This window comes from Trachypithecus francoisi, unplaced genomic scaffold (genome assembly GCF_009764315.1).
Source record: "Trachypithecus francoisi isolate TF-2019V2 unplaced genomic scaffold, Tfra_2.0 Lachesis_group2, whole genome shotgun sequence".
NCBI classification, from domain to species: Eukaryota; Metazoa; Chordata; class Mammalia; order Primates; family Cercopithecidae; genus Trachypithecus; species Trachypithecus francoisi.
Window position 1 is genome coordinate 131,254,498 of NW_022681465.1, and position 129,048 is coordinate 131,383,545.

The following is a 129,048-nucleotide window of genomic DNA, read 5'->3' on the forward strand; positions in this document are numbered from 1 at the left end:
CATGCATACAGATCAACACAGAATGAGCCACTGCACAGTCATACACACAATTAAACATGCACCCCACATACAGATGTCTAGCCACTATCGTGTACATCCAGCCGCTGATGTGCACTCAGTTGTACACCAAGCTGCCATCTTGGACATGTGCATGCATGTGTGCATACACCGAACAGCCCTGATGAAAAATGTGGATAAACGCACTTATGCACACACACAACTAAACACATCCATATGATTTATCATCACACTCAAGTCCATCCACACCTTTGCAAACGCGTGGGAAACAATCACTCTGATCACTCCGGTGCACAAAACCTCCAAATACACTAACAAGCTCTACCCACGCAGAGATGCATCGACACACCCGAATTGTCATCAGCACTGCAAGTTTTTTCCAAACAGCTGCTAAAAAGAGAATGCTGCGCTGCGGGCCAGCCCACGTGACCGGGAGGAAGGCTCTCCCGCCCATGACGGGATGGGAAAACTATGCCTGGGGCCGGCGCTCGGCCCGGCTGCTGCCGCCGACGAAGCCGGGACGCGGAGCCCCGCCGAGAGCTTCTTTGCTCCGGACGCCCCTGGACGTGGCGGGCAGCCGCGAGGGTGAGTGGCCCGCACCGCGGTCGGGCGGGGGCGGCAAGTGCGCGCGGGGAGGAGGAGGACTCGCACTGCTGCGGGCGGGGCAGGATGCGGAAGGCGGGAGAGCTGCCAGCGCGCCTTTATTGCGGGTTGGGCAGCTCCCGCATTCCTGCCTCTCGACTTCTGTCTTCTGTATTATAACACAAATTAACATATTTTGAGTCCTTACTGTGTGCCAGGCTCTGTGCGCAGTGGTTTACCCGTTACAATAGTAATACCCGTAGCTCTGCCATTTATTGAGCGCCTACTTTGTGCCAAGTCCTGCCGGCACTTTACTTGTGCTCTTTCATTTTCATGACAACAGATTATCCCCGTCTACAAAAGAGGAACTGGGCTCAGAGACATTAATGATTTGGACAGGGTTGCACAGCTAGTAACTGATGAAAAAGGGACTTGAAGTCTGGTAAATCTGAGTCCAATACCCGAGCTAACAATCACAGTTAACATTTACTGAATGCATTATTTCATTTAATTTTCACATTTATTTAAATATATGATACAGACTGGCAAACTGAGCTCAAAAGGTATTGAACGGCAGGCAGAGATTTGTACCCAATGCTTCTTGACTCTCTTCACTCTCCTTCCCTGCCTAAACTACTTGTCTTAATATGCTTTGTCCTTACTTCTCCATCCCCACTGCTGCTGCCGCATTCTGGGACCTCGCTTTTCAGCTAATACTCTCCCAGCCCAGGTCTCTCCTCTGACACCATGAGTCCCTTGCACTACCTCATTGTGATCCTCCTCTGCTCCTTGACCACAAAACTGCCCTGCTTGGAAGCCTGCAGCGGTCCCTTCCTTCGACTGGCCTTTTCTCAGAGACCCTGTGTTTCCACCATGCTGAAGTAGCAGTAATAGAAAGACAATGTCCTACATAAGGCAACCCAAGGCTGGTGCTCAGTTAGCATTGTTAAAAATCTGTCCTCCATCCCAGCACTTTGGGAGGCCGAGGCGGGCGGATCACGAGGTCAGGAGATCGAGACCATCCTGGCTAACACTGTGAAACCCCGTCTCTACTAAAAAATACAAAAACCTAGCCGGGCGAGGTGGCGGGCGCCTGTAGTCCCAGCTACTCGGGAGGCTGAGGCAGGAGAATGGCGTGAACCCGGGAGGCGGAGCTTGCAGTGAGCTGAGATCCGGCCACTGCGCTCCAGCCTGGGCGACAGAGCGAGACTCCGTCTCAAAAAAAAAAAAAAAAAAAAATCTGTCCTCTTTGGGAGGCCGAGACGGGCGGATCACGAGGTCAGGAGATCGAGACCATCCTGGCTAACACGGTGAAACCCCGTCTCTAAAAATACAAAAAAACTAGCCGGGCGAGGTGGCGGGCGCCTGTAGTCCCAGCTACTCAGGAGGCTGAGGCAGGAGAATGGCGTAAACCTGGGAGACGGAGCTTGCAGTGAGCTGAGATCCGGCCACTGCACTCCAGTCCGGGCGACAGAGCGAGACTCCGCCTCAAAAAAAAAAAAAAAAAAAAAAAAATCTGTCCTCTCACATCCTTATTTTTGCCTTCCCTCTGCACCATTCTCTAATTTATTCTGTCATCTGGAGTAATTATATCAATTACTCCTGCTTTCAACTGCCCGATCCTCAGACTTTCCACACATTTCCAAGCATCACTACAGCCCTTCATTGTAACACATCAGATTCACTGCAGAATTTGTTTCCTCCCAAATGTCTGACTTCTCCCCGTCTCCTAGCAGGGATACCACACTTACCTGTCTTCCAATCCTTAAACCTTAGAGTTACCTTTTGTTTTAAATGTTATAAAAGTAACAATGCTCATCACAGGAAATTCGAACAGTTCAAAAGTTAGAAAGAGAAAAGTAAAAGCCTACACACTCCCTCCCAATTCTGAAAGGTAACCCCTTTAACAAGATTTCGTATCTTTTCAGAAAGTATTTCCCCAACCCTTCTGTACATATATATACTCTATATTTGTGCTGGTTCTTTTTTTTTTTAAACTCAAAGAGAAGCATACTTTACATTCCATGGTACAACTTGCTTTTTTCACTTAACAGTGTGTCTTCGCCATGTTTACATATCTACATATACAGGCCTACTTTGTTCTTCTAATGGTGTCATAGTGTGTCATTGTATGGATGAACTGAGATTATTTTTCACAAGGCTGGAGTCATCTTTGAAGCCACTCTGTCTCCATCGAATATTCAGCAAGTTCTCCAAGATGTCACTTTTTTCTCCGCAAATCTCCCTATTCTTCTCCCCTGTCTCTCTATTCCTTCTCTTATCCTGACCCTACTGATCTCTTGCTGTCTCAATCACTGATGCGTCCTACTCCTGAATGTTCACTGTGGGGTAACAGAGTCCCTCTCCACACCCACAGCTTCACCCACTCCTTCTTCCAGGTCAAAGACCTGCCAACCTTAATTTGCCTCTATGAAATGAACTCTTGAGTAAATCAAACTTCTATTAGTTACATTCTATTTTAGCTTTTCTTTTTTTTTTTTTTTTTTTTTGAGATGGAGTCTTGCTCTGTCGCCCAGGCTGGAGTGCAGTGGCACGATCTCGGCTCACTGCCATCTCCGCCTCCTGGGTTCAAGCAATTCTTCTGCCTCAGCCTCCTGAGTAGCTGGGACTACAGGTGCACGCCACCACAACCAGCTAATTTTTGTATTTTTAGTAGAGACGGGGTTTCACCATATTGGCCAGACTGGTCTCGAACTCCTGACCTCGTGATCCGCCCACCTCGGCCTCCCAAAAAGCTGGGATTACAGGCATGAGCCACCGCGCCCGGCCCATTCTAGCTTTTCTTTTGAAAGGAATTCTGTGCCAAATATTTATTCAAGCAAATAACCTTCCCGTGGATTTGTTCACTTCTATTAAGTGGCTTACTCCTGTAACACACATACACATGTGCATACACATCACTGCCCTGTTAGTAACTCCCCTGTTAGCTGAGGGGCCATGGTAGAGGATCTTGAGCTCTGGGCCCCTAGCCAGCAGGACTGAGTTCCACCCAAACTTTGACCTAGGAAAAGTAATTTTTCCCTTTTCTGAGCTCTGTTTTCTCTTCTGCCAAGTGGAGATGACAGTATCAGCCTCTTAGAAGTGTGGGGAGAATTAAGGGAGATATGAACATCAAAACTTTGAAATAAGAACACACAACATACATGGAGAATCATTACTCTTTTCCTCTAGGTTAGGGGTTGCAAACCCAGATACTGACAGGAGCTGTGCGCAATGTGTATGGGAATGGGATGCATGATATTTGGGAGTGGTGAGGACTGTGAACACTCTAGAACACAGGCTGTCTGTCCTAGTCAGCGTGGGGCACCATGACAATACCACAGTCTGGGGACATGCAACAATAGACATTTATTTCTCACGATCCCTAGAGGCTGGAAGCCGGTCATCAAGGTGTCTGAGTGTTGGTTTCTTCTGAGTCCTCTCTCTGTGGCTTGCAGGTGGCCATGATCTGCTGTGTCTTCACATGGTTGTCACTCTGTGTATGTCTGTGTCCTGATCTCCTCTTCATATAACAACACCACTCATACTGGATTAGGGCCTACCCATATGACTCATTTTACCTTGGTTACCATTTTTAAGGTTCTATCTCTAAATGCAGTCCCATCCTGAGAATCTGAGAGTTAGGACTTCAGGGTGCGAATTCTTGGGAGACACAAGTCAGCCTGTAATACCTTGTCTCAAGGGGCAGCTACCTGGTGACCTGCGTAAATGCAGGCTCAGTGCTGCCCAGATCCTTCTGCTGCTCAAGAAAAGCTGCAAACGTCGATATTAATATAAAACCTCCCAAGTTTTACATTGGCAACAATTTCCAATTAAAAACCCAAAACAAAAAGTACAGAGTAGTCTGTGATCCACGTGAGGACACTGATAACGCCAATTGATCCCTGTTTGTCTAGGCTCTAATTTCCTCAGTGGCAGGGGCATGTTCCATAGCTTTTTAATTCTTCTCAGCCAGTCTGCACGTTGTTTATTCTCTCTTTTTTTTTTTTTTTTTTTTTGACAATGTCTTGCTCTGTTGCCCAGGTTGAAGTGCAGTGGCACTATCTCTGCTCACTGCAGCCTCTGCCTCCTGGGCTCAAGCGATTTTCCCCCCTTAGCCTCCCAAGTCACTGGGACTACAGGCAGGCACCACAATGCCCAGCTAATTTTCGTAGATTTTGTAGAGACGAGGTTTTGCCATGTTGTCCAGGCTGGTCTCGAACTCCTGGGCTCAGGCAATTCACCTGCTTTGGCCTCCAAAAGTGCTGGGATTACAGGCATGAGCCGCTGCACTCAGCCTACACATTGTAATATTAACAAAAAGTTAAAAGCTAATCATTGAATGACTAAATTTGAATTTTACAATCTTGTTTAAAGTAGGGCATACCTGTAGAAATCCTGTACCTCTTTGCTTTCATGCCAAGCTATAAAATCACATCAGCCATTATAACTGCCTTCATCGCCATTGATGCCAAAGTTTGCAAATGTTCAGCTCCTCACAGGGTCACTATTACAGCCACTTTACGGATGGGGAAACAGCAGACCCAGGTCTACCCAGGTCTGCTTGTTTATTCTCATGAGTGTGACAACCTTCTCCCATGACATCGTCTCTCTCTTTGTTCTCAGGAATGATTATTGTATCAAAAATCACGACTGTTACTGAGTGCTTACTGTGGGCTTGTTGCTGCATTATCTCATTCAATATTCACAATTACTCTATAAGGGAGGTGTGAGCAGTCAAATCACTTGAGGGAGGCATTCCTAAAGACCGCAAATAATTCAAAACTGGTGTCATTAAAAGCTCACCTGCTGAATGGAAAACCAAACATCATATGTTCTCACTCATAAGTGGGAGCTAAGCTATGAGGATGCAAAGACATAAGAATGACACAGTGGACTTTGGGGACTTCAGGGGAAAGGGTGAAAGGGGGGTGAGGGATGAAAGACTACAAATAGGATACAGTGTATACTGCTCGGGTGATGGGTGCACCAAAATCTCACAAATCACCACTAAAGAACTTACTCATGTAACCAAACACCACCTGTTCCCCAATAAACTGTGGAAATTTTTAAAAAGTTAAAAAAAAATAGCTCACCTGCTGAAGAATGGTAGGTATTTCTGATTACCTGTTAGGACAGTGCTATTATGTGGCTATAGCATAAACACAGTTTACAATTTACAATTCACACTGCCTTACAAGATTCTTGACAACTTTTCACTTGGGAAAATTGGGGTTATTTCAGATTTCACACATAAAGTGAAACAATAAATATTCAAATTCAAATAAGACCATACATTATTATTTTTCTCATTTTACAGACAAAGAAACTGAGACCTAGAGAGATTAAATAACTTGCCCAAGGTCAAACAGCTGGAAAATGACTTAACCACCAGACCAGCTCATGCTTCTCCAAGGGTAGACCTGTATCTGATTTTTTTTTCTTTGTAGAGCTGGTGGGGTGAGGGGAGAGGGGGTCTCACTTTGTTGCCCAGACGGTCTCACTTTTTGGCCAGACTGGTCTCGAACTCCTGTCTTCAAGTGATCCCCCACCTCAGCCTCCCAAAATACCAGTATTCTGGATGTGAGCCATTGTGCCCGGCCCTGTATCAGAACTTTAGGGTTACTCTGAACGCCCATCAAGGCCTGACCAGAAATGACTCCATGAAAGTTCTTGGGCCCACCCAGAAAAGTCAAGGAAAACTTAGCCTTTTCTCCCTGACATCTTCAAAGTTCAGAATTTGTTTCTCTCCCTCAGTTCTTAGATCTTGTAGTCCCTTTTATATCATTCCCAGGGATTATTGTCTAACCCCAAAATTTCCTTCCCCTGCTGCCTGCCTGGTCTTGGATGCTGTTATATCTAGATGCCATTGGGCGCCTATTACAAAGGAAAAGGAGAGTGAGGCTCTTTTTTCCTGGTCACACAGGTATGCCAGCTGGATGCTCAGGTAAGCAGATCGTTATAACCTGCCCAGGAAGTTCTAGGGATCAGAGTGGGCCCTACAGGAGCAGCAACTACATCTTTTCACCTCCAAATCCCCAGTGTCTGGCCTCAAAGGCAATAATAATAAACCATACTATTTATTGGTTATCCATGTGCCAGGCCACAGTATCATGCACACATGCACACCTGATATCCCATTTGACCCTGTCACTTGATGAGGTAAGCACCATCCCGCTTCTTCCCTGGTCTCTGTATTATGGAGCACGGACACGCCAGGTGGCTCAAAGTTGTGAAGCCAAGGCAACACCCCATCCTTCCCTCAGAGCAGAAACAGCAGGGCAGGAACAAAGTCTCAGCCTCCCTAGGACTTTTTTTTTGGTGGCACCTGACAGAGCCATAACTCAAACTAACTCAAGTGAAAATGGGAGTTTATAAGAAGCTACCAGAGTCTCTACCTGAAATGCATGCAGGACTCAGGGAGGGTGGCAGATCAGGACTGGTTTTTGTTAGTTCAACTGCAGTTAGCGGCAATTACAATTTTAAACAAGGTCTTAAAATTTGTATCATCACATTCAACATCCATTACCTTGTTTGATTTTTGGAAGGGTAAGAAATAATAAAATAATAGAAGCTAATGCTTTTATACCTCTTGCCATATGCCAGGTCTTATTCTAGAAACATTAAATTCTCATAACAACTGTCTAAGGTAGGTTCTATTATAATCGTGTTCATGTTGGAGAGGAGGAGACTGAAGGGGAGAGATTAAATAACGTGTGAAGGTACTACAGCTAGTTCATGGCATCTGAACCCACACAGCTATGCTGGAGCTGTTGTAGAAGCCAGCATGCGGCTATTGAAGACTTGAAATGCTCCAGTCTGATTTGAGATCCGCTGCAAGTATGAAATACATCACTAGGCTTCAAAGACTTAGTACTAAGAATGTACAATGTCTCATTAATAATTTTATGGTGATTACATGTTGAAATGATGATATTTGGGAAATAATGGGCTAAATAGCATTGAAATCAATTTCACCTGCTTCTTTTTTACTTTTTTAATGTGACTACAAGACTCCTTCACTCATTTCTCACACAAACTGACACGTGTGACTTGCATCATTTTCCTATTGGGCCAAGCTGCTCACACCTACTCCCCCACTGCTGTGGTCAGGCACGTGGAGACGGGCCCTGGGGATGCGATACGGGGATGTGAACACCCTCAGCCGCCTTCTCTCCCCCTCACATCTCTCACAGCTGCTGCATTCTTCTCTCCCACGGCAGTCCTTGGTCTCCATGCGGCAGAAAACAGCTGTAGACAATGCCAAAGCTTGATGGCTTTGTCTTCGGCCACTCCAGAGCCTGACTCTTGCCCTCATTGTGCAGAGGAGGCAGCTGAGGCTCAGAGGTGCAGCAGGCCAGGGCCCCGGGGGTGGGCTCCACTGCCCACCACGTTATGCACCACATTTGTCGTTTTGTAAAGGCTGGGAGTGTATATATTAGAAGGTATAAGTATTCAGCTTTAACACATGAGCTGATTTCCTGTGTGCTTTCAAGAATTCTTGCTGAGACAAACCCCTGGCTTCCAAGGCCTTGTTAGATCATGATGTGTCCTTGGATCTCATTTTCTTGGCTGAGCCAGAAATGAGGAGAGAGAAAGAGAGAAAATAGCAGATGAAATATTTTCTGAGGCATCCTGGCAAGTGGGCCCCACAACTTTGAAGCCTCTGTATTTAGACTCTGGATTCTGGACAGTTTCCAAATGGACACTGATCCTGAGATCTGGAGAGAGGGGACATTTCGTGAGCACTGTGTGAGGAGCAGCAGCCAGCCGCTTTTTCCCTCCAAAGATCTCTTTAGCTTTTCAGAGAAGCTGGAGAGGACTGTTTCCAATTTACTTCCTGGAATTCGGGGAGGGCGTGGAATGTTTTTTATTATAATATTCTATTCTCCCATCAAAGCGGATTTTCAGCAAGCTTCATCTGCAAGCAAGCCTTGTCCCTTTTAACACCAAACACAGGGAGAATTGCCCTGCTGGGCGAGATTTGGGTGTCCTCTTCCACCCAGGATGAGGTCTCCCCTGAAACACTCCAGGGGCTCCCAGTGGGAGTTCAGGACTATGATCCCTTAGTTCAGTTGCAACTAGTGACAATTACAGTTTTAAATACGGCTCTAACTTTTGTATCATGTTTTGTTTTCAAATCCACTATCTTTTTTGATTCTCTGAATAACCCTGTAAGGCAGACTGGGCAAATGTTAATATGTCCATTTTACAGGTAAGGAAATGAAGGCCCAGATAAGATGAAATGACTTTTTCACAGTCACATGATTAGTAAGTTACAAAACTAGGACTGGGACCCCGGTCTTCAGAATCCAAGCCCAGTCATTGCACTGAGTTTTCCTCAGTGGCCAAGTGAGGCTTTGTCATCCACACTTTTATTGAGACCCTTGTGATCCCCTTGCTTTATAAATTGTAATAATACTGGTGGGCTGGGGAGGTCCTCAAATGCCAGTGGGACCTCAACCCCAGCCAGTGTCCAGGCTCTTGACACCATCTCAAGAAGGAATTCAAGGATGAGTTAGAAAATTGTGAAATTATGGTGACTTATTGCAAGGGGAAAAAGTACACACTCAGGAAAGGGGGCTGTGGGCATTCTCAAGAGGGAGTTGGGCAGAGGGGTTTGGGGTTTCTATCTTTACGGGTTTCTTTAACCAACAGGTGGAATATTCATGAAAATTCCTGGAAAAAGGTGGAGATTTCCCGGAACTGTGGTGCCACCCATTTCTACACCAAATATGAGTGTTCTCGGAGCTGTCGTGGCACTGGTGGATGTGTGATTGAGTACATGAACAAGCGTATAAAGAGGTCCTGGGTGAAATCTCGATCAAATCCATCACTACGTTGGGTCCAGTGGGTCTTAGCCAGCTTGGTCCACACCCTGTTTTTCAGGGTCTTATCGGCCTATATAGCCTCTAGTCATGTCAAACTGCTGCCTGGAATTTTCCTCCTGTGACCACCCTGGATCATTCCTGTCTCTGTAAGAGTGGCCAGTTCATTCAAGGTTGTTCAACAGCTGTGTGTTGAGTATTTACTCTATGCAGGTGCTGCGCTAGGCTCCGGCAGCCCAACTGAGAGCAACACGCAGGGCCCATGCTTTCCTGGACCTTCCATTCCAGGGAAAGAGCCAGACAGTTAACAAGTCAAGAAACAAACAAATGCATAATCACAAATTGGGCCAGATGCCTTGAAAGAACAGGATGGAATAAGAGCATATGCAGGGTGGGTGGAATGCTTTGGATCACATGATCAGGGCAGGCCCCTCTGAGGAGATGACAGGAGACCTGAGACTTGAAGGATGAGACTGGCAGCTACCTGAGGGCTTCCCAGAGGAGGTGAAGGATTGGGGGCATTTTAGGCACAGTTTTTTCCAATCATGGAACTTTTACAGTGTCAAACACTGGACTAGATAGAATCTTTGAACGCGTTCCTTCACTCATTTCTCACACAAACTCCCTGAGGTAGGTATACTATCATTTTCATTGCATAGTTGAGGGAACCAAGTGCTGGGTGTTCCGTGGCTCTTAACCATGGAGTTAAATGCCACTCCTACCTGTCAGTGTGTCAAAACCTGATCACCAACAGGTCAGATTTATTTGAGCGTAATTTACATCTTCCAATCTGCAAGGGGAGATTGTTCAGTACCCAGGCCTAGCGGGCTTGCTCAAGACAAGTATTCCTGGAACTTCTACTGGCAGACATTCAGGAAGGATCAGTGAGAGGCCCACAGCCCCACTTCTGGCCCTTCTCACATCACAGTCTGGTCAGAGGGTCCTTGGGAATAAACCAGGGGGCCATGTCCTGTGGGCCAGGAGGAAGACTTCCCTGACAGTAGACTCAGGCTGTGGCACTTTAGCTCCTAGTGCTTTTCTAGAACATGTGTATTGGTGAATCATTAGCTACTTAACAGAGAGATGAGAAGCCAGATTTAAGAACTCATCCATGTTCGGCCAGGGTCGGTGGCTCACGCCTGTAATCCTAATACTTTGAGGTGAGGCAGGCAGATCACGAGGTCAGGAGTTCGAGACCAGCCTGGCCAGCATAGTGAAACCCAGTCTCTACTAAAAATACGAAAAATTAGCCGGGCATGGTGGCATGTGCCTGTAGTCCCAGCTACTTGGGAGGCTGGGGCAGAAGAATTGCTTGAACCCAGCAGGCGGAGGTTGCAGTGAGCCGAAATTGTGCCACTGCACTCCAGCCTGGCAACAGAGCGAGACTCCATCTCAAAAAATAAAAAATAAAAATAAAAATAAAAAGAACTCGTCCGAGTTTAGCAACCCATGATTCTATTTCTGGGGTTTAACCAACTAATATTTTTTATCCCTTTAGCAGGAAGGCTCTAATGAAGGCGTCCATATTCAACTAACACCTTCCCACCCCCAGAAAGGACAATTTAGGAATTGAGATTGTTTTTTAAAGGTGAGAAAGGACTAATACTTACCTCTCTTCTGGTTAATTGGACAGCTCTCTATGGAGCGCCTGCTGTATGTAAGGCATTCTGCAAGGCTAGCCCCACCCTACAGGCCAGAGAGGGCAAGACCTAGCCCCTGTACTGTAAGGGGTCAAAAGCAAGGAGGGATTTGATCTGATTTGGGTTAGAAAAAGCAGAGGAAAAAAGAACTGATTTGTATCAACAGGTGTCAGTGCTCTCTTTTCTGGATTTCAGCCACTGCCTGGTTTTCTCTTCGCTGTGGATTTTCTTGAGGGCAGAGTCCATGTCTCCAACACTTACTAATTAAGCAAATATTTCTTGAACATCCACTGTGTGTGAGGAAGTTTGAGGCCAGGGGGCCAGCTGGGGTCCCTGTACTCATGGAGCTTATATTTTAGTGGAGACACCTGGGGGAGGCAACCAAGTAAAGTGAATATGGGTGAGTGGAAAGAGCTGGGTAAAGGGAGCTTGCAGAAAGGGGGCGCTGGCTGAGAGGGCACGTCAGGGAATGCCTGGAGGAAGTGACATTTAAACTGAAATACAGCAGATAAAGAGCCAGCAAAGCAAGAGGGTGGAGCCGTGAGGTTACTGGCGGAGTGGCTGGCGCCTTGGGGCTGAATGGAGCTTGGCCTGGAAAAGGTAGTGGGGGTGGGAGGGGGGTGCTGGGCCAGAGGAGCTGAGGGAGCCAGGGAGGAGCTGAAGTTGGGGCGGAGGCTGGAACCAGCTCAATTGAGGCCTCTTAAGCCGTGGCTGGGGTTCTGATGTTTGCTGTTTAAGCCAGCACCTACTGGAGGGTCTTGGGGAGTGACACCCTGATCTTTTGGCTCAGGCCTTGGAAACACCCCCCATTAACAAACCAAAGGGGCTTATAGTGGGGACCCAGGGTCCAGGAGGCTGTCCCCTCCATGCTTCTCATCACTTTGTCTAATCCAAGTGTGGGCCTCTCAAAGGACAGGAGGTCTTGCTCAAACATTGATTTACTCCAGCACCCCGAGAGAGAAAAAAAGCATCACTTGTACATTTTCAAAGTCATGTAGTGTGTGTATAAAAATTGTAAAATAAAATACAGGGCATCAGAGAGATTTCTCTGTGGCTGTGTGTGGTTTTGGTATATGCTTCAAGGCCTTTTCTGTAATGTGGGATATTTAGGAGGAAAAATATAAGAAATGCTGACATAATGGAAAGCATTTGGGTACTAGGGTCAGCCAAACCCAAGTTCAGATATAACTTCTGCCACTAACTAGTTGTGTAAACATAAGTAAATTAGCCTCTCTGAGTTTCAGTGTCTTCTATAAAATGGGGGGAAAATAGCAGGGGCAGGAAGCAAGGGGCATGGATTAAGCACAGTCTTCAGAGGCATACAGACATGGGTTTGAACGCCATCTCCATTAATCCCTGATTGTGTGACTTTTAGTAGATAACTTCACTTCTTGGAGCATCTGTTTTTTCCTCTGAAAAAAAAAAAATGGGACAATAAGGGCTCAAGTAAGCTTCATAGGACTTAGGTAAGCTTCATATAAAACAATGCAGCAGGCTGGATGCGGTGACTCATGCCTGTAATCTCAGCACTTTCGGAGGCTGAGATGGGTGGATCGCTGGAGTCCAGGAGTTCAAGACCAGCAGGTGACATGGCAAGACCCCATTTCTACAAAAAATACAAAAATTAGCTGGGCATGGTGGCATGCTCCTATAGTCCCAGCTACTCGGGAGGCTGAGGCGGAAGGAACACTTGAGCCTGAGAGGTGGAGGTTGCAGTGAGCTGAGATCATGCCACTGCACTCCAGCCTGGGTGACAAAGTGAGAAAAAAAAAATGTAGATACAGAGCTTCACACAGTGCCTGGAACACTATAGGTGTGTAATAAGGTGGGTTTGCTTCTGCCTTGGTTTCCCCATCTGTAACTGAAGAGGTTGGATTAGATGGTTCCCTGAGGCCCTCCCCAAGTTCATGATTCTAAATGTATTTAAAAGGTGCAAGCTGACAGTGGTGGCACACTCCTGTAGGTCCAACTACTTGGGACAGAAGGCTGAGGCAGGAGGATCACTTGAGCCCAGGAGTTCAAGGCTGCAGTAAGCTCTTGCACCATGCACTCCAGCCTGGGCAACAGAGCAAGACCCCCATCCCTAAAAAGAAAAGAAAAATAAAGAAAGGCCCTGGAAGAGTTAATCTGCCTGGATTCCTCCGGGCCTTAGTGCCCCTCTAAGCACCCTGCCCCAGGCTTTCTCCACACCATTGTGTAGAGAATGGGGTGAGGATGGGGCAGGGCACAAGCTGGGAGCAGGGCTATTTGGAGCCTTGTTTTTCTTGGAGGTGCTGTGGAGGCAAGGAGACTCTCCTCTCCCTCCCTTCCTCTAGGTTTGGAACTAGAATCTAGTCTCCCCGCCTTTATTTCCAAAACATTTCCTGGCTGTAGCTCCCAGCACTCCTCTGGGACTCCAGGAGCCTTCAGGCTCCAGCTCAGAAAACCCTTCCTCCCTGTGTGTCTCAGACACACACCCCTCCACCCAGGCACTGGGGCCTGCTCTGAACCACCTTTTGCAGAGAGGCATTCCCTCTTTGTCCAGAGAAGCTGGTGCAAGGCCATTGTGGGCAAGAAAGCAAATCCACCTTCCCCTTGTGGAGCCTGTGTGGCTGGGCATGGAGGTCAGAAGAGAGAGGGGAGTTGTCAACTGTGACAGATGGTTCCCTTTCTCTCCCTCTCTCTCGTCCGGCTGGCTCTCTTTTCTGCCTGTCTTCGGCTAGCTGTTTGCAGGATTCTCATCTGCCTTGAAGACTTGCTTCCACTTCCTCCCTCTCTCCCTACTGCAAAATGTTTGTAGACTGCAACTTTCCAAATCATTTCGAACCTGCTTTAAAAATTCAGTTGCGCGGTGGCTCAAGCCTGTAATCCCAGCACTTTGGGAGGCCGAGACGGGTGGATCACGAGGTCAGGAGATCGAGACCATCCTGGCAAACACGGTGAAACCCCGTCTCTACTAAAAAAATACAAAAAATTAGCCGGGCGAGGTGGCGGGCGCCTGTAGTCCCAGCTACTCGGGAGGCTGAGGCGAGAGAATGGCATAAACCTGGGAGGCGGAGCTTGCAGTGAGCTGAGATCCGGCCACTGCACTCCAGCCTGGGCGACAGAGCGAGACTCCGTCTCAAAAAAAAAAAAAAAAATTCAGTTGCTATTCTGGGGGTCCCAGTTGTGCTGCAGCTCACAAATAAGGCTAACCAGTTTTCCAAGACCCTCATCATGTAGACAAGGGAAAGAAATGGTGATTCACAGGACCTGGGGAGTGTCTAGGCCATGGTTTTCCAAAAGCACCTGTCATTTATGTAATGTTTCCACGATGTTTGCCGTATCTGCCTACCACCTCTACTATTATTTATGTAACCTAGGTTGAGCAAGTGTGACATCAGAAATACAGTCAAACTGCATCTTTATTTTTTCCTACCCCTCCCTACTTATAATTTAGTCAGTGAGGGGAGCTCCTCCTCCCCCTGGTTGAAGTCTCCACTCCCTGGCAACCCTTCCATTCGAAGGTGAGATTTCTTCCTGCTCCCCCAGCGAAGGTGTGAAACGGGCAAGGCCATCTGCTCCCCTTGTCAGCTCATCTCTTTCCAAGTTGAAGGGAGGGGAGGTACAAGGACAGGAGGAGGATTTCTAGATGTTTCATGACTGGGGCGGGCCTAGACTACTCTGCATCTCTGTGCCTGGCAGACATTTAAAGCTATCTTTTCCATGAGGGCCTTTTGCAGGCTCTTTGGGAGTGACCATTTTGGGCCCTGTGATTGTCACACTGCTGGGATGTGGGCAATGAACATTTTCCTTTCTCTGCAAGCCCAGGCCTTCCCCTCAGCATCTGTTTCCAGGGTTAAAGATCCTGGAGGGGGCAGGAGGAGAAGTATGGTCAGCCTGTTTTTGAGAGGAACAGCCAGAGGCAGCCAAAAAATCCTGGACAGGCTCTCCAAGAGCCAGCGGCCAAGCAGAGTCTGAAGGGAAAGGAGATTGAAGGCCCGGAAGGAAAAATGAGTTCCAAAGGTCAATGCCTGAGCAATGCCCCTGCCGTGCAACCAAGACCACAGCTGCCGAGGATCCCCCTAATACTCAAACGCTCTGATTGGATAGCCACAGGCTGAGTGAGGACTATGAAGCCCACAATGCTTTGTATCTGGAAAGAAAACAGATTAAAGTCTGAAAGGCTCAGCATTGCAGCTAGAAGGAACCCTAGAGACCATCTACCCTAGTGGTTCCCAAAACAAGGTCTCTGAACCTCCATCAACAGCAACGCTTGGAAACTTATTAGAAATGCAAATGATCCAGCTTCACCCCAGAACTAATGAATGAGAAACTTTGGGGATAAGGCCCAACAACCTGTGTGTTAACAAACCCTTGAGGTGAGTGTGATGCGCACTGAAGTTTAGGAACCACTGCTCTAGTCCAGCCCCTGTTGTTCAGGTGAGGAAACTGAGGCCCAGAGAGGGAAAAGGGTTTGCCTAAGGTCACAGAGCAAGTTACCATTTCATAGTTTATCTCCATGGCAGGAAGCCATGCCTGGGATGTTCCCCCTCCTGGTTTCATTCCTGAGAGAGAGGCTGTTAATTGCAAAGCAACGGAACTGATTTGTTGAGAGATCTTGGGCAAGTTGCTTATTTCTGCTCTGGGTCTCAGTTTCTACGTATGCATAGTGAGGGCAGGGAGTAGCTACCTCTGGGTGTATAGCACACTGGTCTCCGGTGGGATCGTGCTATTGCTGCCATCAGCCTTAAGGACATGGTCTAGCCTGGGACAGGAGGGCACAGGCTCTGGATCTGGATGGCCTGATTCAAACCTTAGCCCTGCCATCTACTCATCGCGTGATGTAGACCAGGAGCGTCCAGTCTTTTGGCTTCCCTGTGCCACATCGGAAGAAGAATTGTCTTTGGCCACACATAAAATACACTAACATTAACAATAGGTGATGAACTTAAAAAAAAATTGCAAAAAATATCTCATGATGTTTTAAGAAAGTTTACAAAACTTGTGTTGGGCTGCATTCAAAGCCATCCTGGGGTGCATGCGGCCCACAGGCCCCGGGTTGGAAAAGTGTGATGTAGACACATTGCTCAACTTCTCTGAGCCTCCGCTTCCTCTCCTGTATCTATTCTCTAAGGGTATTGTGAAGATCAAGTAATGAATGGAAAGCTCTTAGCACATGCCTGGCACTCAGGAAGCACCTGGGGGAGGAGCTGCTACTGGCCTGCCAAGGTCGCTCAGGTGATGGTTGACCTCCACTCAGTAACTGAATCCTCAGCCCTCCTCATGCGCAACCCTGAGTCTCCCGTGAGAAGCAGACTACTTGCAAAGTCACCTACAATTCAAACATTTCTACCCTTGTAGAACTGTAACTTTCTATTCATGCCATAGATTTGGATGAAACCATGGATCATTTCTCTCCATTCACAGCTTCTCCCAGTCACCAGTCTCTGGGTCATAAGGTCTGCATCCATTTCAGCCACTCTGGGGGATGATGGTCTGATCATGAGTGCCTCACCCCCGAGACCCCTTCAAAGTGTATTCTGGGTAATGACTCCACTCACCCAAATACTTCCTCAAGCTATGACGACTCTGTCCACATCACATCTACTTGTATGTGATGCAGGAAAGAGCAAGAGACAGAAATCCAGTTGAGTGTATCCCAGCTGCCTCCTCCTGTGCATCCCCTCTGACCAGACCCAGGCCAGCTTGGTGGCCACACTCACCTGTCACAGCTCTCTTGCCTCCCACAGGTGACCACCATGATCCCCTGGGTGCTCTTGGCCTGTGCCCTCCCCTGCGCTGCTGACCCACTGCTTGGCGCCTTTGCTCGCAGGGACTTCCGGAAAGGCTCCCCTCAACTAGTCTGCAGCCTGCCTGGCCCCCAGGGCCCACCCGGCCCCCCAGGAGCCCCAGGGCCCTCAGGAATGATGGGACGAATGGGCTTTCCTGGCAAAGATGGCCAAGATGGACAGGACGGCGACAGGGGGGACAGCGGAGAAGAAGGTAAGAGGCCTACACCTGCCCCTCTCGTTCCCACCTGGCTGACAGCATCCGGCATGCGAGGGACGTCGTGAAGTTGATAAAACTAGTATTAATCCTCTTCATTATAAATCAGATTACTGTTTACTTATAAACAGAGCAATATATATATATATTCCCCCCCCCAACCCCCACCTTGAGACAGAGGCTTGCTCTGTTGCCCAGGCTGGAGTGCAGTGGTGTGATCTCAGCTCTCTGCAACCACTGCCTCCTGGGATCAAGCAATTCTCCTGCCTCAGCCTCCTGAGTAGCTGGGGCTACAGACGCCACCATACCTGGCTAATTTTTGAGTTTCTTTTAGTAGAGATAGGGTTTCACCATGTTGGCCAGGCTGGTCTCAAACTCCTGATCTCAAGTGATCCATCTACCTTGCCCTTCCAAAGTGCTGAGATTACAGGCATGGGCCACTGTGCCCAGCCTCAGAGCAGTTTATTCTGAAAGGAACATGGGTATTGAATTTTGTGTTCCTGCCCCTGGTGCACCTTTGGGTTGCTAAGTGACTTTGGAAAAATCTCCCAAAATATTACTCAGAACTCTTGACGATTGCAAGTGACAGAAACCCAATTTATAGTCCCAAATGGAATGTATTAGCTCATAAAACTGAGATATCAGGCCAGGCACGGTGGCTCACACCTGTAATCTCAGCACTTTGGGAGGCTGAGGTGGGCGGATCACTTGAGGCCAGGAGTTCAAGACCAGCCTGGCCAACATGGCAAAACCCCATCTCTACTAAAAATACAAAAAATTAGCCAGGCCTGGTGGCGCATGCCTGTAATCCCAGCTACTCTGGAGGCTGAGGTAGGAGAATTGCTTGAACCCGGGAGGCCGAGGTTAGAGTGAGTTGAGATTGCGCCACTGCACTTCAGCCTGGGCAACAGAGCGGGATCCTGTCTCCAAAAACACAAAAACAAAAACAAAAAAAACAAAACACAAAACAAAAAAAAAAAAACAAAACTGAGACATCCAAGAGCCGAGCTCCAGGAGTAGCTGAGTCCAGGAGCTCAAATATCATTGTCAGGGCTCTGCTTCTCTCTGTGTTTGTTGCATCCTCACAAAGGCTGGAAGTTCTGAAATAGCAACTGCTGGGCTCAGGCCCACATCTTCCTGGCTTCGTCCACAGAGCAAATCTCAGAACAGCCAATTCTCCTTGGCCACATGTGTATCCTGGACCAATACCCTTGACCAAGGAGGTGAGGTGCCGCCGTTTGCAGGGCAGGCTCATGGGGCCACCCCTGCGTGCATGTGTGTGTGTGTATGTGTGTGTGTGTGTGTGTGTGAGTCATTGTGACTGACAGCCCTGCTAGGACCATATGAAATGAAATGGTGAACGGCAGCTCCCCAAAGGAAGGGATGCCAGGCAGACGGCAAGCAGAATGGATATACTCTACAGACCTTTCCGTTGTGACATTCCTTATATCTCCAAACTTTCACCCCAGCAAGCACTTTTCAGTGTCAGCAGCATCCCTAAGCCTACATTTTAAGCAGTAGAGAAATATAATAATTTGTATTTGTATGGCATTTTCATATTGACAAAGCACTTTTGAGCATGTTGCCCATCTGACCACCCATATCCTGTGCCGGAGGGATTCTTATTTTCGCCATGTTGCAGATGAGGATACTGAGAGTCAGAGTGATTCAGTTGAGAGCAAAATATCATCCCTGCAAGAACATGAACTTTGGAAACAAACCTGGACACTGATTTTGGCAAACTATTTAACCTGTCTCCAAACCATGGTTTCCTCATCTCTAAAATATGGATAATAATAGCACCTGTCTCACAGGATTGTGGTAAAGATGAAATAAATCAGTGTATGAAGCACCTGTCTCAGCGTAGACATACAATAAATGTTAGGCACCCTGTAATTGACTTATTGAGCTCACATAACACACAGACAGTTGACTGCAAATCCAGATCTTTTCCTACCACACCAAACTAATTCCTTCAAAAGTACCTCCTCCCCAGGAGATTAGTATAAAAGTGACCATCATAGCTTTGACTGGCGGTGTGTGTGGGGGGCAGTCTTCCAGCGTGCTGGGCACTGGTGTCATGATATCCAATTTCCTGACCACAACGGCAGACTCAGGTCTGGACATGTGCTCCAAGCAGGCCAGCTAGTGTTTTCCCTGAGATTTGCCTATGGATCCTGAGAGACAGAGTCTCTGCTGTTGACTTTTTCCCCAAATAGATAAAGCTTACCAGGAAGTTCTACCATGTACTGGGGCTGCCTTTGGCCATCTCTTCTGCTATGTGTTGAGTCTCTGCAGAGAAGGAAGCCACCACACCAAGGAAGGTGGTGTTGGGAACCCAGCACACATAACCCAGACAAAGCTTGTCACCCTGGGGCCAATTCAGGATAACATCCAACCGCCCCCCATCACCACACACACAAATTCACCTCCAGAAAAGTCTTTCAAGAGTAAAGTCAGCTTTTCCTGAAGTCTCTCATAAAAGGTAATGAAGAGGAAAGCACATTATATAGTTCATGGCAGGACTTCCCGGTAAGCTTTCTTACCTATTTGTCTCCCGCCAAAAACCCCAAGTCAAAATGATTTGGGGGCTGCATGGTGGCTCATGCCTGTAATTTCAGCACTTTGGGAGGCCGAGGAAGGAGTACTGGGAGGCCAGGAGTTTGAGACCAGCCTGAGCAACATAGGGAGACACCATCTCTACAAAAAATTTTAAAATTAACCAAGCGTGGTGGTGTGTGCCTGAAATCCCAGCTACTCAGGAGGCTGAGGCAGGAGGATTACTCGAGCCCAAGAGTTTGAGGTTACAGTGAGCTATGATTGCACCACTGCACTCCAGCCTGGGTAACAATGTGACACTCTATCTCTAAAAAAAAAAAAAAAAAGATTCTGTCTCTACTCCTCTTCTCTTGGCCCCTTTTCCCACCTTTTGTTTATTTTCATTTTTTCAAGAGTTTTGTGACTTTTCTTAGTTTTATTTTTTCCCATTCTTTTTGTTTATTTTTAATTATATGAGTAATATACAAATACAGTCTCACTGTAATATATTCAAACAATACACATAAAGCAAAAGTCCTCCTTACTTACTACCCCTTCTCATCCTCCCCTCACCCTCCAGAGGTAACCACTATTAATTGGTTAGGTGTGTATGTTTCCTGGCCTTTTTCTGTGTATTTGCATATGTGTTTAATAATACTGGGCATTGTCAGGCATTTAACATAAGCACTCTGTTGCTGAAAATCAAGTGTTCAGTAACAAAATGCTATTTGGAAACCTATTTCCGAATTACGTAAAATAGGAAAAATTCAGATGCATTACAGATTAACTCAGAACTCTAAAACACCGTGAAATGCCTACATACATACGTATAAGAAACAAAGCAACTTGTTAGGATGGAAAATGCCTGAAACATTACTTCCTTGACCACCCAGTTCATATGGGTGACATAACCTTGTGTCAGTGAACTCAAGTCATTATCTACATAGGTTTTGTTTAAAATGTTGAGTTGAAGGGACATAAACTAAACTGATTTTATACAATCAATAGCCAAAAATGTTGTATTGAGAGAAATGTGCATTTTATGAAATGTGAGTATGAAACATCAAAAAGCGTTCTAAAGGATAACACAATTGGGGGAATTGTTCTGCAGGGAATGCCAGCTCGTATTTAGGAAATGTTTGCTATAGGCCAGGCACTCTTCTATGCGTTTAAATGGGTGTAGAAATATTTAGCATTGTGGATTCCTTTTGTTTTCCTAATTTTTATTTTTTAGAGACAAGGTCTCACTCTGTTGCCCAGGCTGGAATGCAGTGACACAATCAGAGCTCACTGTAACCTGGAACTCGTGGGCTCAAGGGATCCTCTCACCTCAGCCTCCCAGGTACATAGGGCTACAGGTGCACGCCACCATGCCTGACTAATTTTTATATTTTTTGTAGAGATAGTGTCTGGCTACATTGCCCAGGCTGGTCTCAAACTCCTGGCCTTAAGCGATCCTCCAGTCCCAGCTTCCCAAAGTGCTGGGATTACAGACATGAGCCACCATGCCCAGCCTGGCTTCCTTTTAACATAAAAGGTCTGGCCACCTGCTCTTTCCTCTTAGTATATGTTAGAGAAGGTTTCATAGAGTACACGTAACTCTACTTTTCTTTTTTTTTTTTAACTCCTGCATAGAAATCCACAGTATGAGTGGACCATAATTTTTTTTATCATTTTCCTTTGGATGGGCATTTAGTTGTTCCTATTTTTTGCTATTGTAAGCAATGCCACAATAAAATCCTTGTACACATGGGCAGGGCTTGTATGCACTAGGCAGGGATTTTACTAAGATCAATGTGTTGAAATCCAGAGGCTTTTTCTAGTTCTCTTCTCAACCCATTACCAGCACAGCCCGTGGAAGGATTGATCTGGCAGACAGACCAGACCCTTCCTTAGAAGGCAGGAAAAGGAAAAGGTGTGAACTTTTTGCCCTGATCCGCAGTGATTTTTGAAGGTAAGTATCATCATTTCCATTTTCCAGATAGCTAGCATGAGGATTTACGCCCACTTCTATGTGTCTCCAAAGCCTTCTTGTTCTTTCCATTACCCAAGCACTCCTTCTCCAAGGTTGGAACACCAAGGAGCACCCCTCTGCCTAGGTCTGTGAGGACCCTCCATAACATCAGCTGCTCTGTCTTCCAGGTCCACCCGGCCGGACAGGTAACCGGGGAAAACCAGGACCAAAGGGCAAAGCCGGGGCCATTGGGCGGGCTGGCCCCCGTGGCCCCAAGGGGGTCAACGGCACCCCCGGGAAGCATGGCACGCCAGGCAAGAAGGGGCCTAAGGGCAAGAAGGGGGAGCCGGGCCTCCCAGGCCCCTGCAGCTGCGGCAGTGGCCATACCAAGTCAGCTTTCTCGGTGGCAGTGACCAAGAGCTACCCACGGGAGCGGCTGCCCATCAAGTTTGACAAGATTCTGATGAACGAGGGTGGTCACTACAATGCTTCCAGCGGCAAGTTCGTCTGCGGCGTGCCTGGGATCTACTACTTCACCTATGACATCACGCTGGCCAACAAGCACCTGGCCATCGGCCTGGTGCACAACGGCCAGTACCGCATCCGGACCTTTGATGCCAACACCGGCAACCATGACGTGGCCTCGGGCTCCACCATCCTGGCTCTCAAGCAGGGTGACGAAGTCTGGCTGCAGATCTTCTACTCAGAGCAGAATGGGCTCTTCTACGACCCTTACTGGACAGACAGCCTCTTTACGGGCTTCCTAATCTATGCCGACCAGGATGACCCCAACGAGGTATAGACATGCCAGTGTGGTCCTCCAGGCAGGGAGCAAGCTTCTGGACTTGGGCTTACAGAGCAAGACCCCTCAACTGTAGGCTGGGGGTGGGGGGTCCAGTGAGCAGTTCTAGCCTCAGGCTGACCTCCTCTGCCTCTTTTTTTCCCCATCATTAAATCCAAACCTTTTTATTCATCCAACCATCTATTTATTCACTTCTTTTTAAAGTATCTACTATGTAACAGGCACTATGCTATTCTCTGAAAGGCGCAGCAGTGGACAAGGCAGAGCATCTGTCCTCATACGGCTTACATTCTAGCAGGAGATACAATTTACAAATAACCAAGCAAATAATGTAATATTATGCCAGGATAGAAATGAACATGCCATGGTTGACAGTAATAGGAATAACAGGAGACAGGGAAGAGGTGGAAATTTGTTTCTGTTTGTTTGTTTGTTTTGCCTTTTTAGGTTTACTTACATACAGTGACTCTCCAAATTTTAAGTTGACAGCTCAGTGAATAATTTTTACTTATGTGCATACCCTGAAACCTCCATGTAGATCGAAGAACAAGCTATTTCCAGCCTCTCACCTCCCTTCCCCAAAGGCTCTCTTAAGACCCCTCTAAGTCAGTACCTGGAAAAGTTCCATTTTTGAGCTGAATTCCAAAGAAGGAAATAAAGCAATGCAAAGGCCTCGGAAAAGAGGTCTCCCAGCAAAAGACTCTGCAAGTGCAAAGACTTTGACAGAAAAGAGGGAGGGGCCAACGTCAGAACTGAGAAGCAAGGCATGAGGCGTGAGGCTGGAAGATAATACAGAACCTCCCAGGCCATGGCAGAGCTCGTTCCACTCACAAAGGCTTATCAGAATGCAAAGTGAGCATGACACTGATAAGCGGATCATCTTGAATCTGCTCGATGCATGAGTCAAGTCGGCCACAGACTTGAGCACTTTATTATTAGTTAATCTTTTGCAGGTCCGCTTCTCAATGAATGAGATACACCAGGATATGCACGTACGCCTGAGAACCGCTGCTCTAAGATGGCAGGAATGGATCCCACGCAAATGAATCTCACCCCAAGCCCAGGTGTTTCCAGTATGCAGGGATCTGAGGGCTTAAGAAGCCGCAGTAAAAGTGCCAGGTGCTGGCCGGATGTGGTGGCTCACGCCTGTAATCCCAGGACTTTGGGAGGCTGAGGCAGATGGATCACTTGAGGTCAAGAGTTCAAGACCAGCTTGGCCAACATGGCGAAATGTTATCCCAAAAAATACAAAAATTAGACAGGTGTGGTGGTAGGCACCTGTAATCCCAGATACTGGGGAGGCTGAGGTGGAAGAATTGCTTGAACCTTGGAGGTGGAAGTTGCAGTTAGCTGAGATCATGCCACTGCACTGCAGCCTGGGCAACAGAATAAGACTGTCTCAAAAAAAAGGCAGGTACTGAGAGCCCCGTGAAACAATTTGCTGGAGAGAATTTTCAGTTGAAGCCACAGCTCCCTAGCAGCTTTCTCTGGCTGCCCGCCTAGAGAGATACTCAAGGACAGCGATAGCTGCATGGGATGGTTCTGGAAGGAGTGGCCATCTCCATAAGTAAAATGGGGTTTATTTAAAATAACTCCATTTTCTCTGGGCCATAAATGGTTTGGGATTGGGGTGGGTCTGAAAAATTCAGGAAAGGCTTTCTGACCCAATCAGATTGACGTGTGGGTTGGGGTCCCCTGCAGCACCCCTGTGGGAAGGGGTCAGCTTTGGCCAGTGAACAGTTCTTTTTTCCTTTTCTTTTTCTTACAAATACAACTTTTAGGAGAGCCTTTTGCTTCTTCCTCTTCCTTCCCCCAGGGATATAGGCATTTGAAGGCATTTGACTTAACCCTTTGTAGCCCAGGTAATAAATCCAAACTCAGCAAGATGGGCTGGACCCCAGAGCTCTGTGGTTGCCACTTTTTGGCCCATATTGAACCGATGTCCCCTTGGCATCTGCCAGGGACTCCTCAGGGAGAGTGTGGGAATGATGGGGGAAGACTCGGCACTCTTTTGTAGAGGGTGGGGCAGATGATAGCAGAGACCTTCCAGGGCCCAGGGCTGGGGTCTTGTCTTCCTTGGATGTGGTCTAGGGTTGCTGCAGATGGTGGGTTTGTGGCAGGGGGGCAGAAGCAGATGATGCAGTTGAGGCAGGTCTCTGGTAGCTACTGATGTCAAGGATGAGCTCTCCTTTATCCCCTGACTCTTCTGAGAATGGCTGCCTCCTTGGTGAGCCACTTGGAGGTCTCAGGCTGATGATGCGGGATGGTGGCCCAGATGAGGAAGGGGCTCCAAGGCGGTGGCCTTCCCAGATGCACTGGGCCCCAGCCCTTCTTCCTAGCTATGGCTGATTGCCACGGGCTTCAGCAACCAAGGCCTACCTGTAGGTCTCCACGTATGTAAGCACCACAGAACCCAGTGTATCTTTGTGCTCTCAAATCGCCCTTGATCCAGAGGTATTTTCTCATTTAGAACACAGTTTGAAAGGCAGCCATTCCCCTTCTGGAGAAAGCCTGGAGAATCTGCAGCTCCCATGATTACAGTGCAAAGAGCACTAGACTCACAAGGCCCTCACAGGCCAGCCCCACCCTGGGTGGAGCCTCAGGGCTCACCTGGCAAATGATGGGGGTTGCACTCTGTGTATCTAGACGGGGATTCGTGGGCTGACTTCTGCATCAGAACTATGATGAGGGTGGGGGAGGGCAATTGAGGCACTCACCTCATGCACAAAATGTAAGAGAGTGACAAAAACCTCAGTAATCAATAGAAATATATGTATATATATTTTTGACACAGGGTCTTGTTCTGTCCAAGGCTGGAGTGCAGTGGCATGATCACAGCTCACTGCAGCCTCAACCTCCTGGGCTCAATTGATCCTCCCACCTCAGCCTTCTGAGAAGCTGGAACTACAGGCCTGTGCCACCATACACAGCTAATTTTTAAATTATTTGTAGAGATGGGGGCCTCGCTATGTTGCCCAGGCTAGTCTCAAACTCCTAGCCTCAAGCGATCCTCCCGCCTCAGCCTCCCAAAGTGCTGGGATTACAGGTATGAGCTAGCACACCTGGCAGAAATAATTTTTTTTTTTTTCAAGATGGAATCTTGCTCTGTCACTCAGGCTGGAGTGCAATGGTGCAATCTCAATTCACTGCAACCTCCGCCTCCCTGGTTCAAATGATTCTTGTGCCTCAGCCTCCCAAGTAGGTGGGATTACAGGCGCCCACCACCATGGCTGGTTGATTCTTTTTTTTTTTTTTTAGTAGACACGGGGTTTCACCATGTTGGCCAGGCTGGTCTCGAACTCCGGACCTCAAAAGATCCACCCGTCTCAGCCTCCCAAAGTTTTGGGATTATAAGCGTGAGCCACCACCCCCAGCCAGAAATAATATTTTAATACAATATTTTAATAAATCAAAATTAACCAAAAACTCTATGATAAAATATCGAAATGTTAAGTAAAGATGAGATCTGACAAGGCCGGGATCAGGGCGAGGTAGGGGAGGGCGAGTCATGCAAGAGCAGCTGGAGCCTGGTGTCCATCCGCATCTCTGGAGCCGTTGGCAGCCAGGCCTCGCAGATGGAAAGGCTTTTTTTCCCTCCTGCCTGTCATCTTCAGTCGTGCCACTAGGGGGAGAACGTCGACTACACAAACCTCCAGGCCTGCGGCATGGAGGCTGGGAGATCCACCCTCGTCTCAAGCTGTTTTCTAGATTCCCTGTCACAAAGCAGGTTGTTGTTCAGTCCGTTGAAGATCTATTTCAATTCAGCAGACGTGTCCTGAGCACTCACTGAGGCACGGCTGGAGAATGCACCCGGGGTCCCCAAACCAGGTGGGGAGTCAGATCTATCTGGCACCACAACCTCATTCAGCAGCAGAACCTCCTGCGGGGACAGCTGCCATGCGCTTTCATAAAAACTCCTCAGCCGATTCTAACCCATAGCCAGCTTTGCCAAGCCCTGGCCCGGGCTGAGGGGAAAACTAACACAGGAAAGACTCCAGTTCTGCCCTTCAAGGGAGGACATTGTGTGTGCCTGCCTTGTCCTGGTGTGGCTTCCACAGCTGACCTCAGGCCGGGGTGGCGTGGAGAATGGAGCAGAGTGTGGGTTTGAAGGTCACCTTGCAGGCCCAGCTCCTCAACCACAGCATCTGAGGGTGCTTCCAACGAACTCTGTGGCTCCCCAACAGTCTTCTCTCCCTGCTCCAGAGACAGAGACCCAAAAAGAATTTCTCAGAAGGAGGCCGGGCGCGGTGATTCACGCCTGTAATCCCAGCACTTTGGGAGGTCGAGGCGGGTGGATCACTTGAGGTCAGGAGTTCGAGACCAGCCTGGCCAACATGGTGGAAACCCCGTCTCTACTAAAAATACGAAAAAAAAAAAAAAATTAGCCGGGCATGGTGACAACTGCCTGTAATCTCAGCTCCTCGGGAGGCTAAGGCACGAGAATTGTTTGAACCCGGGAGGCAGAGGTTATGGTGAACCGAGATTGTGCCACTGAACTCCAGCCTAGGCAACAGAGTGAGACTCCGTTTCAAATAAAAAAAGAATTTCTCAGAAAGAGCCCAAAGATGGCTCTGGAAAATGGTGGAGTTTGTTTTTTTTGTTTTTTATTTTTTAAACATTCTCCATCTACTTTATACTTTTGCCTCAGATTGGCCCTGATTTAAAAACAAGTTCAACTTCATCACAGGTGTTTATTTTTGCTGACGCCCTTGCAAGCTTCCACCACTCATTTATCCCCTCCCCAAGTGGTTTTCAAGCTGATCCTGACAGCGATCTGAAATGGCTTCCTCGTGTGAAATGTCCATATTCTGTTTGGGGCTCTCTTATCCCATAAAACACACTTAATGTGTGAGCTTCAAGACATGGAGATTAAGGGCCTCAGGGTGACAGGCTAACGGGGTATTAATCCTCAACCTCATCACAGTTTCCTGTCATTTGGCAGAACTGTATGGGCAAATCACTTTTGAAAAGCTCCTCATTCCCTGGTGTTGAGTCTGGTTCTAGGTATCCTACAACCTGAACCAGAGGAGGGTGTAGAGGGTCTAGAAGTGCCACCTGTTATAGGAGTGTTGGCTGTTCAGCCTTGAGGAGAGAAGACTGGGGGTCCTGAAGGCACCCGCCCACCCCTGCAAGGTAGTCTCAGGGTAGAAGGCACTGACTGCTTTGAAGAGCTGCAGACGGCAGAACTGAAACAACCGGTGGACTTTATCAAGAGGCCAAATGGGGCCAGTTTGTTTATGCACCACATATTTATTGAACTTCAGCTATGTGCCAAGCAGTGACTTAGGCACAGAGGAATCACGGGACCAGCAAAACAGATATGGTTTCTGTTCTCCTGGAGCTTAGAGTCTAACACAGGTGACAGACTTTGCAAAAATGACCACACCAATAAATGTAAGATGCCAGCTGTGGCATGATGCCATGAGAATGGCAAGGTGAGGATTTGTCCTGGTGAGACTGTCAGGGAGTAGCACTGGTGGAGTAACAGCAGAGCTGAAGGGCAAGTGGGAGTTGGCAAGGCAGGCTGGGTGGAGAAGGCTTTCCAGGGAGGGGCATGGCAAGCAAAGGCCCCGTGGTGGGGCAAAGCATGGCAGAGGGGAAGAATCAAAGAAGCCCCTCCCCAGATCATGGGGGCAAAGTGTGCAAGGGGAGAAGATGAGGGGGCAGAGCCCAGACCTTGAAGACTGATAGGTCAAACTAAAGACGTCTGTCTTGACCATGAGAATAACAGGAAACCACAGAATGATTTTAAGTGGGCAAGTGACATAAGCAGACTTGGGTTTTGAGAAGACCACTCTTGCAGCTAAAGGAGAAATATTTCAACTTACCCTATAGAAGAGCTTTCATTTTGTTTGTTTGTTTGTTTGTTTGTTTGTTTTGAGATAGAGTCTTGTTCTTTCGCCCAGGCTGGAATACAGTGGTGCCATCTGGGCTCACTGCAACTTCTGCGTCCCGGGTTCAAGCGATTCTCCTGCGTTAGCCTCCCAAGTAGCTGGAATTACAGGCACCTGCCACCACACCCAGCGAATTTTTGTATTTTTAGTAGAGATGAGGTTTCACCGTGTTGGCCAGGCTGGTCTCGAACTCCTGACCTCAGGTAATCCACCCACCTGGGCCTCCCACAGTGCTGGGATTACAGGCATGAGCCACATCGCTTGGCTCAGAAGAGCTTTCTGATAGAATGCTAGACCTTGGGAAAGTAGTAACAATAAAAGCTAACATTTACTGAGTTCTTACTAGGAATGAAACACTGTGTGCTTTTCATGGATTAATACATTTGGCCTTGAGAACAACATGTAAGGTAGGTGTATTATGATGATCCACTTTTCACAGATGAAGAAATAGAGGCTAGAAGAGGTTCAGAAAGTTGACTGAGATTACCCAGTTGGAGAAGCTGCAGAGCAGGAGCTCAAATCCAAGTCCTTCAGACCTCAGAGGTCATGGTCATAATGACTGTAGTCCCCTGACAGCCAGGCTGCAAGGGACCACAGCTCTGGTTGGAGTGGAGTGTTAAAACTTCTAATCCTGTCTCCCACCCGCTAAGTGACTCGAATGCGATTAGTCTGGAGTGCAGCCTGGACATTGGGAATTTTTGGAAACTCCCCAGCTGAGTCTATAGTGCAGCCAGGTTGAGACCCATGGGCATATAGCTCGTAAAACACTTGAGAAAGCTGTTGCAGGAAGAGCCATCTCTCTGGCTGGACTCAGTGATCTCTGAGTTCGCTTCTAGCTTGGATAGTTTTTTTGATTTTATGATTCACCAATTCTGCTGCCAGAAGCCTTTCTCCAAGGTGGCTGAATTTCTGGAACTGACAGATGGAGGCTGAAGGATCTTGGTAATACTGTGTCAGCTCCAATGACCGGTCAGGGAGAGCAGAGTCTTCAAGGGCACATCTCCACAGCCTGCCCACCATCTTCCCTCTGACCCAGACGAAGCCTGCAGACCAGTGAGAGGAGAAGAAGAAATGAAGTCAGCTGACCCATAGTTGACACTGCCAGGACTGAATGCTACTGACTGTTGGCCAGGATCTGATCCACTCCTTTAAGAGTGTCAGGAGCTGTGGAAGGTGTTGGGGGGCAGAATTCGTCCCAAGGCCAAGTTCCCGTAGAGGTCAGATGAGACTGAACTTGAGAGTTGAGTTATGAAAAAAACCTCAGGGAACATCCTTCACCTGCCCTCTATGGCTCCTTAGCTGCTTGAGGTTCTACTGCTCAGAGCCTAAAGTGATAAATAACCTCTTTCTCTTTAGCCACCTAGTCTCCTGTCACTTGAAGGGGTGACAAGTTCATTCCCCACTCCAAGCCTTTGCACTTGCTGGTTGAACAAACTGTGATGCATCCATACCGTGAAATACTACTCAGCAATAAAAAGGAACAAACTATTGATACACTGAAACAACCTAGATGAAAAACTATAAAAAGTAGTCATCCCTTTTGGCCCCGAATCCCAACTTGAAGAAGGGAAATGCTAAATACATAAAAGACTGGTTCTTGAAATCAATGCTGTCAAAAGACAAAATTTTGACAAATTTAAAGATCTTAATTGGCTTTTATTTGCAATTCTAGAATCAGGCAATACCTCATATTCCGTAAAACAGAATGAGTGTTCCTATCATCGGAGCAGAGAAGGTTGGTTTTACAGACCGAAAAGGGCTGAGGAAAGCAGAAACAGAAAGCAAAACACGAATGGGCTGCTTCTAAGTTACTTTCCTTGTGAAGGTTAAAGAAGAGGGGACTTCCTTATCATACCAGCTAAAACTAGCTTGTTTAGAAATTTGGCTATTGTCTCTCCTGATTTCTGGGAAGGTCAGATAAACAACTTAGTTTTGGCTGGGTGACATGGAACTTCAGCATGATTGATCCCATTTCGGTTTATTCAGTTGGGCCTAACGCAGGAGCTCAGTCTAAACCAATGGCCTCCTACACATTTTATTTCACAGAACTTACTGAGGACCTTTATATGCCAGGCTCTGTTCCGGACACTGGGGATAAAGCAGTGAAGAAGACAGAGAAAGATTCCTGCCTTCGTGGAACTTGCATTCGAATACAGAGACTGGCAATAAACCAAGTAAACATAAAATAAAATGGGGTTAGATGGTCCAAGTGCTACAGAGAGAAAATAAAGTAGGGAAGAAAATGGGGGTGCTGGTTAAGGGTGGATTACAGCTTTATGGGGGTGGTCAGGGAAGTCGTTACTGCAAAGGCGACATTTGAGTACAGACTTTTTAGAAAGTGAGATGACGATATCTGAGGGTAGGAGTGGAGGGTAGCAGGGAGCATTTCAGACAGTGGAAATATCAAATGCAAGAACCTGAAACAAGAGTAAGTCTGGCGGGTTGAAGGAATAGCCAAGAGACCACCATGGCTAGAGTCCTTAGTCAGAGAGATCATGGATGGCATCTATGGACCATTGACCTGACAGTGGCCCCTGGAGTTTTGTTGTTGTCTTTTTATTTTATTTTATTTTTTATTTTAAATGGAGTCTTGTTCTGTCACCCAGGCTAGAGTGCAGTGATCTTGGCTCACTGCGACCTCTGCCTCCCGGGTTCAAGCAATTCTCCTGCCTCAGCCTCCTGAGTAGCTGGGATTACAGGCACCCGCCACCATGCCCAGATAATTTTTGTCCTTTTTGTAGAGAAGTGGTTTTGCCATGTTGCCCAGGCGGGTCTCGAACTCCAGACCTCAAGTGATCCACCCGCCTCAGCCTCCCAAAGTGCTGGGATTACAGGGCATGAGCCACTTCACCCAACCCCCTGGAGTGTTTTGAACAGTAAAAGACTCACATGTAAACAGGAAATAAATGTGAACTCAGGATCCCCCTGTAGAGATGCTGATTGTGTGGGTCAGAATCTGACATTGTCCTGAAGTAGGTTTCATAGTGAGTAACAAGAAAAGGCGGGCAGGGTAGGAAACAGCCCAAGAGAAGTACATATCCCTGAACAAATTATAAATGAGAAATAATCCCCCAGAGTAGGATGGGGATGCTTTTCCTGGCCTTTTTCTGCTGAGATTCAGTGAGGTGATGATGGAGATCTTATCAACACACAGGACTGGGAACTCGGACATCCTCACTCAGGCTGCAGCCCTCACCTTCCCTCATCAGCCCTGGGGTCCAAATGCTCCTAAATGCTTTACAAACACCACCACACTTTAAGGAATTTAATCCTCACAGCAACCTCATGAGCCAGGTCCTGTCTTCTTTGTTACATTTTAAATCAACACCATGTAAAATAAACGCTCTCAATTTTAAAATTTATCTGTTAAAAGACAAGCACTACCCCTTCACATGGATTAATTTATTAATTAAGACATGTTCTCAATAGCAGAAATGCCAAAAAATCACTAATAGGATTGAGGAAATTTGGAATGGACATCCATTTCACAGATAATGAAATTGAGGCTCCTGCAGTTGGAATTAAACCATCAGGGGCTTGAACCTGAAACTGTGCGTTCCAGCCCCAACTCCCTCATTTTAATAACTGGCAACTCCATCCACCCAGGTGCTCGGCTCAAAAATGTAGACATAATTCCCTCCACCACACTGTTGTCACAGAGGGTTTGTCTTCGTCCTAAATTAGCGGGACTTTGAATTGGCAGATGGCGCCTCCTACTATGACTCCCATCTGTTGATTTCTTGATCCATGGCCCAGCTCGTGAACGTAAATTTTGCTGATGTGTTTTCATCTTTCGAATATATGTGATTTTGACATTCTCCTTATTAACATCTCTATTTGTATGAACATAAAAATAAAATGTTTTTCTCAGCCAAATCTTTGAATAATATTGAAGCTTGAGGGAAATAGGCCATGGCCTTGAGTACCTGGAACACGCTGATAAAGTAGATCCATTTGGTTGTATGTTTCCAATTAGTCAACCACAGCTTGCAACTTGGCAGATATGAGTAACAGATGAAAAAACACTTTCTGTGTCAGCACTAATGGATAACTGAAAGCAAGTCGACGAAGATTTGTAAAAGAAAACCACAATATTATCAGGCTGAAATAATACTGAAATATTACAAACACTTGGAGGAGTAAGTAAATCTTAATGTATTTAAATTGAAGAACATGTTTGGATGTGTTTTGGGGTTTGGGGGATTTTTTTGGGTTTGTTTTTTTGTTTTGCGTGTTGCTCATTGTATAGAGTTACAAAGCGATAATCACTTTCACTCTGGCAATTATACCTTTGATTTATTTATACCATATATACATATATATATATATGCACATTTCTTAAGTATTATCCATGTCTTGGATTGTATTGCTCTATCTTCAAAGCCATCTCTTGTTTATAGAGATTGAGGTTTAATTGCAAGTGCTAGGCTAGAGTATGGCACTGTGGTTAATTTTGCCAGGTCTTTTTTAGGTTTAAGAGTAGTTTTAGGCCTGGTACGGTGGATCATGCCTGGAATCCCAACACTTTGGGAGGCCGAGGTGGGTGGATCACCTGAGGTCAGGAGTTTGAGACCGGCCTGGCCAACAGGGTGAAACCCCATCTCTACTAAAAATACAAAAATTCACCAGGCATGGTGGCAGGTGTCTGTAATCCCAGCTACTTAGGAGGCTGAGGCATGAGAATCGCTTGGACCCGGAGGTGGAAGTGGCAATGAGCTGAGATTGCGCCACTGCACTCCAGCCTGGGTGACAGAGCCAGATATCGTCTCAAAAAAAAAAAAAAAAAAGAAGAAGAAGAGTAGTTGTAGTATACATAGGATGAATGCAGTTAGTGAGCTTTTACAATGTGCCAGGCCCTATGGTAAGTGCTTTATATGCATTACCTAACTTCAGTCCTTCTTACCCATCTGAGATTTCATGGGGCCAAGATTATAATCATTCCCTTATACAAATAGCCCTTACATCCTTGCCCTTTTTTTCTCATCATTCTTTCCTAGCAAAACCTTAATCCAGCCAAACCCAATCCTTCTCTTTCTTCATTCTATGAATAAAAGTTCTCTAAAAAGGAATTTGGAGGAAAGAGGCTTTATTTCAGTGAACAGTTTACAAACCAAGGGGACCCAGACTTTAGGGTAGAATGAAGATGTGTTCCAAAGACAAAGAGAAGGTTTGGCTTTTTTGGGGGGGTGAGGGGGTTGGGGGAACAGGATCTCACTCTGTCACCCAGGTTGGAGTGCAGTGGTGCGATCTCAGCTCACTGCAACCTTCTCTGGGCTCAGGATTTTCCCACCTCAGCCTCCCAAATAGCTGAGACTACAGCCCATGCCAGCACACTCGCTGGTTTTTTGTTTTTTTTTTTTTTTTTGTATTTTTTTGTGGAGATGGGGTTTCACCATGTTACCCAGGGTGGCCTCCAACATCTGGGCTCAAGTGACCCGCCCACCTTGGCCTCCCAAAGTGCTGGGACTACAGGAGTGAGCCGGGTTTAGCTTTTATAGAAAAACTTTCTACGTAGGTTTCCAATTAAATCTGTTTATGCAAGTGAAGGATTCAAACTTGCTTAGTTCTGAATTGTTGATGTAGCTAAGTTCTGCTTGGTTGATACAGCTGAGCCCTGATTGGCTGAGGTAGGTGAGCTCTGGTTGGTTGAGGTGAGCCCTGAAAGTCCCAAAATTAAACAGAGGTGAGGGGCATTTGGGGAACTCAGAGTATGTGTGTGACCTGTAGTCAGCAAATGGCCATTTGGCTCTATTTTAAATTTAGGCCCAGTTAGCCACTCAGGATCTGTCTTGAAGGATTGGTTCTTTCAGGTTCATGTTTGTTCACAATTCACTCATTTCCAGCTGTGCTGATTGGTCTCACTTCCAATTCATGCCTACAAATCTCCAATGGCACAAAATGTAGCCTAGCAACTCTACCAGCTCCTTGCCAACCCCCAACATTCTCAATGAAACATCCCTGAGGTGGGAGTTAACATGGTTGGCTCAAGGAGCAGAGTAACAGAGGAAGAGAGTGGCAGGTGATGACCTCAGAAAGGTTACAAGCACCCAGATCATGTAGCAGCCTGCAGAATATAGTAACTTGGCTTTTATGCTGAGTGAGATGTGAAATAATGAGGGCTTTGAGCAGATGCGTGATGAAGTCTGATTTCAATTATAACAGCATTACTCCAGCTACTATTTGAGAATAGACTGTGAGGGGCAAGGACAAAGGAGAGAGATAGGAGATTAGTTTAATAATCCCAGCAGCCGGGTGTGGTGGCTCACACCTGTAATCCCAGCTTTGGGAGGGGCTTTGGGAGGTGAGGCGAGACCAAAGGATCTTTTCAGCCCAGGAGTTCGACAGCAGCCTGGGCAACATGGTGAAAACTTGTCTCTACCACCCCCCCGCCAACCCCCGCAAAAAAACAAAATAAAAAATTAGCCAGGCATGGTGGTACATGCCTGTAGTCCCAGCTACTCAGAAGGCTGAGGTGGGAGGATCTCTTGAGCCCAGGAGGCAGAGGCTGCAGTAATCCATGATTGTGCCGCTGCTGTCCAAGCTAGGCAACAGAGCTAGACCCTGTCAAAAAAAAAGAAATGGAGAAAGAAAGAGAGAGAGAGAAGGAAGGAAGGAAGGAAGGAAGGAAGGAAGGAAGGAAGGAAGGAAGGAAGGAAGGAAGGAGAGAGAGAAAGAAAGAATCCCAGCAAGGGATGATGGGAGCTTGGCCCCAAGTGGTTGCAGGAAAGAGGTAAGAAATGATATAATTTTGGTCATCTTTGGAGACAGAACCACCAGGTTTCACTGAGGATTTGCATGTGGGCTGTGATAGAAAGTGAAGGGTCAACACTGACATAAAGGTTTTGGCCTGAGCAACTTTCAGGCTGGAATTGCCTTCACCAGGATGGGAAACACTGCTCCTGGGAGGAGTGGGAGGAGCAGGCTCTGTGGATGGGAGCAGGAGGTGAGTAAACAGAGTTTGTTTTGAGAAATGTTGTGTCAGAGATGTCTATAAAACATCTGTGTAAGTTTCCTAGAGCTGCCATAACAGATTACCACAAACTGTGGCTTAAAACAACAGAAATGGATCCTTGCACAGTTCTGGAAACCAGAGTCTGACATCTACATGTCAGCAGCAGGGCCGTGCTTACTCTCAAGGGTCTTGGATGGACTCTGTTCCTTGCCTCTTCCAGCTTTTGGTGACCATCAGGGTTCCTTGACTTGTGGCTGCATTGCTGCAATCTCTGCCTCCTTGGTCACACAGCCTTCTCCTCTTCTGAGTGGTTCTCCTCCCTGTGTGTCTTATAAGAACACTTCTATTTGATTTAGGGACCCCCCTTAGAGATCTTCTCATCTCAAGATCCTTAATTACATCTGCAAAGACCCTTTTTCCAAATAAGGCCACATTCACAGGTTCCAGATATTTGATGTGGACATATTCTTTTGAGGACCGTCATCAACATCTAAGTTGAGATGGCAAATGGGTAGTTGAATGTGTGAGTCTGGAGTTCAGAGAAGAGGTCTGGACTGACAATATAAATTTAGAAGTCCTCAGTCTATAGATGGCTTTTAAGCCATGGTTCTAGAGAGACCACAAGGGGAAAGAATGCAGATAAAGAAGGGGAGAGTCTGAAGACTGAGCCCTGGGACACTCTGGTATTTGGAGTGTGGACAATGAAGAGGATCAAGCAAGGGAGACTGAAAAATAAGTGGTTGCTACAGAGCTAGAAGAGAATCAAGAGACTGTGATGCTGGAAACCAAAGATACTATTAAAAAGAGCAAGGTGCTGGGTGTAGTGGCTCATGCCTGTAATTCTAGCACTTTGGGAAGCTGAAGTGGGAGAATCACTTGCAGCCTGGAATTTGAGACTGGCTTGGACAACAAAGCAAAACCTCGTTCTAAAAAAAAAAAAAAAAAAAAAAAATTCAAAAAAATAATTAGACATGATGGTATTTGCCTATAGTCCAAGCTATCCAAGAGGCTGAGGCAGGAGGATCCCTTGAGCCCAGGGATTCAAAGGCTGCAGTGAGCTATGATCACGCCACTGCACTCCAGCTTGGGCAACAGAGACCCCCATCTCAAAAAAAAAAGAGAAAGGCCGGGCGCGGTGGCTCAAGCCTGTAATCCCAGCACTTTGGGAGGCCGAGACGGGCGGATCACGAGGTCAGGAGATCGAGACCATCCTGGCTAACCCGGTGAAACCCCGTCTCTACTAAAAAATACAAAAAACTAGCCGGGCAAGGTGGCGGGCGCCTGTAGTCCCAGCTACTCGGGAGGCTGAGGCAGGAGAATGGCGTAAACACGGGAGGCGGAGCTTGCAGTGAGCTGAGATCTGGCCACTGCACTCCAGCCTGAGAGAGCGAGACTCCGTCTCAAAAAAAAAAAAAAAGAGAAAGAAAGGAAGAGGAAGTAATGATCAACCATATCAGATGATGCAGACTAAGTGTTGGCCATTGACTTTAGCAAGATGGAGATCAGAGGAGACTTTGAAAGAGCATTTTGGGTGGAGGAATGGAGGTAAAACATGCCCAGAGAAGGGTCAAGAGACAATATGAGGCTGTACTCTAGCAACTTTCTTGTGGATTCTTTGGGATTTTCTGTATATAAAAATATATAAGTTCTATATATCTAGGTATATAAAAATATAGATTTATAGGCCAGGCGCGGTGCCTCAAGCCTGTAACCCCAGCACTTTGGGAGGATCATGAGGTCAGGAGATCGAGACCATCCTGGCTAACACAGTGAAACCCCGTCTCTACTAAAAAATACAAACAACTAGCCAGGCGAGGTGGCAGGCGCCTGTAGTCCCAGCTACTCGGGAGGCTGAGGCAGGAAAATGGCATAAACCCGGGAGGTGGAGCTTGCAGTGAGCTGAGATCTGGCCACTGCACTCTAGCCTGGGTGACAGAGCGAGACTCTATCTCAAAAAAATAGATAGATAGATAGATAGATAGATAGATAGATAGATAGATATAAAAACTATATTGTCTATATTATACATAAACAGATATATTAAAATGTAATTTTTCTATTAGATTGAGTCTCTCTCTGTTGCCCAGGCTGGAGTGCAGTGGCATGATCTCAGCTCACTACAACCTCTGCCTGCCAGGTTCAAGTGATTCTCCTGCCTCAGCCTCCCCAGTAGCTGAGATTATAGACGCATGCCACCACACCTAATTGTCGTATTTTTAGTAGAAACGGGGTTTCATCATGTTGGCCAGGCTGGTCTCGAACTTCTGACCTCAAGTGATCCACCCACCTCAGCCTCCCAAAGTGCTGAGATTAGAGGCGTGAGCCACTGTGCCCAGCTAACATGTATATTCTAGATATAAAATATTAGGACGCAGTGGTGATGGTTGCACAACAGTGTGGATGTAATTGATGTCACTGAACTGTACAGCAGCATCGCCTGGGCAGTGATTGGAAAGGCTGATCATTAGCCCACACTTTCTTGTCATGGATTCAGAAGCCCAGGGAATGAGGTCCAGCCACCTGTTCTTAACAAACCCTCCAGGTGGTTCTGATGCCGGGTCTCATGTGAGAAGGCTGGCCAAAGGAATTGTGGGAGAAATGCTCGACAACAGCAGTGTGTGAAGTTCATGGATCCCGAGAGGCCAGTGTAGTGGTCCTGAGTATCAATTCTGGGGCTGAATTGCTGGTTCTAATTCCTCCACCCAGCTGTGTGATCTTGAGCAAGTCTCTTAACCTTTCTGTGCTTCAGTTTTCTCATCTTGAAATGAGGATGATAATAGTAGTATCTCATAAGGTTGTTGTGAGGATTAAGTGACTTACTACATGTCAAGCACCTATAATGGTACCTTGCCCATGGAAAGCACTATGAGAATAGCTATTGTGATTGATTTAAAGTGAGGCCATAAGCATGGATTTGATCATTTTATTGTGCCCTCTGGTTGTGCAGGTGCTGAGTAGGTGGAATGTTGCCTTTGATAAGGGCTGGGTTTTTGCGAGGTAAAAATTATGAATCGAGAGTAGGCAGCCTAGTGGAGCATGTGTACAACCAAAGGATTTAATGGTGAGCCATGGAATCTGCACTGTGTATAGCATAGGCATGACAGCGGTGGGCGAGGCAGTGAAAAGGTGGAAGGATCAATGGCTGGAGGACCCAATGGAGTAGGGTGGTTGCTGAAGTCGGAGTGCCTGAGGGGTGAGCTGGCAAGACAGGCTTGTTGGTCACAGCATGCGATTCCTGAAATGGACGGTTTGCAATTATTAGTAACAACAGAGTCTGGGTTTTGGCCACAGAGCAAGTGGCTGAGTCAGGGTGGAGAATAAGATTGTTGGAGAGGACTTCTAGGAACTGAAAAACCTGGGTCTTGGATGAATCATCTACCAAGATAGCAAAATCACCAAGAATTCTCATGAGGCAGTGTTGGAATTGCAACAGCAAGGCACCAACTCAGCTCTTCCAGGAGTGAGGGGAAAACCCTGGGGGTCCACAGGAGACAGGGGCAAGATGGACTGGTCTGATGATATGAATTTCTAAGCTAGGGGGTATAGAGAAGGGAAGGACAGTGGCTTGGGTGTGGTGATGGGGAGCAGGGGTCACCATCTTCCGCTCAGGCTGCTTGATACAAGGGGAGAGGGACAGAAAACAGCTCCACCTAAGGGGGTTACAGTGGAGGCTTGTTCTCAGAAGAGAGCCAAGTTTTAGCTAGAGGGAATATAGAAAGGGATTTTTTTTTTTTTTTTTTTGGACAGGGTCTCACTCTGTTACCCAGGCTGGAGTGCAGTGGCATGATCATGGGTGACTTGCAGCCTTGACCTCCTTGGCTCAAACCATCCTCCTACCTCAGCCTTCTGAGTAGCTTGGACTACAGGTGCACACTGCCATGCCTGGCTACTTTTTTTAAAAAAATGTGGGGCCGGGCGCAGTGGCTCACGCCTATAATCCCAGCACTTTGGGAGGCCAAGGTGGGTGGATCACAAGGTCAGGAGATCAAAACCATCCTGGCTATCCCAGTGAAACGCCGTCTCTACTAAAAAATACAAAAAAAATTAGCCGAGCGTGGTGGCAGGCACCTGTAGTCCCAGCTACTCGGGAGGCTGAGGCAGGAGAATGGCATGAACCTGGGAGGTGGAGCTTGCAGTGAGCTGAGATCGTGGCACTGCACTCCAGCCTGGGCGATAGAGCGAAACTCTGTCTAAAAATAAAATAAAATAAAAATAAAAAAATTTTATAGAGACTGGGTAGTCATATGTTGGCCCAGCCAATCTCAAACTCCTGAGCTCAAGCAATCCTGCTGCTTTAGCCTTCCAAAGTGCTGGGATTACAGGTGTGAGCCACCATGCCCAGTGGAGGAAGAGAATCATTGATGAGGTTGACGGTCTTAATTCACTGATCCACTTCTATGCCTGGCACTCAGCTGGGCACTGCAATGGAGAAGAAAAAAGTAAGATGTTTCTTCCATCATGGACTTAATGCTCCATGCAGGAGACAGAGAGTAAACAATATTTTAAAAGCCAAATATGTAGTCTATTAGATAGTGTTAAGGACTAGGAGAAAAAAAGAAAGTAGAGAAGGCAGATAGGAGGATCAGTAGCTGAAACTATAATAGGTGGCTGGGAAAAGCCCCCCTGATAAGATGACATGGAGTAAAAACTTGAAGGATATTGGAGGGCTGGCTGTACAGATATGTGGGGCTGGGAAGAACAGCAAGTGTGGAGACCCTGAGGTGGGAGCGTGCCCAGAATGTCTGAGGACAAGCAAGAGGCCAGTGTGGTGGGAGTAGGTGGACAGGGCGGGGAGTGTGGGAAAAGATGAGATCAGACAGGGGAGCAAAGATGTAGGCAGATCACATAGGGCCCTGTAGGTATAGGCCTTTACTCTGAGTGAGATGAAGAATCATTGAGGGGTTTCGGGCAAAGGAAGGATGTGGAGTCATTCTGGTTGGGCAAAGTCAGGGGCAAAGGCAGATATAAGGAGACTGGTTAGGGAGCTTTTGCCATTATCCAGTGGAAAGTTGGTGGCAGATTGGACCAGGGAAGTCATGGGGCCTGGTTTTAAGACCGGATGGTCAGCGTGTCCTCAATAAAAGACAGCAGGCGCATGTATGGGCACAGGTGCAGTAAGAGGAGGCAGAGATGTGGTGTGGGAACTTGTGGAAGTTCCTCTGATTTTTCCTATTTTCTTAGTGTATAAGGAAGCTAGCTGAATGTGAGGAGGGGTGGGAAAGTATTAGATGTGAGCAGAGAGAAGAGATGGCATGAAATATTCATCTTGGAGAGAGGGAGGGGAAACAGACTCTAGCAATGGTATGTACTGGGGTCCATGCATCAGACTCACCTAGAGCCTTGGTTAAAGTACAGTGCTGGGCCCACCCCCAGAGTATTTGATTGAGTAGGTCTGACATGGAGTCTGAGAATTTGCATTTCTAACAAGTTCTCAGATGATGCTGATGCTGCTGGTTCAGGGACCATCCTCGAGACCCACAAGACAAGAGAAATACAGAAGGCTTGCTCGGCCAAATAGAAAACCCATTTGTGCTTAATGATGGTGAATTCACTGGAAGGCCATCAGCGTGGCTGTGTTTCTGTCCCATCACGGTCAGTGCACAGGATCTGGTGCAGAACAGGCAGCTGGATTGAACCTGGGTTGAAGGTTGGCCAAGTGGATGCTGCAAGTTATGAGAAAGTCAAGAGGGTTAAGGATATATGCAAAGGATTGATTCCACTGATTGACTTTGGAATGGAATCTGGACAAGGCGAGAAGGGAGGAGGTGAGAGGAGGTGACATAACAGACAGGAGATAAGATTCAGGGCTTCAAGGATAACTGGGGTCTGGGTCCTAGTGAAGGTGAGCTGGAAAGATGGCAAGTGATAAGTGGTGAGTGGTCAAGGAGTTATTGGAGACTGAGACCATGGATGGTGCGAGACCATCACAAGGAACGGCTGAGGTGAGGTGAAAGATGGGGATTAGAGGACAGATCAGAGTCTCAGAAGGTCCATCTATCTGTGTGGATATTGGAAACACTGAGAATTAAGACAGGAGCAGTGGGCCGGGCACAGTGGCTCACGCCTGTAATCACAGCACTTTGGGAGGCTAAGGCAGGCAGATTACTTGAGGTCAGGAGTTCGAGACTAGCCTGGCCAACATGGTGAAACAGCACCTCTACTAAAAATCCAAAAATTAGCCAGGCATGGTAGCACATGCCTGTAATCTCAGCTACTACTTGGGAGGCTGAGGCGGGAGAACTGCTTGAACCCAGGAGGTGGAGGTTGCAGTGAACTGAGACCGTAACACTGCACTCCAGCCTGGGTGACAGAGGGAGACTCTGTCTAAAAAAACAAAAAACAAAAAGCAGGAGCAGTGTTAGAGAGAGTGACAGTGAGCCAGGAGGTAAAATCCTCAAGCAATGAGGGGTGACCTGGTGGCCAGAAGGTGCACTTTGAAGACATGAGGTTCAAAGCCTGAAGGTTTTACAGAAACAGTGATGGAGAAGAGAGTGGCAGTGACAAGGGGGAGCAGAGAGGAGAGAGAAGCCCACAGCACCTTCAGGCCCATGGTTCGGAGGCAACAGGAAGTGAACACAGCCACCACTTAAGGCAGCTGAGCTCTCAAGAAGAGCCAGGGTCTGTTCCATCTGTGGTTCCTGACCCAGCCACAAATTAGAAACACCCAGGAAATTTTGAGAACATGCCAATACCTGGATGCCACAATCTGAAATTTTATTTAATTGGTCTGGTGAGGAGCATGGGCTTCAGGATGTTTTTAAGTCCTTGAAGTGATATGAATGTGCAGCCCGGGAATGAGAGTAAGAAGATCAAGAGGACCCGGTGAGATCTGGACCAGGGTCCAGAACAGAGTGGCAGGTTTCAGGAGACAAGGTCAGAACTGGGGACAATGGCCAGGCGGGGCATGAGGGTTCAAGTCTGGAGGAGCAAGGGGAGACCTGAGCTTCTATGGTAACGGGATATGAAGAAGGCTCAGGTGCCTCACTGTGGTCTTAAGGCAGATCATAGTGATGAGGCTGTGTTGGAAAGAGGCAGGGGTGGGGGTCTTGGCAGGAGCACAGAGAGGGTGGTTGTCTCTCTCCATAACCACAGTGGTGTTGTGGAGGGCAGCGGAGGGGTGTCCTAACAATACCTGTCTCAAAGAACGAAATGTCAACAAACTGAGTTTCAAAGATTTAATTGGCTTTTATTAGCAATTCATGAATTGGGCAGATCCTATCTGCAAAATAGAAAGGTGTTCCAATGAGCTGAGCAGAGGTGGTGGGCTTTATAGGCAGAAAAAGGCTGAAGAAAGCAGAAACAAGGATCGAAAAGCAGATGGGTCATTTCCATGTTACTTTCCTTAGAGGGTTAAAGCAGAGAAGACCTCCTTATCATACTGGCTCAGGTTGATGAGCCCCTCTGGGTTGGTTGCTGTGAATCTCTTGTTTTTCAAGAAACTCTCCTGTTTCTAAGTTTAATTTGACTACGTGGCACCTAGCATGAGGGAATCCATTCGGTTTGATCTGGACTAGTATAGGGGCTCAGTCCAAAACAATGGTTTTTTGTCTCATAAATTGTTTTTAACACCTGGACTTCCGGGGCTGTGGCTTGATTCCTAACTTCCTCTTCCCTTTACCTCCATGTCGGATTCTTCAGCCGGGGGTAGATTCTAGTGAGGCAGGGGAGCCTAGTGGAAGAGTACAGACTGTGGAATCAGATGATCTTGGTTCAAATTTCTGCCCTGGGCAACCTTGGATAAGTTACTCAATATTTCTGTGCATATAGTAGGGCCTAATGTGTTGCCATTATTCATTTTTTCTTTTCTTTTTTTTTCTTTTTTTTTTTTTTAAGACAGTCTTGCTCTGTGACCCAGGCTGGAGTGCAGTGGCACGCTCTCAGCTCACTGCAACCTCTGCCTCCTGGATTCAAGCAATTCTTCTCCCTCAGCCTCCCGAATAGTTGGGACTACAGGCACACACCACCACGACTGGCTTTTTTTTTTTTTTTTTTTTGTATTTTTAGTAGAGACAGGGTTTCACCATATTGGCCAGGCTGGTCTTGAACTCCTGAGCTCAAACGATCTTACTGCCTTGACCTCCCAAAGTGCTGGGATTACAGGCTTGAGCCACCATGCCCAGCCCACCATTATTATTTACAAAACATATCCCAAATCATCTATTTCTCTTCATCCACATTATTCCAACACCAGTCCAAGCCACCGGCATCACTTGCCTGGAGTCGTGCAGTAGCTTCCTGAACGGGTGTCCTGTTTCTACTCCCTGTCTACTCTAACTCACTCTCACGCTGCAGCCAGGGTGATATTTTGAAACTGAAGATTAATCCCTGTTCCTCCTATGTTTAAAATCTTCCCATGACTTCTCATCCATGGCATTTAGAATAAAGTCCCAAATCAATATAGGGTTGATTGGGGTTACAGCAAAGTCCCTCACAATCTGGCCTTCCTCTTCACCTCATTTCCTCAGCCACTAAATTCCAGGTTTGCTGCCCTTTCTCTCATTTAACATGCCATGCACACTCCTGCTGTGAGCCTCTACACCAGCTGTTCCCTCTGCGGAGTATTCATCCTCCACCCGGGGCATGGCTGGACACTTACTACTCTTTTGTATTTTCTTGTTTTTGTTTGTTTACGATTTGTTCTACTTTGGATTTCCTCGGAAGCAGAGACTGAAACAAAGGTTTGGATGCAGATAGTTTATTTGGATAATGTTGCCAGAAAGCAGGGAAGGTGAGATAGCAAAAGTGCAAAGTCAATGTGAGGGTGTTACTAGCCTCTCTCCTTACTCTGGAGCTTTATCACGCCAGGACCTCTGACGAGGGTCATACAGAATGCCTTCCAGAGTTGTTCTTCTGAAGAACAGGGGCCATATCCTCTATCGCCGACTCCCGGCCCACCTTGTTGGGGGTTGCCTCTGGGCATTAATTCCTCCCTTCTAGGTTGTGCTTGCCTGACAGCCAAACTGGTTCCAGCTACGTTGCTGCACTGGAGAAGGCTTTGGCAGCCAGAGAAGAGTCGGAACTTTCACCCCCTGCTGTGGCTGAACTCAGTGGTGGCCCAAGTGGCTGAACAACAGGCACCAGTGGTGTCTGCTGCCTGCTCCACTTCCCCCAACCTCTTCCTAAGTTAAGCTCTTCCTAAGTGGAAATGTGGCCATTTCTGCTCACGGTTGTATCCCAAGAGCCTAGCATAGTGCCTGACACAAAGTAGCTATCACTAAATATGAGTTGAATGGACTCCTTTCATCAATCCAAGGGTAGGCACTGCTGTTATCCTCATTTTCAGATGAGGAAACAAAGACTCACCCGGTCTTTGGCACAGCTGGAATATGAGTCTAGGCAATCTGACTTTAGACTTCGAGCTTTTTTTTGTTTGTTAAAATACAAACAATCCCATAGCATGTATTGCCATCTTGTAATAACATAGGAGTAATCAAAACAATACGAATAAATGTTCATATTGGACAAAGGACATCTAAAAGCAAACTGTATCCATTTCAACAATTTCTCACTTCATTGACCATTTCTAGTTGGAGAAACTTTGTAGCAGAGTAATATTATGTCCTTTTAGCATGATCCCACCCAGTTGTAGTCTTGACTTTGTTTTAGAATAGATCTCTTCTGCATCATCTAATACAAGTTTCATATACTCATCAAAACTAATGATACAGCCTTCTATCCGCGTATTCACTTGCTTATAGAGCCACACCTGGATCCGCGATCTGTTTTGTAAGTATCTGAAGATGAGATTGACGGCTACACCATAGCCTTCTGCACTTTCTGGCCCTGGCCGCGGTATGCCATGGTGGAATTCCACAAAGAGCACACCTACACACTGATTTCAAGCTTTTAACTCTAAGAACCTACTTTATCAGTAGCTGTAGTTACTGAAGACTGTTATTAGAGTTGATCATTTAATTTATATTGGCAGTGTAATGGTTTTGAATATTTATTTTAGAGATTGCCTTGCCTAGATGACATAACGGCTTTTTAAATTTTTTTTTTCTTTTTCTTTTTGGTGACAGAGTCTAGCTCTGTCACCCAGGCTAGAATGCAGGGGTGCAATCTCGGCTCACTGAAACCTTCACCTCCTGGATTCAAGTGATTCTTCTGCCTCAGCCACCCAAGTAGCTAGAGTTACAGACGTGCGTCACCATGCCTGGCTAATTTTTGTATTTTCAGTAGAGACAGGGTTTCACCATGTTGGCCAGGCTAATCTCAAACTCCTGACCTCAGATGATCCACCGGCCTCAGCCTTCTAAAGTGTTTGGATTGCAGGCATGGGCCCCCACACCACACCCGGCATAATGGCTTTCATATTGTGTTAGGATATGATCAAGAGGATTAAGAAGAATGAAAAACTAATGTTTTAAAGGCCTTAGAAGACAGGATAAATACTCGCAACTGGCCAGGTCTGATAGAGAGTAGGAAGAGGTCCTGGGGCACGTGCATGCTCCGCAGTTGGTGCCTTGTAGCAGGAGTTGGCAAACTTTTTTGTAAAGGGCTGGATAGTAAATAGGCTTTCTAGGCCATAGAGTCTCTGTCTCAACTACTCACCCCTGCCACAGTAAAAGGAAAGCATCCACTGTGAATATACAAATAAATGGGTGGGGCTGTGTTCCAATCAAACTTTATTTCTAAAAACAGAGGCCAGGTCAGATTTGGCCCACAGGCTCTGGCTTGCTGACCTGTCTTTGAGGATGTAAGCTAGATCTTCTGACCTTTCAAGAGAAGATGAAAATCAGGATTTTTATGTAAAAAAAATTTCCCAATTCTGAAAATACAGTATGGCTGCCAGTTTGCTTGCTTATATTGCCTGAAATATGTGTATGCTTTTGTTCAGTAAATAGGACATAAATGTCAACAACCATAATACCCATGGCATGTGGAAAATACTGTAGTTCAAAAGAGTAACAAATTCCCCTGGAACAGGCAATAATCACTAATGGCTTAATGGAGGAGATGGTGCTTAGCTGGGATTTAAAAGTTAGGTAAAGTTTTTCCATACAAAATTTACCATGTGGTAACATTCCCAGCAAAAGCAATAATATGAGCAAAAATATCTGAGGAACCACAAATACTCATTTTGACAGGGAGCAGCAGGCAGTAAGACTGGGCAAGCAGGAAGGGAGACCAATGACTGCTGAGGGGGCTGGAGTCTGGTTTATGGACTGCTCAAAACTGCACTGTAGGGAAGCTGGCGTTAGCAATGCCCATTAACAACTGGGCATAGAGCAATCAAAAATGGGGAGACTAGTTAACAGACTGTTGTACTAGGCAGTAACTATTTCTTGAAATGAGCTCTTAACTCAGAGCCAACATGCCCACTAGCTCAAAAACGAAAATCATAGGATGCCAGAGCTAGCAGGAAGCTCAGAGGTCTGACCACCTCTGCCCCCATTGACAGATGGGGAGGCTGTGACCTGGGAGATGTCACTTGCCCAAGGCCACAGAGCAAGCTAGGGCAGAGGCAGGCCTGGAACCCGGTAACCATGAGCACACACACCAAGTGCCTTGGAAGCATATGCTCTTGCAAAGGGAGAAAAGGTCTGGCTGCATGTATTCTATAGTGTAGGTCATAAAAGCCCAACACAAAATGTAAAGACAGAAGGAAAAACATGTGTAACAAATTCAACAGATCAAGGATCGTTAGTTTTAATGCATAACTAATTCTTCCTTTAGCAAAACTCTAAAACACCAACAGAAAGATTGGTAAAGGACAGTTTGTAGAAGAAGAAATACATATGACAGATATTCACATTCAGAAAACACCAGTCTTGCTGGAGAGCAAATAAATGTGAACTACAATGATATATTCAATTTCATAATCAATTTGAGGAAGCACTGATTCTAAATATGTATTTATTATAGATAGATAGATAGATAGATAGATAGATAGATAGATAGATAGATAGACAGACAGTTTTTGGCGTGTTTTCTTGTTTTTGTTTTTGTTTTCTGGAGACCGAGTTTTGCTCTCGTTGCCCAGGTTGGAGTTCAATGGCACAATTTCAGCTCACTGCAACTTTCGCCTCCTGGGTTCAAGCAATTCTCCTGCTTCAGCCTCGTTAGCAGCAGGAATTATAGGCGCCTGCCACCACGCCTGGCTCATTTTTGTATTTTTAATAGAGACAGGGTTTCACCATGTTGGCCAGGCTAGTCTAGAACTCCTGACCACAGGTGATCCGCCTGCCTCGACCTCCCAAAGTGCTGGGATTACAGGCGTGAGCCACCGCACCCAGCCAGATAGATAGATTTAACAATGACTTAGTCTTGGTGAGAGTCCACTTTTTAGCATTATTGATGGGGATGTGTTTTGGTATAGCCTTCTGGAGGTCAATTCATAATTTATTTCAGAAATCTTAAAACTATTCCTATACTTTGTATAAGTCAAGCTTTTCTAGAGAACCAGAACCAATAGAAGACAAATGGATTAATTGATTATAAGGAATTGATTAATATGTTCATGCAGGCTGACAAGTCGCAAGATCTGTAGTTGGCAAGCTGGAGACCCATGAGGTCTGAGGGTGTAGCTCCAGCCCAAGCCCACAGGCCTGAGTACCAGAAGAGTCTTGGGGATAGTTACCGTCGGAATGCTGGTGAGCTTGAAACCCAGGGACAGCCAATGTTTCAATCTGAGTCCTAAGGTGGGAAAAATCAATGTCCCAACTCAAAGACAGGCAGAAAAAGAAATTCTGTTTTATTCAGCCTTTTTATTTTATTCAGGTCTTCAACTGACTGGGTGAGGTCCACCACACTGGGGAGGGCAGTCAGCCTCCCTCAGTCCACTAATTCAAATATACTCTAGAAACCCTCACAGACATACCCAGATCAGTGTTTAACTAAATATGTGGGCACCCCCTGGCCCAGTCAAGTGGAGGCACAAAATTAACTGTCACAGCCTTCGTCACAACAATTTCACTTCTAGGAGTGTATCCTTAGATATGGGAGAAGCATAAAGAAAGGATGTTATTAGGATTTTCATCTCAGTGTTGTTTACAATGCACAGAGAAAAGCCAGAAACAGCATGAGTTGCCAATAAGCTCTTAGTCATATTTAAAATACCTAAAATTAAAGACTGGTTAAATAAATGAATTGCCTATATGATGGAATATTATGTAGCTAGTAAAAATATTTTTTGAGCCTGCCATGGTGGCTCACACCCATAATTCCAGCTAGTTGAGAGGCTGAAGTAGGAGGTTTGCTAGAGGCCAGGAGTTCAAGACCAGCCTGGGCAACATAGTGAGACCCTGCTTCTAAACAAACAAACAAACTTTTGAGGGACATTTTTTTTTTTTTTTTTGAGATAGAGTCTCGCTCTGTCGCCTAGGCTGGAGTGCAGCGTCACGATCTCAGCTCACTGTAATCTCCGCCTCCCGGGTTCAAGCAATTCTCCTGCCTTAGCCTCCCGAGTAGCTGGGACTACAGGCACCTGCCACCACACCCAGCTAATTTTTGTATGTTTTTAGTAAAGACGGGGTTTCACCATATTGCCCAGGCTGGTCTCAAGCTCCTGACCTTGTGATCCACTTGCCTCAGCCTCCCAAAGTGCTGGGATTGCAGGCGTGAGCCACCGCAACCAGCCTTGAGGGATGTTTTATTTTATTTTATTTTATTATTTTATTTTATTTTATTTTATTTTATTTTATTTGAGACGGAGTGTCGTTCTGTCTCCCAGGTTGGAGTGCAGTAGCGCAATCTCGGCTCACCGCAACCTCCCTCTGCCTGCCTGTTTCAAGCGAGTCCTCTGCCTCAGCCTCCCAAGTAGGTGGGACTACAGGCAAGCTGCGCAACCACGCCTGGCTAATTTTTGTAGTTTTAGTAGAGATGGGGTTTCACCATATTGGCCAGGCTGGTCTCAAGCTCCTGACCTTGTGATCCACCTGCCTCAGCCTCCCAAAGTGCTGGGATTACAGGCGTGAGCCACCGCGCCCAGCCAAGGGACATTTTTAAAGGTATCTCATGAAAAATGCTCATGAGATCATTTTGGGCTTAGAAATAGCAGGCTAGGAAACTATGTATACATACAATAACAACTTAATGATTACACAGTAATTTTGGCTCACACTTATTCAACACCCTTTATATACCAGGCATCATATCATTTGACCTTCATATAACTCTATAAAGGCAGCACTATTATTATCCCCATTTTGGAAAGAAAGAATCTGGGGTTAACTAACTTGCTTGAGATCATAAACTAGAAAAAAATCAAAGCCAACATTGAAGTCTGGGGCAGTCTTAGAGCCTTGGCTGTAACTACTCAGCTGGTGGAAGCAGGCTGGGTTGGGAAAAGAGGGAAGAGGGCAATATATCAACAATGTCCTGGGAGACGTGATTAAGTTCCACATCTCAGTAAATGGGAACTTCACCCTTTAGGTGCTCAGAGCTAAAACCTGGAGTCATCTGATTTCTTTCTCTTACACCACAAATCTAGTCCATCAGCAGATCCTATAGGCTCCTATTTCTAACTATGCTCAGGATCTGGCCCCTCCTCACTCCCTTCACCTCTTCCCCCTCCCCAAGCCAACCCCATCTCTCAGCCGGATTATTACAGTAGGCTGTGACCTGGTCTGCCTTCCCTCACCCCTACTGCCTATGTGCCTGGCCAAAGACCATTCCATCGATATCACAGTGGTTAACCTGCTGGTAGGGGCCGGGGTGGGGGAAGGTGTTGTTCAGAATCTTAATAATATACATATTTTTCGAGATGGAGTCTCACTCTGTCGCCCAGGCTGGAGTGTAGTAGCACCATCTCGGGTCCATGCCCGACTAATTTTTTTGTTGTATTTTTTTAGTGGAGACAGGGTTTCACCATGTAGGCAAGGCTGGTCTCGAACTCCTGATCTACCCACCTCAGCCTCCCAAAGTGCTGGGATTACAGGCCTGAGCCACTCCGCCCGGCCAGGATCTTAATAATATTTTAATTATGCTTTAATAGTGGTACAAGGAGAATGATACTTGTGTAACCAATACATTTTTTCATAGATTTCCCAACCCTTCTCCACCCGCAGCCTGAGTCCCCTCAGCTGAGCGGCTGCTACCATAATCCTTGGCTCTTGGACTTTGTGTCTTTGCAGCCCTGGAAGTTATGAAAGCACCTCATAGAAGGTAGCTTTGTGGCATCCAGGTGGCCCCAGGAAAGCAGCGCCCTGCTGTTGGCAGTGAGGAACTTCTAGGCGCGAAGTTCCCCCAGCAGGCTTGTCTGGTCACCTTTCACTGTACAGTCTCAGTCTCCTTCCTGTTTATTGTCTGTTGGAGGAGCTGGCTGTCAGGCTCAGGAGCTTTGAAGTTAATGGTGCCTTTTATTTCCTCCTCCTGGAGTCTGGAAAGCTCTTATCCTGTTGTTCCCTGCAGAATCCCTGCCAGGCTGGAGGGCTCCTATAATGCACCTACGCCAGGGTTCCCAAGCTAGGGCTGATGTGGTGTGTCGCCCACATTGGGAAAAAAAGAAAGAAAGAAAGAAGGAAGGAAGGAAGGAAGGAAGGAAGGAAGGAAGGAGGGAGGGAGGGAGGGAGGGAAGGGAGAAAGAAGAAAGAAGAGAAAGAAAGAAAAAGAAAGAAGGAAGGAAGGAAGGAAGGAAGGAAGGAAGGAAGGAAGGAGGGAGGGAGGGAGGAAGGAAGGAAGGAAGAAGGAAGGAAGGAAGAAGGAAGGAAGGAAGAAGGAAGGAAGGAAGGAGGGAGGGAGGGAGGGAGGAAGGAAGGAAGGAAGGAAGGAAGGAAGGAAGGAAGGAAGGAAAAGCAAGGCAAGGCAAAGTCAAGCCAGTATTTTTAAAATCAGGAGATATCTCCATTTCCTCTGTCTTTTTTTCGTTTGTTTGTTTTTTGAGACGGAGTCTTGCTCTGTCTCCCAGGCTTGAGTGCAGTAGTGCAATCTCAGCTCACCGCAAGCTCCACCTCCCGGGTTCACGCCATTCTCCTGCCTCAGCCTCCCGAGTAGCTGGGACTACAGGTGCCCGCCACCATGCCCAGCTAATTTCTTTTTGTATTTTTAGTAGAGATGGGGCTTCACTGTGTTAGCCAGGATGGTCTCCATCTCCTAATCTCATGATCCGTCCGTCTCGGCCTCCCAAAGTGCTGGGATTACAGGCTTGAGCCACCGTGCCCAGCCTCAATTTCCTCTTTCTTTTAAAGTCAAACAATCTGCCAGTAGTGGGCACCAATTCCCAAGCTATAACAATCTGAGGGGATGCAGAAGGTGCTCCCACCCTGGATGCAGCACGTGCCCACTGGTCGACCACAGTCCTCATCGCTCCACAGGGCTTCCTGGCACTGTGGCTGGTATGGACACTGACTGTCAAACTCAGGCTTTTTTGTTTCCTCACAAAGAGGAATACTTCTCTCCCTCCAAGTTTCTTCCAAAGGTTGGGGAGTGGGGGAAGTTAGACCAGGAGGGCTGTAAGTCATCTTCTTGTTTATGTTGTCTTCCTGACCCTCTTATTCCCCTGGGTTTGTGTCCTCTGGGATCAAATCCCAGCCCCTCCTTTCACAGAAGGAGAAACTGAGGCCCACGGAAGGAAGGCCACTCACTCAAGCCTCAGCGTGGGTTCACAGAGCTTGCTTCAGGCTCCAAAGAGCAATGTCATCAGAAGATCTGGCCTGCTCTGTTATTATTATGGATGACAAAATATTAGAGAGCAATTTATACTTCATGATTCTTCACGTCATACAACAGTCCTTTAAGGAAAGAGTAGTTTTCTCATTTTACGAATATGGACAAGGAGATCCAAAGAGCATAAGTGGCCCATAGAGGGTCACACACTTTCCAGATCTCATTTGAAAAGTGAGGACAGTAACTCCTGACCAGTCTGAAGTCTAGGCCAGGTGATCTCATAGGCCCCCATTAGCTCCACTATCCATGAGTCCATCGTTTATTTCTTTATTTATTTATTGAGACAGGGTCTTGCTCTGTTGCTCAGGCTGGACTGCAGTGGCAAGATCAGGGCTTACTGCAGCCACCATCTCTCTACCTCAACCTCCCAAGTAGCTGGTACTAACAGACTCGCACACCACCACACCTGGCTAAATCAAAAACAACAACAAAAAAAAATGGTAGAAACAGGGTCTCACTATGTTTCCTGGGCTCATCTTAAGCTACTGGACTCAGGTGATCCTCCCACCTCAACCTCCCAATGTACTGGGATTCCAGACTTGAGTCACTGTGCCTGACCCATTGTTTATTATTTTGGTAAACCTATATTGACCACGTCCTTTACTGCAGGCACTGGGCTAGATGTTGGGGATACAAATACGGAAAAGATACAAGTCTTGTCTTCAAGGAACCTGAAGTGTGTGGGGTAAATAGATGGAGGTGTGGGAGAACAGGAAGAAAGGCAGTGGACAATTATTTGGGAAGTAGGGAAGCCTGCTCTCAGTGATTGCTTGGACATGTATCACAGTGCCTGGCATATGCTAAGCATGCCACAAATGATAAATTTTCTCATATTTATCAACAAAAATACATTACTAGCAAGGGGGAAAGCTTTGCCACAAGGATTACTCACAAAAGGGGATAGGTGACTTCAGGTTAAAAACAGCATGGGCTGGGCGAGGTGACCCTTGCTTGTAGTCCCAGCTACCCAGGAGGCTGAGGCAGGAGGATCCCTTGTTGAGCCCAAGAGTTCCAGGCTACAGTGAGCTATGATCATAACACTGCACTCCAGCCTGGATGACAGAGCAAAACTCCATCTCTTAAAACAAAAGAGAAAGAGAGAATATCTTTGGTAGGAAACATAAATCAATTTCTTCTGGGATGGCAGTCAGGTGGGACAGGTTGGGAGCAGTGTGAGATAGTCTGTGGACAGTTTATAGAGCTCTTTCTCAACTTGTTGTGAGTTCTTTTTAAAAATTTTTTATTGAGATATTTTTAAAATATGCTATTTAATGTCATTTTCAGTAAGGAAAAATTCAAAACTTAAAGTATTAGCATGAATTTTTATCATTTATCTTTATATTATGCAATGCCAGTTTTAAATGCAAAAATAAGAACACAGCTCACATGCAAAATCACTGAAATTACACAATTTGTATTTTGTAGCTTGAACATGCATATATATTTCATTCTTTCCTTAACGGTGAAAACACTGCACAAAATTAAGTTAACTATTTTTATTTCACTCTTGATACGTGCACAGCCAATCAATACTCTCTACCTCAGGCATAACACCAATGAGTAAGGAAGAGCTGAAGGAAGAGGAACTATGGGTTGCCCCATTTTTCCCTTCTATCTATGTCGTAATACATGGTTGCCTAACACAGGAAAGTAACACCCCTAAGAAAGCATATGATAGGGTTCCCTGGTAATTCATGTTTCCTAGAATACTACTGCCTTCTGTTATGGGTTGAATGGTGTACCTCCACAAAAGATAGGTTGAAGTCTTAACCTTCAATAGCTCAGAATGTGACCTTATTAGGAAATAGGTTCATTGCAGATGTCATTAGTTCAGATGAGGTCATATTGAGTAGGGTGAACCCTTAGTCCAATATGACCGGTGTCCTTATAAGAAGACATGGCCAGGCGCGGTGGCTCACGCCTGTAATTCCAGCACTTTGAGAGGCCAAGGCGGGTAGATCACCTGAGGTCAGGAGTTCAAGACCAGTCTGGTCAACATGGTGAAACCCTGTCTCTACTAAAAATACAAAAATTAGCCAGGCATGGTGGTGCGCACCTGTAATCCCAGCTACTGGGGAGGCTGAGGCAGGGGAATTGCTTGAACCCTGGAGGCAGAGGTTGCAGTGAGCTGAGATTATGCCACTGCACTCTAGCCTGGCAACAGAGTGAGACTCCGTCTCAAAAGAAGAAGAAGAAGGAGGAGGAGGAGGAGGAGGAGGAGGAGGAGGAGGAGGAGAAGAAGAAGAAAAAGAAGAAGGCTATGTGAAGAGAGAGAGAAGAAGCCCGCGTGAAGACACAGGCAGAGTTTGGAGTGCTGTAGCTATAAGCCAAGGAAGAACAAGGGATTCAAGTTGTAATCCCTGGCCAACCCCAAAAACCAGGAAGAGGAAGAAAGAATTTTTCCTTAGAGTTTTCAGAGGGAGTGTGGCCCTACTGACACCCTGATTTGGGACTTCTAGTACCCAGAATTGTGAAAGAAGAAAGTTCTGTTGTTTCATGCCATCCCATTGTTGTACTTTGTTAGGGCAGCCCCAGAAACTGATAACACCTTCTTTCTGTGTTCCAAAGCAACGTCTAGTTCAAATAGAAAGCACAGCCTCTCGGGTACTCCCCCCGCCCCATGCCCACTTGTACACATGATCCACTGACCTTCTGCTCCCTTTGAATGTCACCAAACTCCATGCATCACAGGTCCACTGGAATTCTGTGCTCATGAGGCATGGGGAATAGCACATGCAAACAGAGAGAATGGAATGGCAGACACTTGTCTCCTCTGCTCCCTGCATGCTCCACTGTCCTGAAGGACTTCATTTACAAAACACAGGTTCAACGATAAAATTTTCTATATGCATGGAGCTGGCCCTGGGTGAGAGGTAGGTTTATTTTTCACTTATTCCGTCTGTGCCTTTTTAAATTTAAAAAAGTAATGTGGACCAGCTTTATAAATGTCCTAGGTTTTGAGTTCTGCTTGCAAAATGCTGCTTTTTTATTCTTCCTGCCTGGTTCTCAGACCTAATCTGCCGACTCATATCTCAAGAACTTGTAGTCAAGGATCATAAAGGATTTGGCAAATGTTCTCTTGACTAAGTAGACCACACAATTAAAACCCGTTTAAAGGCACTGGATTGGTTTTTGGTTAAAGATCAAAGTGGTAATAAGGCAGATGTCTTCCGTCTGTGTCTATAAACCAAGCCAAACTTCATGCTTTTGGTCCTGAATCGAGTAGTGCAAACCATTAACACCACGAGGAAACACTATTCAAAGTATATGCCTCAACTTCCCCTGGACAGCTGAGTATTTGAGGAATTTATATGCTTTATATCCTCTGTCAGGATATTCACTGCAGTATGGTTACATGGAAGCAAATATTCACTGCAATGTGGTTCTATGGAAGCAGAAGGCTAGAAATGTATGGACATTCCCAGGCTAAATGTCCATACCTTATGATGGATCCATACTATGGGACTACAGGATGCCATGCAGTTCTTTGGGCACTGCCATGAAACAACAAAACAGAAAACAGTAAGGCACACGAGGATGTGTAGAGTATGCTACCATTCATGTAAAAGGAAGAAAAGGCATGAATGTCTACGTAAAGGCATAAATCACTTCGGAAGGAAACATAAGACTCTGGTTATCGTTGGGGAGGAGGAGAACAAGGCCTGGGGCCAGGGGGAGAACATGTACATTTTGCCACGTTTGAGAGTTTGTATCATATGAAAAGCAAAAGGAAAGTTCAGCGCAAACTGGGAAGTTCATAATATTACAGTGAAAATATTAGACCAATTTGTCCTCTAAGGAAGATTGAAAAGGGCAGATTTTTTTTTTTTTTTTTAGGGATACATAAGAAAGCTGAAGATAAGTAGAATGCACTTGCTCTAAATCTGTCATTCCCAACCTGTGAGTTTCAGAGGTTGAGGGTGGAGGGATGGTAACTGACTCATGGTAAGCACTTAATAAAAGTTTAGTTTTTGAATGGCTTAATTAATACTTCTTCTTGGCTTGGTTGGGGGTGGATGGGAGAAGTGATTCCAGTTGCATTGGTACTTCCTGCTGCCCGGCACAGGAAGCCTTCTCTGCTAAAGGCACCTGTGGACTGTGACTCAGCACAAAACCATCAGTTTACTGGTGCAATGTATATTTACTCTTCAGAAATACTGAGAAAATGAGGGACTCTGGAGAATGATACACAAAAGGGTGTGGAATGACTATGCTTAGAATCTTACTGAAATAGCCCCTGGAGAAAAGCCCAAAGTTTTTGCCTTCCCTCTCAGTTATCCAAACTCCTGATAATTGATAGCTGAAGTTTAGGAAAAGGGCAGTACAAATTAGTGAATAATAAAGGCCTATCTTCTTTCAATGTACCCAGCATAGAAAGACTGGGAAAGGAATAATACTGCTATGAAAAACAAAACAAAACATCAATGCTGTTCATTGTTGTTGAATGGAAGAACCCTCTCAGGTGATTATTTTAAAGTAACATTCACTCTTTTTTTCTGGTTATGAAATAATGTATATTTCTTGTTGAAAATCTAGAAAATACAGAAACCTTAGGAAAAAAAGTAAATTAAAATGTACCATAATCCTACCACTCTGATTACCCAGTTAATATTTTTGCATATGTGTGTGTGCATGAATGTAGTTTAACTGGGATCGTACTCTAATCTTTTTTTGTTTTTATTCATCCCCTTAAAGACAGCCTATTCTTTCTCTTGTTTTTGTTTTCAGAGGCATCGTCTTGCTCTGTTGCCCAGGCTGGTGTGCAGTGGTACAATCATGGCTCACTGCTGCCTCAACTTTTGGTGCTCAAGTGATTCTTCTATTTCAACTTTCCGAGCAGCTAAGACTACAGGTGTATACCACCACACCTGGCTAGCGTGTGTGTGTTTTGGGGCGGGGGGGCCTTGCTCTGTTGCCCAAGCTGGTCTTGAACTCCTGGCCTCATGCAATTCTCCCACCTCAGCCTCCCAATGTGCTAGGATTGCAGGCATGAGCCACGTGCCCAGCCCAGTTTATCCTTTTTATTTAATAAATTATAAACATTTTCTCCAATTCATTTTGCATCATTTTAAAAATGTTTTTACGAGACAAATAATTATTAAACCAGTTCCCCGTTCTAATGGTTCACTATAATGAAAAAGCATTTTTGATGAAACACCTTTGAAATAAACCTGCTTTTTTAAAAAGAATAAATTTCTACAGGTGGAAGAGTTTGATCAAGTAATACAGTTTAAAATGTTTTGATTTATGTTGTCTTTCAGAAAGATGGTATTAATTTATATTCCCAACAACACTGTGTATTTACCGAAAGTCCTTAACAAAAAAGTGCCCCACTGTTTTTTTTTAAAAAGCTTTTAATTTGTGTGCGAGGGAGTATGAGCATTTTAAAAATAACATCTATCCATATGAATTCCTTCTTTGACGGCATACCTATTCATGTCCTGCATCCATTTCTGCATGTAGGGTGTTAATGTTTTACATACAGATTTATCAGAGGTCTGGAAAGTAACATCAACCTTTTGTCACATTTGTTAAAAACATTTTCTCAAATTTATCATTTGCCTTTTTGGTAATGATAATTGATGTATCTAGATCTTGCACATTTATTCAAATATGTCTACTCACCTTGCCTTTGGGTTCTTCCTATGCCTTAATATCTAGGCCTTCCCCTCCGTGTAATTCGTGTATGTTTTCTTCTTCTTCTCTTGTGATTTGCTTGTTTGTAGTTCTCTAAGTTCTTATATTTATTTTGGTGATATTTAAACAAGTCCTTAGTTTTACTTTTTCCGCAACCTAATTTATTAAATAATTTAGCCATTTATACTTGTCCCAACAAAGTGAAATGCCACATTTATCATACAGTGAATTTTTAAGTATATTAAATGTTCCTAGCCTTCCAGTTATTCCACTGATGCTTAATTCATCCATTCTTGTGTCAACACTACACTGTTCTAACTATAGTGTTGCAATATGCTTTAAGATTTGATAATACAGGTCTATCTCCCCAGTTTTTTTGTTTGTTTGTTTATTGAGATGGAGTTTTGCTCTTGTTGCCCAAGCTGGAGTGCAATGGCACGATCTCCGCTCATTGCAACCTCCGCTTCCCGGATTCAAGTGATTCTCCTGCCTCACCTACCGGGTAGCTGGGATTATAGGCATGCACCACCATGCCTGGCTAATTTTTTGTATTTTTAGTAGAAACAGGGTTTCACCATGTTAGCCAGTTTTGTCTCAAACTCCTGACCGCAGATGATCTGCTCGCCCTCGGCCTCCCAAAGTGTTGGGATTGCAGGTGTGAGCCACCACGCCCTGCCATCCCCCCCGTTTTTAAAAGATAAATTTCTTAGCTTTTCTCGCAGATATTCTCCCATGTGAATGTTAGAAAACATGTTAAGTGCCCCCTCCACCAATCTATGCACAACCATTAAAATTTTATTACATAGAGTAATTTGGGTTAAGTTGGTGTTTGTACCTCTATTCGTTCAAGCCTTATTGTGTTTCACCCTTTGTAACGTCTTAAGAGCCTGCACATTTATTCCGTTTATTTTTTGATATCTTACACTTTTAAAATAGTTCTTTTTGTTTGTCCGCTTTACATTAAAACTACTCTTCAAGGTCCAATGGAAGCTTATCAAAGTTGATTTAATTTTTTCCAGGTGGGTCTTCATGTGCAGGAAAGCAGTCAGAAACTAAAGGCTCTTCAGTCGGAGTTATTTATTGAGTGTTCACTTTATACCTGGTGTAGCGATTACCCCTTTACACGCATTATCTCATTTAATTTTCAGCAGGTTGGTGCAACTTTCATTCCCATTTTACACACGAGGCTCTGAGTTTGAGGAACTTGACAAAAATCACCCAGTTGGTAGGTGGATCAAAACTATCACAAATATCAATCAGCCAAGAAGGATAGCCCAATGCTATGCCATCAGATGGCCTGACTCAAAAGAATGACTTTCCAAAAACAATCGACTGAACTAAAAAGACAATGTTCTCCATCCACCGGACCCGGCAAAAAAGCCTGGTTTTCCTCCAGCGTGAGGTGTGGAGAAATATTCGGCAGGCGCACAGTAAATACCAGTGACTTAGGCTCCTTTAGAATTAGGGACTCGTGGGTGAACAAGGGTGATTTTTCTGCAGCTTTAACAGGAATTGTCCGTTTGGAAATCTACCTCCCCATGGCAGGGCAGGTTTAAAAGAAGAGGAAAACAAACAAAAAAGCAAAAACAAAACAACAACAACAACAAAACAGAAAAAAAAAAAAGGAGAAAAAGAAAAATAGGTGGAACCGATGTAAGGAGGGCTAGAGCAGTGCGCGCGGAAGGCAGAACTTTCTGAGGGCGTCCTGCCCGCACGTTTCAAGCGTGGTGCGCGCAGGTGGCGCCGCGGTCCCTTTGCGCCGCGGTCCCTTTGCTCCCCGCGCAAGTCGGCGGGGTGCCCAGAAGGCCACCACTAGCTTCAGCGAAGGTGAGAGGGAAGCTTTCCGCCGAAGCGAGGGAGGAGGGCGGGCAGGAAGCGGAGCCAGAGCTGGCAAAGAAAGGCTCCAATTCCCAGCCCCCCGCCCCGCGGGGCGCGGGGGCGCCGGCAGCGCATGCGCGAGGCCCGGCCCCCAATTCCCCCAGCGAGGGAGGGAGGCCCCCGGCGGCCGGGAGCCTGCGAGCCGCGGCGGGACCCGAGCGCACGCAGGGGTGCGGCGACGGCCGGGACTAGCCGGGCTTCGGAGTTGGCCGTCGGGAGTGCGGGGCGCCCCAGGCGAGGGTCCAGCCGCCGGCAGGCACCAGAGGGCACCGCTGGCTCGGCACTGGGAGGGGCCCGGCGCCCGCAGCCCCCCACGCCCAGAGAGGATGCGTGAGTTTCGCCCCGGCTGGAGGGCAGGATGTGGGAGCAGGACAAAGGCTGGGCGGCGGGGGAGGAGTTGGGGACGGCGAGCCGGTGGCCGCCGCCAGTGCCCCAGCCTCGAGCGAGCTAGCGGAGTCGACAACTTTCTCTGCAACTTTTGCAAAAGGGAAGATAAAAATTCTGCAAGTTGTTGCACAGCTCCATATCGCCCTGTGTCCGGCAAGCAGAGGGGAGGGGGCACCGCAGCCTTCCCCGGACGGGAGGCGACCGCCAGCTCCTCTGAGCGGGCGCAGGAGGGGGCGCCCGCCCGGACCCGGGGCCAGGGGCGAGCGAGGATAGGGACGCTGGGGGCACGCTCTGGCCGCTGAAGTTGCCCGTGTCCACGCAGGGTGCGCCCTGAAAGCCGGATAGCCTCGGATAGCGGCGCTACGTACGCGAAGATGGATGAGCCGTGGTGGGAAGGGCGCGTCGCCTCGGACGTCCACTGCACCCTGCGCGAGAAGGTCAGTCCCTCCCTGCCCTTGTCACTCTGGGTACAGCCTTCTTCGGTCTCGACTTCGTGTTCTCAGGTCGCCTGCGTGGGAACTCAGAACTCCCGGTTGCCTTTCTTTCCTCCTACCCTTTACCTTCTCCCGGAGTGTCTGAGCGGAATTGGGGGCGGGGGTTAGAGACTGGAGATGGGAGAGATTGAAGTTGGTTTTTCTGATAAGGAGCTCAGAACTCTGGGCCAACTAGTCAGAGATAGCCACTGTACCACTAAGGCAGTACTTCCTATAGTATTGCCACCCTAGGTTATTTTAAACAGTACGTGAAGGGGTCTTTAAAAAATATTGTATATTAATTCTAATGTGTAATTTAAGAATGTGTATATATCTAGCAAGCTCTGCATTTGCGATTTTCCATTTATTGTAATAATGATGTAGCAGTTTATTTTAGAGCAAATTTATTTACGTAAAAGTAGTGACTCTATATAAAGATAAGTGGTAGTACAAGGAATACATGGTTATGGCCAAACACATGTATCTGTGTGTATATCTAGAATGGGACCGAATGAAATTTAAGGAACACCAGTGTAGTTGAAAGAGGCTACAAAACTGGGAGGCTGAGGGAAGAAAACAAAAACTCCCCTGCCGGTTTGCCTCCTGTGGCAGAAGGTGGTTGGGAGCAGCTGAAATGTGATCCCTGCACACCCCTCCCCTCAAGGAGAGAAGGGCTGAGGGGCATTGGGAAGGTGGAAGAGTCCAGGTGGGCTGGAGGCATGGCCTGTGTGTCTTGCCTCCAGCCCCTGGGCTGAGACTGGCAAGGGGTGACTTGGAGAACAGGTGTAAGGTAGTGAATGGATTGGTTTCCTAGGGCTGCCATTACAAAGGACCACACAAACTGGAGGGCTTAAAACAACAGAAATTTATTTCAGCTCTGGAAGCTGAAGATCCCAGATCAAAGTGTTAGCAGGACCATGACTCTCAAAAGGCTCTAGAGGAGGATCTTTCCTTCTTCCTTTTAAATTTGCTGGTGCTTGGTCATCCTTGGCATTCCTCAGCTTGTAGGTACATCATTCTAGTCTCTGCCTCCACTGTCATATGGTTCTATCTGTGTGTGTCTGTTTTCTCTTCTTACAAGGATACCCAATCATTGGAGTAGAACCCACCCTAACCCAATGTGATGTCATAATAATTTAATTACATCTGAAAAGACCCCATTTCCAAGTAAGGTCACATTCTGAAGGAAGTTCCAGATTGAAATGACATTTGGGGAGACACTGTTGCGCCCAATACAGGGAGGAAAAGGTCTTCCTAGTGTGGTACCTGAGTCCCCACACAGGTTTCACAGTCAGTGCATTTGCTCGAGTGTCTGGAGGAGCTCTGCTTAAAGGGTTACCAGCTACTTAGTGTTTTGTCCTCATTGAGTAGCTGTCTTCCAGTCCAATAAATGCTTTTTTCTTGTCTTTCTGTACCTGCTGACCTGTCTCTGTCCTGCGTTGCTCGGCAAGGCTGTAGCTTTCCTCTGTTCCCTTGGTCTTCTTCCCAGAACAGAGTGGCCAAGCTGTAGCACATTCTAGGCATCTGGACAAGAAAAAATCCAGGTCTTGTTGGTTTGGTTGAAAAGGAAGGAAAGTGGTAGGGGTATGGTCCTGGCCCTTTTCTGGAGGTGGTGGCTGAATGGAGCTAGTGAGGACTGCTTGGAAATTGGGCCTCCTTGTTTATCATAGACTCAAGTGGTTGTCATTTTTGCTCATAGCTTCTGAGGAACGACTTCGACCTGATTTGCCCCTTTCTAGAGGGAAGGATTTCTAAGAGCAATAAATGCCATTTGTTTAGTTACCTGAGAATGCCCAACCTTTTATACATAAGGGAGGATGTCCTAAGTGTTCCTTTAGCTGCTCAAAGAAGCAAGAAAAGCAATTCTCCATGAACTGCTATAGTCATGTCATAGTGCCATATGAGTTTACTATTGGGCTCCCCTCCTCGAAGAGAAGATGGGTTTGTCCCAGTTTTGCAGGTTAGAAGTAGAAAGCTCACCCAAGGACTGATGGCCAAGGTCAACCTTGACTTAAAGCTGGACTTATTAGGGCAAATCCCAAGTTCCTTTGGTTATAATGTCCCATCTCCTCAAAATACTGCTATTGTTCTCCTTTATTTCCTCTCCCTCTTCAAAGAAGAAAGTGCTTCTTCAAAAATTTGGCTTCATGGAGTCTGGCAAGAAGAGTGAAGACTAGGGGAACCTAGTAGCCATACTACTAGCCTCGCCTTCCTTGAGGAATGAGGGCTGGCCTTTTGTTTTTCCCAGATAGAGTAATTGCTTTTCCCTCAAAGGTCTACTCTGATAATATGTTTCTAACACTGTAGAACAACTTTACAAGTGCCTGACACACAGGAGACGCTTACTCTTTGTTGAATATTGCCAGATGAATAAAAAGCATGTTTACATATATGCTGCGTAACTGTTACCATACAACCACAAGCAGTTATCCTCACGTGACCCACACAGGAGGCGAAGCTGAGATCACTGAGACAGTGGGAGCCCCACTTTGTCAGATATGAGATTCCAGTCTAGCATCGTACTACAGGGTATCAAAAACTTGACACCATGGAAACAAGTCTTCGTATTGCATGCACACTATTGATGGAAGCGAAACCCTGATCTGCTCTTTTAACCTCTCTAAATCTAGCCCCTATCTTCCATTCTTCCCAGAATAACCAGAATTTAATTGTGTCATTCTCTGCTTAAAGACCTCCAGTGTCATCCCGCTGCACTTACAATTCCCGGTCCTTACCACTGTGTGGAATACCCAGCACAGCCTGGCTCTGGCCTGCTCTCTGACCTTGTCTGCTACCCGCTCCCTACCCTCCATTCCATTGCTCTTGAGCCACACTGACCTCCTTTCTGTTCCTGGAACAAGTCAAACTTGTTCATGTCTCAGGGCCTTTGCACTGGCTCTTTCCTCTATTTGGATTCTGTGTTTCTCAGACTGTCACATGGTTGCTTGTCTCCCTTAATCTATTGCTGCCTCTCCATGTCACTCTATTAAATCATTTACCAGGATCTGAAGTGTTTTTTTTGTTTGTTTTTTTGTTTTTTTGTTTTGAGACGGAGTCTCACTCTGTTGCCCAGGGTAGAGTGCAGTGGTGCGATCTTAGCTCACTGCAACCTCTGCCTCCCAGGTTCATGCAGTTCTCCTGCCTCAGCCTCCCGAGTAGCTGGGATTACAGGTACGTGCCACCACGCCCAGCTAATTTTTGTACTTTTAGTAGAGACGGGGTTTCACCATGTTGATCAGGCTGGTCTCAAACTCCTGACCTCGTGATCTGCCCGCCTCGGCCTCCCAAAGTGCTAGGATTACAGGCGTGAGCCACCACGCCTGGCCTGAAGTTATTTTTCATTTGTTTGCTGCCTTTCTTCCCACACTAGAATACATGCTACACAAGAAGAGGTCTGTGTCTGTCTTGTTCCGTGTGGAGACCTCAGTGCCTTGAACACAGCCTCCCAATGTGTATGGAATGACAAGGAGGATGAATAAGTCAGTCTTCGCTTTCCTCCTCTGTAAGCTGGGAGAAATGTTTTACAGCAATGTTAGGATTAAGTGAGTGAACTTAAGAACAGTGTGAGGTGCATGGTGGGTACTTGGCAGGCATTGTCCTCTCCGCTTAGGGTTGCTGTGAGACACTGATAGCCCGTTCACATAGTGCTGTTCAGAGTAAGGCTTAAGATTTGTGACCACCCTCCAAGGGGTCCACACACGCGATAGGTAATCCTTGTAAGAAAGGCACTGTTAGCCAGTTGGACCATTGGTCCTGTGATGGTGTTGAAGCCGGGAAAGGGACCAGTTTGCCAAAAATCATGTATCTGCTGAGTGCTGGGACCCAGGGGTGAGACCCCATCAGTAAGATCCTCTAACCAGCCTGGCATCCTGATGGGTGAATGCGGGGAGTTGAACCCTCCTCCAGCCCAAATTTATCTGGAGAAATCTCTCCCTCCCCTTTCTGTCAGTCAGCCACCTTTATCCCATGCTCAGCCCTTAAATTCCTCCTTGGATCCTTCTTCCTGTTGCTGTTGCATCTGCAGAAGCCCACCTAGAACCCTGCTCCCTTCAGCTCCTCTCCTCTGACCTTTCTGCTGGGGATGGGAATGCCAGCCAGTACAGGGATGTAGGGTTTCTTACCTGCTACGTGTGTGCCCCTTGACCCACTTCCCTGAACCAAAAGGAGGAGCAGATTGTCACCAGGCTGGTGTCACCAGTGAGGAGGCTGCTAGTGATGTTTTTCTGGTAACCAAGTCTATGCCAAGTCTGTCCAGATTAAAACTTGGGGCCACTTGTTTTTTTCTTGAAAGATGCATCCACCTAAGTTTAAAATTAATAGTGTTGAATCCAAGAACTAATAGATTTTGGTGAGTGCTGGTTACACATGATGGAATGAGAGCATTAGATGGTACACAGCTTGAGGGCCACGTTCCTTGTCCCTCAAGCCTCTCCTTTGTCATGAGTCCTGGCCCCACCCTCATCCTTGCTTCTTTCACCATCTTTGTCACCCTGCATAGTGACTTGTCCTACCCACTAGACTGTGAGCTCCTTGCAGGTATGAGGTGTGCCTTGTTACCTTGGCGTTCCCAGACCGGTATCTGAGTCAGAGAGGGCCCTCAGGGTGTCCCTCGCCTCACCTGATGCAGGCACAGGCATTGTGAGTGCACAAAAGAGTGAGACAGCCCCAAATGGACTCTTCTGGGAAATGTTGAACGAATGCTTGTGTTCAGGGCCGCTTCCTGGGAGTCCTTCATCTCGTCTTCCGCATCTGCCAGGAGATGCCCCTGGCCTGTCCAGTAGAGTCTTTGTGTGTGTGGCCACAGCATTGGCTGTGGTGTCCAGCACAGGATCTGGTTGCTGGAGGATGCCGCCCCAGCTTCCTACAGACCTGCATGTTCTCCTGTCAGGTCACGTGGGGCAGGAAGTTAGAAAAGCAATTACCCACAAGGGCAGATTTACTGGCCTGGACCAAAGTACAGCTTAAGGATCTTAGGAAAATAACTGCAGGCCAGATAACAGAAATGTCGATAATTCCTCCTAGACTTCTAACAGGAGGTCCCGTTTCTCTTCCTGAATTTTCTGAGCAGCAGAGTAGATATAACTTGCACTCTTCTCCTTTTGATTTATGCCCATTTTCCACATAATCTTCACTCTCTAATTAGAAGGAAGTAGTTATGTTAGTAAGCAGAGACACTACTGTGACTTAAGGCTTCTTGAGTGTGTAGAAGACTTTCTGAATATAGGGATTTCTGGAGTTCTTAAGGGAAAAAATCTCCCTCCCAAAGCCATGTTGATAAGCTCTGCCTGACATGACCTGGTAACTTTATCTCCCTGGGCTCCGGGGATCCAGGGACTAGGGGCTCCCTGCTTCTCCTCCACTGGGGGTTTTACCTTCTCCCAGGATAGGAGTCATGTGATACCTTAGGGGTCTTCTCATCCTGCTCCAGACTTGAGATCTGCAGAGCAACCAGCCACCTAATGCGTTTTTTTCCACTTCCTGAAGCTTACTTCATTGCACGTTTAGAGGACTTCAGCTCTGTGAGACTACTTTTTTTTTTTTTTTAGGCGGCGTCTTGCTCTGTCGCCCAGGCTGGAGAGCAGTGGCGTGATTTTGGCTTACTGCAACAACCACCTCTTGGGTTCAAGTGATTCCCCTGCCTCAGCCTCCCGAGTAGCTAGGATTACAGGTGCGCACCACACCCAGCTAATTTTTCTATTTTTAGTAGAGATGGGGTTTCACCATGTTGGCCAGGCTGGTCTCTAACTGCTGACCTCAGGTGATCCACCCACCTCAGCCTCTCAGAGTGCTGGGATCACAGGCATGAGCCACTGCTCATGGAAAGGGCTGATGACTAGGCCAGGGTCGCCTTTATTTGGCCCTGGTGGGTGGCTATGCCTGGGCCTCACCTGTGTGTGGTGCCTCTCCCCTCAAGTGATTTGACCTCTGCCATTGCTTGTCCCTAACTTGCCAGGGAAAAGGACACCTCAGGGCGCCCCGCTCTTGCCAAATCTGACAGCTGGATAGTGGTAGAAATTCATCCCAGCTCATCCTCAGCCCGTGTCAAAACTGCATCATTTTTTAGTGACTCCTGAAGCTTGCACACCCTTTTATTTATCTCTTCCAACATCAGTATTTTTTCTCACCCTTTCCCCTAAATCCCTCAAATTTCCCCACTTCAAGACTGAACATCTGTCTCCTTATAGAAAGTAGTGACCGGGCTAGGGACGGTGGCTCATGCCTGTAATCCCAGCACTTTGGGAGGCCGAGGTGGGTGGATCAGGAGGTCAAGAGATTGAGACCATCTTGAGCAACAAGGTGAAACCCCGTCTCTACTAAAAATAAAAAAATAAAAAAAATTAGCTGGGCATGGTGGCATGCACCTGTATAGTCCCAGCTACTCAGGAAGCTAAGGCAGGAGCATGGCTTGAACCCGGGAGGTGGACGTTGTTGCAGTGAGCTGAGATCACGCCACTGCATTCCAGCCTGGCGACAGAGCAAGATTTCCTCTAAAAAAATAAAAAGTAGTGACCAAGGTCCATACTCAACAAAGGGCTCATGGATTTTGGTGGGTCATCCTCCACTTGGTTTTTTCCATTCCCTTCCCCTCCTTCTGAGTTTCTGCATCCCTCAAGGGGAAGTCTTCCCCAAATCACAAGATGCTCCCAGATCTACCAAAAAGAAAGTGTTCCAAGCTCTGGCAGTGGGATGTGTCTGCCCGACTTAGTTACAGGAATGTGTCATTCAGGCCTTTCAAACTCAAATGCTGGCTTTGACAAGCTCTTCCCTCCTCTAATAGCAAGGCTGTCTTATGGCAGTGTTCTTCAAGTGAGACCCTAAGCAGTCTGCCCTCATGACCCCTTCCTGGAGATGAAGGTGTGGGCGCTTATAGAATAAGGACAAATTTCCTGCAGTCTAACCTGCAGAGGTGATTAAAGCTGCCTTAGAAGGTGTATATAGAGCATGGAAGATGGACTGGGAAGAATTGAAAACCGCAAATGAGGTTGGGGGACAAGATGGGCTGCCATTCAAGATAGTGTCTAGCTTTGAGACTGACTGCAATGCTTCACCCATATTCTGGAGGAAGCTGGTGACAAAACTGAACCAGAACTTGATGTTGTCGCTTAAGTCTTTTAGGTCTTAGAATACCAAAATGCTCAATGTGTGCACAATACCCAGTCAAGACACGGTCTCAGTGCGCCTTATCTGTGACAGAAGCAAATTACCTTCCAAGGCTTCCTTGCCTCTGCAAAACCACGACAGCAGTCCCTGCCCCTCCTGCCACCCAGGTGTCCCGGGGAGAAAATGGGTGTGGGTGTACCCCATCAATCTCCAGGGCCTCCAGATCATGAGATGGGCAAGGGACTTGGCTGGGCACCCTGGTTGGCTGGGGAAGCCTGTGCTGTCTAAGGGAGGGGAGGACATTCAAGACTTGGAGCTGGCCCTGTGCCCTTGCCCTTGACTTCTTTGTCTTCCTAAATCACACAGCCCCTCGGGTAAAGGGAGTGCAGCCAACAGTTCTCTGGTATGTCTGAGCACCTGGCAGAAAGAGGTGACACTGCAACTCTGCTGTTCTCTCTTTTTCTTTTTGAGTTACTACACACACACACACACACACACACACACACACACACAGCATTTGTTTAGGAAATAGCAAAAATGAATACAAGCAAATAGAAGAAAGTAAAATTCCCCTCACAATCCTACCACTTGGAAACAATCTCGGTTGACATTTTGGTGTGTGTTCTTTTCTGTGCGTGTCATCGCAATACTTTTTTTTTTTTTTTTAAGTAAAAATGGAAAATACCGACCAAGTGCAGTGGCTTACGCCTGTAATCCCAGCACTTTGGGAGGCTGAGGCAGATGGCTCACTTGAGGTCAGGAGTTCGAGACCAGCCTGGCCAACATGGAGAAACCCTGTCTCTACTAAAACTACAAAAATTAGCAGGGTGTGGTGGTGAGTGCCTGTAATCTCAGCTACTGGGGAGGCTGAGGCAGGAGAATCGCTTGAACCTGGGAAGCAGAGGTTGCAGTGAGCCAAGATTGTACCATTGTACCCCAGCTTGGGCAACAAGAGTGAAACTCCATCTCAAAGAAAAAAAAGAAGGAAAATATCTTGTTGTAAAACACTTTGTCTCTTTCCTACATACATCTTTCCATATCATTCTTTTCCACCCAATTCCTGATTATTGGACACTAGCAAAGAATTAGAAACAATCAATTGTTTGTTTAGAATAGATAACACATGAATGTGATTTTGAAAAACCACACTATACAAAAGAGTAGATGGTGGAAAGGCTTCCTGCCGCCCTTGTCCCCGAATTTCCCTCCGCAAAAGGTACCACTGATCCCGATTTCTTGTGAATCCTATTCTGTCCATAAGAAAGCATAAATTATGTGTGCTTTGACACAAGAGGTAGTATGAATTACATACTTTCCTTTACCATTTCATTATTTTGATGTTTATTTTGTTTTATAATAATAATAATTATTATTATTTTTTATTATTATTGAGACAGAATCTCACTCTGTTGCCCAGGCTGAAGTGCAGTGGCATGATCTCGGCTCACTGCAACCTCTGCCTCCCAGGTGTGGTGATTCTCCTGCCTCAGCCTCCTGAGTAGCTGGGATTACGGGCACATGCCATGACGCCCGGCTAATTTTTGTATTTTTAATAGAGATAGGGTTTCATCACCTTGGCCAGGCTGGTCTCAAACTCCTGACCTCAAGTGATCCGCCCATCTCAGCCTCCCAAAATGCTGGGATTACAGGCGTGAGCCACAGTGCCTGGCCTCATTATTTTAATGTTTAGATTTTAATAATCTAAATAACTTTTATGAAACCATGAACAGAAGGGTTTTTTTTTGTATATTTTACTAATTGTAGCAATAATGTATAGTGGGCACTTAGGAAATTTGTATTGAACAAATGAATAGACGATTTCCTTTTGGTCATTTTCTATTCAAGTATATACATTTTATTTTACAAAAATACTATCAAGTATATCACAGTTTCGTAACTTTTTTCCTTAACTGTACCTGCTAAATAATCTTCTATGTCATTTTCTATCCTTCTGCAGTCCCATGCATAATGTTTTATGGATGCATCATGATTTCACTAACTCATTGCATTGTTGGATATTTAGGGGACTGCTTATTCATTTTTTAAAAATTGAGATATAATTTATGTACAGCACAATATACGTATCTTAAGTGAATATACAGTTTATAGTGTACAGTGAGTTTTGACAAATGTATACTCATGTAACCACCACCATAATCAAGACATAAGGTCAGATATGGTGGCTCATGCCTGTAATCCCAGCACTTTGGTAGGCCGAGGGGGAGTGAATCACCTGAGGCCAGGAGTTTGAGAACAGCCTGGCCAACATGGTGAAACCCCATCTCTACTAAAAATACAAAAATTAGCTGGGCATGGTGGCACACGCCTGTAATCCCAGCTACTCGGGAGGCTAAGACAGGAGAATCACTTGAACCTGGGAGACAGAGGTTGTAGTGAGCCGAGATTGTGCCACTGCATTCCAGTCTGGGTGACAGAGAGAGACTCTGTTTCAAAAAATAAAATAAAAAATAAAAAATAAAAAGATGGCTGGGCACGATGGCTCACATCGGTAATCCCAGAACTTTGGGAGGCTGAGGCCGGCAGATCACGAGGTCAGGAGTTCAAGACCAACCTGGCCAACATGGTGAAATGCCATTCCTACTAAAAATACAAAAAATTAGCTGGGCGTGGTGGCAGGCGCCTGTAGTCCTAGCTACTCAGGAGGCTGAGGCAGAAGAATTGCTTGAACCCGGCAGGCAGAGGTTGCAGTGAGCTGAGATTGTGCCACTGTACTCCAGCCTGGGTGACAGAGTGAAACTCCATCTCAAAAAAAAAAAAAAGAAAAAGAACACAGGACATTACCATCAACCTAGAAAGTGCCTCATCAGTCCCATCCTGCCTTAGGCAGTCACTGATCTGCTTTTTGTCCTTGTAAATTAGATTTGTCTTTTCTAGAGTTTCATATAAATGGAGTTATATGTATGGACTCCTTTCTGCCTGCTCTTTTTTACTTAATGCTGTGCTTTTGAGATTCATCTGTGTCGTTGTGTCTATCAGGAGTTTATTTCTTTTTATTGCTGATTAGTATTCCATTTTATGTCTATAAAAATTTGTGCATCCATTTCCCCACTGAATACCTTTTTGAGTTGCTTTTAGTGTACCATTTGATTTTATATAGCACTGCTGTGGTGATCCTTGATTTATATCTGTAAGTATGCTCAGGAATAAGTTCCTCAAATGGAAGCGCCAATCACAGGGTATGATTTTAAGAACCTTGCATATCACCAGGTAATAAATTCCCACAGGATTGCACTAATATACTTCCACTGGTGGTATGGAAGAATGCCTGTTTCCCAGCAACTTTGCTAACCCTGGATATTACCCTTTTAAAAAAAATTAGTACCATTTGGAGAGGTTAAAAAAGGTGTCTGAATGGCTGTGTTTAAAAGGAGCAGGAGCCAGGCATGGTGGCATGCACCTGTAGTCCCACCTCCTTGAGAAGTTGAAGTGGGAGGATCACTTGGGCCCAGGAGTTTGAAGCTGCAGTGCACTATGATCATGCCAGAGTGAGACCCGTATCTCTTTTTTTAAAAAAAAGAGCGGGAACCCAGAGTGGGAAAACGACTAGAGCCAGGGTGTCCAATCTTTTGGCTTTCCTTGGCCACATTGGAAGAAGAATTGCCTTGGGCCACAAGTGGAATACACTAACACTAATAATAACTAATGAGCTAAAAAAAAAAAAAAATCACCAAAAAATCTCCCAATGTTTTAAGAAAGTATGAGTTTGTGTTTGCCACATTCAAAGGTGTCCTGGGCAGCATGGGGCCCATGGGCTGTGGGTTGGAAAAGCTTGTGCTAGAAGATGGCAAGGTGAGAGGAAGGGAACTCTGAATCCTTTCTAGGCTGCATGGAACCCCATTTGTAGCCCGGAACTGGCCTGAGACCTGCATCAAGGGCTGGATGAGGGCTGTTAAGGTGACCTGGCTAGAAAACTCCTCCAGCTCCCTCTTAGCCCGTGCATTGCAGTGTGTGCTGCCCCTGGTAACTGGATCCTTCAGAGGCAGAATCTGAATCATCCTGAGGCACTGAGTGCCTTGTAGGTCCCTGGAGCAGATGGTTCCAGGCCCTGGGCATTCTTGTGATAGGGATACCCACGCCATGCCACCAGCTGCTAAGTCTGGAAGTGGTCATCACGTGATTTGGGTGGAAGGGTTGAGGGGACACGAGGAGGACGGAGAGGAGGTCATTCAGAACAGAAGCATTGGGAATTGGATAGATTCAGTTATTGTAGGGGAAAGTTTTAGAGAACTTCAATGGCATCAGAAGGAAATTGGCCACACTGTGGTCCATCCATGCATGAAAATATGGTGCAGTCATTAGATGCGACACAGTAGACAGCGCTGGTGTGCAGTGGACTTTTCTGATTATTGTAAAAAAAAAAAAAAAATCCAAGCAATTCAGAGCACTTCTGACTCTTTGGAGTGAAACATTGTTTTTTCCTTAACTTTTTATTATGGAAATTTAAAAAGATACACAAATGTGGAGAGAACAGTAGAATGATTCCTCACATACCCTCCATCCAGCTTCCTCACCTGTTTCAGCTGTTGCCCAGACAGTGTGTCATTTTACCCATAAATGGCACTACCAGATAAGGGCTTTTTTTTTCTTTTTAACAACTATGCCATTTTCACACCTAAAATAATTACCAGTATTTCATTAATATCTTCTGTTGTCCATTTCTCTGTTGTCTTGGAAATAGATTTTGTAGCTGGTTTGTTCACATGATAATTCAGATAAAGTCCATGCTTACATTTTTTTTAATGTCTCTTAAGCTGGGTGTGGTGGATCACTCCTATAATCCCAGCATTTTGGGAGACCGAGGCGGTTGGATCACTTGAGCTCAAGAGTTTGAGACCAGCCTGAGCAACATGGCAAGTCCCTGTCTCCACAAAAAATTTAAAGATTGGCCGGGCGCGGTGGCTCATGCCTGTAATCCCAGCACTTTGGGAGGCCGAGGTGGGTGGATCACCTGAGGTCAGGAATTCCAGACCAGCCTGGCCAACATAGTGAAACCCTGCCTCTACCAAAAATGCAAACAAAGTTAGCTGGGCCTGGTGGCAGGTGCCTGTAATCCCGGTTACTCGGGAGGCTGAGGCAGGAGAATCGCTTGAACCCGGGAGCAGAGGTTGCAGTGAGCCAAGGTTGCGCCATTGCGCTCCAGCCTGGGCAACAAGAGTGAAAGTCAGTCTCAAAAAAAAAAAAAATTAAAAAATTAGCTAGGCGTGGTGACACACACCTGTAATCCCAACTACTTGGAAGGCTTTGGTGGGAGGATTGCTTGAGCATGGGAGGTCTGGGCTGCGGTGAGCTGTGTTTATGCCACTACACTCTAGCCTGGGCGACAGACCAAGACTCTGTCTCAAAAAATAAACAAATGAATAAATAAATAAATAAATATAAAATACAAAAATGTTCTCAAGTCTTTTATTTTCCAGTGGTCCCCTCCCCTGCCTGAAAATATTTTTTTCATGCCATTGATTTTCAGAAAAAACAGTTTCATTTGTCCAGATAAATGTCCTATATTCTGGATTTGACCTATTACCTCCTCTTGCAGTCATTTAACTTGAATTCATTGTTAACAGATCGGTTTATACACTTCCCTACTCATGTGGGATTATAATATGCTTTAACCTACCTGTTTTCTAGCTGTAGACTCAAGCATCACTTCCTCAAGAGAAGCCATCCCTGACTCCCAGACAAGGACAGGCTGGGCCCTTTGTTTGTTCTCAGAGCACCCTTGGTGATTCCTTCAGCACTTAGCACAATTTGTAATTATACACCTATTTTGGCAACTATTTGATGTAAAGCTAGCTCCCTCTCCAGACTGTAGGCCCAGGGGAGCAGGCGTTGGATCTCTCCAGCTCTCAGCAGAGTGTGTGTTGCCTAAGAGTCCCTCCATCAGGATGTGCTTATCACTGACATCTTATCTGACTGAAGTCTGTGCTCTGCAGCCCACAAATTGCCTTCCTGGACTTCCCTGTCGAAACCGTCTTTTTTTTTTTTTTTTTTTTTGAAACAGTCTCTGTTGCCCACACTGGAGTGCAGTGACGCAATCTCACTGCAACCTCTGCCTCCTGGATTCAAGCGATTCTCGTGCCTCAGACTTCTGAGTAGCTGGGATTACAGGTGCACACCACCATGCCCGGCCTCGACGTAGTCTTGTAGGGTAGGTAGCACGTCTACCAGTAACTCCACCATATACTAGTAGAAAAATGGCATCTGAGGGGTTAAGTATTTGACCAGAGTCCCCCTTTTAAGCAAGGTAGTTAAAGCCTTAATATTTTGTGGATCTGCTGTCCCCGCCTGACTTTAGATAAGGCACACATGAAGCAGAGGACTTGCAATGCAGCCTCCAAGTTGGTGATGGTGTAATATGGACTTCCCCTCAAGCAGAGCTGACACCCTGGGCAGCCACCAAGCTAGGTGAGAAGGTGGGGGTTAGTAGAACAAAGCTGTTGACTTGGCGTTGAAATTTCTCTTTAGTCTCTCCTTTTGCGTTAACTTTTGGTTTTGAAATCATTTCAAACTCAGAGAAGATTTGCAAGCATAATATGCAGTTTTGTGAACATTTTAGCACATTTGTCCTATCATTCTTTTTCTCTATTTATATTTCTGTTCTTCAACCAAGTTGCAAAAATAATGCCACATTATCCCTTAATACTTCAGGGTTTATTTCTCTCTTTTTTTAATAGAGACAAGATCTCACTGTGTTGCCAGGTTGGTCTCAAACTCTTAGGCTCAAGCAGTCCTCCCACCTCGGCCTCCCAGAGTGTTGGGATTACAGGCGTGAACCACTGCACCCAGCCCTGGTTACTTTTAAGATTGGTTATGAAGCGGTTTCTGCAGGAGTTTTTGTCAGATCACTAGGGACATCTTCTCAGGTATCCAGGACCTCCCCAGAGCCATGTTTCAGGAAGAGGGAATTCAGCATTCTGGTTAGGAAGGAAGAAGCCAGGCAGTCGCTGGTGGGCTTTGCTGGCCTCAGCTATGAGGAAGGCAGTGCTCTGGCTGATTTCCTGGGGCCATCCCTTTGGCTTCGTTGTCACACAGTGCCCACGAAAGCAGCCTCTTTATCCAGTGATCATTGAACGAGCTTCATGTGTAACCTGCAAGACCTGTGGGAGGCTCTGCCAGGAGAAGCCATGACCCAAACCCTGCCCTGAGGCCCTTAGCATAGCTGGAGATATAGTCATATCACACCACTTACAGCCATATGTTAATGGCCATATAGCCATTTAATGTTAGTAATGATAGTCCAGTTTTAATGGGTGCTTACCATGTGCTGAAAGCTTGAGATCCCCTCCATTAGCTAAGTCCTCAGGCAACTTCTTCCAGTAGGTCCCATAATTATCTCCATTTTACAGACGGGACATGCAAAGTGTAGAGAGTTGCATACCTCACCCAAGCCCTACTAGCTGTTGTCTACCACACAGCTAGTAGACAACCTGGCTCCAAAGCTCACACCTACTGCTATACCAAAGACGGGTCCAATTGCCCAAGGAAGACTTAAAAAGCTTCAAGGAGGAGGTGCTGTTTGATTTGGGTTTGAAGGATGAGTAGAAGTTTGCCAGGCAGAGACAGGTGTGAAGTTCATCTCTCTGCAGGGTCCAGGGCAGCTGGTGAGAGTCAAGCATTAGTGGCCTGCAAGGGGTGGCCTGGTCAGTTGTGGGGAGGACCAGGAGATGCACCAGGAACACTGGCTTTGAGGATGTGGGTCTTCCTAGATGTTTGAACCTTATCCTGAGAACCCATGGAGGGCAATGAGAAGGGTGGGGAGGGGAAGGCCAGCTCCCTGGAAATGCACCCTGGCCTCGGAGACTAGTTATTACAGTTATTGCAGCTGCCCCAAAGCGATGGCAGCTGAACTTAGGGGAGGAAGTGAGGAGACTTGGCAGGTTTTAGACAATAGGGTCAAAAGGACCAGGGAACCAAAAGCAGGAAGCAGGAACGATTTCAAGTTTCTTGCTAGTTGGAACAAAGTAACTTTCCTTAGCTGAGCTTGTTCAACCTTTTTCGTAGTAAACATTATTCTTGTTTCCCCTTCAGGAAACTGTCAATTGAAGGATTCCCACTGCCCAGTAAGTGAAGGGAATTGACGTTCACTGGATACCTGCAGAGGGCCAGCGACTGTGAAATGCCTTGTGTGTGTTACCTGGTTTAATTGCTAAAGTTGCTTCAGAAAGAAAAAGGATGAGTTAAATGTACTGACCAAGGCACTGGTGGTTCTTGAATATCTGTGCATGTTTATTCCTGCATTTAACACACTGTTTTTAGCAGCCAACTGCGTGCTACACACACTGTGCTAGCCACCACGTAAGGGATGAACAAAAATTGTTTTCACAATTGGGGATGAACAAAAATTGTGTCATGGAGCTTATAGTTGAGCATCAGGCTCAAGTGGAGAACTCGTAAAGCATAGATAGGTACTCAGCTCCATCCTCAGGAATTCTGATTTGGTGAGACAGGAAATACAGGGTGTGTCAGGTCCCTAGGGCTGCTGTGACTATGTGCCACACACTTTGGCCTTTATTCTCTCACAGTTGTGGAGACCACAAGTCTGACATCAGGAGGTCAACAGGCCACGGCTCCCTCTGAAGGCTCTAGGGGAAGATCCTTCCTTGCTCTTCTAGCATTTGACGGCAGCTGGCATTTTATCTGTGGTCTTCCTTGGCTTGTAGCCACATCATTCCAGTTTCCGCCTCCATCTTCACAAGGCCTTATCCTCCTTGTCTGTCTTCACCTCGTCTTCCCTCTGTGTGTCTCTGTCTCTGTTTGCTCTTCCTATAAGAACATAAGACACTGGATTAGCACCCATCCTGATCTGATATGACCTCGTTTTAACTTGATTGCATCTGTAAGGACTCTTATTTATTTATTTATTTATTTATTTATTTGAGACAGATGGCTCTGTCGCCAAGCTAGAGTGCAGTGGCGCGATCTCGGCTCACTGCAACCTCCGCCTCCCGGGTTCAAGAGATCTCCTGCCTCAGCCTCCTGAGTAGCTGGGACTACAGGTGCGCACCATCACATCCAGCTAATTTTTGCATTTTTAGTAGAGACAGGGTTTCACCGTGTTGGCCAGGATGTTCTCGATCTCTTGACCTTGTGAACCGCCCTCCTCAGCCTCCCAAAGTGCTGGGATTACAGGTGTGAGCCATTGCACCTGGCCGACTATCTTCAAATAAGGTCGTATTCTGAGGTTTTGAGTAGACAAAAGTTGTCAGGGAAACACTATTCATCCCAATACAGGGGAGAACCAGCTTTTTAAATAGGTCCCCAGGGGATTCGAATGCATGTGGTCAACTGGCAACCCATTTGAGAAACCTTGGACAGTAGATGGGTAGGGAAGTAGAGTCTCAGTGAGGGGGTAGTGGTGCAGTCACCCTACTGTCCCATTTTGGGCTTCTCATTAGGGTCGAAGCTCCCAGGAGAATCCACAAAAGGAATCTGGAAATCGGGGACAGGAGCTGGAGGTGTGGAGGGAAGAGCTTTGGAGCCACTCCACAGAGTGATCCAGGAGGAAAGCGGAGAGATCCAAGAATTGGACCTGTGACAGAGAACCAGCATGGAGGGGCACGTCGGGACCTCTTCCCCTGGATAACAGAGGGCGTGGGAGGATGAGGGGCACCCCAGTCCTCCACTCCAGAAGGTATGGGGGATGCGGTCCTGTAGGAAGCTGGCAGAAGTAAAGAATTCAGTTGGGGGGTGTGGTGTCTTTTAAAAAGGCCATGAATGTTGTCTGTGGGGGGTGTTTGGAGGCCCCAGAGCCGTGGATTGGATGGGGGGCCAAGTCTGGGGATGTTTGGAGGCCCCAGAGCCATGGGTTGGATGGGGGGGGCCACTGAGGGTTGCGCAGGCATGTGTGTGGTCACTGTGGATGCCCTGGCAGCTGTGGCCGGGCCCGGTACAGAGTTTGCCTGGAAGGGCAGTGGCTCTGGCTCCCAGGAATGAGGAGGTGTGCTTGGAGCTGGCCTGCCTGCCATCTGCCCAAGAGTAGTACAGACGCCGGCTGCGGATGTGGTGCCTGGGTTACCTTTCACTCTGCTGGAAGGAAGCTACAGGCTGGACTTCAGCAGGAGGGGACGTTACAGGCATTGTTGGCCTCATGTGACGGGCCAACCTCTCAAGAATGTTGAAATAGTGTTCCCACAGAGGTGTTGATGCTTTACGGAAAATGCCTCCTTGGGTCTTATGAAGCAATCGGGGCAGAGAGAGGAAGGAGGGTGAGCCTCCCACCTTGCTGGGCCTCTCAGGTCATGCTGTGTACTGAGGCCTCTGAAGAGCCAGCCTTTCTCCCCCTTTCTTTGCCCCTTTACATTTGCAAGTCTCCACTTCCTGTTGGTCACCTTGGTTACACATGGTGTTTCTTCACCTCTCTGCGGCTCTTTGTTCTTAGACAAGACCCCTCTAGCTGTTGTCCCAGCCTAAGACCTGGATTCCCGGGCTCTTGTTGGCAGCAGTGGGGATAGGCGTGGTAGGGAGATTGGAGGAGGAGAGCAGAGTGGTTTCTTTTGGGTGGCTGGTGTTTGAGAGCAGCTCAGCCCTACTTTACTGCACCTTGAGCTGTTTACAAAGTGGTTGTCACCCTCCAAGTAGTGTCATACCCCAAGCCCTGGCCAGCTCCTCTGATGTCCAAGCCCAGGATTTACCACTCACCTGCAGTGCGGCCTTGGCAGTTATACTTCTGTGCCTCAGTTTCCTGGCTACTAGGGCTAGTGCTGGTTCCACCTCGGAGGGTGGGTGTGGGGACATAGCAAATGCACATAGCATTTAGGTTCCTGTTGTAAGGGAGGAGATAGTCTCATAAGAGAGAGAAAAGTGGGCATGCGTGCCCACAGAGAAACAGGACTGGACGTGCTTATGCCGACATATGTACGTGCTCCCAATGTTTTCCTGCTGGTGGAACTGCTAGAGACTTTAATTTTCTTTGTGCTCCTCTGTATTTTCTAAAATTCCTATAGTGATTAAGTATTATTGGTTAAATAAAACAGTATTATTATTATTGTTTTCTGAGATGGAGTCTCGCTCTGTCACCCAGGCTGGAATGCAGCTCACTCTAATCTCCACCTCCCAGGTTCAAGCAATTCTTTTTTTTTTTTTTTTTTTTTTTTTGAGACGGAGTCTCGCTCTCTCGCCCAGGCTGGAGTGCAGTGGCCAGATCTCAGCTCACTGCAAGCTCCGCCTCCCGGGTTTACGCCATTCTCCTGCCTCAGCCTCCCAAGTAGCTGGGACTACAGGCGCCCGCCTCGTCGCCCGGCTAGTTTTTTGTATTTTTTAGTAGAGACGGGGTTTCGCCGTGTTAGCTAGGTTCATCTCGATCTCCTGACCTCACGATCCACCCGTCTCGGCCTCCCAAAGTGCTGGGATTACAGGCTTGAGCCACCGCGCCCGGCCTCAAGCAATTCTTGTATTTCAGCCTCACAAGTAGCTGAGGCTGAGATTGCAGGCGTGCACCACCACGCCCGGCTAATTTTTTTGTATTTGTAATAGAGACAGGGTTTCACTCCTGGCCTCAAGTGATCCTCCCACCTCAATCTCCGAAAGTGCTGGAATTATAAGCATGAGCCACCATGCTTGGCCTCAAGTTACATATTTTTAATGTATATCTATCTGTATATATAGATATATCTATATATCTCAGAAGGCTCTGTAAAACTATTCATCATAAGGAGCAATTCCAAATACTCATGAAGACTTGTGGGAAGGTATGAGAAGCTGGAGGAGCTAAATTTCAGGGGAAAGAGAAGACTGTGTCCTTCCTGCCCTAGGATGGCACGTGCCTCAGTCTACCAAGTAGAACAGAGGGTTTCCAAGGCGGAAGCAGTTTAGCGTTTTTGTTTTGTTTTGTTTTGTAAAGAGACGGGGGTCTTACTGTGATGCCCGGGCTTGAGTGCAGCGGCTCTTCAGAGGTGTGATCCCAGTAGTGATCAGCATGGGAGTTTGACCTGCTCCATTTCCAAGTTGGGCCAGTTCACCCCTCCTTAAACAACCTGCTGGTTCCCCACCCCTGGGAAGTCACTGTATTATATACATAATATATAAGAGATGGGCGCCTGGACCTCCCAAGGCAGGACACCCAGCACTTGGCTGCCTGGGGCTTCTGTGAGCTGGCATGTGCTTTTTGTAAGCCTCTCCTAGGCTCCTGATGCCATGGCCATGTGGACGTTCTTACCCGGGCGTTTCTGCAGGTGAAAGCTGTGGTTCTTAATCTCAGCAAGCTTTTCAGTAAATCTCTAGGCTTAGAATCATCGAATTATTAGGCATCACGCCAGGGATTTTTGCGAGTCTCGTCTCGCGGATGCAGCGGAGTTTCATTTTCTCCAGCATACCAGTGCCCCGCAGCCAGCACACTCAAGCACCTTTCCCCAGAGTCAGCTTTCTGGGATATTGTTACTCTACCCCTCAAGAAGGAGGAGGGCAGGAGGAGTGTCCTGTGGATAAATTCAACCTAGAGTTTTCCAAAGTTATATTAGTTTTTTTGCCGAACAAATGTTTCAGGACCTCTACTGGGCTATAGGCTTCCTTTAGGGAGCAATGTAGTATGCAATGTTTCGCCAAACTGTGGCCCACAGAACCCTTTTTCTCAGGGAGCATACCTTGGGACTGATGTGCCACAGAACACACATTGGGAAACATTGCCTTTGAAAAATGACTGCTAGATGCATAGTTTATAATTTTTGAAGCTTCCACTTCTCTATAAACACTGACCCGCTTCCTCTGTGGAAACCCACTGTTGGTTTTGGGTGGACTGAGGCACATGTCACCCCAAGGCAAGGACAGAGCTTTCTCTTTCTGCTGGAATCCAACTCCCTCAGTTTCTTTCTTTCCTTCCTTCCTTCTTTCCTTCCTTCCTTCTTTCCTTCCTTCCTTCCTTCCTTCCTTCTTTCTTTCTTTCTTTCCTCCCTCCCTCCCTCCTTCCTTCCTTTCTTTCTTCCCTCCCTCCCTCCCTCCCTTCTTTCTTTCTTTCTTTCTTTCTTTCTCTTTCTTTCTTTTTCTTTCTTTCTTTCTTTTGTAAAGACGAGGTGTTTCTGTGTTGCCCAGGCTGGTCTCATCAAGCAATCCTCCTGTCTCAGCCTCCCAGAGTGTTGCCATTACTGGTGTGAGTCACCGCACCCAGCCCCTGCCCCATTTCTTGTGCCTCCTCACTGGTCTTCATGAGTACTGGGAATTGCTCATTATGATAAATAGGTTTATACAACCTAAGATCAGGAACAAATAATTTTTTTTTCTCACCTGTTCAAGTATTTGCCATTCTGAAATATGGAGGTTTTGATAATTATCAAGTGTTCCTTTTGTATCAGGTATTGGGGTCACAGAGCTGAACAAGACAAGCCCAGTCCCTGCCCTCATGGTGGTTATAGTCTAGCAGGCAGGAGAACAGTAAGAGCGAATGAATGAGTAGATAAAAAGTCCTAGGTGCTTGGGGAGCATCTCACAGAAGCATGAGCCTGAAACACCTTTCTCAGAAGTGACTTTTAGGCCAGGCATGGTAGCTCACATCTGTAATCTCAGCACTTTGGGAGGCCAAGGTGGGCGGATCACTCGAGGTCAGGAGTTCGAGACCAGCCTGGCCAACATGGTGAAAACCCCGTCCCTACTAAAAATTACAAAAATTAGCTGGGTGTGGTGGTGGGCGCCTGTAATCCCAGCTACTTGGGAGGCTGAGGCAGGAGAATCGCTTGAACCCGGGAGGTGGAGGTTGCAGTGAACTGAGATCGTGCCACTGTACTCCAGCCTGGGCAACAGAGCAAGACTCTTGTCTCAAAAAAAAAAAAAAAAGAAGTGACTTTTAGGCTGAGATCTGAAGGAAGAGTAGATTAATAACGAGAAGTAAAACCTCAAGGCAATTAGAAGAATATAATGCAGTGCAGGACACTAAAGGTTAAACTGAGGACTTCATTTCCTCCCCTAATAGAAGAAACCAAGGGTACTTGGCGGAACTTTCATAGTACATGTCACCTTCTAACTCCTCTGAGGTTAGCCTCAAAATGCCTTCAAAGCCTGCATATGAAGAGCACGTGCTGAATTTTCTCCTCCCCCTCCCCGGCTATGCAGCAGTGAGAGGTGTGAGTCTCTTGGGGGCAGTCTCTGCCCTGCACATATGGCTGTGGACCCAGGGTCTTGAGTGACTGCATTCCGCCTGGCCTCACCTGCACTCCTGGGCACGTCTAAGCCTAGCACAGGTACAGGAAGTGTTTACTACTCTGCCAAGGTCAGCACCTGGGGACAGGGGTTGGGAAGAGCAGCTGAGGACCAGACACTTGCCTGGAATCTTCAGAGACCTGTCCAGGCAGCCCTGCTGCCTCTCTGTCTCTCTTGTGTAGCTCAGTTTGGGGTTTTAGGTGGGTTGCGATTCATGAGTCCTTAGCCTTTCCCAGAGCACTTTCCCTCTCAGATAATCCTCTTTCTGCTTGAGAACCCCCACGCAAAACTCTTGGGCAGCAAGGAGAGTGGTTTCTAAAGGGGAAGCTACCTCTTCTTCCCCCAGAATGGCTCCTCTGGTCTCAGAAATGCTGGCTCATATGTCACACTGGGGCTTCCCACTTGGGGGGGGCAGTGACCCCCACCATGGGTTACCCTAAAGAAGGAAGCCAGGGTGGATAAGGGAGCCCCGAGGGGAAGGGAGGGCATAGAGGGCCACAGGCAGAGGGAAAATTCCTCAAAATACTCTCCATTTATTCAGACATTCATTCACTCAGCCAGCCGCTACTCATTAGCCCTTACTCTGTGCCAGGGACCAAGGGTATGGCCAAGGGCAGGAGAGAAAAGCAGTTCCCTCCCTCACGGAGACCCCCTTCTGTGGGGGGCAGGGGACAGTTCCTAAACACGCTTCAATGTGCAGTGACTGCTGGCGGTGGGAAGGTCACAGGAGGCTGCTGGGTAGGAGGGAGGTCAGGGATGGCCTCTGAGGAATGGTCTGAACAGGGACCCTAAGGAAGAGAAACAGCCTGCATGCCCAAAATCTGGATTTGATGACATCATGGCACAACCTTACAGTGAAAAACTAGGCAGCCATTGCAAACATTGTTTCCCATGCTCTCTGAGTGGGGAGTGGGAAGCAGTTGTAGATTGCTATGGCATTTTATGCGAATTTGCACAAAGAAATACCTGAAGAATCCAGGTAGAACCTAGTACTACTTCTCTCTGAATCCTTCTAAGTGAGGGATTATGAACGATGTTGGTTATTCTTTTTAAGATTCATCAGTGAACATATAATTTATAATTAGTAAAAATAAAAAGAAAGGAAAAGAAAAAAATGGAAAATTCCTCTGAAAGGGGCTTTGCATTGTAGGAAGATGAAGTGGGACACTTACTGGGCATGGGGTGTTACTAAGACAGGGTTGATTTTGTTAAAGGGATGATGTGGGGTTGCTAGGAAATCCTTGGGGATAAATTTTTAGCTGGACCTTAATACAGTGGGTATCTAGTCTTTTTGTTTGTTTCCAAACTGAACACATAGTAACTGAAGTAATAAAGTGGTTATGCATTGAGCATTTTTGAAAAATTCAGGCTTTTTGAAAAGCATGATCGTGAAAATCATGCAAGATCTCAGTGCCCACCCCAATCTCCCCTCTGTAGCCACTGTTAATATTTTGATGTTATCTCTTTCTTAGTTTTTGCTAGCCCATAGCTAGTATGTTAAATAATGATAATAATAAAGGACTGTGATGACAAAAGCAGGGGTTTTTGTAAGGTGGAATTCTTTTTCCCGGAACTCCAGCACGGCCATGTGTCCGTGCCTCCACCTGTTCATCTCTAGCTACTCCTGCGGCAGATGGGCATCCGTGAGTCAGGTGATCAAGGGCCAACAGCTGGGGAGGGAAAGTGATCAGGAAGCCTCTGCCCTTCCCTCCCCTCCCACCTCAGCCCCTTTCTGCTCCAGCCTCCCCCAGCCTCTCTGCTGCCCACACTCACGCCGTCTGTGGCCCTGCCAGGCATGCTGAGGGGAAGGTCACCCTGCCTGGCCGGGTTCCTGCCCGCCCAGCGCCTGCCTGATTGCTGAGTGCCTGCCAAGTGCCCGCCTAATCTGGGGAGAGCTTTAGAAGCAGCCCTAGGGCAGGCTGCTCTTTTGTTTCTGGAATCCAGGCCACTCAGCAGAGGGGCTGGCTTCCTGCAGTGCGCTGCTGTGGCTTTCAAGTGGACTTAGGTCAAGAGTGCCTGGGGAGGAATGCAGTCCCTTAGAGCAAAGCCCTTGTAATGAATGCCTTCCCCGCACCCCGTAATTGGGTTAGCGAAGTGATCAGTTGGATTCTCAAACTAAACAGGATAGGCATGCTGCAGTCCTACGTTGTTATTTCTATGCCAAAGAATCTCCCTTTTCCCAGTGAGGAGAACAAGCTGAGGCTCAGAGCTGCTAATTCTGCTTGGTTTGGGGGCTCTGCAGAGGACACACTGATGGAGGCGCCTCAGCTCTAAGATAGAAAGCCTTGTTGCACGTTTCTCAAAGCAGGTTTCTTTGAAAGCCCAAAGAGCCTGTGACAGAGGTAGATCAATTCAACTTCTCTGAGACTTGATTCCCCAGCCTGAGGGAAGAGGAAGGGCCACTAGGCTTGCTGAGCTGCTGTTATCGCCAAGTACTCTACATTTACGGCAGCGTGACCCCCATTTCTCAGATAAGGACACTGAAGGTCAGTTCACATGCCCAAAGTCAAGTCAATAGTGGAATTAGATTCCGACCCAGAACTGCCTGACCTCACACTCTGTAGGTATCAAGCTAATCCCTGGTATGTGGGGGCGGGAGGTGAGGTGGTTGGTACAGGGAGTGACTCTGTATTTATTCTTTTTTATTCAACACATATTTATTGAATGTCTGCATCTGTGCCAGCTACATAAATAAGTAAATTTTTGACCACAAAAAAGAGACTACCAAGAGAATAAGGGGAACCTGATTTGGAATGATGGAGAGGTCAGAGAAGTCTTAGGAAGTGACATTTAAATCAGTATTTGAGGGACAAACAGAAATAGGGAGAAAGAGCATCCCAGGGAGCTGGTGTTCTAGCTTCAAAATCCTGCCCTGTTGAGACCAGCTCCTTCCAGCACGCTGTACCTACTAACCCCTTCTTGACATGTATTGCTGTGCATTCCAGTGGTCCATAACTTTTCCTGTTTTCTTTTCTTTGCCTTTTATTTTATTTTATTTTTTTAGATAGAGTCTCACCCTGTCACCCAGGCTGGAGTGCAGTGGTACAGTATTGGCTCACTGCAACCTCTGCTTCCCGGGTTCAAGTGATTCTCGTGCCTCAGCCTCCTGTACAACTGGGACCGCCACGCCTAGCTAATTTTTGTATTTTTAGTAGAGACGGGGTTTTGCCATGATGGCCAGGCTGGCCTTGAACTCCTGGCCTCAAGTGATCCGTCCACCTTGGCCTCCTGCAGTGCTTGGATTACAGGCATGAGCCACCGCAGCTGGTCCATAACTTTTTCTTTTATTCACCAATGTCTTCGAGAATCTACTCAAGGCAAAGGACCCTTTTTCCAGGAGCATGTACAGGAAAGACATTCTTTGTGTTGCCTTGAGCTCTCTTGTCTCACTTGGCTCAAGGGAAAATCTAGAAGGCTTTGAGCTTGGCCGTTGCGTGGGAAGGGAGGTCAAGACGTTGCCTATCTGACTTGTTTTGGGGCTTTGGACTGCACTGATGAAGGCAGCGTGGCCTGGCCAAAGGTCACTTGGCTAAGGCTAGTTTCCGGCAGCTGCAGCCCACAAGACACCAAGGATCTGTGACTATGGCTGCTTCTTGTCATGACCCTGAACTTAGAGCCCTGTGCTTAGAGGAAATACCCATGTAGCCTGCAATCTGGTGGGAGCTGCTGGAAGGTGGGAGCACTGTTGAGGGGAGCTACAGCCCCACACTGGCTGCTGCTACCAGCCGTCTGGCCTTACCCTAGGAAGAAGCTGGCCAAAAGATCTCTATGCAAGGCTGCTCAGACCAGGCTAGTGCCCTGCTCTAATCCCTTCAGTTTCTGTTGCCCTCAGAGTAGGGCAAGACAGTTTTCTTAATAGGGCATGAAAGCTGGGCCACTGCCCCCATTTCCAGCCTGTGTCCAGGCACACCCCGCCTGGCTGACTTTTCCCCAGATGGGACACGTGTGTGGCTTTGCAGGTACTGTTTCTCCTAGTGAGAGCCTTACCTTTCCTGCATCTTCAGGAAATTGTACAACTTGGCTCAATCTGTCTTCTTTGAAGTTCCCACAGACTTGCTACTCTATAGAGTTGGTCACGACTTCCCTGTGTAGGCCAGGACCTTCTGTATCTACCACTGCAATTCTTTCCTTGCTTTCTTTACTGCCTCTCCCTCCCTCCCCACGCCTTCTTTCCTTCAACAACTAGTTATTAGGCACTTAACCCTGTTCTCATCACCCTGGGGTGCTGAAGTAACAGTGATGTGCAAAGGAGACCCAGACCTGCCCTCAAGGAGTTTGAACTCCATAGTGGCCGCATAAATTCATCAAACCTTGAAGATGAAGAATACACAAACACATCAGGTCTTTTCCTTAAAGAAATTAAGCTGGGGCTAAAAGAGCTCCCCATGACTTACTTGTTTATTTATTTATTTTGAGACGGAGTCTTGCTCTGTCACCCAAGCTGGAGTGCAGTGGCACGATCTCAGCTCACTGCAACCTCCACCCTACCAGGTTCAAGTGATTCTCCTCCCTCAGCCTTCTGGGTAGCTGGGATTACAGACACACGCCACCACACCCAGCTAATTTTTGTATTTTTAGTAGAGACGGGAGTTTCACCATGTTGCCCAGGCTGGTCTTGAACTCCTGACCTCGGGTGATCCAACTGCCTCAGCTTCCCAAAGTGCTGGGATTACAGGTGTGAGCCACAGCACCCAGCCAAGCTCCATGACTTAACAACATCAAAAAAAATTCTCTGTTAAACCCAAGCAATTAAAAAGAAAAAGTTGGAAAAAAGAATACTTTGCAAGTCTTCTAATTCAGATCTGTTGCTAGTTAGATAAAGCCCGGGGACTCAGGGACTTTTTGAAACTCAATTTCTTCATTAAACATAAGGGAGAAGAAATAATTTATTCAGGCTTTGAGAGCCTTCCATGAGCAAAGCTCTAGGGCTGCGAAAATAGCTGAGTCCTGGCCTCTGAGCTCTCTGGAGGATCAGGCCAGAGGAGAAGTAATCAGTGTGAAATCTAAACCCAGCCTCACTTTCAGGACACAGGCCTCCCTCCCCCCCAGAGACGATGGGGCCTCCCAGAACATCTGAGGGTTTCCTTTGCAATATTAATTCATCACAGTTTGGAATTCTGCAACTGTCTTGTTGCTGGATTGCCACCTGTCTCCCTTGTTGGACCATGGACTCCATGACTGTGGGTGATACGTCTGGCTTGTTTTTTTTATAGCAGCTTTATTGAGATATAATAATTCACATATCATAAAATTCACTTTTTTTTCTTTTTTTTTTTTTTTGAGACAGGGTCTGGCTCCTTCGTCCAGGCTGGAGTGCAGTGACATAATCTCAGATCACTGCAACCTCCTCTTCCTATGCTCAAATGATCCTCACACCTCAGCCTCCCAAGTAGCTGGGACTACAGGCACGCACCACCACACAGGCTAATTTTTTTATTTTTTGTGGAAATGGGGTTTTGCCTTGTTGCCCAGGCTAGTCTCAAACTCCTGAACTCAAGCAATCCACCCGCCTCAACCTCCAAAAGTGCTGGGATTATAGGTGTGAGCCACTACACCTAGCCAAAATTTAGTTTTTTTAACGTGCGATTAAGCAACCTAAATGTCCATCAACAGATAAATGGATAAAGAAAATGTGGTACATATACACAGTGGAGTACTATTCAACCATAAAAAAAGAGTGAGATCCTGTCATTTGCAACATGGATGGAACTGGAGATCATTATATTAAGTGAAATAAGCCAGGCACAGAAAGACGAACTTCACATGTTCACTTATTTGTGGAATCTAAAAATCAAAACAATTGAACTCATGAACATAGAGAATAGAAGGATGATTACCACAGGCTGGGAATGGTAGTGGGGGTTGTGGGGGAGGTGGGAATGGTTAATGTGTACAAAAAAAAATAGAAAGAAGAAATAAGACATACTATTTTATTGCACAACGGGGTGACTATAGTCAATAATATCTTAATTGTACATTTCAAAATAACTAAAAGAGTGTGATTACATTGTTTGTAACACAAAGGATAAATGCTTGCGGGGATGGATACCCCCTTCTCCATAATGTGATTACTTCACATTGCATGCCTGTATCAAAACGTCTCCTATACCCCACAAATCTATGCACCTACTATGTACCCACAACATTAAAAATAAAAAAATTAAAATGTGCAGTTGTTTGTGTATTCACAGAGCTGTACAACCATCACCACTGTCTAATGAGAGAAGAGCTTTATAACGCCAAAAAGAAACCCCATATACCCATTAGCAGTTATTTCCCATTAACTGTTACCCCTAACCTCTGGCAACCACTAATCTACTTTCTGTTTGTATGGATTTGCCTATTCTGGACATTTCATATAAACGAAATTATATAATATGTGGCCTTTTACGACTGGCTTTTTTCACTTAACATAATGTTTTCGAGATTCATCCCTGTTGTAACATGTATAGTGTTCTGTTGTGTGGATACATTACATTTCGTTTATCCATGCATCAGTTGATAAGCGTTTGCGTTGTTTCTACTTGGGAACTGTTGGGAATGATGCTGCTGTGAATATTCATATACAAGTCTTTGTGTGGCTGTATGTTTTCATTTCTCTTAGGTATATATATACCAAGGACTGGAATGGCTGGGTCATGTGAGAACCGTACGTTTAACATTTTGAGGAGTTTCCAGACTGTTTCCCACAGTGGCTGCACCATTTTACCTACCCACCAGCAGTATATGAGGATTCCCATTTGCCCCATCCAGCACTTGTATATACATTTCAGTTTTGTATTGATTTTTTTTTTACAACAACCATTCTAATGAGTGTGAGGTGGTATCTTACCGAGGTTTTAATTTGCATTTCCCTAATGATTAGTATTGTTGGGCACCTTTTCATGTGTTCGCTGGTCATTTTTATACTTTGTTTGGAGAACTGCCTGGTCAGTTCATTGCCCATTTTTAAATTGGGTTGTTTTGCCTTTTTATTGTTGAACTGTAAGAGTTCTTTATATGTTCTGGATACAGTCTTTTATTAACAAGTGATTTTCAAATATTTTCCTCCATTTTGCGGGTTGTCTTTTTACTTTCTGGATGGTGTCTCTGGAAGCACAAACACTTGAAGTTTTGAAATTCAACTTCTGTATTTTTCCCTTGATTGCATCTTGTTTTAGTGTCATATCTAAGAAACCTTTGCCTAATCTAAGGCCATAAAGATTTCCTCCTGTTTTCTTCTGAGAGTTTTATCGTTGTAAGTCTTACATTTGGGTCTGTATCTATCTTATTCCAGATTGTATCCCCAGTGCCTAGATAACGCCCAGTGTAGAGAACATACTTGATACTTACTGAGTGAAATGAATGAATGAATAGCTCTTGAAGGAATGAATGAGCAGATATCCCTTTCTAGTCCTGGATCTGCTGCTAGTTGAGTAAGCCACAGGGTTAAGAGAGAGGTATTCTATAGAAGAGAAGCACCAATTTGTTTCAATCTCATCCCCTTGTGAGCCTGCCATAAGTGAGCTTTCACATTCCTTTTCTGCCAGCTTATTTCCTGTTTTCCTTCTATTTCACTTCTTTTTAGTTTCCTTCTTTGGCAAAATGTTGCAAAGACATTTCCTAAACAAGTAGTGTCTAGGCTGGGCATGATGGCTCAGGCCTGTAATCCCAGCACCTTAGGAGGCCAAGGTGGGAGGGATCACTTGAGGTCAGGAGTTTGAGACCATCACAGGCAACACAATGAGACCCCTGTCTCTACAAAAAATACAGAAACAATGAGCTGGGTGCAGTGGTGCATGCCTGTAGTCCTAGCTACTTGGGAGGCCAAGGTGGGAGGACCGCTTGAGTCCAGAAGTTCAAGGCTTCTGTGAGCTGTGATTGCACCACTGTACTCCAGCCTGGGTAACGGGGAGACTCCTCTCTAACAAAACAAGAAAAAAAAAAAAAAACACAGTGTCTAATCTACTTTGATTAAATGGTAAATATGAGAGATACTGCATATAAGAACATTTTTATGTTGTAAAAATCTTCATTGGTTTGATATCTTTTTTTGGTTTTTCTTGAGTTAGACAAATAAAATGAGGTAATGTGGCAGTATGTAAATTGCAAAGTAGAAGTAAAAGTCATCTAGTCACCTCCTGGGGGCGTGGAAAGTATCATGATATCTGAACCTACTTTTAGAAAAAACATGTATATGCATGTAGAGAGAAGAAGGCAAATGTGAAAAATTAGGGAATTGAGGTGAAGGGTATTTGAGAGTTCCTTGTACCATTATTTCAACAACTTTTTTAGGTTGATTTTTTTCAAAAACCCATCCATCGTAATCCTACCCTCAGAAAGAATGAGATGTGGATCCTGAGAGGTCACAGGTGTGCTAGGCATTTCACATAGATTTTAAATTTAGCTCTCAGCTCTTGAGGAGGAAACAAAGGTGATGGCAGGTGACCAGGGTCACACGACTTGGCTGAGTAGTGGAATCAGAATTTGGATGTGTTAATTCAGACCAGACCCTGGGGGAAAAAAGGAATTTGGACTTAGACCTCAGACTCCAAGGCCTTTATTCCTTTATGACCTTGTGTATCTCAAATAGCAAACCTTTCCCCTGGGAAGGAATGACTGGCTTCCTCTGTCATCCTCTAGGTCCCTGATACTTTATGAGCCTGTGCTTAGTGAAAGCAGATGGGAGATAGCCCAGGAGGGGCTGCCATCCTGGGACTTGCAGGAAAACTTTAATAAGAGTATGGAGGGAGTCGTTGCCTCCCATTCAGTCAGCAGGCAGGCCCTGAGGTCCCATTTCCTGGGATAGCCGAGACTCTCGGGAGGCAGCCCTGACCGTCATCCCTCCGCCCCGCCTGTCCTCCAGGAACTGAAGCTGCCCACCTTCCGAGCCCACTCCCCACTCCTGAAGAGCCGCCGGTTCTTCGTGGACATCCTGACCCTGCTGAGCAGCCACTGCCAGCTCTGCCCTGCAGCCCGGCACCTGGCCGTCTACCTGCTGGACCACTTCATGGATCGCTACAATGTCAGCACCTCCAAGCAGCTTTACACCGTGGCTGTCTCCTGCCTCCTGCTTGCAAGTAAGCGAAAACCTACGTCTTCCTCCGCGCTTGTGCGGTCTCCTCCCCCTTAGTGCGCCTGGCTGCTTCCAGATCACTTTACATTTTGACGATCTTTGCACGTCTTATATGTTCATCCTTCACTGAACATTTTTTAGCATCAACATTTTTAGATGCAACATTTTTTAGCATCTATAATGTACCAGACCAAGTGATAAGGATGTTAGCAGCTTGTCTCAATTAATCCACACAGTAGCCCTAGGAGACAGATACTGTTAGTGTACCCCACTTTACAGAAGCACAGGGAAGTGAAGAAGCCGGTTTGGGGCTGCCTGGGTAGTATATGGCAGATAAGATTTGAGCCCAGAACTGCATGGTGCCAGAACCTGTGCCCTCAACCTCCTGTCTCCTGCTTCCTGGTATGGGGGATCTAAACGTGCTAGGAGGGGAACCCTAGCAACCACTGTTCTTAGAAGTGTTTTGAAATGTGGCTGCTTGATTTGGACCTAAGCAGGACCCATTGTGTGGTCACCAGGCCTGGGCACAGCCCTTTTGAGGTTTGCACCTTCCAAACAGGCATCACTAAAAACACAGCATAGCTTTGACCATCTGTCTGTCTGCCTTGGTAGGGATTACTGTGTTAATTCGCTGCTACTTGGATGATCTCCTTAAAACACTGTTCTGCCATGCCACCCTGCCACTTAACATCAGCCCATGGTTTACTGGCAGTCTTAGGATAAAGACCAACCCTTGAGTGCCTGCCTCTTTGACCTGTGCCTTTCTCCTCATCACTTCCTGGGTTCCAGCCACACTGGCCAAGTCCTCTCTTGTCATAGAGCTTTGCACATGCTGTTCCCTCTGCCTGGATTGCTGCTCCCGCCCTCTTGCTGCCCCCCTGATTCTGGTTAAACATCACTCAGGCTCTATATCCCTGTGAAAACCTTCCCCCACTGCCCTCAGCGGATGAGGCCTCCCAAGTATGCAGACCCTCAGCGTCATGTGCTTTAAATTAACAGCCATCCCCCCACCCCCATGGATAGCAGGTTTCAGGGATGGAAAGGAGCTTGGCACATAGTAAGACCTCAAAAATAATTTGTGGAGTCAATGAAACTAATGGTGCTAATGGTCCCTTAAGAGCCAGGCCTCTCCGCTTCTCTAGGTTGCCCTAATGCAGAGGAATGGAATGCCCCAGAGGCCTCAGGCTCAAAGTGGCCAGGGACAATTAGGACATTTCTTTGACATCTGGTATTTTATCCTTGACAGTCAGATTTTACATTCTCCTCTGAGATATGTTTCTGTCCTGTTTCATTATTCATTTCCCCTCCCTGCCCCGCCATCCTTCATCCTGCTTGGTGCTGCAGGACTATGGCACCCACTTTCTTCTGTGGCTTTGTCTGCTTTTTGGCAGGCTGCCATAAACCCCGTGGGCATGATCACCCAGTTCCAGAAGCACAGATTTAGAGTTTTCAGAATTCTGTCTCGTTCTCCACGCTGGCGTCTTTTACCTGCTGTTGTTCATAATCCCATTGGCTGCTTTAGGCTCACAGCCTCACATTTGGTGATTTTTCTCTACCTTGGGCCGACTGGATTCCCTTGTTACACATGGGAGCCAGTCTTGCTGGGTGTCCAGCCTGTCTCAGCACCCCAAATCAGCGTGCAGCTCCCTTTCATCTGTGGGGCTTGTGAAATACCTCTGGCCGTGAAGGGCACACCGGGCATCATATTTCAAGCAGCACAGGAGAAATTCACGCTACAGCCTTTGGCCTGCTGCTGTCTGTAATTTATGGGCTGCATCGAGGCCTGCTGGGGGCAGGGGACTTATATTTCCGTGGGGCCATGGAAGCTCTCCCCGAGCGTCTGTCTGGGGAGCTGGGATATGAGGCACACACTAGAGACTCCTTTATGCTGCTGCCGCCTTGTCGGAGGGAGGCGGTGTTTCAGACGGAGAGGTAGACGCCCCCACCCACGTGTCTGAGGGCAGCACAGCCTCGGACAGCAGGAACGATTTTTCAGGACACCTGCCATATGCTGCAGAGACCAGAGGGAAGAAAAGTTTCCATGACAGCCTGAAATCCTATTCTTCCCTCCTCCCCTCTCCCCAGGCCATTGTGGGCCACGTGGGGGGTCACCTTGCCTCACGAAGTCTGGAGATCTACTAATTTGGTACAAAATTATTCTGAGATAAGAAGAGCTGGGGTTCTTGCCCCCCCACCTGTCAATCTCAGGTTTTTAAATCTGCTTCCAGATAGATAGGAAGGCCGGGCGTGGTGGCTCATGCCTGTAATCCCAACACCTTGGGAGGCAGAGGCGGGTGGATCACCTGAGGTCAGGAGTTTGAGATCAGCCCAGCCAACATGATGAAACCTTTTGTCTCCTAAAAATACAAAAAAAATTAGCCGGGCTGGGTGGATCACCTGAGGTCAGAAGTTTGAAACCAGCCTGACCAACATGGAGAAACCCCGTCTCTACTAAAAATACAACATTAGGTGGGCATGGTGGCACATGCCTGTAATCCCAGCTACTCAGGAAGCTGAGGCAGGAGAATCGCTTGAACCAGGGAGGCGGAGGTTGCGGTGAGTCGAGATCGCACCATTGCATTCCAGCCTGGGCAACAAGAACGAAACTCCATCTCAAAAAAAAAAAAAAAAACAGATAGACATGAAGCAGAGATGGGATCTTCTCACCTACCTACAACCCCTTCTGCCCTGTCGAACAGGGCTTAGCCAGGGGCCCATGTCTGCAGGCCACAGGAGAAGGCAGAAGAAGCGAGAGCATTTTGTCATTCCACGGTGGACACGTGGCAGACACCCGCTGTCCCTCAGAGTGCATTGTTTGCGTCTCCTGTCTTAACACAGGATAGAACTGTACTATAAATATAGTATAGAGATCACTATACTGTTAATGAAGTTGAGCCTCCCTCTTCTTAAATCTTTCATCTAATACAGCACCCCTCCTGCAATGTCTTTTTGTTGTTCCCATTTTTTAATTAAAAGGATAATTTGACAACATGGGAATCCCATGATTTCAGGTGAGTTGGCTTTGGCAGTGCCCTCGAATCACTGGCATCACAGCGGCTGTGGCTTCCTTCCTTACTGTTCTCTTTCTACATGCTGGACCCCATGCCAGGCACTTTACACACATCACATGGATCCTCACGACCAGTCTATGCAGTCGTGCTGTCACCCGCCCCTTTTATAGGTTCAGAGAGGCCACGAAACTTGCCCAACTTGTAGTGTGGGGTTGTGTGTGTGGTTTTTTGGTGTGTTGTTTGTTTGTTTGTTTCTAATTAAGAAAAATACAACCAGGCACAGTGGCTCACACCTGTAATCCCAGCACTTTGGGAGGCTTAGGCAGGCAGATCCCTTGAGGCCAGCAGTTCGAGACCAGCCTGGCCAACATGGAGAAACACTGTCTCTACTTAAAAAAAAACACACACACATGGCCGGGCGCGGTGGCTCAAGCCTGTAATCCCAGCACTTTGGGAGGCCGAGACGGGTGGATCACGAGGTCAGGAGATCGAGACCATCCTGGCTAACACGGTGAAACCCCGTCTCTACAAAAAATACAAAAAACTAGCCGGGCGAGGTGGCGGGCGCCTGTAGTCCCAGCTACTCAGGAGGCTGAGGCAGGAGAATGGTGTAAACCCGGGAGGCAGAGCTTGCAGTGAGCTGAGATCCGGCCACTGCACTCCAGCCTGGGTGACAGAGCAAGACTCCGTCTCAAAAAAAATAAATAAATAAATAAATAAATAAATAAATAAATAAATAAATAAAAAAAACACACACACACAAAAATTAGCTGGGGGCCGGGCGCGGTGGCTCAAGCCTGTAATCCCAGCACTTTGGGAGGCCGAGACGGGCGGATCACGAGGTCAGGAGATCGAGACCATCCTGGCTAACACGGTGAAACCCCATCTCTACTAAAAATACAAAAACTAGCCGGGTGAGGTGGCGGGCGCCTGTAGTCCCAGCTACTCAGGAGGCTGAGGCAGGAGAATGGTGTAAACCCGGGAGGCAGAGCTTGCAGTGAGCAGAGATCTGGCCACTGCACTCCAGTCTGGGCGACAGAGCGAGACTCCGCCTCAAAAAAAAAAAAATTAGCTGGGTGTTGGTGGCTGCTGGAGAATTGCTTGAGCCCGGGAAGCAGAGGTTTCAGTGAGCTGAGATCATGCCACTGCCCTCCCACCTGGGTGACAGAACAAGACCCTGTCTCAGAAAAGAAAAAAAGAGAAAGAGAGAGAAAATTCATGCCACAACATAAAATTCAGGATTTTAACTGTTTTAAAGTATACAGTTGAATGGTGTTTAGCACCTTCACACTCTATCTACTTCCAGAACATTTTTATCACCTTAAAAGGAACCTTTGTACTCATTAAGCAGTCACTTGCCTTTTCTTCCTATCGCCCAGTTCTGGCAGCCACTAATCTGATTTCTGTCTGTGTGGATTCGTCTATTCTGGCTGTTTTATCTAAAGGGGATTGATTATACAATATGTGACCATTTGTGTCTAGTATTGTTCACTTCATACAGAATTTTGAAGGATCATCCACTTTGCAGCATGTATCAGTACTTCCTTCCTTTTTTTATTCTTTTCTTTTTTCTTTTTCTTTTTTTTTTTTTTGAGATGGAGTTTCGCTCTTATCGCCCAGGTGAGAGTGCAATGGCACGATCTCAGCTCATTGCAACCTCCACCTCCCAGGTTCAAGCAATTCTCCTGCTTCAGTGGCCTCCCGTCCCACCGCCCTGAGTAGCTGAGACTATAGGTGTGTGCCACTACACCCAGCTAATTTTGTATCCTTAGTAGAGACAGGGTTTCACCGTGTTGGCCAGGTTAGTCTCGAACTCCTGACCTCGGGTGATTCACCCACCTCAGCCCCACAAAGTGCTGGGATTACAGGAATGAGCCACCGCGCCCGGCCTTCATTTCTTTTTATGACCGAATAATATTCCATTGTATATCCCACAGTGTGTTTATCCAGTCATCTGTTGATGGATGTTTAGGTTGTGTTCACCTTTTGGCTATTGTGAACAGTGCTGCAGTGAACATTCGGGTAGGTACCAGTTATATTTGAACACTGGTTTCGGATTCTTTTGGGTATATGCCTGTGGGTTGGATTACGGGTCGTGTGGTAATTTTATGTTGGAGTTTTTGAAACACCTTGGAGTTTTGTTTTTGCTTGGTGGTTGCTGCCTGGAGATGGCTGCAGTGTTGAGTCTTTGGCCCCAGGGCATGGACCAGCCTGAGGAGGTGAGGGAGGGTTGGGGAGAAAGCCAGGAGGTCAAGAGGTGACCTTTTGCTAGGGTAGCTAGGCCTTAACTGTAAGACCTTATTATTTGTACAAGAAGTGTGAAATATGTTTTTATTTTTAAAAACCTGAAAGAATTTAGCCAGATGTGGTGGCATATGCTTGTAGTCCCAGCTCCTTGAGAGGCTGCAGTGGGAGGAACTCTTGAGCCCAGAAGGTGGAGGCTGAAGTGAGCTGAGATCTTGACACTGCACTCCAGCCTGGGCAACAGAGCCAGACTCTATCTCAAAACAAACAAACACAAAAAAACTGAAAGGTACAGAAGTACCTAGTGCGAAAAATTAGTTTCTCCCCTTTGCTCACAGTCCCACTCCCACAGTTTTGTATGAATCCTTCCAGACCTCGGCCGGGCACAGTGGCTCACGCCTGTAATCCCAGCACTTTAGGAGGCCGAGGCGGGCGGATCACTTGAGATCAGAAGTTCGAGATCAGCCTGGCCAACATGGTGAAAACCCATCTCTACTAAAAATTCCAAACATTAGCCAGGCACGGTAGCACACACCTGTAATCCCACCTACTCAGGAGGCTGAGGTGGAAGAATTGCTTGAACCTGGGAGGCGGAGGTTGCAGTGAGCCAAGACTGCACCACTGCACTCCAGCCTAGGCGACAGGGCAAGACTCTGTCTCAAAAAACAAAAAATAAAAAACACAAATCCTTCCAAACCTAGATGTTTTAATAATTGGGAAAATAAACTTATTTTCATTTATGGGGGGAAAATGAATCATAGATTATACACCTACACACTACTCAGTGAACGAAACTGCCAGATTCCCTCTCTTCCTTCCTTTTCCTTCCCCATCTAATTGCAGTTCCATCGTACTTTTTCTTTGCAAACATCTGTTTTCTTTCACTGTCACTTCCAGACCCTGAGCCTGAGCCTGTCCCTGAGAAAACAAGGTTTCTCATTGGTGAATGGTTTTCCTCTGTCCTCTGAGCCCCTCCTGCCCCCGGCCCACTGCCTGTTGTCTGTGAAAAGCAGTGGAAGGTGAGGCTGATAGATCTGACTCTTACAGTAAAGTTCTGACTTCTGGTTTCTGTAGGTGGGGCCACATCCTGTGCTAACCTTCATGCTGGCCCCTGTCCTCCTCCCTAGGAGAGAGAAGTGTCGGGCAGGAGGTGGTGGCACGGCCTTTCTTTTTGAGGGGGGGTGGGAAAGCCCCCCTCTCTGGCTCTGGTCCTCCTGCAGAGCAGGGTCCCTTAGCTCTGTGAGTCGGTCATGCTGTGCTGAGCTTACCTGTGAAAAGGCCCATCTTCTTACTGTAGATTGTTTTTTTTTTTTTTTTTTTTGAGACAAGGTCTCACCCTGTCACCCAGGCTGGAGTGCAGCGGTGTAATCTTGGCTCATCGCAAGCTCTGTCTCCTGGGTTCAAGTGATTCTCGTGCTTCAGCTGGGGATTCCGTAGCCGGGATTACAGGCACACACCACCACATCCGGCTCATTTTTTTTATTTTTAGTAGAGACGGGGTTTCACCATGTTGGCCAGTCTAGTCTCGAACACCTGACCTCAAACAATCTGCCCGCCTCGGCCTCCCAAAGTGCTGGGATTACAAGCATGAGCCACCGGACCGGGCCCTTACTATAGATTTTTAAAATTATAATTATTATACACACTTGTAAAGTGAGATCCAAAGAATAAAGTAAAACTCCTTTTCCCATCCCACTCTCCAGAGGTAATTACCCCTGGGAACAGTTTCTTGTGTCTTCTGATTTTGATCTGGTGTATTTTTTTGGAATTGCTCCATGGTTATACAAACACACAGTTGATTCTCATTATTCACAGATTCTGTTCTTGTGAATTTGCCTACTTGCTAAAATTATTTTGTAGGCCGGGCGCGGTGGCTCACGCCTGTAATCCTAGCACTTTGGGAGGCCGAGGCGAGTGGATCACCTGAGGTCAGAAGTTCGAGACCAGCCTGGCCAACATGGGGAAACCCCATCTCTACTAAAAATACAAAAAAAAATTAGCCGGGTGTGGTGGTGGGCGCCTATAATCCCAGCTACTCGGGAGGCTGAGGGAGGAGAATGGCGTGAACCCGGGAGGCAGAGGTTGCAGTGAGCCAAGATCACGCCACTGCACCACAGCCTGGATGACAGAGCGAGACTCTGTCTCAAAAAAAAATAAAAACAAAAAAATTCTTTTGTAAACCTGGAATCAGTGGCAGCGCTTTTGTGGTGCTTCGCAAACATGCGCAGAGCCGTGTGTCCCACGTGGATTGACCCATACCCTTATTCCAAGCCGAGGTCCAGTAAGAAGCACTCTGCCTTCTTCTTTCATCTCTCACGCTGTAAACAAATGTGTTTTTAGTGGACTTAATGCGACATTTTTCATATTTTTGTGCTTTTTGTTGGTGATTTCGGTGTCAACAAGTCTCCAAGAACAGGGTTGAAGTGCTGTCTAGAGCTCCCAAGGTCAAGAAGGCTGTAATGTGCCTTGTAGAAAAAAGTCTCTGTTAGAGAAGCTTTGTTCAGGCAGAAGTTATAACGCTCTTGGCCATGAGTTCAATATTAATGAATTAATGTATTAAACAAATACACAACACAAAGTTATAGGCTGATCGGTTGATGAAATGAGATCAGAGGCTTGCAGGAACCTAACCTTGTACCTTCCCCTAGGAGCAGTGGTTCAGTCTTCACTAATTCAGTGTTCACAATGGCTTTATAGTGCATAACTGACATGAATAACAAAAATTGACCAGATATATTTACACAGCTGGGTTACTGCTAAAGGTGCTTTCTTCATAGTATGTTAGGGAACCCCTCTTTTTCCATCAGCCCTTGTGGATTTACTTCACTCTTTTTATTGACTGCAAAGTTCTTTGTTTTATAAACACTGTCATTGATGTAATGATTTCTCTCTTTTTGGACATTTAGGTTGCCATCTGTTTTTTTCACTGCTATACACAGTATGACAGTGACTGGCTTTTTCCCTATATCTTTGCAAACTTACATGAGTCTGTCTGTAAGATAAACTCCCAAAGGTGGAATTGTTTTGGTCAACAGGTAGGTACAGTGAAGATTTTGATAACTAGTTCCAAATTGCCTTACGGAAGTTTTAACTCAACCAACAGCTGATGAGATCCGTTTTCCCTAAATTTAACTTTATTTGTGGGAGGCTTTGGAACTGTTAACATCGGTGGCATAGTGGTAAGCACAGCTGCCTTCTAGAAAAACATTTATTTGACTGATTCTGTACCTAAACAATAAACTATAAAAGAACAGGCAGTGTCTCTTCTCTATCCTGGCCCCTCACCCATGTCCACTTGGGGCTTTTCTTCTGTGCTGCCAGCCACGAGTGCCTTTGCCCTGCATTTCTCCGTTGCCCTGTCCAGGAAGCACAGACAGGGAATCCTTTCCAGACCGATTGCTTTTAGTGCTTGTTAAGCCTCATGTCTTAGGGCAGATACCACTAAAAGCTATTGCCTGCCAGATACTTGCAGTGGGGCTTCAGGAGATTCTAGGAGAGGCCTGTCTTCCTCCCAGTAAACCAGCATCACTCCCCCTGCATCCTCCATCCCCCACTCACCCCTGCTTTGATTACTTGGCAACTGTTGCTTCTGAAAAGCAACTTCTGGCCGGGCGCGGTGGCTCAAGCCTGTAATCCCAGCACTTTGGGAGGCCGAGACGGGTGGATCACAAGGTCGGGAGATCGAGACCATCCTGGCTAACACGGTGAAACCCCGTCTCTACTAAAAAAATACAAAAAACTAGCTGGGCGAGGTAGCGGGCGCCTGTAGTCCCAGCTACTCGGGAGGCTGAGGCAGGAGAATGGCAGGAACCCGGGAGGCGGAGCTTGCAGTGAGCTGAGATCCGGCCACTGCACTCCAGCCTGGGCGACAGAGTGAGACTCCGTCTCAAAAAAAAAAAAAAAAAGAAAAGCAACTTCTTTGACAACAAGGCAGGGGGCGGGATGGGGTCTCCCCATTGGATATTTCAGAAACTTGAGAGCAGTCAATCCTTTTTGGTCGACAAGGATGAACGAATATGCTGCTTCCTAGCCTGGAGAAGTTAAACACATCAGCTCTCCCCAAAGCTGGGAATGCTTGAGATGCCTCCACGGCTCTAAATGTAGGCAGCAGCTGCAAATGGGGCAATATTTCCAGGTGATCTTTTTCAGGGGTATATTTCTGACAAAACATGAGATGTATTGATAGAATTAAACCTAAATCTGCAAGGAAACGTGGCAGCGCCCTTACAGGAGATAATTTAATAGCTTCCTACATCTCATGCAAGAGTGGCCAGGAGGAAACTCCATTTCCTCCCTGCCGTGGGGAGCATTTGAAATGCTTGAGCCTTTCAATGTTTGAACATTTCAGGAATCAGAACAGGTCTTACATTTGATGTGTGCAATTAAAGTGACTATTGCTTATCTTTATTACAAAAGACTGCCATGACATCAGTGGTGCATCTCTAATCAGTGCCGTTTGGGTGGTGGCCATGCAGCTCGGGGCAACTGGAAAGGGTGGTCTGTCACGTTAGTGAAGGCCATGCTGAGCAAATCTGGGCACGGGGCTCAAATGTCACAGCACAGTGAGCGGAGGACATGGTGATTTTCCATTTCCTGTTCCCATCTCTGCAGACTGGCAGGCTTAGAGCTATTTCAGGGGAGGGATTTTGTATAAACTCCCTGTCAGACAGCTGGCTGGGCCGGAAACTCTTAAATTGTTCAATTTGCCTTAGCAAGTTTAACACCCAGACCTGTTTGTCCAGGGCCTAACTTTCTGGGCTCTGCATGGCTTTTTTTATTTTAATTTTATTTTTATTTTCCGGGAGTGAGGGCTGTATTTCAAGCTGCACGAATTAATTGAACGTGCGGTGTTCAGAAGCCCCTGATCACAGCAGCCCACCCCTCACCACCCAGGCATTTACCTATCAGTATTGTCGGTTGTGGTAGCTGGCAGCGACAGGGCACCTTTGTTTGATTTTGAAATCCGTTTCAGACTCAAAAGAGATACGTCGACCTGTTCTATCCCTTGGTGCTGAGATTAGATATTATTTTTATGTGTGGAGCATTTGCCTCGATTTTTGAGATTTCCTTCAAGGAGTGTGTGTTGTCTCCCTCCACCTCTGAAATCTTAATTTTAATTACAAGCATTGCGGTGTCTAGACAGGAAAAGTCTCTTCTTTGTCACCGACATGGTGGGGTTTCTGGGACTTTTCTAGGGAAGTCTGACGCCTCCCGACTTGTAGGTACTTGTACAACAGGTTCATGCTGAGATATTCTTGGACTGGAGCAGACCTACATTCTGGAACATTCTCTGGCAGTTATTCTGCTAGCTCTGGCTTCTAGATTCCCAGCATCAGGGTCTTGCCTTCTGAGGAGTTTAAGGTGTTTTTTATCAGCAGGAGAGTAATATTTGTTCCTGTAGAAAACCAGAAGATGGGAAAAACTAAAAATAACAAAATAAAAATCACTTGTAATCTCACTACATTTCTCTTTTCTGTAATCGGAACCTAGGGGTGGAGGGTAAATCCTAGCCTCAGTGGTGATGGGATAGTTAATGTTTTTTGAGTGTTTATTTTTATTTATCTTTTTGAGGCAGGATCTCACTCTGTCACTCAGGCTGGAGTACAGTAGCATGATCACGGCTCCTTGCACCTCAACCTCCCAGTACCTGGAACCACAGGCGCATGCACACCACCAGGCCCTGCTATTTTTTTTTTTTTTTTTTTTTTTTGAGACACTGTCTCACTCTGTTGCCCAGGCTGGAGTGCAGTGGCACAGTCTCAGTTCACCGCAACCTCCGCCTCCCAGGTTCCAACAATTCTTCTGCCTCAGCCTCCCGAGTAGCTGGAACTATAGGCGTCCACCACCATACCCAGCTACTTTTTGTATTTTTAGTAGAGACAGGGTTTCAACATATTGGTCAGGCTGGTCTTGAACTCCTGGCCCCAAGTGATCTGCCTGCCCTGGCCTCCCAAAGTGCTGGGATTTCAGGCATGAGTCACTGTGCCCAGCCTCTATGTAACACAGTGTTCTGAATTTTTTACACAGATTTACTAATTGAATCCTCAAAACAATTCTATAAGGTAGGCTGTAGTTGTATTTTCCCCAAATATCAGAGGAAGAATCCGAGGCCCAGTCAGTTAGGACACTTCCCTAAAAGCAAACAGCTAGGATGTGGCTAGTAATGGGGACCCAGGTTGTCACCTTGGGGTTGACTCAGTGGCTCTCAGCCACTGTACAACTATGGCCCTCATTGTACAGCCAGACCGCGTCCTCCCTTGGCTGTGCCAGGAAGACTCAGGTCAGAACACGGAGAGATTGCTGGGAGACTCCTGGGCACACTTCCTTCTGAGCCAGCAGAGCAGCATTTGTGCTGACCCCGATTAAAACATCAGCCCTCGGCCGGGCGCGGTGGCTCAAGCCTGTAATCCCAGCACTTTGGGAGGCCGAGACGGGCGGATCACGAGGCCAGGAGATCGAGACTATCCTGGCTAACACGGTGAAACCCCGTCTCTACTAAAAAATACAAAAAAGTAGCCGGGCGAGGTGGCGGGCGCCTGTAGTCCCAGCTACTCGGGAGGCTGAGGCAGGAGAATGGCGTAAACCCGGGAGGCGGAGCTTGCAGTGAGCTGAGATCCGGCCACTGCACTCCAGCCTGGGCGACAGAGCCAGACTCCAGCTCAAAAAAAAAAAAAAAAAAAAAAAAAAATCAGCCCTCAGGACCAGCTCTTATATCTGGAAGCGTCTCCCCTCTGAACCTCAAGGGCAGTACCCAAGATGGTCTCTCTTCTTCCTTCTCCCTGCTCCCCGCAGGGGTCAGAACAAAGGATCAGGGTCCCCAGTGCCCACACATTCAGCACAGCAGCCCCCTGGGCCAGAGGTAGCCCCTGGTTAGTTAGGAGTGAGCTTTCTTTAAAGCAGTGACACCAAAACCTTCGTGACAGGAGATAGCTCCATAACTCCTATCCTCCATACGAGGACAGAAGCACTTGTGGGACGCAGTCCCCAGATGCCAGCTATACGCGTTACAAATGGCCCCTGCCCCGCAGGCCCTGCTTTGAGTCAGTGACACTTATTTGGGTCACGTGTAAAGCGGAGCACAAAGGAACCAGGGATTGCCTGAGGCCACAGTGTGACGTCATCACAGCAGTTTCTCCTTCCTGACACAGGGAAGTCCTCCCAGCAAGAAGGGAAGCCCGTGGGTGACCCAGCTGGCTGAATGCCACTTCTGACCTGGGAGGCATTTTCACAATTTCCTCCTAAAGAAAACAGCCACCCACAACCTCACCCTGGTCTCTGTTTTTAAAATTGGGCCCAGGAACTGATTCAGCCTGTCAAAAATGAGCTTGCTTTCATTCTTTCATCCATCCGTCCTTCCATCCATTCATTATTTATCAAGGCCTACTCTGTGCCAGAGACTGGAGATGCAGCCCTGCTCTTGAGAGAGGAAGGAGAGGAAGAGAGCTTTTTCTTTATTTCCTGAGGGAGAAAGGAAGCTCAGCCAGGCAGGGTACCCAGAGCCACCTTCACACAAGGTCTACCCAGCGGACCTTGGAAGCCCAGGAATGGCTGGTGTTGGAGGCCTGTTTCTCCGGGATGTTTCCTAACTACAGGATCAGAAAGGGGCCAGAAATCTTGGATGCAGCTACAGCAGGTCCTTAAGATCAGAGTGGGAAGGGGAGGCTACCTGGCCTCCAACCCTTGTGGTCCCAACAGCTTTCTCCCTTCCTTGAGCACCACTGAAGCACTCTCTTATAGATGAAGGATTTTCTTGCTTTGTCCCTGGCTTTCTCTCTCCCCCATACCAAATCTCATCCAGAAACCAAACCACCATCATTGTATCTGTGACTGTCATTTCAGGGCTGGGTCTGAATTGAGCACAGGTTTATAAAGAGCACTGTTCTGAGCACACTAAGCCATCATGTCACCCTCACCACAATTCTATCTACTTGTCTTCTTTCCATTTCACAGATGAGGAAGCACAGGTCCAAGAAGTTGTGGCTTATCCCAGACCACATGGCTAGTAAGTGGCTGCCACTCTGTAGAATCCAGGACAGTCATCATCAGAGTGTGTGCCTGGCCCGCTGCACTGCCTTACACTGTAAAAACAGCCTGCCAGAGCATGGCGTCCTCAGAGTAGTTTCACACCCTCTCCATCAATTGCTCAAAATCTGTCTCTCCTGGTTTCTCGGAAAGACACTTGTCTGCTGGGCGTATGAGCAGTGCCTTTTATTGCAAAGAGTAGGAAGCACCTTTCTTGCCTTCAATAACTGCAAGAAGTCAAAGAGGGTTTTTGTTTTTTAAAAAAAGGTCAGGCTGGGGAGCACCTACAGTACAAAAAGTTTCCTGTTAGAGAGCCACTCCTTTGACTTAAATGCTATCATTAGAAGAAAACAGTAAGTCCTGTTGATCATATAGCTCTTTAGTGGAAAAGCTCTGGAATTAAATTGCTAAGTAGCATAAGCAAAGGGGAGATTGAAGTCAAGAGGATTTGTGGAAGGGCCAAACGTCGTGGTGCATGCCTGTAATCCCAGCACTTTGGGAAGCTCGAGTAGGAGGATCGCTGGAGCCCAGGAGTTCATAGACCAGCCTGGGCAACATAGTGAGACGCTATCTCTTCAACAAGTAAACAATTTTTTTAAAATCTTAAAATTTATGAGTATTTGTGGAGAACAGGGTTAGATGGGGTGAAGCTGAAACTAGCCTGACACCCACATCCATGGGAGTTCCTCCACCTAGATAGACACACTCATTATGGAGCTTGTAGGATTGCAGGGGGCCTTGTGACTGTATATAAGATTTCCTGCCTATAGTGTAGAAAGCCAGGGACTTTGGAATCATTTATTCATTCATTTTTTAAAATACACAAAAGCTATTTGTTATTTATTTTATACTAGAGGCTGTGCTAGGTGAACAGGATCTGTGGTGTTCTAGAAGACAGATGTGGTCCCTACTCTCATGGAGCAGACAGACAGATTTTTAAATGCTGCTTTGTGCTTTACCAGCTGGGAGATCGGGGTAACTCAACCTTTCTGAGCTTCTGTTTCCATGTGGGAAACACCCCCAACCTCCCAGGGTTGTTGCCAGAATCAACTGAGAGCATCTGTTAAGGGCATAGCAAGCACAGTTCATGGACCCCCTAGCCCACCCAACCCCACAGTAAATAGAGGTGTAGTCCAGGGGCTGCCAGCACATTTGACGCCTGCTGTGTGTCCGGCCTGGGATGCAGCAGAGAACCAAGCGCCGAACGAAGCTCTCCGCCCTCCCAGAGATCACATCCTGGTGTGTGGGTTCTCTGCCTCTTGCTACCCAGTGGATTCTCTGCCTCTTGCTACCCAACGGGGTGACCTGAGAAAAGTCCCACCCTGGGGAGGGGGGCATCTGGGAAAGGCCTTGGATGCAACACTCACTCCCCTTTCTTCCTCCCTAACTGTGAGCCTGGAAATCACCAGCAGGAGGTCAGAGTTCAAGGTCACAGTCCTGGGGAAAGGAAGCTGTAACAACTCTAGTCCACTCCATGCATTCCAGCACAGCCTGGATTGTGGAGTTGGGTAAGGGTAAGGGAGCCTTTTGTTGGGCTTTTTTCAGCTCCTTTCAGAACCTGTAAGAAAATACATCTAGCTAACAGGACTTGAGAAGATCCCAGGTCTGGAGTGCAAAGTATACCATGTTCAATAAATAATACAGCAGCTGCTACCATTTATAGAGCACCTCCCACATGCCCATCCTGTTACCTGGGACGCTCCTTGTGCCCTCCCTACTGCCCTGTGAGGTGTGGGTTTCCAGGTGGTTGCCCAAGATCACACAAATGATACCAGGAGTGAGGATGGGAAACTGGCACTTGAGCCCCTGCCCTGCCTCTGCCCCAGGACATTCCTGCCTGTTTCTGGTGGGGACCACCCCCAGAATCCTGGCTGTCCCTCGTCACACCGGCTCCAAGGCCATAAATAAAGCTGGTAGAAGTTCTGCCTTTTCTGGGGCTACTTTTCTCCCCTCCCCTCCAGGAAGGAAGAATCTGAGGGAAAAAAGCATTAGCATCAGAAAGGTCTCTATTGAGCCTGGCCCTGCCTGGGCTTCCACTCCTGGGATGCTCGCCTCCCTTGCCAGCAAAGGCTGCAAAGCTGGGAAAAAGCCTTTCAGCCATCTCTTTTCTCTTCTGTCCTTGCCACCTGACTGCATAGCACTCCCCACAGGCACCTGGGAAGATAGATGTCAGGTCCCACCTGGGAAAAGGCAAGACCTGGACACCACTGGGCGGTTCTTGATCCCTCTGAGCTGTCAGCGCCATCTTTCCTTTATCACCAGCACCTGCAGGGTAGGCTGGCGGCTGCTGGAGGGGCATGGGATAGCTATGGGGTCTCAACTTCTGATAAAATTCTGGTTCTCATTCTGGGATAAAATGAGGAAGAGATTTTTTAATAGGAGAGCGGCCATTCTTGTGGAAGAATAACTTTGCCTGTTTTTAAAGGCATTGCATTTCTTTCCCCCCCGCCCCGCCCCACCAGACAGAGTCTCGCTCTGTCACCCAGGCTAGAGTGCAGTGGTGCAACCTTGGCTCACGGCATCCTCAGCCTCCGGGGTACAAGCAATTCTGCCTCAGCCTCCTGAGTAGCTGGGATTACAGGCAGGCACCACCACACCCAGCTGATTTTTGTATTTTAGTAGAGACAGTGTTTCACCATGTTGGCCAGGCTGGGGCATTGCGTTGCATTGCTTTGTTTTGCTTTGCTTTGCTTTCTTTCTCTCTCTTTCTCTCTCTCTCTCTCTCTCTCTCTCTCTCTTTCTCTCATTCTCTTTCTCTGTTTCTCTCTCTCTCTCTCTCTCTCTCTCTTTTTTTGAGATGGAGTCTCACTCTGTTGCCCAGGCTGGAGTGCAGTGGCGCGGTCTTGGCTCATTGCAACCTTTGCCGCCCGGGTTCAGGCGATTCTGCCTCAGCCTCCCGAGTAGCTGGGACACACACCACCACACCTGGGTAATTTTTTTATTTTTTTAGTAGAGATGGGGTTTCACTGTATTGGACAGGCTGGTCTTGAACTTCTGACCTCGTGATCCACCCACTTTGGCCTCCCAAAGTGCTGGGATTACAGGTGTGAGCCGCCACGCCTGGCTGGCATTGCATTTCTTTAGGGAAGAAAAGTAGCCAGCTGTGGCTTTAAAACCTGTTTCTCTTTAGCCAGGAAACCTTGGCCTCATCTCTGAGCCTGGGTTAAGCACCTGAATGTGCAGTGCACCAGGTAGCCCTGAATGGGTCCATCAGTAGGCATCTTCTGAGGCGTGAAGGACTTTTGGGGGGATTCATGGGGTACAGTGCAGAACACAGTCTGTCTAGTTGGGGGTGGGCCACACTCGGACCGGAGCCACAGGAATGAGGCGATGCTGAATTTTTACAGAATCTTGTTCTGTGCTGGTTACCTTTCTGTGTAAGTTTTCGGTTTTTTTTAAAGGCAGTGTAAATGTTAATGATTGTTGGAACCGGGTAATAACATTCAAGGGACTTCATTATAATAACGTTTCTCTGTCTCTTTATGTATATTTAAAATTTTCTAAAATAAAATGGCTTTTTAAGCAATTAAAAATATTGCTCATCTTGGCGCTAATTCAGAAAAGTCAGGAATCCTGTTTGGTCTACCTTGAGGCTTGATTGCCAGGACAGTAGGTGGAAGATAAGCCAGTCTTCAGAGTGGTCACCTTCATAGAGAAAGAAAGTAGAATGTGGTTGCCAAGGACTTGGGAGGGGGGACCTAGGAATGATTGTTTAATGGGGACAGAGTTTCAGCAAGATGAAAAACTTTCTGGAGAGGGATGGTGGTGATGGCTGCCCATCATTGTGAATGTCCGTATAATACCACTGAACTGTACAGTGAAAAATGGTAAACTTTATATTATATGTTCTCACAAGTTTTTTCTAATTCAAAAATAAATAAAAAGCTGATCTGTAAGCTGGATTCATAGCATCTTGCCACCATGGCCTCATCTGTGGTTAAGCATGTAGGCCACATGGATGGACGCATGGTCATCCTCACCTGCCACGAATTGCCCAGGAGCTCTGTGTGCCAGCCTCAGGAAGTGGTGTCAGGAATCAGCCAGCCAGGTGCAGAAAGGAAGGCACATAAGAGGCATCACTTACAGGCACCACCAGCACCACCAACACTAAGGGCACACTTGCATCTGCCTGGCCTCTGAGAGCCAGAGGAAGTGCTTCTGTAGGTTTAGAATGCTTTTTAATCTTTTAAGTATGTTGATAGTGACCAGGCGCAGTGGCTAATGCCTGTAATCCCAACACTTTGGGAGGCCAGGGCGGGCAGAGCACTTGAGCCCAGGAATTCGACCAGTCTGGGCTCTACTGAAAATACAAAAATTGGCCAGGCGTGGTGGCGTGTGCCTGTATACCTAGCTACTCAGGACGCTGAGGTGGGAGGGTCACCTGAGTCTAGGAAGTTGAAGATACGGTGAGCCGAGATTGAGCCACTTGAACTCCAGCCTGTGCGACAGGAGTGAGACCCTGTCTCAAAAAAAAAAGAGGTTGATAGGGCTCCTGCTGTTGCAATTTAGGACAATATGAACATCAAAAAAGAAAAATGTAGCTGGAATGATAGGATTTTTAAAACCTCCTTTTCAACCACCAACCCCCAGTATAATAATTTATTCAGAAAAGGATCATCCATGGATGTAAAGCCATTGAGCTAAAGATTATTGAGAAACAGGATATTCACAAAGTGTCCCCTCACAGATTACTTATTAATTTCCCAGGGAAGCCGGTACCTTGAACTGGAGCAGTCTCGTGTCACCACCTTAATCAATTGATCTAACGTAGGCCGGTACAAAGTGACATTGCCTAGGACTCCTGCTGTGGTCCGGTGGGTGAGGACAGAACAGTCTCTGTCATTTTCTTGCCTGTACTGTTTGACCTGCATCTAATTGTGAGGAAACAATCAGACAGATCCAGAATGTGGAGCATTTTACAAGACAACTGGCCTAGATTCTCCCAGAGTCAGTGTCATGAAAAACAAACGAAACAAGGGGACTTGAGCGATCATAGACTCCGTGTGTGAACCTAGTTTGGATTCTGGATCCAAAAACACAAAACGAAGGTTATAAAAGACATTTTTAGGAGCCCTGGAGAAAGTCAGATGTGGACTGAATATTAGAAAATGTGATTGCATTAATGTTCATGTCTTAGAAATGCTAATAAGCATTACGATTTGTAGGAAAATGACCTCAGGAACAGATGCTGAAGTGTTCGGGGGTGGCATGTCATGTCTGCAACTTGACTAGAAATGGTCCAACAAAACCAGTATTTACAGACAGAATACACCTAGACAGAGCATACACGGATCAGGGTCAGCAAGGGCAGAGTCTGGTGAAGGGTCTTATGTGTTCATTGTTCTCTTTCATCTTTTCTCTGATTTGAAAATTTTCAAAATCAAAAGTGCATCAAAGGAGTCGGAGAATCCGTGGCTATTGTCTGGCTTAGAAAGACTCAGAATTCTGTTCCCAGCCTCTCCCAGGGGACTTGCCTGAAGTCTTCTAGGCATCTTTTGCCTGTGCAGTTTGTTGATAAGGAGAAAGCAGCTGAGTAACAGTGCTTGGCGGTGGCAGCGCTGGGGACAGCGGGCCAGCCCCACTCACAGTCCTGGGAGGAGGGGAGGAAATGTCTGCCAGGCACGTGCAGCATCAGGAAACTCATAAAATCTTTTCTGGCTGCGAAATGTGTTGTGCTAGGGGATAGTCGCTAACCTGGGCTTGGCCTGGCCAGCAGTTAAAGCAGGGGCTCTAAAGTCTGCTTCTGGGTGTAGAAGCTGAGTTCTCCCATCAGCTTCTTCTCTGAGCCTCTGAGGATTGTAAAGAACCTACCTAGAAGGTTCCTGCCAGGAGCCAGTGCGTGGCCAGCTGGAAGCACAGCCCATTCTGTGTACCAGGGGCTTGTGAAGCAGTTTCCGTTCTGCAGCTGCATTTTGTCTTCACGTGGGACGTGGTCCTACATCATAAGCAAATAAACAGCCTGTGGAGTTTAGTGCTTGTGGGTCCAGAGCAAACTCCTGAGGATTCAGACCCAGCTCTGCCTGGCTGTGGCCTGCCGTGTGGTGCGTCCCCAGGAAGCAGAGGGAGCAGGTGAAATCAGATTCTGCAGTAATCCTTGGTGCCTTCCATTGGAGGATAATCCTCTTGGGCCTGGTAGCAGAGCTCTGAAAGGTTTGAAAAGCGGGGAGGGGAGGAGGAAACTAATCTGACTGAGCACATCTGTCAGTTCTAAGAGATTGCTGGCTGCCAGCAGTGCTGTGCAAGGGTCTTAGTGCCACCCCAGTACAATGCACCTGCACCTCGCCACCTCCTGCTCTGGGGAGGGAAAGAGAGCTCGTTTCTATTGAGTGTATGCAACCAAGGCTGGCTCAGCACAAGATTCAGGGAAGCTGTTGGAAAAAATAAATAAATAAAATTCTTCCTTTTAAAAACTGCACAAAGAATACATGATCATTGGAGAAAAAACTGGGAAATACAAGATCATCAGAGAAAAATTCAAATGGCCTAAAATATCTCTTTCCTGAGAGGACTGTTCATTCATTTAACAAATATTTACTGGGTACCTACTATGTGTCAGGCATGTGCTGAGAACTGCCGGCACAGCAGCAAATGGTTCGGACTCAGTTCCCGTTCTTACGAGGCTTAGAGTCAGATGCCAGCCATTAATATTAATACTTGGATGTTAAGCAAATAATCTGAGTGTAGAAGTCCCTTTAATACCTGGAGGTCTCTAAACTGAGCTCTGGAGGACACAGATAAGGGAGGTGAGGGGAAGAGCATTCCCAGCCCCGGGAGGGGTCGGAGTCCCACGTGGCTGGATCCTGTGCTTGGAGAGGGAGTGTTGGGGGGTGGGGACAGGCGGTGCTGCCCAGGCCAATAGAGCCAGTTGGCCAGAGCCTCAACCCTGGGATTTCCAGCCATGCAGGAGGCTCTTCCTCTCTGGGCAGCTTTGACCTCGCATTGGCCTGCCTGAGTAGCTCTTGTGTGCAAGACAAGAAAGTGTGTACTTCGGACACAGCACCATTGCTGGCTGAGCGACTGGGCTCCAGATGGAATGTGGGCTTTCTGTAAACTGCATGGTGCGGGGCTGGTAGTGCTTCTGCCCTTCACTGTCTCATACATTTCCACTCCTCTGCATCAAAGACCAGAGCTTTGTGTCAGGTCATCGTTACCCACTGAGTGGGCTGCTGTAAGGTTTGCCGAGAAGGGAGCGACCCTGGCCTGCGGAGACACAGTTGATTGATTCTGCGGTGACGTCTTTTGAGCTGTCCTCAGGAGTGTGTTGTATCTGCTGTGGTGGTTCCTTCCTTACCTCCCCTAAGCAGCATGAGAGATGGGAACTGGGTCACAGGTGCCTGCAGCTGGGAGCAGGTGTGGGCGTGTGTTGTTTGCTGTTCCCTTTGTGAGCACTGAGGTGTGCTTTGAGGTCAGCTGGGTCGCCCCACTGCCTCTTTTGGCATTTGCTTAGTGGCAGCTCCACACCCTATGAGGCTGGCTTTGGGTCACGGGTGATCAGACCAAGGCGAGGCCCTTGAAGGCCTCACCACCTGATGTGGGAGTCGTACAGTATAGGGAGCTGGTGTGGAGGATGACTTCTGAGAGGCGGGGACTCGAGGTGAAGGACATGTCAGGGTTGGCTGAGTGAGGAGGGGATGGGGAAGGGTGCTCCAGGCCTGGGGGGCTGTGTCAATGAAAGCTTATAGGCAAGAACTGCCAGGGACGGGGTCCACGGCCACCTGTGGGGTGGTTTCCCCAGAGTGAGGAACATTGAGGCTGGAGAGGCCCACACTCTGCAGAGCCTCACACAGTGGAAGCTGTCATGCCCCTCACCAGCCCCTGACTCTTGACCCTTAGGGCACAAGGACCCCACATTGTCCCCTCAGAGCATCCATAACTGATGACTGCCAGGGGTTGCTATGTAAATGCCTCTGCTCTTTAACCCGTGGGTGGGATAACCTGAGGCCTGTCTTAGGCTGTTTCTCAGAATTCCTCAGTAGGATTAAGCTCGGGTTGTCCACAGTGGTGACTCCCTTGTGTCCTTTTGGGCTTTCTTCCCTTTCCTGTTCTCTTCCCCTACCTACCGAGCTTTCCTGGGCTCACCTTCCAAGACCTGGAAATCAGAGGGAACCCAAACTAAGACCCCGTTTACACAGTTCGAATTCAACAGCAAGGATAGCCGGAAGCCACTGGAGAGCTTTTCTTTTTTTTTTTTTTTTTTTTTTTTTTTTTTTTTTTTTTTTGAGGCGGAGTCTCGCTCTGTCGCCCAGGCTGGAGTGCAGTGGCCGGATCTCAGCTCACTGCAAGCTCCGCCTCCCGGGTTGACGCCATTCTCCTGCCTCAGCCTCCCAAGTAGCTGGGACTACAGGCGCCCGCCATCTCGCCCGGCTAGTTTTTGTATTTTTAGTAGAGACGGGGTTTCACCGTGTTAGCCAGGATGGTCTCGATCTCCTGACCTCGTGATCCGCCCGTCTCGGCCTCCCAAAGTGCTGGGATTACAGGCTTGAGCCACCGCGCCCGGCCACTGGAGAGCTTTTCTACCCATGGAGGGACAGGGCCAGGTTTGCATGGCCATGCTGACTCTAGCCGGGAGGTTGGATTGGTTAGGGCCAGATGGAGAGCAGAGAGAGCACCTTATTCCCCAGCCCCTGGCTGCTGCTGACCACTGTCACCTGCTTTCTGTGTTCCAGAGGCTGGTCTGAGCATTTGGTGTGCATTTTCCCATTGACTCTAACAGAAGCCTTACGAAGTATAGGTTCCATCTTACAGATGAGGAAGCTGAGTCACAGAGAGGCTGAGACACCTAGCCATGATCCCCCAGTGGGAAGTGATGGCTTGCAGATTCAAGCCTAGGTTTGACAGATCTGGAATGAGTGCTCTTATTCCTCCTCAGTCCGGCCTGTCTGCTTTCTGTCTTCTTTGCCAGCACTGTCCAGGCACTGTAAGGTGGGCCGTTAGCTCTCTGGGTGCAGGTAAATGTCTTCCAGTAACCCCTGCTTCCCCTGCTCCCCCACAGGTAAGTTCGAGGATCGGGAAGACCATGTCCCCAAGTTGGAGCAAATAAACAGCACCAGGATCCTGAGCAGCCAGAACTTCACCCTCACCAAGAAGGAGCTGCTCAGCACAGAGCTGCTGCTCCTGGAGGCCTTCAGCTGGAACCTCTGCCTGCCCACGCCTGCCCACTTCCTGGACTACTACCTCTTGGCCTCCGTCAGCCAGAAGGACCACCACTGCCACACCTGGCCCACCACCTGCCCCCGCAAGACCAAAGAGTGCCTCAAGGAGTATGCCCATTACTTCCTAGAGGTCACCCTGCAAGGTGACAGCTGGGACCCAATGGCAGGACCTCCCACCCCTTCCCCACCTACCCAGGGGTCAAGGTCAGGCGGCTCTCAAAGGCATGTCCATCCAGATCAGGCCTTCTCACTGGGGCCTGTGCACCCAGATCACTCTTACTTTGCCGGCGATAAGCAAAGAAAGGGCAAGGATTAGCCCAGTGTGTTACCAGTAACATGTAAAAGAGAAATAGCAACTTATATACAGGCAGCTGGAAATCTAGAAACTTACAGATCACCTGGTAATTTTTCTTACAGAAACCGGGAACATTGCAAATGAATTACATAGCACAGATTTGCAGATCGGTTATTCTCAAATACTGCCATCATATAGATAGTATGTAGCAATAAAAGTTACCCTGTTGGCTGGGCGCGGTGGCTCAAGCCTGTAATCCCAGCACTTTGGGAGGCCGAGATGGGCGGATCACGAGGTCAGGAGATCGAGACCGTCCTGGCTAACAAGGTGAAACCTCGTCTCTACTAAAATAATACAAAAAAAAACTAGCCGGGCGAGGTGGCGGGCGCCTGTAGGCCCAGCTAATCAGGAGGCTGAGGCGGGAGAATGGCGTAAACCCGGGAGGCGGAGCTTGCAGTGAGCGGAAATCCGGCCACTGCAGTCTAGCCTGGACGACAGAGCGAGACTCCCGTCTCAAAAGAAAAAAAAAAAAGTTACCCTGTTACTTGAAAGTTACTTGAAACTCTCTCTTCCCAGTGTTTTAAAATCTAGATGTCAACTGGGTCAAAAACACTGCTGATACAGCCAGGTGCGGTAGCTCACTCCTGTAATGGGAGGCTGAGGCAGGCAGATCAGGAGATCAAGACCATCCTGGCCAACATGGGGAAACTCCGTCTCTACTAAAATACAAAAAATTAACCAGGTGTGGTGGTGCGTGCCTGTATTCCCAGCTATTTGGGAGGCTGAGGCAGGGGAATTGCTTGAACTCAGGAGGCAGAGATTGCAGTGAGCGGAGATCGCGCCATTGCACTCCAACCTGGCGACAGAGCGAGACTCCATCTTTTTTTTGTTTGTTTTTTACAGTTGACATTGATTTAAAGTAAAATATCTGTAGACCAAATAATTCTTAAGATTGTTTCGAGTTAAACATCTTCATAAGAGCTGCATCCACAGACTTGAATTACATGATTACCTCTTTGCCCATTCTTCTTTTTCTTTTCTTTCCCAAGTAACCTCTTTCAGATACAGTTCAAGGTAGAAATTTTTCTCTTCGTATTTGGTCCACTGCTCTTTAGGCAAGATCTGATGCTTCATGGTCAGGTCCAGTGCTCTCTACATGTGAAACATTCTGTCATTATAAACGTTCTCAGGAAGCCGCCTTATGGCTTCTTTTACATCTTCTTTCTCGTATATTGTGTCATCTCTCATTAACCCCAGTTTATTGAATCCTGCGGCATTGTAATACCATTTTCGAATACCATCCAGCCACTTGCCTGATGCTGCAGCAGCCTTCGTGCCAGCCATTTTGACCAGTGAGACTCTGTCTTAAAAAAACAAAAAAATACTGCTGATACAACCATCCCATAACCTACCACAAACTAAAATGGGCATGAGTATCCAGATCAATGATTGGACTGGGCACGGTGGCTCACACCTATAATTCCAGCAATTTGGGAGCCTGAGGCGAGCAGATCACCTGAGGTCAGGAGTTCAAGACCAGCCTGGCCAACATAGTGAAACCCTGTCTCTACTAAAGTACAAAAATTAGCCAGGCATGGTGGTGGGTGCCTATAGTCCCAGCTACTTGGGAGGCTGAGGCAGGAGAATCGATTGAACCCGGGAGGTGGAGGTTGCATTGAGCCGAGACTGTGCCATTGAACTCCAGCCTGGGCGACAAGAACAAGACTCCATCTAAAAAAGAAAAAATCTCAAGCCTGTAATCCCAGCACTTTGGGAGGCCGAGACTGGCAGATCATGAGGTCAGGAAATCGAGACCATCCTGGCTAACACGGTGAAACCTCATCTCTACTAAAAAAATACAAAAAACTAGCCAGGCATGGAGGCGGGCGCCTGTAGTCCCAGCCACTCAGGAGGCTGAGGCAGGAGAATGGCATGAACCCAGGAGGCGGAGCTTGCAGTGAGCCGAGATCCTGCCGCTGCACTCCAGCCTGGGCAACAGAGCGAAACGTCTCAAAAAAAAAAAAAAAAAAAAAATTCAGTGATTGTGATCCCAAGCATTAACTGAGCATTTACTGCATGCCAGGTGTCTTGCTTCAGTGATTTGTACACGTTATCTCATTTGAACCTCACAGCAACCCCACACCAAAATCACCTCCATTAATCATATTTTACAGAAGAGGAAACTGATGCTGTAACTTACCCAAGGTTATTGCTAGGATTTTTTTAATTTTTTTTGGAGGCGGAGTCTTGCTCCATCGCCCAGGCTGGAGTGCAGTGGCACAATCTTGGCTCACTGCAAGCTCCGCCTCCCAGGTTCACGCCATTCTCCTGCCTCAGCCTCCAGAGTGGCTGGGACTACAGGCGCCCGCCACCACGTCTGGCTAGTTTTTTGTATTTTTTTAGTAGAGACGAGGTTTCACCGTGTTAGCCAGGATGGTCTCGATCTCCTGACCTCATGATCCGCCCGTCTCGGCCTCCCAAAGTGCTGGGATTACAGGTGTGAACCACCGTGCCCAGCCGATTTTTAAAAATTTTTTAGAGGCAGGATCTCACCATGTTGCTCAGGCTGGTCTCAAACTCCTGGGATTACAGGCGAGAGCTACCATGCCCTGCTCATTGCTAGGATTTGAACCTGGGGAGTCTGACTGAATGATTGTTTCTATCACCGTATTACCACCCTGACTGATAACCTTATTTTTAAAATTTGTTGTTGTTGTTTAGCTGCCCTATGAACTGATCTTTAAAAGGCAAAAGTGGAAGTAATTGAAAATCATTAAAAAAAAAGTTTTTTTTTGAGATGAAGTTGTGCCCTATCACCCAGCCTGGAGTGCAATGACACGATCTCAGCTCACTGCAACCTCCGCCTCCCAGGTTCAAGCCATTCTCCTGCCTCAGCCTCCCAAGTAGCTGGGATTACAGACGCCCGCCACCATGCCTGGCTAATTTTTTGTATCTTTAGTAGAGACGGGGTTTCACTGTGTTGGCCAGTCTGGTCTCGAACTCCTGACCTCGTGATCTACCTGCCTTGGCCTCCCAAAGTGCTGGGATTACAGGTGTGAGCCACTGCTCCCAGCAGAAATCATGAACAATTTAAGATAACATAGTAATAAACTGAAAATCCAGTGGTGTTCAGGAAAACTGTAGAAATTTCAACTGTTTGCCTTTGCACATATTTAGTACCAGCTTTGCCTTGTGGCCAGATATCTTAGTTGAACATTAAGATTCCTCAGTCAACCTAAGTGCCAATTTTAGTTATAAATATCAAAGTCTTACCACCATTCATTCAGTAGATTTTCACTGAGTGCCTACTATGGGCCAGGCATTGTTACAATTAATAAGTAGTTTTTAGTCATACCCCAAAACGGAAGCCTTTGAAATAGTGTGTCATTCTGTCATAATAACCAAAGAAAGAACAGATGTTTTACAGTTCTGCTTGTAGAACATCAGCAAGCTCCTTGCTCCTCCCTGGGAGCCGTGGACAGTATTTTGAAAACACTATTCTAGGCTGCTGTCAGAAATCCCAGACTGGTCACACGCCTGTAATCCAGCACTTTGGGAGTTTGGTGGCTCACACCTGTAATCCCAGCACTTTGGGAGGCTGAGGCAGGAGGAGTGCTTGAACTCGGGAGTTCAATACCAGCCTGGACTACGTACTGAAAGCCTGTCTCTCAAAAAAATACAAAAATTAGCCAGATGTGTTTGTGCCTGCCTGTAGTCCCAGCTACTCAAGAGGCTGAGGTAGTAGGATCTCTTGGGCCCGGGAAGTTGAGGCTGCAGTGAGCCGTGATCTCGCCACTGCACTCCAGCCCAGGCGACAGAGTGAGACCCTGTCTCAACAAAAAAGAAATCCCAAACCAAGAGCCAACATTAAGATTCAAAAATGGAACTTCACAGTTTCTAATTTTTCATCCTATTTATAGGGTGGCGATGAACAGCCTTGAAAATGATTCATTTGTCCATCCATTCTCAGGGTGGGCCTGGGATTTCAAGGGGAGGATTTGGATGCTGACTCCCTCCATGGCTTTCTTTCAGATCACGTATTCTACAAATTCCAGCCTTCTGTGGTCGCTGCGGCCTGTGTTGGGGCCTCCAGGATTTGCCTGCAGCTTTCTCCCTACTGGACCAGAGACCTGCAGCGGATCTCAAGCTATTCCCTGGAACACCTCAGCACGTGTATTGAAATCCTGCTGGTGTAAGTTTCTCCCCTGAATCCTGTGTTTCTGAAATAGTGAGGTTCCTCTTGCCTTGAGGCCTGCCTCAGGCCACAGGCTGTTTCCTGAGTTTGGAGCTTGTGGTGGTTCTTCCAGCTACAGGGTCTCAGGGAAAGTGGGCCATGGTGACTCCTGGTAGAAGTGGGGTTTCAAGAACCAGTTCTTCCTATTTGGATAGCTTTGGGTTTGCTTTTTATTTATTTTTATTTATTTATTTATTTATTTATTTATTTATTTTTATTTATTTATTTATTTTGAGACAGAGTCTCACTTTGTCACCCAGGCTGGCGTGCAGTGGCACGATCTCTGCTCACTGCAACCTCCGCCACCCAGGTTCAAGCGATTCTCTTGCCTCAGCCTCCTGAGTAGCTGGGATTACAGGCATACGCCACCATGCCCAGCTAATTTTTTTATTTTTAGTAGAGATGGGGTTTCACCATGTTGGTCAGGCTGGTCTTGAACTCCTGACCTCATGATCCACCCATCTCGGCCTCCCAAAGTGCTGAGATTACAGGTGTGAGCCACCGCACCCGGCTGGGTTTACATCTTTAAAGTCAGGCATCAAGGGAGAAGAGGGTTGTTTGCACCTTTAAATGTCTAGGCTATTTGCTCTAAGTCCCAGTGTAATCTTATAGATAATCACATTGAAGGACTTCCATTATAAGCTACTTTTCTCAGACATGGTCACAAAGCTGACCTCTTAGCCAGGTAAACTCCGAGTGACTTCCTCTAAGCGCCACAGGGAATCTCGGGGAGGAAATGTTCAGTGTGTCAGAGAGATAATTTAAAGGCATCATGGGCCCAACACCCTGAAACTGACATGGAGGCAAACGTGCCCCAGTTACTGCAGGGAGCAAGGCAGACAGGACAGAGCCATTCCCAGTAGGCACACACTGTCCAGTTCCCCTTCCACCTGCCAGACACCGCGTGTCCTGGGTGCTGGCCTAACTGACAGGTGGGCCATGTGGGCAAAGCGGAAGCCCTTAGACCCCTGAAGACAGCCTTCCCCGATGTGGGAAGCTTTGCTGGCGGCTGCCTTTATCTCATTCCTCTGAAAAGTCAGTCCCACTCCCTAGACCTTGCTTTAAAATTTGTGTTTTTGAGAAGGTCCCCAAAGCCTGGTCTGAGTGTCGGTGCATGCCTTACATAAGCCTCTAATTGTTTTGTTTTCCCAAAAAGCTACATGGGAAGCTTTTTTTGAGATGGCAAAAGTCTCTATTCCAGCCCCCTTTTCAGGTGAAAAATCCTAGGCCTCAGGGGTCAATTTGGTTGGTATCAGCTAGCTAAGGAGTGACCCTGCTGGGACGAAGCTGGCCCAGAATTGCCTGGAAAGCAGAGATTGGGTTCATTCAGGCCCCAGGAACACTCCAGTGCCAGGGACAGGGAATGTATTGGTGAGCACAAGCAGGCGTGATCCTCCTGGCAGCCAGGTAACTAGAAGTTACCCTCTGGAGCAGGTTACTGTCTGGGGTATTGACTGGAGAGTCAGCGTGGGGCTGCGGGGACAGCCAGTCTAGTCTGGAGGGGCCAGAAGAAGTTTTCTGTAGGAAGCAGATCCAAGCTGAGAGCCAAGTCCTGAATCTAGTTGGTGAACAGCTGAAGCGGTGCCACACACAGTGAGCACAGCCAGGTAAGGCCCAGTGGACACAGGGCACACGGCATCTCTTCCAGTCCCACTTAGCAAGGCAGGTAGAAACACACACAGGCATCTGGTAGCTTTTGGCCTCCAGTTCTCACCCAGGTCTTCTTGTTTCAGAGTGTATGACAACGTCCTCAAGGATGCCGTAGCCGTCAAGAGCCAGGCCTTGGCGATGGTGCCCGGCACACCCCCCACCCCCACCCAAGTGCTATTCCAGCCACCAGCCTACCCGGCCCTCAGCCAGCCAGCAACCACCCTGGCACAGTTCCAGACCCCCGTGCAGGACCTATGCTTGGCCTATCGGGACTCCTTACAGGCCCACCGTTCAGGGAGCCTGCTCTCGGGGAGCACAGGCTCATCCCTCCACACCCCGTACCCCCCTCTCCAGCCCCTGGATATGTGTCCCGTGCCCATCCCTGCGTCCCTTAGCATGCAGATGGCCATTGCAGCTGAGCCCAGGCACTGCCTCGCCACCACCTACGGAAGCAGCTACTTCAGTGGGAGCCACATATTCCCCACTGGCTGCTTTGACAGATAGGCCACCTCCAGACCTCACGAGGAAGCCTTGGAGATCTGGGCAGAGGAAGAGGACACTGAAGAGGAGAGCTCAACCAAGTGAGGCAGCAGGAGGCCATCCCTGAAGAGCCTTGGAATGTGGAGGGTCTGTGCTCCTTTTAAATAAACCTGACCCAGAGCAAAACATTCAATAACATACCTCACCCGAGAGCATTCCTCTGAGAAACATCTGCCACGTGTGACTGGGGTACAAAAGGATGGCTTGGTGGCCGTCCCCCCACGCAGGGGCCAGTGAATCAAGAAAGACTTGGTAAGAGACCAGAAGAGTGGGAACTGGACACAGACCACTGATCTCAAGCATGTCCAGTTTTTAGCGTTAAAGACTTCTCTACCCTTTGCTGATGGCAGCTACACCACTGAAAAAGGAGGGGCAGCCTGGTGTGTTCTCAGGAGCCCCGGAGGATGCCGTATTGGGTGCTTTTCTTTCCCTGGCTCCGAGCAGAGGGACCTGAGTTTGTGTGTATGCCTGAGCATTTGCCTTGTGAGGCACAGTGGGTGGCTGTCTTGCCTTTGTTTTTGAACCTAAAACCATTTTCAGCCTTTTAGATATTTCATGTGCTGCTGCTTCCCGAAGTGGTCTCGCTTTCTGTTTCGTAAGATGTCTTGTTTACACCTGTATCAGGGATTTGGTGATACTTGAAAATTCCTTTGGAGAAAAAAACAAATTTAATTGCCACACTGCCTGTCCCACATGAGAGCTGTTAAGCTGGAACCCAAGTTTGAACCCAACTTGTGATGGACCGGCAGGTAACCACAGAGCTTCCTTTTTGAAAGCATATGGTTGGAGTGAACCACTTTCCCAGCTCTCGGTTCCAGAAGATTCCACGTCTTGGAGGCTGTGTTCACCTCTAGAACTTTAATGACTACCCAGGGAGGGAGAAGCTCGTTGAAAGGAAGACAAAGATTTAAACAATTCCCACCTCTCTCCACCACATACTTACAGTGCATGAGTTTAACCCAGTCTCGGCTTTGAGTGTGGCTGATAGCGAAGGATAGCAATGTGGAAGATTTGCTTAGTCCCACTGGATTTGGGGTGTGGGATGTACATGGCATACCACCGTTGATAGGTAAGTGACTGGTTGGATCAAAAGCCAGTATTTAGGGATCTGCAGTGAGAGGGCTCTCAGGAAGACTCTTGTAACTGTGTGCAATATGTTTTTTATTCTGACTCGCAGCTTGTGCTTAGCATGTTCTTTGGTTTAGTTCGGGGTTGGGGGACACATCGTTCACCCATCAGAACTGGGAGATGCAAAGGACCGTGGAAGCAATTTTTGTTTTGTTTGAGGAATACCTGTCTTGGTTTTCTTAGCCCCTTGCCAGTCCTGGAGACTGTGCCTGGGGCCGCCAGGAAGACAGCTGCATGCTGCTGAGTCAGATCTGAAGATGGTGAATCTTTCCAGAGCAAATGAAAATCTCAGCGTGGAGACAGTAAGAAGAGACGGGATGTGGATAAGACTCTGCCACCGTGTCACACTAGCATAGGAGACTGCACGTTCATTTGTTGTTTTTCTTTTTTTCCTTTGCCAACCTCCCTTCTATTTATGTACAAGCAGTTTGGATTCAAGTTCTTGTGTCTGTCTGTTCTGGGGCCTGGGGATCATGAGGGTTCCCTCACAGCCAGCGCAGCACCCAGAAAGAGGTGTCCCACAATAAACACGTCACCTGCTCTTGGTCTCTTGCCTCTTGTCCTAGGCATCCCCTCTTGGGCCGGCCCCTCCTTCCCTCTCCCAGATCAGCCCTGGTGGGCATCTCCCTATGATAGGGGGTGGAATGTTGGGGGCAGCAGTAAGACCTGGGGAGCTGAGTCCTGCCCTCTGAGTGGGAGCTGGGCCTCCCTAGGCACACAGAGGCCAGCAGAGGGGTGTGTAAGGCTTGACACCCCAGCTCCAACACCATCTCAGGGTTTTTCCAAAGAAACCAATAGGATATATATGGAGAGAGATTGATTTTAAGGAATTGGCTGTGATTGCGGAGGCTGTGGTCTAAAATTTCTGGGGCATGCCAGAAATTTGGGGCATGGAAATTCAGGTAAGAGTTGATGTTGCAGTAAAGTTCAAAATCTGTAGGGCAGGCCCACAGGCTGGAAACTCAAGCATAATTTCTGTGTTACAGTCTTGAGGCAAAATTTATTCTCCAGCAAACCGCAATCCTTGCTCTTATGACCTTTTACCAATTGGATGAGGCCCACCCACATTATGGAGGCTTTTCTTGAAGTCACCTGATTGTAAATGTTAATCACATCTAAAAAATACCTTCACAGCAACACCTAGACTAGTACTTGGCCAGACAACAGGCACCATAGCCTAGCCGAGCTGCCACATAAAGTTAACAATGACACAACTCAGCAGCTGCTGGAAGGCAGTTGACCCGACCGCCCTCTGAGCCTCTGTCTTCTCACCTGTTAAAATGGGAGTGATAACAGACCTTGCCTCATAGGGTTCTCAGGAGGATTAAGTAACATAATGTACATCAAGGCCAGTACCTCCAAAAAAGGAGACAATTATTATGTTTCTTCAAGCATAAGACCAGCTTTTTGTAAGATGCACTATTGTTTTATGCACTAAGACTTTTTAGAAAACTAAATCATTAGGCAATTTTCAAGATACCATTGATTATATGTTGCATTATTAGTTCAGAAGCATTAAATGTCAAAATATGTAAGTGTAGAATTGATGGGATATAGCATCAGCTATTATGAAAAATGTCAGATTCGCACTCCTCCTTGAAGGGAGTCTCACTCGAGACTTCTGTCTTGCCCTCTACCTACCCAGGTTCCAGCAGGAGAACCACCCTGGAGAGCTGGCGTCACTGTGGGGCTGAGACATTTGCTAAGTGCAGCTGCCTTGGATTAGACAATTAAGGGAGGAAAGGGAAGATGAGCTTAGGGCCTGAGGCTGCAGCCCAGACCCAGGAGTGTGTTTGACACCACCAAGGCAGGGGCTGAGGGCAGTGCTCACCACCTGCCTTGTGCAAGGCCAGGCGAGGCAGTAAGCTCTAGGTTTTGGGGATTCAGAGACAAGGCAAGTCTTGGGTTTACGAAGAGCACTACTTTACTTTGGACACATCCCTCCCTGTTTGGGCTTCCATTTCCCAGTCTGTTACTATGGAGATGGTCAAGTTGGTGGATGGGTCTAAGCTCTTGGGGTGGTGGGGAGGCTGTGCCACTTGTCTTTCTTCCACCCTTGGGCGCTCCATGTAAGATTGTGTTTGTTCCCATGCTGGAGGATGGCTATGAAAGCTTTACAAAGCACAAAGACAGCCTTAAAGTTCCTCCCAGGGCTGGCATCGGGTTAAATTCAGAGGTTTTCAAGCCTGAGCAAGCTGCAGAATGACCTGGAGCCTTCTCTAGGAGGGGTGGGGACCTGGAATCTGCACTTTTAGCCAGCTTCTTGGTCATTCAGGTTTATGATTTCTTTGTTTTTTATATCTCAGTTGTATTTTTATAGCTCCCAGTTTATTTTGATTTTTTAAATTTATTATTATTATTATTACTATTATTATTATTATTTTGAGACAGAGTCTCGCTCTGTGGCCCAGGCCAGAGTGCAGTGGCACAACTACAGCTCACTGCAGCCTTGACCTTCTGAGCTCAAGGGATCCTCCCACCTCAGCCTCCCGAGAAGCTGGGACTACAGGCACCTGCCACCATACCCAGCAAATTTTGGTATTTTTTGTAGAGATGAGGTTTCACCATGTTTCCCAGGCTGGTCTCAGACTCCGGAGCTCAAGCAATCTGACTACCATGGCCTCCCAAAGTGCTGAGATTACAGGTATAAGCCACTATACCTAGTCGAGTTTATTTTGAAAAGTATTTTCTGACATCTATATGAATTTAACAGAATTACCTCAAAGTATACAGAAATTACCTGTATTTGCCAGTAAATATGAAATGCTGATGAAAGAATATTTAATATACCAATATTTAAGCATGTCAACATAATAGTACTTTTTCCAACTTTTTAAATTATTTTTCCCACCTAACCCAAATTTATATTTGACATTTGGGTTACATGTGCATATAGAAACAGACCTATTACACAACTGACCATGGATAAACTAGCATACAAGTGTCCTTTCTGGATGTAATTAAGTTTCAGAGGCAGCATGGTTCAAATGGGAGCAAATGAGCTGACCTCCTCACGAAATAAACTAGGCAAAAAATCAAGAAGTATTAAAGTTGCTAAAGACTGATTCCAGATCTTTTATTTCTTCCTTTTTTTGTTTTTTATTTTGAGACAGGGTCTCACTCTGTCGCCGAGGCTGGAGTACAGTGGTCCGATCTCGGCTCACTGCAACCTCCACCTCCCAGGTTCAAGCAATTCTGCGTCAACTTCTCCGGTAGCTGGGAGTATCGATGCATGCCACCATGCCCAGCTAATTTTTGTATTTTTAGCAGAGACAGGGTTTCACCATGTTGGCCAGACTGGTTTCCAGCTCCTGGCCTCAAGTGATCCACCCGCCTCGGCCTCCCAAAGTGCTGGGATTACAGGCATGAGCCACCCACCCAGCTTCTTCCCTATCTTTTAAATATACAAGTGTGTACTGTGGGTGTGTGTGAATTAAAACGATTCTAGACTGTGAGCTCCCATGGGCGGGGCTGTTGTCACTCCATAAAAAGCCTTAGGGCAAAAAGATGGAGGTAGTGCAGGAAGCAGAGGGCGCCTGTCCTCCATCCAGCCATCATCAAACCCACTGAAGAGGCAGACCCGATTATCTTAAGTCTTATTGGGCTTAGATACTGACCTGGGCCTTCAAGGGAGGTTTTACTCCATTGTGTTTTATTTTGTTGTTTTATGTTGTTTGTTCCACTATTTTTGTAATTAGGGCAAAGTGAGAGGCTCAGCTAATCTAAGAACACTTAATATACCCCAGAAACTGTCTGAATCAATGACTTTTATTCTTCTGCCAAACACAACTGATTTCCATCCGCAATTATTTTTTAAGGTAAGAAACAGTAAGTCAGTGAAGAAAGAGCTAGGACCTTGGGCTGTGGAACACTATTATACTTTAGCTTGTCCACTGAGAGATGCAGAGCCGAAGGCTGGGGTCTAGTCAGGTTGGCCACAGCAGGGTACAGACCAGCTTCGGTGGGCTTCCTCCAAGAACATTCTGCAGCACCTGACACACTGCTGGTACACCGTCTCAAAAGGCAGCCATTTCCATAATAAGGATCTGCATTAATAAGTTGGTTTTGTGGATCACAGCTCTCAAGTACTTCAATTTTAGCTCTGCAGCTTTTAACTTGATTGCTTTTTCTATTCCTATCTCTGCTGGGCAACATGGCTCATGGGAATGTCGTGCCTCTTCATGCAGCTGTGCCCTCGGTAGTCAGGGGATTCCCTGTCTCATACCCAGATGTCACCGAGCTGTCTACCCTCCAATTCTCTGAAATGTTTTTTGGCTTTCTTTTTTTTTTTTTTTAAGCCAGAGTCTTGCTCTGTCGCCCAGGCTGGAGTGCAGTGGCGCAATCTTGACTCAGTCAACCTTCGCCTCCCAGGTTCAACTGATTCTCCTGCCTCCCACATAGCTGGATTACAAGTAAATGCCACCACACCCAGCTAACTTTTGTATTTTTAGTAGAGATGGGGTTTCATCATGTTGGTCAGACTGGTCTCAAACTCCTGACCTCAGGTGATCTGCCCGCCTCAGCCTCCCAAAGTGCTGGGATTACAGGTGAGAGCCACCATGCCCATGCCTTTGAAATGTTTTATTCTGAAAACTGGTTCTGCAATGGGTGACCAACAGATATTACCCAGACACACAAACAGCACTGGCTTAGGCACCTGCTCTGCCATCTCTCTGTGCGCAAAGGCACCCAGAGACTGCCCGTGTGATTTATTTGAAGAAACATTGAAGGATTAACTGTGCAGGAACTGGTTCCCAAACTCAAATGAGAATAAGGAAGCAGCATCCCCATCTGAATGTCTGAACCATTTGAGTCGTAGACCTATACTTAGTATTTCTTTGTTCTATGCAGCATTTCTTTGGCTTAGCTGTGTGAAGGGCTAGGACATCCAGACTTCTTTTCCAAGAAGAATGTGCTTCTTTCCAAACTAGCACTGCGGACTAAATGCCTGGATTAGGGTTGGGGTCAGGGTTCCAGTTCCTCCTGCCCTTCGGGTTCAAAGTCCATCTCTCCAAAGCTATTTCTGCTCTTCCCCTTAGTCCTTGTGGGACTGGCTTCTCACCCCCCACCTTTTTTTTTTTTCCTTCTGAGACAGAGTTGCTCTGTCACGCAGGCTGGAATGCAGTCGCACCATCTCAGCTCACTGCAGCCTCCGCTTCCTGGGTTCAAGTGATTATCCTGCCTCACCCACTCGGGTAGCTGAGATTACAGGCAAGCGCCACCATGCCCAACTAATTTTTGTATTTTTAGTAGAGGTGAGGTTTCACCATGTTGGCCGGGCTGGTCTCAAACTCCTGACTTCAGGAGATCTGCCCACCTTCGCCTTCCAAAGTGCTAGGATTACAGACATGAGCCACAGCGCCTGGCCTGCTGCTCACCCTTTATATCAGTGATTCTCAACAGGGGTCATTTCTGCCCCCCAGGGGACATTTGTCAATGTCTGCACACCCACTTGGTTGGAACTGAGGGGAGATACTACCAGCATATAGCGAGTAGAGGTCCAGGATGTTGCTAAACATCCTATACTGTACAGGAGAGCCCCTCATGGCAAAAAATTGTCCAACCCCAAATGGCAATAGTATTGAGGCTAAGAAACCCTGCCATAGGTCTCAACTCACATGCTACCTCCCGAACAGGCCTTTGTAACAACGCTAGTCATTCTCTTGTTAGCTGTTCATTTTCTGCATGGTATTCAAACCATCCGAAATGACTACATTAATTTGTTTACCTGATTTTACGGCTGTGCCCTAAACTACCTCCCCTCCCACCACCCCATATAATAATAGCTCCTGGTGAAAGTGGCAGTAATCATCGCAGCTGGCATTTGTTAAGTACTTACTGTGTGTCAGGCACTTGCTCATACTATTTCTTACAGCCATCCTAGTAACCCTACAAAATAGGAAGTATTATTAGCTGTGTTTTACAGATCAGAAAATAAGGGCGCAGAGAGGTTGTTTGCCTAAGGACAGCAGCGGCAGTGAAGGAGCCACAGTTCAAGCCCACGCCCTCTCAATCTGCCACCATCCTGTGCTCCTGACTCAATGGCTTTGGAATGCCAGAGGCAAAGGCTCCGTGGCTGGCCCAGCTGGCCATCCGCTCACCTAGTAGGGAACACCCCACCAGGGCAGGACCATGGACATGGGTTCACAAAAGCAAAGAGTTGCCTGAGGTTCACACACCTGATTCATGGCTGGGGTTCTCAGAGCACGCTCACCAGCAGACACAGAACCGTAACTCCTTGCACATCTGCCACCGGCTAACATGATTTGCAGCTCCATCTGTCTGCTTCTAATACGCTCGGATCTGGGAGGGGCTCCCTGAGCTCCCAGCCCCATCTGTGAAGGTGAAGACGGGCACCAGGCTCGGGGCCTCCCCAGAGCTTCCCCCAGGAGGGGACCTGCCTCAGTGCTGGCTCAGACCAGCTCCAGGTACCATCCAGCTTGTCAAACAGCCGAAAGAGCTGCCTTCCTCTTTGCCAGCAACCAGCATCCTTGTGTTTCTGAGGTAATCCCTGGCACCAGGTGCCTGGAAGAGAATCTTAGCAGCCCTTGTGAACCAGGGTCTGTTCCTCAGAGTAGACCCTTGTGAACCGAATTTCAGCAGAAGGCAGCAAAGCATTTGGTAGGTGTCTCGGGTCAAATGCCCGCCAGGGCCAGGCAGGTACCATATGTGTGCAAATCCAGCTGGATGACTGACAGTGCGAGGTGGTGGGGACTGTGTCGAGCTGTAATGTAAAGTCAGTGTCCCCTTAGAGGATATGATGGATATGATGTCTACTCAGCTCCTACCTGGTATTATCTTTTTTTTCCTTTTTTTTTTTTTCTTGAGACGGAGTCTCGCTCTGTCACCCAGGCTGGAGTGCAGTGGCACGATCTCGGCTCACTGCAAGCTCCGCCTCCTGGGTTCATGGCATTCTCCTGCCTCAGGCTCCCCAGCAGCTGGGACTACAGGCACACGCCACCACGCCCTGCTAATTTTTTTGTATTTTTAGTAGAGACGGAGTTTCACCGTGTTAGCCAGAATGGTCTTGATCTTCTGACCTCGTGATCCGCCTGCCTCGGCCTCCCAAAGTGCTGGGATTACAGGCATGAGCCACTGCGCCCAGCCTCTACCTGGTATTATCTTTCAGAGATGTAAGCTCCATGTTTCCAGAGAAGCTGGGATTCTGTGCTTTCTAGGAAATTAATTTTTTAATTTTTTTAAATCAAATTTAAAACATTTTAACAAATAGCTGATAAAACATTTTAAGTTAGAGTGGAATCTAAGATGGGTGTGGTGGCTCACGCCTGTAATCCCAGCACTTTGGGAGGCCGAGGCAGATGGATCACCTGAGGTCAGGAGTTCGAGACCAGCGTGGCCAACATGAAACCCTCTCTCTACTAAAAATACAAAAAATTAGCCAGGCATAGTGGCAGGCACCTGTAATCCCAACTACTTGGGAGGCTGAGGCAGGAGAATCACTTGAACCAGGGAGGCAGAGGTTGCAGTGAGTGGAGATTGTGCCACTGCACTCTGGCCTGGGCAATAAGAGTAAAACTCTCTCAAAAAAAAAAAAAAAAAAAAAAAAAAGAGTGGAATCTAGACAAGAACACAGAGCCTGAGAGGTGAGAGGTCCGAGAGCGTCTGGTCTTGACGATAACCATCTCTCCATTCTGAACCTCTGTCCCCTCATTTTAAGGGGAAGGCTGCCAACCTGGTCTATGATTCAGGTATATGGTAAAGAAGCCTGGGACACGTGGTATCATCATTCAGCAGTGAATTCCACAAGGACCACTGGAAATAAGTGGACCCCCACTTCTTTAGGGCTCAGGTGAGACAGCTTCACCTCCCTGCAACCCAGCTCCCACTTCAAAGGAAGAACTCAAGTGACCAGGCTTCTCCTGGGCCAGCTATGGCTGGTTGTAGGCCCCTGCCCTTGTCAGAGACACACAGGCAGGACATCTGGAAGTCAGGCCTTCTGCTGCTCCCCAGCTGTGTGGACTTAGGCAGGTAATTTCCCTTTTCTAGAGCTCAGTTTCTTCATCTGTAAATGAGAGGGTGGGACTGGAATGGTCTTCCAGGTCATACCTAGCAAGGGAGCATGTTCCAGCAGCAGTCCATGGTCTTGTTACCCAGAGTCAGGTCCAGCAGGTCTGAGATGGGAGGTTTCCCAGGAGAAGCTTGTGCACAGCCAGGCTTGGACACTTCTCCCTGCTCTAAAGCCCTACCCTGTATGTGCCAGTTCTCACCAGGAGACCTTTCAGGAAGAGCCCTTAATAGCTCCTTTGTGCACACTTACTATGCGGCAGGCCCTGTCTTTGGCACTTTCCTCATGCT

The 129,048-nt window shown here is 47.1% G+C and overlaps 2 protein-coding genes and 3 pseudogenes across 3 annotated transcripts; 2 read left to right on the plus strand and 3 right to left on the minus strand.

Moving 5' to 3' along the window:
* Nucleotides 1-316: 316 nt before the first annotated feature.
* C1QTNF2 (C1q and TNF related 2) lies at nucleotides 317-23,738 on the plus strand. The gene is made up of 3 exons (XM_033180398.1): nucleotides 317-603; nucleotides 16,780-17,032; nucleotides 21,716-23,738. The coding sequence occupies exons 1-3, from the start codon at nucleotides 490-492 to the stop codon at nucleotides 22,327-22,329; spliced, it is 981 nt and encodes a 326-aa protein (XP_033036289.1). The 5' UTR covers nucleotides 317-489; the 3' UTR covers nucleotides 22,330-23,738.
* A 20,960-nt stretch (nucleotides 23,739-44,698) lies between these two features.
* Nucleotides 44,699-44,976, minus strand: LOC117065529 (annotated as a pseudogene).
* Nucleotides 44,977-59,105: 14,129 nt separating this feature from the next.
* CCNJL (cyclin J like) lies at nucleotides 59,106-121,283 on the plus strand. Of its 2 annotated transcripts, none has more exons than XM_033180400.1 (6): nucleotides 59,106-59,247; nucleotides 60,008-60,122; nucleotides 90,247-90,460; nucleotides 112,726-113,028; nucleotides 117,213-117,372; nucleotides 119,148-121,283. In XM_033180400.1, exons 2-6 carry the CDS (start codon nucleotides 60,060-60,062, stop codon nucleotides 119,566-119,568), a joined length of 1,161 nt encoding a protein of 386 aa, XP_033036291.1. In that variant the 5' UTR covers nucleotides 59,106-59,247; nucleotides 60,008-60,059; the 3' UTR covers nucleotides 119,569-121,283. The 2 variants fall into 2 exon arrangements, with proteins under 2 accessions (XP_033036291.1, XP_033036290.1); XM_033180399.1 differs by having other exon boundaries at nucleotides 59,116-59,628.
* On the minus strand, nucleotides 114,103-114,524 carry LOC117065528 (annotated as a pseudogene).
* A 3,297-nt stretch (nucleotides 121,284-124,580) lies between the features above and the next one.
* Nucleotides 124,581-125,464, minus strand: LOC117064562 (annotated as a pseudogene).
* Between the last annotated feature and the right edge of the window lie 3,584 nt (nucleotides 125,465-129,048).

Coding starts and splice junctions, on each gene's coding strand:
- C1QTNF2 (XM_033180398.1), top strand. CDS start 490: ATGCCTGGGGCCGGCGCTCGGCCCGGCTGCTGCCGCCGACGAAGCCGG. Junction 604..16,779: donor CGTGGCGGGCAGCCGCGAGG/GTGAGTGGCCCG, acceptor TGCCTCCCACAG/GTGACCACCATGATCCCCTG. Junction 17,033..21,715: donor GGGGGACAGCGGAGAAGAAG/GTAAGAGGCCTA, acceptor TCTGTCTTCCAG/GTCCACCCGGCCGGACAGGT.
- CCNJL (XM_033180399.1), top strand. CDS start 59,372: ATGCGCGAGGCCCGGCCCCCAATTCCCCCAGCGAGGGAGGGAGGCCCC. Junction 113,029..117,212: donor CCTAGAGGTCACCCTGCAAG/GTGACAGCTGGG, acceptor GCTTTCTTTCAG/ATCACGTATTCTACAAATTC. Junction 117,373..119,147: donor TGTATTGAAATCCTGCTGGT/GTAAGTTTCTCC, acceptor TTCTTGTTTCAG/AGTGTATGACAACGTCCTCA.